Source organism: Saccopteryx bilineata, chromosome 3, assembly GCF_036850765.1.
Source record: "Saccopteryx bilineata isolate mSacBil1 chromosome 3, mSacBil1_pri_phased_curated, whole genome shotgun sequence".
Classification (NCBI taxonomy): Eukaryota; Metazoa; Chordata; class Mammalia; order Chiroptera; family Emballonuridae; genus Saccopteryx; species Saccopteryx bilineata.
Window position 1 is genome coordinate 127,602,041 of NC_089492.1, and position 139,426 is coordinate 127,741,466.

General features: G+C 38.5%; 1 protein-coding gene and 1 pseudogene across 3 annotated transcripts; one reads left to right on the forward strand and one right to left on the reverse strand.

Annotated features, from left to right (window-relative positions):
* Positions 1-25,611: 25,611 nt before the first annotated feature.
* On the forward strand, positions 25,612-121,631 carry ZNF638 (zinc finger protein 638). Of its 3 annotated transcripts, none has more exons than XM_066267350.1 (28): positions 25,612-25,718; positions 51,291-52,806; positions 57,086-57,147; positions 59,902-59,940; positions 61,535-61,827; positions 62,949-63,208; positions 65,484-65,630; positions 67,313-67,435; positions 71,779-71,837; positions 72,050-72,102; positions 87,106-87,156; positions 89,905-89,976; positions 91,274-91,360; positions 91,630-91,698; positions 92,060-92,100; positions 94,032-94,163; positions 96,562-96,690; positions 98,641-98,682; positions 99,181-99,315; positions 100,478-100,603; positions 105,458-105,495; positions 109,928-111,143; positions 111,698-111,763; positions 114,147-115,095; positions 115,902-116,006; positions 118,565-118,669; positions 119,405-119,523; positions 121,315-121,631. In XM_066267350.1, the coding sequence occupies exons 2-28, from the start codon at positions 51,493-51,495 to the stop codon at positions 121,378-121,380; spliced, it is 5,898 nt and encodes a 1,965-aa protein (XP_066123447.1). In that variant the 5' UTR covers positions 25,612-25,718; positions 51,291-51,492; the 3' UTR covers positions 121,381-121,631. The 3 variants fall into 3 exon arrangements, with proteins under 3 accessions (XP_066123447.1, XP_066123446.1, XP_066123449.1); XM_066267349.1 differs by having other exon boundaries at positions 25,625-25,728; XM_066267352.1 differs by having other exon boundaries at positions 25,625-25,728; positions 92,063-92,100.
* Positions 73,527-74,005, reverse strand: LOC136330484 (large ribosomal subunit protein eL33 pseudogene; annotated as a pseudogene).
* Positions 121,632-139,426: the final 17,795 nt, after the last annotated feature.

The following is a 139,426-nucleotide window of genomic DNA, read 5'->3' on the forward strand; positions in this document are numbered from 1 at the left end:
ATAAATTAAGAAAAAACCTCAACAAAACCAGAAAAAAAATGGGTAAAGAAGGGGTATTGGGAGGATGAGTGAAAGGTAGGAAGAATTAAGATGTATAACATTCACAGAGGTGTAAATTCTAGTATAGGGAATAGAGTCAATAATATTGTAATAACTATTTGGTACCAGGTGGGTACTAGACTTATTGGGGTTATCTCTTGTAAAGTATATATAGTAAATATCTAAGCACTATATTGCATACCTGAAATTATAGTATTGTATGTCAACTGTGATTGAAAAATAAGTTTTAAAAAATGGGTAGGTAGAGGAATAGATACAGTGGAATTGCATCAATTAAATTATTCAAAATCAACTAATTCATGTAGGTAAAAAATAAAATAAATTGTTAAATAGGTGCAAGGGACTACTAATGTCGTTTTCCCCACTTATACTTTGTGAGTATATAGTCTATCCCAGTGGTAGTCAACCTGGTCCCTACCGCCCTCTAGTGGGCGTTCCAGCTGTCAAGGTGGGCTGTAGTGGAGCAACCAAAGTGTAAATAAAAAGATAGATCTTTTAACTATAGTAAGTTGTTTTATAAAGATTTATTCTGCCAAACTTAGCGAAAATACAACATAAAGTACTTGGTAAGTAATTATTATATGCTTTAACTTGCTGTAATTCTGCTTTATAAATTTTATAAAGTAAAGTTATTTCCCTACTTTATAAATCACAATTACTGTGGAACTGGTGAGTGGTTAGAAAATTTTACTACTGCCTGACCTGTGGTGGCGCAGTGGATAAAGCGTCAACCTGGAAACACTGAGGTTGCCGGTTCAAAACCCTGGCTTGCCTGGTCAAGGCACATATGGGAGTTGATGCTTCCTGCTCCTTCCCCTTCTCTCTCTCTCTCTCTCTCTCTCTCCCCCCCCCTCTCTAAAATGAATTAAAAAAAAAAAAAAACACATGTATAGCCTGACCTGTGATGCTTTCTGCTCCTCCCCCTCCCCTTCTCTTCCCCCCCTCTAAAATGAATAAATAAAATTTAAAAAAAAATTTACTACTAATAGAGATACAAAAGTGGGCAGTAGGTATAAAAAGGTTGACTACCCCTGGTCTATCCTATAACAACCTCTGGGTTCAGTGTGTGAACAATTTAAGGGTATTACTGAACAATTATAAAGAATAGTTATGTGGCCCTGGCTGGGTAGTTCAGTTGATTAGAGTATTGTCCCGATATGCCAAGGTTATGAGTTTGATCCCCAGTGAGGGCACATACAAGAATCAACCAACGAATGCATAAATAATGTTCCTCTCTCTTCATCTCTCTTTCTCTACCCTCCTTCTCTCTTTAAAAGAAAAAACATTTTAAAAAGAAGAGTTATGCATAATTCAAGAGGCCAGACAAGTGGACAAACAATAATGGTTTTCTTATCAACTGCACAGGACTCTTTTAAAAGAGTGTCTCTCATATTACAGGATTTTTAGTATATCTGTCCATCAACCCTTAAATGCCAGTAGTTCCTGATTTATTGGGTCAACATAGTGGGTGGGGCAGGGGTTAGGAGAAACTGTCTGAGGTTGAGAACACTGGAGGAAATAAAAAGAAGAAATAATAAAAGGTCCTAGAGAAGAAGCATTAGAGGAACTGGTAACTTAGTCTTTGGGAATGGTTGCACAGAACTGTGTATGCTGTATTTGAATAAATATTTAAGGACTTTACAAAGATTATTTTGACTACAAGCAAGGCATAAGAGCAGACAAGGTGGTTGTACTTGAGTTCTTTTTTTTTTTTTTAATTTATTTTTTACAGAGACAGAGTGAGTCAGAGAGAGGGATAGACAGGGACAGACAGACAGGAACTGAGAGAGATGAGAAGCATCAATCATTAGTTTTTCGTTGCGCATTGCGATACCTTAGTTGTTCCTTGATTGCTTTCTCATATGTGCCTTGACTGTGGGCCTTCAGCAGGCTGAGTAACCCCTTGCTGGAGCCAGCGACCTTGGGTTCAAGCTGGTGGGCTCTTGCTCAAACCAGATGAGCCCGCGCTCAAGCTGGCGACCTTAGGGTCTCAAACCTGGGTCCTCTGCATCCCAGTCCAACGCTCTATCCACTGCGCCACCGCCTGGTCAGGCATACTTAAGTTCTTGCTGATATTTCAGTTGGGCTCACACTTCTGAACATCAGGGAGTTTGTGAGTAAGTAGACTTGTGTTTAAGGGACTCATCAGTCTCCCCCTCTAACCCTCACCTGAAGTGTTTCCCTGGGACCTGCACTTGCCTTATCACCCCAGTGTCAGCCAGAGGAGGGGAAGAGGAAATATCTTTGAGACCAGCCTTTAGGTGAGGAAATAGGAATTCTGATTTGGTGCAATGCGTTAGTAGATTAGACTAAGGAAACCCATAATGAATTCAGCATAAAGAACTGTCTTGCCTGACCGGGCGGTGGCGCAGTGGATAGAGCGTCGGACTGGGATGCAGAAGGCCCAGGTTCGAGACCCCAAGGTCACCAGCTTGAGCGCGGGCTCATCTGGTCTGAGCAAAAGCTCACCAGCTTGAGCCCAAGGTCGCTGGCTCGAGCAAGGGGTTATTCGGTCTGCTGAAGCCCCTCGGTCAAGGCACATATGAGAAAGCAATCAATGAACAACTAAGGTGTTGCAATGTGCAACGAAAAACTAATGATTGATGCTTCTCATCTCTCCGTTCCTGTCTGTCTGTCCCTCTCTCTGACCCTCTGTCTCTAAAAAAAAAACTGTCTTGAGAATGTTCCAACTGTGAAGAGGCACCCAGCCTTCCTCTGCACAGTGGCTTGGTGGCACAGCTTTCCTTAGAAAGGTTTTGGGTATGACCAGCCTTGGTCTAGTGCTTCAGTAATAGACTATATTGTGCCCAATTTTGGTAACCATACTTTTAAAAGAAGATGGTGATACATTTAGGAGCCCATAGAAGGTGATTAAAATAATTTAAAAGCAGACAAAATATCAGCCCTAAGATTGGAATTGAAATTTTTTTCCTAGGCTGGCCAGAAGCATTTCGTTTTCAGTAGCAATACTATAAAAGACCACAAGATGGCAAAAGAATTCTAAGATACCTTTTATTTCTTTTTTAAATCTAGATTTGAAAAAGATTTTCTTTCTTTCTTTCTTTCTTTCTTTCTCTCTCTCTCTCTCTCTCTCTCTTTTTTTTTTTTTTTTTTTTACAGAGACAGAGAGAAACTCAGAGAGAGGATAGATAGGGACAGACAGACAGGAACAGATAGAGGTGAGAAGCATCAATCATTAGGTTTTCATATTGACACCTTAGTTGTTCATTGATTGCTTTCTCATATGTGCCTTGACTGGGAGCCTTCAGCAGACCGAATAACCCCTTGCTTGAGCCAGCAACCTTGGGTCCAAGCTGGTGAGCTTTGCTCAAACCAGATGAGCCCATGCTCAAACTGGTGACCTCGGGGTCTTGAACCTGGGTCCTCTGCATCCCAATCCAACGTTCTATCCACTGCGCCACTGCCTGGTCAGGCATGAGATTGGGTATTTTCTGATAAAAAAAAAAAAGGAAAAGAAAGTTTAAGGCTGTCTATATTTCAAACCTTATGGAATGATTAAAATACAAATTTTTGCAATGCTTGCTTATTGTTTAAGGCTAAGGATTTCATATATGTTAAAGAGCAATATTGTGATATCACTTACTAATGGAATAAAAAAAGAATGATGGATGAAGACTTGACTAGGTGTAGTGAACACACAACACTATGTACAGATGATGTGTTGTAGAATTGTGCATCTGAAACCTGTATAATTTTGTTAACCAGTGTAACCCCAATAATTTAATCAATAAAAGGAAAAAACCCTCAAACTCATAGAAATAATAGAAAAGTGGTTGTCAGGTGTTTAGGGGTGGAGGAAATAGGGAAAGGTTAGTAAAAGGGTATAAACTTTTAGCTAGCAGATGAAGAATGTGGGGGGAGAGAATTTAAAACCTGTTGATATAGATTATAATACAGTATTATATAATTGAAGTTTTCTAAATTTAAATACAATACTTCAAGTACTCAAAAGATATTGCATATATTTGTATGATAAAATCATAAGTATAAAATTAATGCCATGTTCTTCCCACTTGGTTGAAGTAAGAGATCATTAATAATGCTTTTGAAGCCCCTTATACGCCACTCCTACTGATCCCAAAGCACTTTCTAAACTTTCCTATTCTGGCTTTTTGATTTCTTAATCTCTAAAATTAAAATATGTTTTCCCATTATGTACATGTTCATAAACAATGTGTTTGCATGTATGAAAACTTTAAATTAACAGAATCATAATACAGGTATTCTTCTGCAACTTGATTTTATTTTATTTTTTAGTTGATATTATATTCCTATATTCATCCATGAAAATACATGTAGCTGGAGTTCATTTTATATATTTTCTAAAGTTGTCCATTATGTGAACATACCCTCTATTTTGCCTTTCTTCTGTCAGTGAAAATGGTATTAAAATCAAGAAGACTTTTAATTTTGCTATTAAAAAATTAGTGCTGCTATGAACATTTTGTATCTATATTCTGGTACTCATGTTCACAAGTAAATTTTTCTAGGCTACATACTTAGAAGAGTAGTGCTGGAAGTTACAAATAGTTTTCCAAGGTGATTATTACCATATGCCTTCCCATCAGCTGTGTACAGAGTTAATGTTACTCCATATCCCCACCAGCATTTGCCTTTCAAGTTTTGCCTGGTATATGGAAAATAGCCTCTGCTCTAGTTACTTTGGCTTCCATAGTGTTACTCGTGACCTTGCACTTATTCTTTCTTCTGCCTGGAAAGTTCTTCCACTTTTTACCCCCAAGGTTTGCTCTTTCACCTCTTTCAGGCCTTTACTCAGTTGTCAGGTTCTCTCAGAGGCACTCCCAGACCATCTTTTTTAACTGTTTCTTTATTTTTTATTTTATTATTTTTTTTTTTTGTATTTTTCTGAAGCTGGAAACGGGGAGGCAGTCAGACAGACTCCCGCATGCGCCCGACCGGGATCCACCCGGCACGCCCACCAGGGGGTGATGCTCTGCCCATCCGGGGTGTTGCTCTGTCACGACCAGAGCCACTCTAGCGCCTGGGGCAGAGGCCAAGGAGCCATCCCCAGCGCCCGGGCCATCTTTTGCTCCAATGGAGCCTTGGCTGCGGGAGGGGTGGAGAAGCAGATGGGTGCCTCTCCTGTGTGCCCTGGCTGGGAATCGAACCCGGGACTTCCGCACGCCAGGCTGACGCTCTACCACTGAGCCAACCGACCAGGGCCCCAGACCATCCATTTTATTTTATTTTATTTTATTTTATTTTTTTACAGAGCAGAAAGTCTGAGAGAGGGATAGATAGGAACAGACAGGAACGGAGAGAGATGAGAAGCATCAATCATCAGTTTTTCATTGTGATGCCTTAGTTGTTCATTGATTACTTTCTCATATGTACCTTGATCGTGGGCCTTCAGCAGACTGAGTAACCCCTTGTTCGAGCCAGTGACCTTGGGTCCAAGCTTTGCTCAAACCAGATGAGCCCACGCTCAAGCTGGTGACCTTGGGGTCTCGAACCTGGGTCCTTTGCATCCCAGTCCGACGCTCTATCCACTGCGCCACCACCTGGTCAGGCCCAGACCATCCTTTTTAAAATTTGACATGCCTCTTCCACTCCCTATTTGCTGTCATGGCTTCATTTTTCTCCAGAGCACTTAATACCGCTCCTTACTGCCTTTTCCCATGGGAATCTAAACTTCACAAGGGCAGGGATTTTGTCTGTCTTGTTCATTGTTGCATTCCTAGAGCTTAGAGCAGTACCTTGCACACAGTATACTTTAATAAATATCATATTTGTTGACTGAAAGAAATGAAGCTCATAAAGGTTTCATTTGCATTTTCTAAATAATTCATGAGATTGAGCAGATTTCTATGGACTATTTGTATATCCTTAATTTGTAAAATGCCTCATCAGATCTTTTGTTCATTTTCCTATCAGGTTAATACTTTATTGATTTATAGGAGTTTCTTTATAAATTCAGATATAAACTTTTCTTAATATGATAAATATTCTTCTGTGTTGTGATTTAATTTTTAACCTTTTTAAAAAATATTTTCTTATTATTTGTAAAATTATATTTTATTTAAATCAACTTGTTGAAATTAAGTATTAGAATATTATTGGCTATATTCCCTATGCTGTACTATGACTGTTCCATTACAACCAATCAATTTGTATTTTTTCTTTTTTCTGACAGAGACAGAATGAGTTAGAGAGAGGGACAGATAGGGACAGACAGACAGGAAGGGAGAGAGATGAGAAGCATCAATTCTTCAATGTGGCTCCTTAGTTGTTCAATGATTGCTTTTTCATATGTGCCTTGACTGGGGAGCTACTGCAGACCAAGTGACCCCTTCCTCAAGCCAGCGACCTTGGGCTCAAGCTGGTGAGCCCTGCTCAAACCAGATGAGCCTGCGCTCAAGCTGATGACCTTGGGGTTTTGAACCTGGGTCCTCCATGTCCCAGACCGACACTCTATCCACTGTGCCACCACCTGGTCAGGCCATTTTGAATATTTCTTGCCAATCCCTTCTGGCCTGCCAAGTTTCTGTTGATAAATCCGCTGATGCTCTGACTGGTTGGCTCAGTGGTAGAGCATCGGCCTGGCGTGCAGGAGTCCCAGGTTCGATTCCCGGACAGGGCACACAGGAGAAGCGCCCATCTGCTTCTCCACCCCTCCCCCTCTCCTTCCTCTCTGTCTCTCTCTTCCCCTCCCGCAGCCAAGGCTCCATTGGAGCAAAGTTGGCCCAGGCGCTGAGGATGGTTCTGTGGCCTCTGCCTCAGGCACTAGAATGGCTCTGGTTGCAACAGAGCAACACCCCAGATGGGCAGAGCATTGCCCCCTGGTGGTCATGCCAGGTGGATCCCGGTCAGGTACATGCGGGAGTCTGTCTGACTGCCTCTCCGTTTCCAACTTCAGAAAAATACAAAAAAAAAAAAAGAGAGAAAAATCTGCTGACAGTCTTACGAGAGCTCCCTTGAAGCTAAGTGCTTTTCTCTTGTTGCTTTTAGGATTCTCTCTTTGTCTTTAACTTTCAGCATTTTAATTATGATGTGTCTTTATGAGGACTTCTTTTGTTTCATCTTGTATGGGACTCTCTGCACTTACTGGACTTGTATGTCTATTTCCTTCATTAAAGTTAGGAAAGTTTTCTGTCATTTTTTCAAACAGATTTTTACTTTTCTTTTTTAGATTTTAGTGATTTTTAGAGAAGGAGGAGAGAAAGAGGGAGAGGGAGAAAGAGGGGTAAAAGCTGGAAGCATCTACACGTAGTAGTTGCTTCCTATTTATTATTTATTATTTATTTATTTATTTATTTTGATAGAGACAGAGAGAGTGTCAGAGAGAGGGACAGATAGGGACACACAGACAGGAAGGGAGAGAGATGAGAAGCATCATTCTTCATTGCGGCACCTTAGTTGTTCACTGATTGCTTTCTCATATGTGCCTTGACCAGGGGGCTACAGCAGAGTGATTGACCCCTTGCTCAAGCCAGTGACCTTGAGCTCAAGCCAGTGACCTTGGGCTTCAAGCCAGCAACCTTTAGGCTCAAGCTAGTGACCATGGGGTCATGTCTTTGATCCATGCTCAAGCCAGAAACCTCGTGCTCAAGCTGGTAAGCCCATGCTCAAGCCAGATAAGCCTGTGCTGAAGTTGGTGACCTCTGGGTTTTGAACCTGGGTCCTCTGTGTCTCAGTCTGAGGCTCTATTTACTGTGCCACTGCCTCGTCAGGCAGTAGTTGCTTCGCATATGTGCTTTGACAGGGCAAGCCCAGGGATTATAACCGGCAACCTTAGCATTCCAGGTAAATGCTTTATCTACTGTGCCACCTCAAGTCATGCTCAAACAGATTTTTTTTTAAATAGCAATATAGTTTATTAAAGAAACAAATGTTATTGATTAATTTTCTATAAACTGCATAAATCTTTTGTAACTTACATAAAATTAACTGGCTTTTATAACAATATACTTTTAGTCAGAATTCTTAATTTTAAAACCTATAATATTTAGTGACAATTAAGCTGGTTTTTTGTTTTACCCTAGTTTCCCTTTTCCCCAAAGTCTGATTAAAAAGGAGTCCTTAGTGAGTTTCTTCATGTATTAGCCGTACATAGACCAACCAGCTTCTGGTTTGTGGTTGGAGTAGGGCATGCCTTCTATCTTGGCAGCAGTGGGAGTAGTCAGGATCATGACGGTGTGTGGATCCGTCCACGAGGGAGTCAGTCCTTGGGTGATGTATTTCTTGACCCAGACTGAGTCCCTAGGGTGAAAAGGATGTACTGGCTCTCCTGGCATTGCTGGAAGTGCCTCTCAGACAGTCTCCTGAATAGTTTGCTGAGTAACCTGTAGATCCTATTAGCTGTGAGACTCTGGACACAAATGTAGGCCCAACACTAGAATGGGCAAGCAAAACCTGGAAAGAATTCTATATAGCAACTTTCTAACAACTGTCACTGTGGCCCCACTTCTAGTAGGAAAAGCTTTTACCTACCTGTCAATTATTTTATTAAAGTCTATCTCTAAATGTTTACTTGGGAAAGCCCTTTTCTCCCTGTTTCTTTTCTTTTTACAATTCCCTTATTTTGTTCAGTATTCACTTGGACATAAACCAAACACTCAGATATTATGCCTTCTGTAATAGATTCTAAGTCTGGCTTTTCTAATTATTTCTTTCCTGTTGGCAAAATCTTTTCCTAATTGGTTTTGAATAAACCTTTGGCAATAAGGGTCTTAAAAACCCCTCTGGTTTTGGGTGGCATCTTTCTACTCATTTGAATTCCTATGTTCCGATTTTGAGGCAGACTTGAAAAATATAAAATAAACAATAAAATTTAAATAGCTAATGTTAACAAATACTATAACAAGTGTTCGAATACGATAAAGTGACCACAGCCCACTAGATTACCAAACAAAGTTCTAATCAATATAACAGGATTCAAAATAAAATTTTTACTGTCTTAAATGTCCTTAACATGTTAATGTAATTTCACTAAGTCCATGTTAACACCATTATTGTTTTATATTAAATATTTGTAAATGTAACCCAATCTCACTTCAGTCTGAGAAATGTTCCAAGGAGCAGGACTTACACATATTCGGGAAAAGTCCACAAGGCGCTGGAATTGTGGTCACATTTCCACACTCTGCAGCTAGAGTCCAAATCCTACTGACCACTGCTTATAGCTGGAATTAGGAACAGGTCTCAGCCTAAAATAGGCATGAGGCATTGAGACAAGAGGACTAAAGGAGACACTATACATTAAACAAAGTAACAGAAAATAAGACTGTCAATATCCATAACAGAGATCTTCGAGGAATAAATAAAGCCTGAATATTAGGCAAGGTATAGTAAATGGCCGTCGAGTTTATAAGAAATGAGGTCAGTTTACCTGCTACTTGGAAGAAATACCCTAGGCTCATCCAAGGTGATGTGAGATGGGGCCAACGGCCCTGGGCACCTTTAGCCTTCAGTAGCAAGTCTCAGGAGGCTGGGCAAGGTCAGGTCACAAGTAGCTGGAGCAGGGCTGGAAGAGACTGAACCCTCCCTCCATGGAGTAAGGGGGCAGTTTACCTTCTAGTGTCCCTTTTTCCTACAGCAAAGGCATGTCCCTGGTGGGGGTGAGAAGTCTGGCAGGCTTTAGCTTAATGACCTTTCTTTCCATTCTTGAAGCAGGGCCCTGATAGAATCCTATGAAGCCCCTTCAGGGCCTTGGAGCCTTTAAGGGTGTGTGCCAAGAGCTGGTATTTTCCTGATCTCTTTTGGGCTCTATTTGCCTTTTCTATTCCTTTCTTGGTCATTATAGACCTTAGAAGCCATGCTCAGAAGATTTTGTTGAGGGGCTTGAGGGCCCCTTTTCTGTCTATATTGGGATCCCCAAACTTTTTACACAGGGGGCCAGTTCACTGTCCCTCAGACTGTTGGAGGGCCGGAGTATAAAAAAAACTATGAACAAATCCCTATGCACACTGCACATATCTTATTTTAAAGTAAAAAAACAAAATGGGAACAAATACAATATTTAAAATAAAGAACAAGTAAATTTAAATTAACAAACTGACCAGTATTTCAATGGGAACTATGGGCCTGCTTTTGGCTAATGAAATGGTCAATGTCCGGTTCCATATTTGTCACTGCTAGCTGTAACAAGTGATATGACTCACTTCCAGAGTTGTGATGCGTGTGTCCTGTGTCACTGGAAGTAGTACTGTACACGAGCAACGCCACTCTTTGCAGCGCCACCACATACAATACTCCAGGAGCACAGGATGCGGATGCTTCTCTCACTGACCTGTGCTCCTCTCACTGACCACCAATGAAAGAAGTGCCCATTCTAGAAGTGCGGCGGGGGCTGGATAAATGGCCTTAGGGGGTTGCATGCAGGTCGCAGGCCGTAGTTTGGGGACCCCTGGTCTATATAAACTCTTAGAAAAAGACAAAAACAGCGTTCTTAGCTGGATCAAATAAAAGGGTTAAAGCTTGCTATAGAAACAGGGTTGGTGTCTCCTTTAGAATTTAGAGTCTCTCTGCTGCTGAATAACTTAGTACATTAACATTCAAAAGAAAGTTTTAATAATACTGTTTCAAAATGATAAACTAAACATTACATAAAAAGACATTATTAATAATTTTACATATTTCCTAATATTTAAACTAAGATTTCAATATTACAGGGCTATAAAACAGTAAATAAAAAGAATTAACAAAAGGCTTTTGAAATAACATATACATTTCCAATATGGAAAATATTTTTTACACAACATGGGATCCTTGGCACAAAAAGGAAGTCTTTGAATTTGGCGGGTTATACAATTCTATATGCCTTATTATTAGTACAATTTTAGTATAGTTTACAATAAGAGGATTGTAAACTACTACCTCCATGATGGTGAACCTATGAAACGCGTGTCAGCACTGATACGCGTAGCCATTTTCGATGACAGAGAAGTATGGGGCCACATGCCGAGAAGGATGTTTCATCCTTGGCTCCTGCACAGCCAGGTGCAGTAGCTGAGGATAAAACATTTGCTGTAGTGTAGACACTCTGTGCCGGAGGTCTGCAGGCCAAAACAACAGAACTCGGGCACAGAGCATCTAGTTCTGGGACTTCCGGTTAGGCCCTTAGGGGATCTTTGACCTCATTTCCAGCTAGTGGAGCAGGGAGCAGCAGAATGCCATGGGGGATGCATCTTTGGGGGCCCTGTGATCGCCATTACCAGCAACCACATAACCACAGCAACCATCATCCAATCTACTGTTTTGGGGTGTCGTGGATTTCAAATTGATCATTATTACTGAGATAAGTGAGGGGGAGGCTGGGAGAGGCGAGGGCCTGTGCTATGGGTGCGTTTCCCACCATTAGAAATAGCACAGCCACCTTAATTTACATAAGATTCAACTTGCAGAATTTCAAGACAGCATCGGGGCTCAGGTGTTTGTCGACTTGAAGTCAAAGCTTGAGAATCTGGAAAGGTGCCGCTTGGAGAATCAAGAGGAGTGCCACTACGAGCAGGAAATTTGGAGTGCCTGGAACCAATTACCAGACACTTTTAGCACCCTGAAGAATATAGCAATGGCTTTACTCACAATTTTTTCCTCTACATATTTTTGTGAGACCTTATTCTCAGCGTTAAATAATTCTCAGTGTTAAACCAACAAAAGAAACAGATTGACAGATGAAGTTAGTAGTGCTTGCTTGGGCTTGAAGTGTACAAAATACCAACCTTCAATTGAATATTTAGCCAATGAAATTCAGCAACAAAAAAGTCACTAATAGGCAGGTTAGTTAAAGAATTCTCCCTCCCCTTCACTTATCTTAGTTCACGGCACCCCACACAAGTTAAATAATATCAAGACCAACAAAAGAAACTGACTGACAGATGAACAAAGATGTCACTAAGCAGGTAAGTTAATAATTAGTTTTTGGTTTATTAAATACATTATATGTTACGATTATACATTTTTGTTATTTAAACTATAAATATCGTGAAATTATGGTTTTTTCTCAAAATGACACACCACCCGAGTTATGCTAGTATGGTTTTTTTTTTTTTTGCGAATTTTGACACACCAAGCTCAAAAGATTGCCCATCACTGTACTACCCCAATGAATTATTGATTGACTGAGAAAAATAAGAAATAGTCAAAATGCACTCACTATTTCTTAACTGTCCAGCTGGCATAGAGATACTAACCCTCTTTTTGACCTACGGTGTTTTATATCATTAAGTCAATATAAAGGTTGGGTGGGATGCCTGGGATTCTTGGTGCCAAAGGGGCTACTATTATGGCTAAAGCAGTGGGTCTTCCCCATGAATCCCATGCCTCCCACATCAGATAACAACCATGCCACACGAAGGAACTGGGGAAAGGTAAGGGAAACTTGGAGGGGACCCTACAACCGCCTCAGCCCCACGGGAGTCAGAACCCTCTCCCAGTGTTAGTTTTGTACGTCTTACATTTATGTTTTTAAAAATCATTTTCTATACACCATTGAGGGCAATAAGCCATTAATCCCAACCGGTGGAGGGCCTGAGTGATCCTTGTGTCCCAGGGAGGGGAAATGGAGAAGCAGCTGGAGGGCCTTTCTCTGATAATCCCATTTCCTATAATCCTGTTATTTATGATTGCATTACTCATTCTGGACTGTCCTGATAATTCTATTTTCTGTAATTCTATTAGTTATGGTCCCATTACTCATTCTGGACTGTCCTAATAATCTCATTTTTTAATCCTATTACTTATGATTCCATCACTTATTCTGGAATTGCAATTTATTTCAAAGAACTGATAGCCAGCAAGGTCCACACCTGTGCTTTGTTAATCCCTAAATTCTTTTTACCTGGCCCTGTTTCCTTTTTTTTCTAAAGCAAAATTCTTATCTTTAATGCTATTCCTACCCTGTATTTTCCAAATGGGCAAAACTTCTTCTGGTCAGTAGGTGGATATCTGAATATCTGAAATTAGTTTCTATTTTATACTTCCTCCAGTCAACCTATCCTTAGCTGTCCCTGCCATCTTACTCTAGTGCCCTTCCCCCACCGTTCTGCACACAGCACATCCTGGCCTTACTTTTTGCTCTTTTCTCACCCAAACCACTTACTTTCTAGCCCTTCACCCCCAGAGGCTGGAGAAACACTTTCCAGAGCGTATTCCTCAGCCTTCTCTTCCTACATTTAATGTTTGGGGCATTGATTTACAAAATTGAAACTGTCTTGGAGAATGCAGGAATTAGCACACCAATAAAAGCAAACAAATAAGACAGATAATAACTAGCACTCAGAATAAAGGATGTTTGACTATAGAGGTGTCAATCATCACACAAGACAAGAGGAAGGAGCCAACAGAAGAGAATAATTTCTTTAGGGAAGAAGTCAGATAGAGTGCCCTGAAGCTAGGGGTCTTGGGTCCAAGAAAAGAGATTTTATATTTTTTCAGGCTTGTTTTATGAATTTTCTTTTACTTTTGCCCAGAAATTTCCAATTTTGCATGCAAAAATTCAATTCAGGTCTTAGAAACAGACACAGTTACACATTAAACAAAGACTTCACATACATGAATTATAAATTAAGAAATCTAAACAAGCATGTTTTACTTATTTTAATTAAAATCATACTGGAGATTTTTCTGACAACCAAAGAGATGAAACAGATTACTTACTCACACAGCTCAATAGACAAAGGAAGGGGTTCAACTTTCGGGGGCTTCTGAGGTGTTGTGCTAGCCATGTTCCCGGAACTTAGGTTTAGGTACCATAGATTCCCACTCACACATCGATCACTCAGGGGCCTGTCAGGTGTTCTAGCCGTGTTCCCGGAACTTAGGCTTAGGCACCAGAGATTCCCATTCACACCACATGGCTCAGGGGTTTTAGACAGAAACATTAAAAACAAAGACTGAGATCTCGACAAACACAAAGGTGTTCCTAGAAGTCCTGAGACGAATCCGATCAGCTCAGTATCAACTCAGTCCCTACTCAGGTCTTTTCCCAAAAGCAACCCAAATGTGGCACCACCAAATGTCCCCACTCAGGTCTTTCTCTGAGAGCACAACTAGATGCCTTAGAAAGTTTGGGGTCTCAACTCAGTCCCCACTAATTGTCTTCCTAGAGCATGAACAAATGTGCAAACAAATATAGATGTCTCTGAAAGCCCAAGGCAGAACGGGTCAACCTGGTCAACTCAGTTCCCACTAATTGTCTTTCTAGAGTATGACTAAATGTGCAAACACAAATGGACGTCTCCAGAAGCCCGCTTTCCAGAGTACAACCAGATGCATTTCAGATAATTCCAAGGCAGGACCCAAAACTCCACCAACGTCTCCACTTTGGAGATTCAAACAGACTAGTTTCAACTCAGCAAAGCAGAAGATTGGCCCTACCTACACAACTCCGGAGTTTCAAGTCAGTAAAGAAAGGGTTTGCTTTACCTACAAATTTCCAGAGTTACAACTCAGCAAAGCCACAAATCTACCCTACCTACATCCTAGTCCCAAACAAATTGACCAGTATTAGTCTCAAAGAGAATTCAGTAAAGCAAGAATTCAGAGGAAAACTAGAATTCAGTAAAGCAAAAGAGTTGCTTTACCTACCTACTTGATTTTTTTGCTTAATTGTCCAAATTGTTGAATTTGGGAACTGGGAGGCATCTGCCGAAGAACTGTGCAGACCCACGGGAAAGCGGGGATCCCTGAAAACGTCTCAGATGGTGCCTCTCCTCAAGATTCCAGCGGGATTGGGTAGCTCCCTGGAGAGACCAGCTGATTCTGGGTGTCTCTACCTGGTGACCTGAAACACTGGATCCCAGATGAGCCTCCAAATGTTGTAAAGAACTGTACTCCAAATTATGCAAAGTACCGTACCTCACTTCAGTGGGTTTATGTAGAGATACCAAGTCCAGATGAATTTTGAAAGGTTTTATTAACAGAGGAGACTTATTAAATATGCCAGCCATATATGTCTGACCCAAATTGTGCGCCCAAACAGATTTTTAATTTCTTGTTCTCTTTATTCTTCTTCTGGCATCCTATTGTTGTAAATTTAGGTATGCTTGAAGTTGTCCCAGAGGCCCCTTACACTATCCTTTTTTTTTCTGTTCTCATATTCTAAATCACCGATTTGATTCCAGGCTTCACTACTCTGCTATTGATTCTCTTTAAATTATTTTTCATTTCAGTTAGTGTATCCTTCATTTCTGACTGTTATTCTTTATTTTTTTTATTCAGTGAGTGGAGGAGAGGCAGAGAGACAGACCCCTGCATGCTCCCACACCAGGATCCACCTGGCAAGCCCACTAGTGGGCGATGCTCTGCCCATCTGCAGCATTGCTCTGTTGCTCAGCAATTGAGCTCTTTTTAGCACCTGAGGTGGAGGCCATGGAGCCAACCTCAGCACCTGGGGCCAACTTGTTTCAATTGAGTCATGGCTGCAGGAAGGGAAGAGAGAAAGAGAGAAATGAGAGGGGGAGGGGTGGAGAAGCAGATGGGTGCTTCTCCTGTGTGCTCTGACTGGGAATTGAACCCAGGATATCCACACCCTGGGCCAACGTTATACTACTAAGCCAACTCGCCAGGGCCTGACTGGTCTCTTTCTATGTTGTTGATGTTCTAATTGAGTTCAATGAGCATCCCTACAACCAGTGTTTTGAACTCTGCATCTAGTAGATTGCTTGTTTCCACTTTTTTTATAGTTTTTTTTTCTGGAGTTTTGTTCTTTTCTTTCATCTGAGGCATGTTTCTTTGTCTTCTCCTTTTGGAAGTCTCCATGTGTTTGCTTCTGTGTATTTGGTAGAGCTCCTACATCTCTCAGCATGGTAGAGTGGCCTAATGTAATAGATGTTTTGTTGGGTCCAATGGCACAGCCTCCCTGATCACCCAACCAAGCTGGGCACTCAAGGTTCTACCCCTGTGTGGGCAGTGTACACCCTTTTCTTGTAGTTGAGCCCTGATTGCTGTTGGCATGTCAATGGGAGGGATAAGCCCCCAAGCCAATCAGCTGCAAGGACTGGGTGCATGTGTAGGTTTGTGTAACCACCACTATAATCAGAATAAAGCACAGCTTAATCACTCAGAAGCTCTCCATTGTACTAACCCTTTGTAATCATACTCTCCCTCCAACCATAACTCCTGGCAACTACTGCTCTATAGTATCATTACAGTTTAGTATTTTCAGAATGTCATATAAATAAAATATAGTATGTAACTTCTTTTTTTTTCCTGAAGCTGGAAACAGGGAGAGACAGTCAGACAGACTCCCGCACGCGCCCAACCGGGATCCACCCGGCACGCCCACCAGGGGCGACGTTCTGTCCACCAGGGGGCGATGCTCTGGCCCTCCAGGGCTTCGCTCTGCGGCGACCAGAGCCACTCTAGCGCCTGGGGCAGAGGTCAAGGAGCCATCCCCAGTGCCTGGGCCATCTTTGCTCCAATGGAGCCCTGGCTGCGGGAGGGGAAGAGAGAGACAGAGAGGAAGGAGGGTGGGGGTGGAGAAGCAAATGGGTGGTTCTCCTATGTGCCCTGGCCGGGAATTGAACCCGGGTCCCCCGCACACCAGGCCGACTCTCTACCGCTGAGCCAACCGGCCAGGGCCCTTTTTTTTTTTTTTTTTTTTTTTTTTTTTTTTTTACAGAGACAGAGAGAGTCAGAGAGAGGGATAGACAGGGACAGACAGACAGGAACGGAGAGATGAGAAGCATCAATCATTAGTTTTTCGTTGCGACACCTTAGTTGTTTATCGATTGCTTTCTCATATGTGCCTTGACCGGGGCCTTCAGCAGACTGAGTAACCCCTTGCTGGAGCCAGCGACCTTGGGTCCAAGCCGGTGAGCTTTTGCTCAAACCAGATGAGCCCGCATTCAAGTTGGCGACCTCGGGGTCTCGCACCTGGGTCCTGGGCATCCCAATCCGATGCTCTATCCACTGCACCACCGCCTGGTCAGGTAGTATGTAGTAACTTCTTGAGATTGGATTCTTTCACTGAGCATAATGTCTTAGGTTCATCCAAATTGTTGCATATATCAGTAACCTGCTCATTTTTATTGCTAAGTAGTGTTCCATTATATGGTATACCAAAGTTTGTTTATTCATTCACCCATTGGAGTACATCTGGGAAGTTTCCAGGTTGGGGCTACATATAAATGTAATATAGATATCTGTGTATAGGCTTTATTTGTGTAAATATAAGTTTTATTTCTCTAGCGTAGATACTCATGAGTAGGATTGCTGGGTAATATATTAGTTCCTCTCCCTTTATTTCCAAGGGATACATTCCAAGACCAGTAGATGCCTTAAATCACAGATAGTACCACACCCTATATTACTATGTTTTCCCCTATATGTAAATACCTATGATAAAGTTTAATTTATAAATTAGGCACAGTAAGAGGTTAACAATAACAATTAATATAAAACAATTGTAACAATATGCTGTAATTAAGGTTATGTGAATTTTGTCACTGTCTCCGTCAAAATATCTTATTATATTGTACTCACCTTTCCACTTATAGGAATCAATTAATGGCTTCTTTTTGCCATATCAAAAATTACCAGTATCGTCTGACCTGTGGCGGTGCAGTGGATAAAGCGTTGACCTGGAATGCTGAGGTCACTGGTTCAAAAACCTGGGCTTGCCTGGTCAAGGCACATATGGGAGTTGATGCTTCCTGCTCCTCCCTTCTCTCTCTCTCTCTTTCTCTCTCTCTCTCTTTCTCTTTCTTCTCTAAAATGAATAAATTAATAAAGTCTTTTTAAAAAAATGCCAGTATCACTATTCCTGCTTTTGGGGGCCATTATTGAGTAAAATAAGAGTAAATGGAACAGAGGTACTGTGATACCAAGACAGGTGATATGATAACCAATGGCTACTAAGTGACTAAGGGGTCAGTAGTGTGTACACATGGATACACAAGATGAAGCTATGCCTGACCTGTGGTGGCACAGTGGATAAAGCGTCGACCTGGAAATGCTGAGGTCACCGGTTCGAGACCCTGGGCTTGCCTGGTCAAGGCACATATGGGAGTTGATGCTTCCTGCTCCTCCCCCCCTTCTCTCTGTCTCTCTCCTCTCTCTCTCTCTCTCTCTCTCTCTCTCTCTCTCTCTCTCTCTCCTTTCTAAGATAAATAAATAAAAGATTAAAAAAAAGACGAAGCTAAAATTCACATTTCAGGCAGGATGGGGCAGAAAGCAAGAGATTTCATCATGCTATTCAGAATGGCACACAATGTAAAACTTTTTTTATTTTGAGAGTATGTTTATTAAAGCTGAGGACAGTGAAACAAAGAGATTAGGATAGAATAAACAACAAGAGAGAGCCTAGGTGAGGTTGCTTTGGTTCACTGAAAAGTCAGAGAAAAGGGGGCCTTGGAGACAGGTTCAGGGAGTTAGCCCAGGATGAGATGCTGCTGCCCATTGCTCTTTTGGTTGCAAGTCTTGTGGGAACCCTTGGAGTATTGGAAATGCACACCTGAAAGGGAAGAAAAGTATTAGCGTGAGAGCGGAGAGGGAAAGTGGTGCTTAATATAAACCTATGGTTGTTTGTTTCTGGAATTTTCCATTTAATTTATATATATATATATATATATATATATATATATATATATATATATATATATATATATATATATATATATATATATTTGTACAGAGTCAGAGAGAGAGAGAGACAGCTAGGGACAGATAGACAGAAAGGGAGAGAGATGAGAAGCATCATTTCTTCGTTGTGGCACCATAGTTGTTCAATGATTGCTTTCTCATATGTGCCTTGACTGGGGGCCTCCAGCAGAGTGAGTGACCCCTTGTTCAAGCCAGCGACCTTGGGCTCAATCCTGCAACCCTGGACTTGAAGCCATTGACCTTTGGGCTCAAGCCAGTGACCATGGGGTCACGTCTATGATCCCATGCTCAAGCCAGCAACCCCACACTCAAGCTGGTGAGCCCATGCTCCAGCTGGATGAGTCTGCGCTCCAGCTGGATGAGTCTGTGCTCAAGCTGGCAACTTCAAAGTTTCAAACTTTGGTCCTCTGCATCCCAGTCCAATACTTTATCCACTGCACCACTTCCTGGTCAGGCCATTTAATCTATTTTTAAAAGATTTTATTGGCCCTGGCCATTTGGCTTAGTGGTAGAAGTTTGGACCCGTGTGTGGAAGTTCTGGGTTAGATTCCCAGCCAGGGCACAGAGGAGAAGCACCCATCTGCTTCTCCACACTTCCTCCTCTCCTTTCTCTCTATCTCTCTCTTTCCCTCCCACAGCCAAGGCTCCATTGGAGCAAAGTTGTCCTGGGCACTGAGGATAGCTCCATGGCCTCCACTTACGGCACTAGAATGACTCTGATTGCAGTGGAGCAATGCCCCAGAGGGGCTGAGCATCGGCCCTTGGTGGGCATACTGGGCGGATCCTGGTCGGGTGCATGCGGAGTCTGTCTGTCTGCCTTCCCACCGCTTCTCGCTTTGAAAAAATACAAAAAAAATTTTTTTTATTTACTCATTTTGGAGAGGAAAGAGAGAGAGAAGAAGGGAGAAGCAGGAAACATCAATTCCCATATGTGCCTTGACCAGGGAAACCCAGGTTTTCAAACCCACGACCTCAGTATTCCACCTCGACACTATCCACTGTGCCATCATGGGTCAGGCCCATTTAATATTTTCAGATTGGGTTTACTGTGGGTAACTGAAACCATGGAAAGTGAAACAGCATATAAAGGAAGACTAATGTACAGTAAATGTCTGTTTAACTTTATATGAAAGTGCCAAACCATTTTCTAAAGTGACTGTACCATTTTGTATTCCCTTCAGCGATGTTTGATAGTACTGTATACTTCGTCTCCTGTATGCATTTGGTATTGTCAAGTTTTAGCTGATCTAATGTGTAGTAGTATCTCACTGGTTTTAATTTGCATTTCATAATAGCTAATGATGTTGAATGTTTTTTTTTAAAGATTTTATTTATTCATTATAGAGAGGAGAGAGAAAGAGAGAGAGAGAGAGAGAACGGGGGAGGAGCAGGAAGTATCAACTCCTATATGTGCCTTGACCAGGCAAGCCCAGGGTTTTGAACTGGCAACCTCAGCGTTTCCAGGTTGACACTTTATCCACTGCGCTACCTTGTATGTTTTTTGTATGTTGTATGTTTTTTCATGTCCTTTTTAGTGAAATGTCTGTTCAAGTACGTTGTCATATTTTAAATGAATTGTTTTCTTATTCTTTAGCTTTAAGTGTTATTTTCCTATTTTTGATGCAAGTCCTTTATCAGATATGTGATATACACATATGTCCTTCTGGTCAGTCACTTGTCTTGATGTTTTTTTTTTTTTTAAGATTTTATTTATTCATTATAGAGAGGAGAGAGAGAGAAAGGGGGAGGAGCAGGAAGCATCAACTCCCATATGTGCCTTGACCAGGCAAGCCCGGGGTTTCGAACCGGCGACCTCAGTGTTCCAGGTCGACGCTTTATCCACTGCGCCACCACAGGTCAGGCCCAGTCACTTGTCTTTTTATCTTCTTAAGGTTGTCTTTTAAAGAACAAAACTCTTTATTTTGGCAAAATTTAATTAATTGATTTTTTTATTTTCTAGATTATAGATTTGGTATCATGTCTAAGAATTTATCTATCATCAGGCAAAGAAGATTTTTCACTATATTTTCTTCTAAAAGATTAATAGTTTTATTCTTTACATTTAAATTTATGATCAATTTGAAGGTGTTTCTTCATCTTCTATTTTCTGGAAGAGATTAGGTAGAATTAGTGTTTTTTTTTCTTTTAATGGAAATAGAATTCTGTGTAACCATCTGAGCCTGGGGATTTCTTTCTTTGAAGATTTTTAACTACAAATTTAAGTTATTTACCTATTTTATATTGGGTTAGTTTTGATAGTTCACATTCTCAAAAAATTGGTCCATTTCATGAAAATTGTAGAATTTATTGGCATAAAGTTGCTTATAATATTCCTTTATTTGTTCCTTTTGACATTTGTATTCTTTCATTTCTGATATTGATCATTTCATTCTTTTTTTCCCCAGTCAATCTCACTAAGGGTGATCAATTATATTGGTCTTCTTAGAGAGCTATTGATTTTCACTGATTGCTCTATTGTTTTCTCATTTTTTTGCCACAGAGACAGAGTAGAGACAGAGAGAGATACAGAGAGAGACAGAGAGAGGGACAGATAGGGACAGACAGGAAGGGAGATGAGTAGCATCAATTCCTTGTTGCAGCATTTTAGTTGTTCATTTATTGTTTTCTCATATGTGCTTTGACGGGGCAGGGCGGGGGGCTACAGCAGAGTAAGTGACCCCTTGCTCAAGCCAGCAAGCTTGGGATTCAAGCCAGAGACTTCTGGGCTCAACCCAGCGACCATGGGGTCGTGTCTATGATCCCACACTCAAGCCAGCAATCTCACATTCAAGCCGGGATCTCGGGGTTTCGAACCTGGATCCTCTGCGTCCCAGTCCGATGCTCTTTCCACTTCGCCACCACCTAGTCAGGCAGGAACTATCTTCTAATTATAAAAAAGAGACAACCAGCTACTTAGGAAAATGAGCAAAGAATATTTAAAGAGTTTTTTAAAGGAGGAAATGCACGTGACTAGTAGATTTGAAAGGATGCACAACAGTTTCATATACACAGACACACACACTCATGGGGGTCATTCATTCATTCAGTCAAATACACACTGAGTTTTTACTGTGTGCCAAATATCATTCTAGGTATTGGAGATAAAGTAGTGAATAAAACAAAAATACCCTGTTATTATTATATCATAGAGCTCATGTTCTAGTGGAGAGAGATAGGCAAGAAACAACAAGAAATAAATTTACAGCCTGTTGGAAAGTGTGAAGTGCCATAAAATAAAACCTTGTAAGGGGCCAACATAAAGGAAATGAAAGGAATTTAAGAGGTTATTTTGCCCAACTGTAGGGAAATGAATTTGAAAACCTACACTCATAAAAATTAGGGGATAATTTATCGCTACATATTCATTTTGAAATATCCTCTAATTTTTGTGAGCAGTAGAGTTAACATGAATGCTTTTTTAGGAGAATTACAAAAATGATTGTGGAGGAGAAAGAGAAATTTTAATCAAAATAGATATCATAAAATATGTAGAGAAAGTTGTTCAAAAGCGGCCCCTAGAAAAAGCACCAGATGACGTATTTCAGAGGTGAATTCTACCAAACCTTTAAAAGACCTGACAAGTCCAATGATGTTCATTATTTCAGAGTTCAGAGAAAGAAGTGAGGTTGTGGGAAAATGGTCATTCTCTTATGTATTTAGTGAAAGTGGGTATTTGTACAGTATAAATTCTTTGGAAAGAATATCTAATAAAATTATATATTGTACATAGTTATGTCTTTTAATCAAACAGTCTCACTTTGGGGGTTCAAACAATATCAAGGCCCTGGCCAGGTAGTTTAGTTGGTTAGAGCATCCTTCCAACACTCCAAGGTTGCAGGTTCAATCCCGGGTCAGGACACATACAAGAAACAACCAGTGAATGCATAAATGAGTGGAAAAACAAATAAATGTTTCTCTCTCTCTCCTTCTTTCTCTATAAAATAAAAAAGAAAGAAATAGGGAAAGAAGGAAAGAGAGAAAGAAAGAGCCTGACCTGTGGTGACGCAGTGGATAAAGTGTCAACCTGGAAACGCTGAGGTTGCGGGTTCAAAACCCTGGGCTTGCCTGGTCAAGGCACATATGGGAGTTGATGCTTTCTGCTCCTCCCCCCTTCTCTCTCTCTCTCTCTCTCCCCTCTCTATAATGAATAAATAAAATCTTTCTCTCCCCGTTTCCAGCTTTGGAAAGATAAAAAAGGGGGAAAAAATCTTTAAAAAAAAAGAGAAAGAAAGAAGAGAGATAGAAAGAAAGAAAGAAAGAAAGAAAGAAAAATAGTTCATAAGGTTGTTTGTATATAGCAATGTTAATAATGTAAAAAGACTCAAAACAACTTCAGTGTTCAGTAACAGGTTGAATGATTAATGATGGAGCCATACTATAAATATTATGCCAGACTTGAAAAAGAGGATATTTATATAGTTTATATGGAGAAATGCCAGTAATCAGAAAAGCAAAAACCAGGCTAATATGTAAATTTTGAGGACAAAGAATAAAGACTATTTCCCATTGCATATAGATAACATGCTTGTGTATGTGTATTTATATGACTATAAAGAAATGTATGAACGAAAGCACATCAAACATCAACATTGCTTATTTGGAGTTTTGGGAGAATTTTCTTTGTTGTTTTTAGCTTGTTGCCTTAGGCAGGATTTTTAGTTTGAAAGGAAAATCCGATAAGATATATTTTATAAAAGATTTCTTTCAGCCCTGGCAGGTTGGCTCAGTGGTAGAGTGTCAGCCTGGCGTGCAGGAGTCCTGGGTTTGATTCCTGGCCAGGGCACACAGGAGATGCACCCATCTGCTTCTCCACCCTTCCCCCTCTCCTTCCTCTCTGTCTCTCTCTTCCCCTCCCGCAGCCAAGGTTCCATTGGAGCAAAGTTGGCCCGGGCGCTGGGGATGGCTCCAGGGCCTCTGCCTCAGGCGCTAGAATGGCTCTGGTTGCAACAGAGCAACGCCCCAGATGGGCAGAGCATCGCCTCCTGGTGGGCGTGCCAGGTGGATCCCGGTCAGGCGCATGCGAGAGTCTGTCTGACTGCCTCCCTGTTTCCAGCTTCAGAAAAATACAAGAAAACATAAGTTTCAGGTAAACATTTCTATAGCATTTGAACTGTTGAGTATGTTGTATGCCTACCACCCAAAGTCAAATCATTTTTCCTCAGGGTATATTTGTCCCTCCTTATTCTCCTCTCTCCCAATCCCCGTCCCCTGGTAACCACTTCACTCTTTTTTTTTTTTTTTTTGAGAGAAAGAGGGAGAGGCAGGGAGAGAAAGACAGGAACATGGAGCTGCTCTTGTATGTGCCCTGATCAGGGAATTGAACTGACCCTCTGCATTCTAGTAGGACACTCTGAGCTATCTAGCCAAGGCTAAATTTTTTATTTTTAGAGAGGCAGAGAGAGAAAGGAAAAGAGAGGGGAGGGGGAAGGAAAGCATTCATTTGCTGTTCTATTCAGTCGTACATTCATTGGTTGCTTTCCATGTGTGTGCCCTGACTGGGGCTTGATCCCACAACCTTGTTGCTTTGGGACAAGGGTCTCAACCAACTGTGCTAACCAGTCAGTGTCTACCACTTCTCTTTTATCTATGGCCACGAGTCTCATTTTTATATCCCACCTATGTGTGAAATCATAGTTCTTAGCTTTTTCTGATTTACTTATTTCACTTAGTATAATGTTCTAAGAACCTTGAGCATTTACTCAAGTTCTCAACCCAATGTTTTTCATCATTAAAATAAAGGTTAAAAATATCTACCATACATATTTTTATTGTGAGATGACATATGAAAGAATTTTGAGAAAGTTAAACTCATTTTGGTTTTTTTTGTAACAGAGACAGAGGGAGACAGACAAGGACAGACAGAAAGGGAGAGAGATGAGAAGCATCAATTCTTTGTTGCGGCACCTTAGTTGTTCAATGATTGCTTTTTCATATGTGCCTTGACTGGGGGCTACAGCAGAGCGAGTGACCTTGAGTGGGGGCTACAGCAGAGTGAGTGACCCCTTGCTCAAGCCAGCGACCTTGAGCTCAAGCCAGTGACCTTGAGATTCAAGCCAGAGAGACCTTTGGGCTCAAGCCAGTGACTATGGGGTTGTTTCTATGATCCCACGCTCAAGCCAGCGACCCAGAGTTGGAGTGGTACATATACACAATTGAATACTACACAAAGATGGAAATCTTACCTTTTGCGATGACATGGATGGACCTGCAGATTATTATCCTAAGTGAAATAAGCCAGGCAGAGAAAGACAAATATCATATGATCTCACTTATATGTGTAATCTAATGAATATGGTGAACTGAGGAACAGAATAGAGGCAGAGGCGGGGTTATGGGGAGCAGAGGGACAGCTGTCAGAGGGAAGGGGGATGAGGGGATAACAAACAAGAGTAGGTGAAGGGATTAGTGAAATTCTATGTACATAACACATAGATACAGATAACAGGACAGCAAATCCCAGAAGGGAAGTAGGGGAGAGAGTCAGGGGGAGGGGAGCAAAAGGGGTGTAATGAGTGGTACATTGTTTGGGGGTGAGGGTGTTATTTTGAGTGGGACACTTGAATCCATGTTAACACAAAAATGTAAAAATTTAATAAAAAATAAAAAAGTACAAGGCTAAAGAATTAAGGCAGGTAAAAACCTTAACTATGCAAAGCATTATGATATCAAGTGCCAGTTGAGTATTACCTAATTTTAATGTATTATTGAGGGCAAAATGACCAGGGAAGACTTCGCGGAGGAGGTGAGACAACACAGACTGGCGATGCGCATGATCTGGATTAAGACTTGGCACAAAACAGGCAGAGGTATTGATATTGATTGGTGGGTGCTTGGAGTTTTACTACACGCTTGAGTGGATGCGACAGCGACCTCTTTCGAAACCGGGTCCGTTCCTGCCTCCGGGAGTGCTTGGTGCTGGCGGTACGCAGGCGCCGGGAGCTGAGGAGGGCTCGCAAAGGCTCGACAGGCGCGCATGCGTGCAGGTCTTTAGAGGCGGTAGCTTCTTCGGCAGCGGGACTGGAGGCTGGGAGCTGAGCTGTGCTGGGCGCAAATGGAATCCGGCTGTTAGACTGGTAGGCATAGGTAGGACCGCTGCCTGGTGGGGAAGTAGGGGGTTGGAAGGCGGGAGCCCATAGCGTGGGGGTCCTGAGCCTTTCCTACGAGATCCAGGCCGACTATTGTATCTGTGTCGCAGCGGCTACGCACAAAATGGCGGCGGGCTGACGGCGGGGGCGGGAGGAGGTTGAGGGACCCCTGGGATGGGACGGGGAGCTTGGTCACCCTGCTACCGCGTCGGCTCACCCCACTGCCCTGAGGGCCGGGTCGGGCACCCGTGCTAGGACCGTGCTGCAGAAGGAGCCGTCTGACGTCGTTGCACTGGGCAGAGGACCGGGAAACAGCCCTTGGGCAAGGCCGAGGAGGCCCCTTCCCCATCGCCGGCGGGCCTGACAGCGGAGTGAGCGCGGGTGAGGGAGCACCGCTGCGGGAGTAACCATCCCCCCTGGGCTTTGAAGAGGCGGTGGAGCTCGGGCTGACCCCTTGGCTAGCGACGTAGTGCAAGAAACGTGGAGAGAAGAACGTGTTTGGGGCTGGAGCTGGGGGAGTCGGGAAGGAGAAGTCGGAAAGGGGGATTGTTACCATCCGGCGGCTTCTGCTGGTCGGGCTTTCTTACGCCTGCCTCGTACGGGTGTGAAAGCAAAGAAATTGTCACCTCGCTGCGCGACACAGAGGGCTCTTAAGTGGCTCTGATGTTTATTTCCAAATCTCTCAGGAATCCTGAATACGCATCGTTAGTGTTGTATTTTGTGTGATTCCTGTCTTGGGCCCCGTACTGTTAAAGGTGGGAGAGAATGTATACTCTATACAGGAATCCTTGACGTTTGAAACTGATCTTTTGTTGTTTGGGGTAAATGCGAATGAAGGAGACATTTCCACAAAATCTTTAGTTGAATTGGGCAATGAAGGCTACTTCAAGCTAATTATTGTTAATCTTAATTTATTGCTAGGCGAAATTTAGGGGAAGGGAGAAATACTATTTTAATCTGAAGGAGTTCTGAATAAAATCTTGTTATTTGTCACCAGGATCCGGCGACTTAATGTTTATTTAAAATCTTTTTGCTATAAGAGCTTTGAAATTGTGCACAATTTTTTTTCCTTCATTTGATGTAAAGTGTTATTTTTTTTTCCAGGAATGTTTGCTAGTTCAGATTTGCAATTAAAATTGATAAACTGGGAAAACATTTTCAAAAAGGTATAAATTTTCACGAAATTTATACAGAAAAACGCATAATTTACATTATTCCAAACAGCTTTAAATTTTGTTGATGTTTAGATATTCTAGACTTTGTGGGCTTCTGTTGCATTTTTTGAAAATTTGAAAGAATTTCATACTTCATTTTGTGTTAACATACATATGTAATAAGTGGCCCCTCATCTATCATGGGGGTTAGGTTCCAGACCCCCTCCCCCAAGATAGGTGAAAATCTGCAAAGTAGCGACTTTATATTTGTTGTATTAATAATATATATTTTAAGGCTTTATAAACCCTCCCCACATTCTTATAAACCTTTCCCACACTTGTTATTAACCGTTCTCACACTCATAAACACTTCCTATGCTCTTAAACACTTTCTACACTCTAAAATCTATGTAATTTTAACAACATACAAAATTCTATGTGGGTATTCACCAGTGAATACCGAACCGCAAAATCCCGTGGTATAGTGAAAAATCCGCGATACAAAATGTAGACATATGTATACAATTTAAAAATCCACATTACGCCTGACCGGACTGTGGTACAGTGGATAGAGTGTCAGACTGGAATGCTGAGGACCCAGGTTCGAGACCCGGAGGTCGCCAGCTGGAGCGCAGGCTCATCTGGTTTGAGCAAAAGCTCACCAGCTTGAGCCCAAGGTCACTGGCTTGAGCAAGGGGTTGCTTGGTCTGCTGAAGGCCCGCGATCAAGGCATGTATGAGAAAGCAATCGATGAACAATTAAGGTGTTGCAACGCGCAAAAAAAACTAATGATTGATCCTTCTCATTTCTCCATTCCTGTCTGTCTGTCCCTGTCTATCCCTCTCTCTGACTCTCTCTGTTTCTGTAAAAAACAACAACAAAACACACACACACACACACACACAAAATCCACATTACAGTGATACTGTGAAAAGTGAACTGCAATATGGCGAGGGAGGTTGTATGCACTTTTAAATTCTTATGTGGACTCAGCATGCTAGTACACTATAAACTATAATTCCTTCCCTGGTTGTTTGTGTTGAAGCACTGAAGGGTAAAGATAAAGCAGTTGGAAGAAATCAGAAAATCTCATTCATTTTTATTAACTAGTCATTCATGTCACGCATGACTGTTACCTTAAATATTGGTTATAAATTAGTTTTTTAGTCTCTTGCATGTAATCTTTCAATATGAAGGGTGTACATACTAGATACTTTGGTTTAAACGTTTATTAGGGATCAGTGATTACTTTGTGGTTCATGGCTGTCTTAAAGATTTTTCTCTTGGGTGCTATTAAAGTGATTTGGAAATTTTGTTTTCATGTAGTAAAAGAAAATGAGAGTAATGGTTTAGTAGAAAGAGAATAGGCTTTGAAATCAGAAGATCGGGATTCAAATCCCTTTTTTTCTCTTACCGTGAGATTTTGGGTAAGTTATTTTAGTCTTTCTGAACTTCAGTTTTCTTACCTATAAAATGGTGTTAAAACTAATATGAGGATTAAGTGAGCTTTTGTGTGAAAAGCTTCTATCCTTTGGCATGTACAAGGTGTTAGTAAATGTCAGCTCTACTTTTATTTCAGATTTTTAAGTGCTTGGACAGCATCTTTTGATACCATATTGCAACCTGTGTATACTCCCTTTTTTTGAGACACAGAGTCAGAGAGAGGGATAGACAGGGACAGACAGACAGGAACGGAGAGATGAGAAGCATCAATCATTAGTTTTTCGTTGCGCATTGCGACACCTTAGTTGTTCCTTGATTGCTTTCTCATATGTGCCTTGACCGCAGGCCTTCAGCAGACTGAGTAACCCCTTGCTTGAGCCAGTGACCTTGGTCTAAGGCTCGACCAAGGTCGAGCTTTTGCTCAAACCAGATGAGCCCGCACTCAAGCTGGCAACCTCGGGGTCTCGAACCTGGGTCCTCAGCATCCCAGTTCGACACTCTATCCACTGCGCCACCGCCTGGTCAGTGGGTACTCCCTTTTAATTATTGTCATTTTTTTCCCTCCCTTTTAATTAGAAAGAAACTTAAAAGAGTTTAAATTAAATTAATAAAAAATTTGGAGCTGAAAGATCACCTAATCTTTTATTAAAATACTTTTGTGCATCTATAAGCTGTTTTTTCTTTTTTTATGTGAGAGATACAGAGTGAAACATAGGGACAGACAGGAAGGGATAGAGATGAGAAGCATCATCAACTCATAGTTGTGGTACCTTAGTTGTTCATTGATTACTTTCTTATATGTGCCTTGACTGGGGGGTTCCAGCTGAGCCAGTGACCCCGCGCTCAAGCTGGTGAGCCCACGCTCAAGTTGGTGACCTGGGGTTTTAGAACCTGCGTCCTCTGCCACCCAGGCAGACACTCTATCCACTGCGCCACCGCCTGGCCAGGCTCTACAAGCTTTATATTATACTTCTGTTGTAGCACTTATTAAAAGATATTGTAACTATTTTATGTATGATTAGATGTTCACCTTTGTATCTGTCCCAGTGCCTGATATGTATTAGATGCTCACAATTAGATGGAGTGAACTCAACTGGTAGTTGCCAGAGCTATGATAAGAACCCAGGACAGCTTGACCACTGGTGACGCAATGGATAGAGTGTTCACCTGGGATGCCTAGGTCCCAGGTTTGAGACCTTGAGGTCGCTGGCTTAAGCGTGGGATCATCAACACGATCCCATGGTTGCTGGTCTGAGCCCAAAGGTTGCTGGCTTGGAGCCCAAGGTCTCTGGCTTGAGCAAGGGATCACTGGCTTATCTGGAGCTCCCCCAGCACAAAAGCAGAATATGAGAAGTATTCAGTGAACAACTAAAGTGCCACAACTATGAATTGATGCTTCTCATCTCCTTTCCTGTCTGTCTCTTTCTCGGTGTCTCACTTACTCTCTCACTCGCTTGCTCAAACAAACGAAAAACACAGGACAGACCCTTGGGAGTCCAAAATCTGCTCTTTCCAGTATGACTAAGTATATACTGGTCAAGGTTTGGATGAGTCTTTCCAAACTTTTTAATAAAATGTTGTACATGGTAAGAAACAGTGCTTCCAGTATGAGTACTCGGTAACATAATTTGAGTTGTTATGTGTAGAAACAGGAGCTGTTGAGTTTTGAAATGTGGTTTAGAGACCCTCCAAAACCAAAAGTAATTATATTTGTCGGATGCTGGTAATCCCCTTTGTATTCAACTTCACTGACTCTTGCATTGCTTCTTTATCTGCTGAAGTCTGAATTTGAGGTTGAAAATTAAAATGGAATGTAAATAGATACATGGAAGATAAAACGAGAATAATGAAAAGGAGAAAGGTAAATAAAGGTGAGGTGTAGAAATAAAACAGCTATGATGATCAGTGAGGGTCAATAATAACAAAGGTTTTGTTTTCAAAGTATAGGTTTGGGGAGTATAAGAGAAAGTTTTAAGGTACACATATTTTGATATTTTCTTACCTTGGGCACATATTTTGGGTTATTATCAACTCTTGAACTGCTTTAAATATCAAAATATATTTATTCTAGTCTTTATAAAGTTTTTATAGTTTTTTCCCCCTCATTTCTACAGTCTTCTTTTTATTAAACTTTAAACTAAATTGCCCTATTGTTCCTGCTAATGAGCAAATATTGCCAACTTTGTTTTGAATTTCTTTAGAAAACATTGTATTGAAAAATTTTACGGACACGAAAGCAGAATATAATATTTATAATTACAAGCTAATGGTCAATCTTTATTTTTCTTTTTTCTTTTCCCGCTAATGGTCAATCTTGACTCTACCCTTCACCCTATTTTTTTTTTAAGCAAATCCCATATCATTCATCAAATTATAGTTCAAAAGTTTTCTCCTAAATATTTGGAGAAAAACATGCTTAATACACCTAAAATAATAATTCCTTAATGTTAAATGTTCAGTCAGTAGTCAGATTTCCCCAGTGTGCCTCATATACCACTCACACATGTGTATACATGTATTAATTTCTGTTTCTACTACCATATTGAAAATTTCAAAATTATCTTAGTCTTAATAAAAGAAACAATACTTAAATGTTTCTTAAGTAAAGTATTTTGTTTACTGTGTAACATTTTAAGCAGCTGTGGCATGTCAGGAGGTGTAATTTCAATTATTCACATCAACATTCTTAAGTGGGTATTGTTTTTATTTCTATTTTTCATATGATCAAACTGAGATTTGGGATAACTAGCTTGTGTTGGGTGACATTTTTAGCAAGCAGCAGAACCAGAATTAAAACTGAATCTAGGGTCTAAGTTCTTTAAAAACACTAATAGATTAGTGTTAATCTTTATGGGAGTTAACTACTTTTGCATGAAGTCATTCAGTGGCACCCCTCCTACAGGGCGGGTGTTTTCAGATCAGTGGAAATTTCCCCAAAGATCAGATTATTATGCATTGCATAATAGGCTGACTAACAGTCAATAGTTAGGGAGTGAGCATTATGCAGAAAAAGAAGGGCCAAATCCAGACATTTGTTAAGGGTTGATGTTCTTTAGCATATTGCAGGTTTTCTTCCTGTTGCCATAGTTTAGTTGTTTGTTGCAGTTTAGTTTGTTTGTTTTTAGTATATAACATACAACTAAGAAGTTACATAGTCCCCTGTTGGACTTAAAATTAACTTTTTTTTTTTTTAAACAGTCAGAGGGAGGGATAGATAGGGACAGACGGACAGGAACGGAGAGAGATGAGAAGCATCAATTATCAGTTTTTCGTTACAACACCTTCGTTCAGGGGTAGTCAACTTTTTTATACCTACCGCCCACTTTTGTATTTGTTAGTAGTAAAATTTTCTAACCGCCCACCGGTTCCACAGTAATGATGATTTATAAAGTAGGGAAGTAACTTTACTTTATAAAATTTATAAAGCAGAGTTACAGCAAGTTAAAGCATATAATAATACTGTAATTACTTACCAAGTACTTTGTCAGATTTTTGCTAAGTTTGGCAGAATAAATCTTTATAAAACAACTTACTATAGTTAAATCTATCTTTTTATATGTTTATACTTTGGTTGCTCCACTACCGCCCACCATGAAAGCTGGAACGCCCACTAGTGGACGGTAGGGACCAGGTTGACTACCACTGCCTTAGTTGTTCATTGATTGCTTTCTCATATGTGCCTTGACTGTGGGGCTACAACAGACTGAGTAACTCCTTGCTCAAGCCAGCAACCTTGGGTCCAAGCTGGTGGTGAACTTTGCTCAAACCAGATGAGCCTGCACTCAAGCTGGCGACCTGGAGGTCTCGAACCTGGATCCTCCTCATCCCAGTCCGACGCTCTATCCACTGCGCCACCACCTGGTCAGGCAAAATTAACTTTTTTTTTTTTTTTGTATTTTTCTGAAGCTGGAAACGGGGAGAGACAGACAGACAGACTCCCGCATGCGCCCAACCGGGATCCACTCAGCATGCCCACCAGGGGCGATGCTCTGCCCACCAGGGGGCGATGCTCTGCCCCTCTGGGGCGTCGCTCTGCTGTGACCAGAGCCACTGTAGCGCCTGGGGCAGAGGCCAAGGAGCCATCCCAAGCGCCCGGGCCATCTTTGCTCCAATGGAGCCTTGGCTGCGGGAGGGGAAGAGAGAGACAGAGAGGAAGGGGGGGGGGTGGAGAAGCAAATGGGCGCTTCTCCTATGTGCCCTGGCCGGGAATCAAACCCGGGTCCCCCGCACGCCAGGCTGACGCGCTACCGCTGAGCCAACCAGCCAGGGTCAAAATTAACTATTTTTGAATGAAAGAAAGCCCTGGCTGATGGACATTATCTGTCTCTCCTTCTTTTTCTTTTTTTCTGTCCTCCTACACACACCCCCACACACCTGTTTTCCTCCCCAACTATTTGAGAGTAAGTTGCTTACATTTCACTAACCTAGTTTGTTTCATAAGAGTAGGATATATTCTTTCATAGTCATAGTATAGTTACCGTCTGAGAAAATTTAACATTGATAAAAAAATTTTAATTTACCAATTCTGATTTTGTCAGTTGACTAACGTTTATGTTTATAGCAGTGTAAAGAAAGTTTGTTCTCTCATCCGCCACCCCAGTACAGGATCTGGCTAGGATTAGATGCTTGCATTTAGTTGTCATGTCTCTTTAGTCTTTACTCTGGAGCATTTCCATGGCCTTTCTTTTTTCTATTTTTTTATTTTAGTGAGAGAGGAAGCGGGGGGGGGGGTAGAAGGGGGAGAGAGAGAGACGGATGGATAAGAACATCCATCTAATCCTGTATGTGCCTGAACCAGAATCAAACCGGCAGCCGCTGCACTTTGGGAAGATGCTCTAACCAACTGAGCTATCAGGCAATGGCTTCATAGCCTTTCTTAATCTGTGAAATCGACACTTTTGGAAATAACCTGCTTTTTATTTTTAATACAACATTTCTCGTTTTGGATTTGTCTGCTGTTTCCTCCTGATTAGATTCAGATTATGTATTCCTGACAAGAAAAATCACAGTAAGTGATGCTATGTTCCCATGGTATCAGATCTGGAGGTACATGATATCTATCCATCTGCCCCTCACGGATGATATATTTGGTCACAATGTTTGATTTCCCCTCTGCCTCTTGAACTAACTGACCTGTGGAGAGACATTTCAGGCTTCTGCAGATGTTCTCTTTCATCAAAATTTCACTCTGGATTTAACATGCACAAATGATTCTTGCCTGAACCAATCTTTAATGTTTACAAAAATGTTGAGTTTCCAATTAAACAGTCCTACATTTATATTGCTTAATTGGAATGGAGTTATAAACTCCTGGTTTTCTTAGTGGTTTATAATTTATTGTGATCCAGTTTTTTCTTACTTTCTCCCATTTTATATTTACATGTTTTGTCTTCCACAGTGAGAACCCTGACTCCTAGCACTATCAAAGCACTTAACCTGCTCAATCTTGTACCTAAAGTAATTTAAGAATTGATTCACCCAGACCACTACAAAAAGAAGCCCCCAAGAAACTACTGAAAGGAATAAGAATTTTTTTGTAGTTCTCCCATTTCTGTTGGCTACCCTAAAAGCAAAGGTATATAAATCAAATAGTGGGTTCATAAGTAACTTGCATTAGTTTTCTTTTATAGCAGGGTAAAATCATAAAATAGGAAAAAGAAAGGCCATGGAAATGCTTCAGAATAAAGACTAAAGAGACATGACAACTAAATGCAATCATCTAATCCTAGCCGGATCCTGTACTGGGGTGGCGGATGGAGAACAAACTTTCTTTACACTGCTATAAATTGCTATAGTGGGCTATAATATTCACTTGAAAAATGATTGAATTAGTTTGCTTTTAGTTTTAGACTTTTCCTTCTTCCCATCCTTGTTTTATTTTTTTTTAAAAATGTAGAATGTTAACATGCTTCTAAAAGTCAAAAAACTATGTAATAAGATGTCCTCCATGAAATATTCCCATTTTCTTTTAAGCCTTCCTATTACTTATTATAGGTGATCAACTTCATTGATTTCTGTTGTATCCTACCTATGTTTCCTTTTGTAACCATAAGCAGATGTTTCTTTATTTCTATTTCTTACACAAAAAGTAACATACTACATGTGCTCTTTTGTACTTTGTAAAAATTTTAAGACATTTGGCATTTCAGGCATTTGGTCAGATAGTTGAGGTATGCTTAATTTTGGAAAACTATTTTAGGTAAATGGGAAAATTTTTTGGCTCTTGCACTTCATGAAAGAAGTGAACAACCAAATGGTGGGAGGGCAAGGATGCAGTTAGGCTTCAGAAGCAGCTCAGGAGCAGTTGCAACTGGATAGTGTATGTCTTCAATACTCTATTTACCTCTTGGTTCTGCTTACCTCTGTTATATTGCCTACATTTTTATTTCAGTGTTTGTGCTTTCTCACTAAAATAGTAAATACACTGTCAACAACATTTGAGTTTCACCAGAATTCACCACTTTTTTTCATTCCTGGTTTCAAAAAATAATCCCAGGAAAGACTTCTTTCTTCCAAATTGGATCAGGTGGTTTCTCTTGGACTAATGTATTGTATTTGTTGGTGGCAAAGTAAACAGGATCACCGTTGCATACTACTGGGGCATTATTTACTATTAACACAGTGTTATGTTACTATGAACATAATTATGTATTTCTGTGTATATGACTTAAAAAAGTATATGTGATTATACTCGCATATTCTGTTTATCAAAAAGTTGTTTTCCTGAAAATAATAACTTAAATCATTGCTATGGGTTTGTTAATAATGTGTGGTTCTCATGTTGATTTGTTCCTGTCACTAGCAGGTAGACTTTTTTTTTCTAACCTGAAATCGTTTTATCAGTTCTCTCTCTTTTTTTTTCTTTTTAGTTTTTGTGTGTGTGTGTGTGTGTGTTTTGTTGTTGTGTTTTTTGTTTTTTTTTCATTTTTTCTGAAGCTGGAAACAGGGAGAGACAGTCAGACAGACTCCCGCATGCGCCCGACCGGGATCCACCCGGCATGCCCACCAGGGGCAACGCTCTGCCCACCAGAGGGCGACGCTCTGCCCATCCTGGGCATAGCCATGCTGCGACCAGAGCCACTCCAGTGCCTGGGGCAGAGGCCACAGAGCCATCCCCAGCGCCCGGGCCATCTCCGCCCCAATGGAGCCTTGGCTGCGGGAGGGGAAGAGAGAGTCAGAGAGGAAAGCGTGGCGGAGGGGTGAGAAGCAAATGTGCGCTTCTCCTGTGTGCCCTGGCCGGGAATCGAACCCGGGTCCTCCGCACGCTAGGCCGACGCTCTACCGCTGAGCCAACCGGCCAGGGCCTTGTTGTTGTTTTTTTAAAGAGACAGAGAGAGAGTCAGAGGGAGGGATAGACAGACAGGAACAGAGAGAGATGAGAAGCATCAATCATTAGTTTTTCATTGTGCGTTGCAACACCTTAGTTGTTCACCGATTGCTTTCTCATATGTGCCTTGACCGCGGGCCTTCAGCCGACTGAGTAACTCCTTGCTGGAGCCAGCGACCTTGGGTTCAAGCTGGTGGGCTCTTGTTCAAACCAGATGAGCCCGCGCTCAAGCTGGCGACCTCGGGGTCTCAAACCTGGGTCCTCTGCATCCCTCTCCAGCGCTCTATCCACCGTGCCACCGCCTGGTCAGGCCGTTTTATCAGTTCTTCCAGGTAGTAGTGAAGTTTGTGATGCCCTATAATGCTCTGATTGTCTGCTTATTGTTTCTTTGACAGTTTCCTTGAGGTGCCTGCCATACTTACAGCGAGATGCTCTCTATCCACACTTAAGGCACCTTCAAAAGTATGACTTGCATACCTTTTGTGAGATCTGATAGTACAAAACTAATGGTAGAAAAGAGTTGGTTGAGTGGATCTATCCATATATTAGTAGATTGAATGCCAGTTAAACTGAAGAAAGTACAGATGATATGTACTCTTTGTACTAACTAGCCAGTATAATATTGAATACCTGCATTCTTAGGTGCAAACGTGGATTTATATATTCTGAGACAAACAGTTGCTCTAACAAAGCAGTACCAAATGAGACATGTGGATGTATACCTAGAAAGGTAATGTTAATGGTAGTGTTTCCTTTGTGGTAAGATTCTACAAAACTTTATTATTTTCTGCATGTCAGGAAGGTGATTTTTCTTTCTTTTAGGGGTGGTAGTCATGAACATATATTACTTTTTATGATTAGAAAAAAAAGCTATAAAATAAATTTAAATTTTACATATCTAGAATAGAGCATGGAAAGAACACCAGGAGTTAAGGTTCTATGTAGTTGTGATCTTACCACTTGGTTCCAAGGCCTTACTTAATTTGTAAACTGGGATTCCTTTGCTTACAAGGTTGGGAGGCTCAAATGAGATAATGAATATTAAAGTGCTTTGTAAACCATGAAGTGCTATGAAGTTCAAATGTAGGGTTTGATAGAAATCTTTTTATTATGACTCTAATGGAGGCATTATGATCTGGTTGATTAATTTTTGATGATGCTTTTAAATTTATGGATTTCAGACTTCTGTACCTATATCAAAAGAAAATTAAGAATTCATTTTTTTCTGAAAGACGGCATCAAAAATAACAGGCAGTTCTTGTCTCAGAAATACCTCATGGGAATATCTTTTAGTCCATCAAGCCATTTCATGTCTGCTTCAAGAATTCAGTTTCTGAAAGAATTTTATGGTTGACATTTTATTGAATATCTCTCATCTTAGAGTTGTATGTTTTAGTTCCTAAAAGGTCTTAGAAGATAGTTTTTAACTGTTACTTGTCAAAATAATAAAGGCTTCAGTACACAATGTTTTGTGACTATTAAATTACCTGGTTTTGAAAAATATTAAGTACAGAAAAATAGTTGATTGAAAATAGCAAATAGTATAGTTCTAATTTCATATGATAAAGTTTGATGTACCCTCCTTCCCTTACCATGCATGTATGCATGCATATATGTACACAAAACTGGAAGAAATATAAAAATATTCACTCTAGGTGATAGTTTTATTGTTAAGGATTTCAGTTACTCTTTATTGTTTTCTGTAACAGGCTTATATCATCAGCAATATTTATTTTAAAGGGTTAATCAACTATTTAATTGCAATTGTTTTCAAAGGAATTAATGATTAAGAACTCAGATCGCAACATTTTTTAAAGATAGTTTAATAAGATTTCATAAATTGGCTATCCATAAATTCCTCTAGCTAAATGAACCTCTTTATGGCCAGAGCTTTTGGAGTCAAATGAAAGGCTTTATAATGAATGGCTGTCTTTATTTGTTCAATTGTTTTCCAGGTGTTAATGCCATATTTACCCTTGTCTTACTGGTTTCTGTTTTTTAATCACACTGTTTTTAGTTTATATCAGTATCATTCTTAAAAGACATCAAGGGTTTAGTTTCTTGGATGTGGCATAACCGAGTTATTTTTTTAATCAAATTTTTTTATTTTTTCAAGAACGCTTTGCTTGTTTTGCTTAATTTTACTTTCTACATTTTACAGATTATTTTCATTCAGCAAAAAGGTATGATGAAACAGGAAAAGAGTAGAATATGGAACTTTAATAACTGGCAAGTCAGTTAAGTGGGAAGGATGAATGCAGGGAATAATGAACTAAAATAAGATTTTTGACTTAAATTTGCATTTGTTATTTACACTTCACTTGTTAATCATAACAAGTTAGATGATGTTGGCTTTTGTTAGATCTTGGTGTAATAATGTTAGATTGAAAAGTATGAAGTTGTGTTGGTTTTATACTCCCATTTTTGTTTTCTATTAATGTCATATTTAATTCTTCAGCTTTTTATTTTGGAAATGTTCAAATGTGCAAAAAGTAGAGAGGAAAAGTAATAAATCCTTATGAAACTGTCATTCCGCTTCTGCAGCAAGTATGTTTGCCAGTCCTGCTTCATCAAACTTTCTTACCTACCAGCTACCCCTATCCCCCACCGAAGACATACATTCTTTTTTGGGGGATTATTTTAAAGAAAATTCTGAACTCATCATTATCCTTGTTAAGTACTTGAGTTTATAACATTTGGTTTTTCATCAGCAAATCTATGTAGATATCTAGATTTTCAGTTTATAGTCAAGAAAAAAGTGTAATTTAGGCTGGAGCATTGCTATTGTGCACTTTAGGGAGCTTGCTTTTTCCTGATCTCTGCATTTTGAGCTTTTCTTTTTTCTTTTTAGCTTTTCTTATTAAAGACGTTTACATGATTGGGAATTACTGCTTCAAAACACTATTTTTTAAAGAGCAGCTGACTTTTTTTTTTTTTTTTTTTTTTTTTAAGACTGAGAGGGACAGACAGGCAGGAAGAGAGAAAGATGAGAAGCATCAGTTCTTTGTTGTGGCTCCTTAGTCTAATCTTTAGTTCATTGATTGCTTTCTCATATGTGCCTTAATTGGGGAGGGGGCTACAACAGAGCGAATGACCCCTTGCTCAAGCCAGCGACCTTTGGGCTCAAGCCAGTGACCATGGAATCATGTCTATGATTCCACAGTCAAGCTAGCAACCCCGCACTCAAGCCTGCAACCTGGGGTTTTCAAACCTTGGTTCTCTGGGTCGCAGTCCAATGCTCTATCCACTGTACCTCTGCCTGGTCAGGCAAGAGTAGCTTATTTTTTGTATTTTTCTGAAGCTGGAAACAGGGAGAGACAGTCAGACAGACTCCCGCATGCGCCCGACCGGGATCCACCCGGCACGCCCACCAGGGGGCGACGCTCTGCCCCTCTGGGGCATTGCTTTGCTGCGACCTGAGCCACTCTAGCGCCTGGGGCAGAGGCCAAGTAGCCATCCCCAGTGCCCGGGCCATCTTTGCTGCAATGGAGCCTCGCTGCGGGAGGGGAAGAGAGAGACAGGAAGGAGAGGGGGAGGGATGGAGAAGCAGATGGGCGCTTCTCCTGTGTGCCCTGGCCGGGAATCGAACCCGGGACTTCTGCACGCCAGGCCGATGCTCTACCACTGAGCCAACCGGCCAGGGCCTAGAGTAGCTTACTTTTTGGATTGCTTTTACCTCTGCAGTTCTAGAGCACCTCAGTTACATTGTTCTTATAGATTTTGTTTTCTAGAAATTTAACTATATTTTTGTGAATCTGTTAAGATAGCAATGGTGTTTAAACAGGGATAAGAATTATTTTTATAATTTCTGCTTTTCTCATCTCTTATCCTCCCCCCAAATTTAACCTCTGCTTAGTAGAATCAGAGATTTAAAAGGTATTATTGCTGAAAAGTGTGATTCGTCTGCTCAATGAGGGAGTGAGGGGAGAGTGGAACTAACACTTATTGGGCAGCTCCTTTGTTAGACACTGTATATATTTGTACTTTATCTAACTTAGTTCTTAACAGTGATCTAAAGAGGAGCATACTTTCCCAACTTTACTTACAGATGGGGAAACTGATGCTCAGGAGGTTAAGTACCTTGTCCAAGATCTCAATAATGGTGAATCTGGTAGAAGTCAAGCTTTTCTCATCTGATATACATTACTAGCGTAGAAATGAATTTGGAGTATTGCACTTATTGAGCTGTGTTAGATTAATAGCTTCATGTGTGTCATAGAATATCAAAGAGATTCTTGTGGGATGATATTTAGAAAACTTGAGGAATGGGTTTGATTCTCAGAGGTAGCAGTATTCTAGGTAGTGGAGTATGAATAAAATATGGAAGCAAGAATGTGTTGGAAGTGGTTAGGAGATAAATAGATCAGTCTGGCGTAGTAGAAGGTCTTAGCAAGTAAGATGTGAAAAGTAGATTTGGATCAGGTTATATACTAAATGTCAGGTTGATGAGTTTGGATAATATCTTGCAGCAGTAACGTGGTGAAATTTTCATAGAGGGGAGTGGTACTAAAAGAAGTGTTTTTAAGAATACTAATCAGCCTGACCTGTGGTGGCCCAGTGGATAAAGCGTCGACCTGGAGCACTGAGGTTGCCGGTTCAAAACCCTGGGCTTGCCTGGTCAAGGCACATATGGGAGTTGATGCTTCCTGCTCCTCCCCCTGTTCTATCTCTTTCTCTCTCTCTCTCTCTCTCTCTCTCTCTCTCTCTCTCTCTCTCATAAAAATGGATAAATAAAATCTTAAAAAAGAAGAATACTAATCAGTTAGTGACTGAATTGGGATGGAGGCCAGCTGTGGTATAGATTGATGAGGGCTTGTAATAAGGGTGGTCATGGTGGTGAAAGGAAAAGGGTACATAATAGAGATATTGACAGGAATACATGTAATTTTATGATTAGTTAGAAATGGAGAATAAAATGATTGGAACCTTGTTACTTGAGGGAATTGGTGTACAGAGGATAGGGTTGAAATTTGATAGTTTTTGGAGAATACAGGTATTAAAAAGTCAGTATAAACTGGCCAGTAGTTGGCATAAGAGAGATAGATTCTTATAAAATATTTTGTTCTATGTTCATAGATGATTTTATCAAATAGTTCCTGAGGTTACCAAAGATCTGAATGTTTTAACTGAGGCTATCTTCTTGTCTTGGACTGGAATTTTGTAGTTTTGTCAGAAATATGTAGTCAATGTCTTTTCTTATTTATAATTTTAAAAATTATTCCAGCACAGCTGTTTCATTACAGTATTTAATTCAGGAACTTTAACCCAGTTTATGCTAAATTTTCTAAAATCGATAAATACATACATGTTTAATTAGATCTTGTTATCTGAAATCTCACTTCTACCAGTTCCCTCACAACTATGTTATTCATCCTGCAAACTCAACGCAAGCATTCATTACCTCTTTCAGAAATAAATTCTTTTCTGATACTTCAGCATTGCAATAATGCTGACATATTTATTATACTGCAATTGGTTTACTTTGTTTTTCTTGTTAGATTGTTTGCACTTTAACAGTGCAAACAATAATTGTTTTATTTGGCTTTAAACTCCAAGGACTAGCATTGACTATCATTATTAAACTCTCAAACAATGTTTAATAAATTGAAAGAGATGATTATGAATTTATCCCTTTCTACTAAAATAAAAAAGAAGGGGGAAAAAGACCTGTGGTAAAGAAATAGCCTCTGGACCCGAGTTCAAGACCCCGAGGTCGCCAGCTTGAGCTTATTTGGTCTGAGCAAAAGCCCACCAGCTTGAACCCAAGGTCGCTGGCCCCAGCAAGGGGTTACTCGATCTGCTGAAGGCCCACGGTCAAGGCACATATGAGAAGGCAATCAATGAACAACTAAGGTGTTGCAACGCGCAATGAAAAACTAATGATTGATGCTTCTCATCTCTCTCAGTTCCTGTCTGTCTGTCCCTGTCTGTCCCTCTCTCTGACTCACTCTCTGTCTCTGTAAAAAATAAATAAATTAAAAAAAAAAGAAATAGCCTCTGAGAACTTACTATTAGAGCAGGGGTTGGGAACCTTTGGCTCACGAGCCAGATGTGGCTCTTTTGATGGCTGCATCTGGCTCGCAGACAAATCTTTAATAAAAAATATAACGTTAAAAATATAAACATTTTCATGTATTAACAATCCATTCATTTCCTACCGTTCATGTTCATGGTTGTGGGTGGCTGGAGCCAATCACAGCTGTCCTCCGGGACAACAACAAATTTTTATTGGATAATGCGTAATGTACACGAGTCATTACGTGTACGTGTATGGCTCTCACGGAATTACATTTTAAAATATGTGGCATTCATAGCTCTCTCAGCCAAAAGTTTCCCGACCCCTGGATTAGAGCAAGTGAATATATGTATACCTTCTTTAGCCCATCGCTCAATGGCATGTAGTATTGGAACACTTTTAGGGAAATTTTCAGTTCAGTGTTTTTTAAACTACTGACATTGCCTAGTAAGTGCTCCTCTCTGCCTAAAAATTAAAACAACGAATAAAGATGAGATGTACAGAAGTAATGATAGCAATTAAAAGCATCAGGTGTGTGGCAGTGTACGCGAGCCAGTAACTAAGAATTGGATACAGGGAGAGAAGTGCATTGGGACTTGTCATAGTCACCTAAATTTAGGCCTTGAAGTCCTAGTTTCTGAAACCCTAAAGAGGAATTGTTAATCTTTTTGGGTTATAGACCTTTTAAAAAATTAGATGATAGATTCTCTTAGTTTGAATATATTGCTCCACCTCCTCCCAGCCCCCCAAATTAAACAAAACTCTCTGGAGCAGCGGGTCTCAACCTGTGGGCTCGCGACCCACAGGTTGAGAACCGCTGGATTAGAGAGAGAGAGAGAGATAAAAAGGGGGAAGAGCAGGAAGCATGAGCTCATAGTAGTTCTTTATTTTTGTGACAGAGACAGAGAGAGGGACAGTTAGGGACAGACAGACAGGAAGGGAGAGAGATGAGAAGTATCAGTTCGTCATTGCGGCACCTTGGTTGTTCATTGATTGCTTTCTCATGTGCCTTGACCCGGGAGAGGGGGGGTTTAGCAGAACGAATGACTCCTTGCTTAAGTCAGCAACCTTGGGCTCAAGCCAGTGACCTCAGGCTCAAGCCAGCGACCTAAGGGTTTCGAACCTGGGTCCTCTGCGTCCCAGCCTGACACTCTATCCACTGTGCCACTGCCTAGTCAGGCAGTTGCTTCTCATATACCTTAACTGAGCAAGCCCAGGGCTTAAACCCAGTGACCTTGTTGTTCGAGGCCTATGCTACATCCACTGTGCCACCACAGGTCAGGCAGTTTTTTTTAGCATTTTAAAAAGCTATCCTGAATGACCTGATACTGGATTTTGGAATTTTATTCCCATGGTCGATTGAGAACACCATAAATTCCTGTGTTTCTATTAGGTGTTAGTATTTGCATTAAATTGTTTTACTGTGGGACATCATTGATTGGGCTAAAGTTTAAACATGAGAAAGGGGAGAAAAGATAAGTGACAAAGAAAAAGATGCTGATGTTGTGGGCCGTGCCTGTCTTTAAATTTTATTTGAAGAAATAAGGCTTCAGAAAAATATAATTGCAAAGTGAAGTTTGTAATGCCTTATAAATAGAAAGCTTGAAATATAAATACATGCATTTTTTCAGGTTAAAAAAAAAATATATATATATATATTTTGCCGCAAGTATGTATAGGAAGAATTTATTGGCTGTACAGGAAGAAAGTTAGGGGAAGGGGGACCTTGGAGACCTGCTCTGGGGAGCTGCCGCTGCTTACTGCTCCACTGGTTGCAAGTCTCATGGTGTCCCTTAGAAGTTTAGGAGAGAGGGGCAAGGAAGTTTAAGAAGAAGAGGAAAAGAAGGAGGGGAAGGGACAGGTATGGGCGTGTCCCTGGAAGGGAGAGCCTTTTTTTTTTTTTTTTTTTTTTTAAAGAGACAGGAAGGGAGAGAGATGAGAAACATCAACTCACAGTTGTGACACTTTAGTTTATTGGCTGCTTCTCGTATATGCCTTGACTGGGGGGCTCCAGCCAAGCCAGCAACCTTGGGCTTCAAGCCAGCTACCTTGGGCTCATGCTGATGATCCCACACTCAAGCTGGTGAGCCTGTGCAAGCTGGATAAGCCAACAAACACTGAAGCCAGGGACCCCAGGTTTAGAACCTGGGACCTCAGTGTCCCGGGTCGATTCTTTTATCTACTGTGCCATCACTGGACAGGCTAGTTAAAACATTTTATTTGGAGTGAATGTGAGTGATAATTCCAAGAGAGAAGATTAAACAAATGATTAAAATTTGCTGGCACTTTAAAATAAAAATTCTGCAAATGAAATATGAATGTACAGTTGTCTCTTGCCATATCGTGGTTTGTTTTTCATGGTCTCACTGAATTGCGGATTTTAAAATTGTATATATCTAATTCTGTATTGTGGATTTTTTGCTATATTGCAGGATTTTGCAATATATAGGTATTTTTATATATTTTAATTTTGCAGTAAAATAAGCCAAATTAAGTGTGGGAACGGCTAACAGTGTGGGAAAGGTTTATAAGAGTGTGGGGAGGGTTTATAAAGCCTTAAAATATATATAAGTAATAAAATAAATATAAGGTTGCTACTTTGCAGATTTTCGCCTATCATGGGGGGTTCTGGAATCTAACCCCTGCGATAGATGAGGGACCATTGAACGTACTTAAATTTCAATTCACAAAGGAAATTCAAGATTACTCAAAAATGTATTTGTTAGTTCTTGCCAATACCTAACATTGTGTCCATGCTTCTTATTTAAAATCCACATCATTTTAGTGAGGCTAAAATGTAGATAGCTGAACACATGTATAGTGGCTTATCATAATTCTTCTTTTAATGATGTTTTGATGAACTACGTTATCAAACTTTTCTACCAGAATTAGAATCTCTACCAAGATTAGAAATGATATGATAGCATAAGGAGGTGTTTGATGATTCTATATTAGTGGCTTACTGTCTGAAAATGTTACTAAATACAAACTGAAAAATAAAACATGCTAGACTTAAAAGTTGGAAATTCTGAAGGAGTCTTGGTTAGGAAAAGTATTGGCTTAAAGTACAGGAGGATTAAAGAAACGCGTTCTCAAAAAGAAGTTTGGAGGAGACCTGTCGAAAGTGACATTTGCTTAATATAATGATGGCTTTTCTAGGATATGCATGCCAAGAGAGAAACTTGCTTATTTTTAGCTAGCAGATTCTGGAATCAGAATGGTTAATAAATAACTATGACTGAACAGGCTTCTTAACTTGTCTTACCAAAACATAAGGGAAGGAGATTTCTTTGGGAGAGCTAGCTAGGACTGTTAATTTTGTCCTCATTATATTAGATTTCACAATGGACTAATGATTTTGGAAGTCGTGTGTGTGTGTATTTAAAGCTCCTAAAAAATACAAACAAACCAAACCTTTGCTTATTGATGAAATTCCTTTTTTTTTTTGCTAATTCAGAAAGTTTATTAAATATATTCCCCAGCCTGGAAAGACATTCCGAGACACTGGCTGAAACCCACAGCTCAGAGGCCAGTCTCCCCAGACTCTTTAGACATATTAAAACAAAAACTAGCAAAAATAAACTTGTACAGCCTGTTGTTGGTTTGTAATCCTGGAGAAGTCACAATTAAATCAATTGGTGACAACCCTGTGACCCTGAGGTTCAGAAGATGGTGGGGAAATTTTCAAATCCTGGAGTGAGGAGTGAGGGGGAAGAGTGGAGGAAAGATGAGACAGTGGGGAAGAGCAGCACTCAGCAGCCAGGTGCCTGGACCCAGATCCATGTCTTGCCACCTCCTCAGACCAGTTATGGAACATGTACAAAATGGTACCAATAATACAAAAAATATGCCACTTCTAAGAACTTATTCTTAAGGTATGCCCAAAATAAGTAGAATAAGGTTCAGGTGTTAGGAAGCCACTAACAGCTAACACTTGGGTGGGTGTTCTCCGCACCTGGTTGGAAACTTCATGGACTCAATTTTCAAAATGAGCAGATTGAGGCTCAAAGGTAGAATAGCCCATCTAAGACAACACAGATGGAAAGTAACTGAGTGGAGGGTTTTTGGTTGGCTTCCAGAACTTGGCTCTGGGCTTTTAACTACACAGAATATAACTTACCTCCTGGAAAATCACAGTTGCTCCAGCTGTAAAATGAGACCCTTTCCCAAGGTTGGCCAGCACCAAGTTTAGTAGGCTGTCCCTTTCTAATGCGGGAAGGATAAGCTCCCTTCCTGGGGAGTTGGAGCCAGGCCCACTGGTGAAAGCACCCAGATGCAGCAGGTGCACAGGCACAATGTGATGACATTTTTTAGTTAGGAAAATGCCTTTTAATTCTTTGTAATTATTTTAGACTGTTGTGTGAAATACTGATGTCTTTGAGGACTGATAATTCAGTGACTACACACTGATACAGATATGCCAGTTGTTAAAATATGGAAATAATTTTGCCCCGATTAGTAAATAGTTGTTGCCCCAAAGGTGGACTTCTACTACCCCCACTCTTGTCTTTCTTTCTGAGGACTGCACTGCCATCACCTTGTGCACAGAACTAAAAACTTGAGAGAGGTGAGGAGCTCAGGGCCCTGGCTTACATATGAGGCACGAATTACTATTGATCATTGCTTGAAATTTACCGATTACTAAATATTTCAAATATCACTCCTGGGTATATACATGAAGGAAAACTCAAGGTTGGGAAAAAGGTTTTTGATGAACAAGGCACTTCTGAGCCTTTAATATGTAATAGCTACTGTGAATGCCTTTCACACTTTCTAGACCAGGGAACTCCATTGTAGAAAACCTATAGTCTCATAGGACACTAATTTCTGCAGAACACAGTATGTGAAGGACTCCTCTCTTGGCAGTCTATACATATATACTTATTTCAATGTTAAGACAGTGCTAGGCACGTTAGGAAATGCATAGATAGGTTTTTTGTCTTTGAAGAACATAAAATGTAGATACTTCCAATGATACTTGTTCATAATTCCATGTGGTAATTAGATGACTCATTGAAATCTTTTCATGTTTGTTTTTTTTGGTTGAGGAACAATATTTGGAAGTCTGTGCTTCTGAAGTTGTGAGAGGAGTCTTTACCAGTTAAGGAAAATAGTGCAAAAGGAGTGTAACTAGATGACAAACTTCAATGATTGTTTTTTTTTGTATTTTTCTGAAGTTGGAAGCGGGGAGGCAGTGAGACAGACTCCTGCATGCGCCCGACCGGGACCCACCTGGCATGCCCACCAGGGAGCGATGCTCTGCCCATCTGAGGTGTTGCTCTGTTGCAACCAGAGCCATTCTAGTGCCTGAGGCAGAGGCCATAGAGCCATCCTCAGCGCCTGGCCCATCTTTGCTCCAATGGAGCCTTGGCTGCGGGAAGGGAAGAGAGAGACAGAGAGGAAGGAGACGGGGAGGGGTGGAGAAGCAGATGGGCGCTTCTCCTGTGTGCCCTGGCCAGGAATCGAACTCGGGACTCATGCACGCTAGGCCGACGCTCTACCACTGAGCCAACCGGCCAGGGCTGCAATGATTGTTTTTAAGATGACAAGTAAGCGATGTTCGTTTTTAAGGCCTGGATCAAGACAAAGTTTTTCTTATAGGTATTTTTATTTTTAGAACAGGTAAAGTTTAATTTGACTTAGGATCATTTAAAAAGAACTGGAGTTATTATAAATGAACATTATTCACAAAGAATTTGTTTATCATTGTTCAATAATCTTGTTTCTTCTGCTTGAATCTGGTGAATTGGAAGCCTGTGTAATTTTTATTGTATTTTTGTTTGATTCTAATTTGAAAATAATCTATGGTAATTATGAGGACTTTGGATGTGATCATTCTAATAGCTTAATAAATATTTGAGGGTGCCTGATCAGATGGTCGCATAGTGGATAGAGCACTGGCCTGGGAAGCTGAGGACCCAGGTATGAAACCCCAAGGTTGCTGGCTTGATCGCAGGCTCATCCAGCTTAAGGGTGGGATCATAGACATGACCCCATGGACGCTGGCTAAAGCCCAAGGTTGCTACCTTGAGCAAGAGGTCACTGGCTCAGTCCCCCGGTTAAGGCACATAGAGAAAGCAATCAATGAACATTAAGGTGCCACAACTATGAGTTGATGTTTCTCATCTCTCTCCCTTCCTGTCTCTCTGTCTCTCTCTCTTAAAAAATAAGTAAGTAAATAAATAATGGGGAGTATTTTGAGTAGGAATAGAGAATAATATCCTTGGCAGGTAAGACAAGAAACATACCTTCAATTGACACTAGATTGTTTAAAAAGACTGCACATATGAACACAAAAGTAAGATAGTAAAATGTATGACTCCCAAAATGGTATAAGCAATAAATAAGAACGTTTGTTGGAAGACTCACTCTTGGCCTTGGTGGTCAAGGAATATTTAACGGAGACTGACCTTGAAGGATGAGTAAAATAAAATAAGTCAGGCCAATGACAAGGTGGTTTCATTTGTCTGTTTTGCTTGGAAGAGATGAAAAGATACAGGAAGAGAGAAATAGGAGCAAAGGCTCAGCTGGAATAGTGTTTGGTAAAATTAGAAGGGTCGAGATTGGCTGGACTGGTTGTACCTTAAACAAACTAAGAAGTAAAGAGAATGAGATTCTCTTGGATTTTTGAACAGAGAGTGATGTGGTAAAAATGTATTTTTATAAAGATTAAATGTGGCCTGACTGGTGGTGGCTTAGTGGGTTGAACATCAGCCTGGGATGCTTAGGGCCCAGGTTCAAAACCTCAAGATCGGCCCTGGCCGGTTGGCTTAGCGGTAGAGCGTCGGCCTGGCATGCGGGGGACCCGGGTTCGATTCCCGGCCAGGGCACATAGGAGAAGCACCCATTTGCTTCTCTACCCCCCCCCCCTCCTCTCTGTCTTTCTCTTCCCCTCCCGCGGCCAAGGCTCCATTGGAGCAAAGATGGCCCGGGTGCTGGGGATGGCTTCTTGGCCTCTGCCCCAGGCGCTACAGTGGCTCTGGTCTTGGCAGAGCGACGCCCCAGAGGGGCAGAGCATCGCCCCCTGGTGGGCAGAGCTTCGCCCCTAGTGGGCGTGCCGGGTGGATCCCGGTGGGGCGCATGTGGGAGTCTGTCTGACTGTCTCTCCCCGTTTCCAGCTTCAAGAAAAATACAAAACAAACAAACAAAAAAAAACAACCAAAAAAACCCCTCGAGATCAACAGCTAGAGTGTAGGTGCAGGATCATTGACATGATCAAAAGGTTGCTGGCTTGGCTTGAGCCCCCCGGTTAAGGCACACATGAGAAACAATCAAAGCATGTATGAGAAACAACTAAAGTGAAGCAACTATGAATTGGTGTTTCTCATCCCACTCCCCCTTCCCATCTCTCTCTGTCTTAAAAAATAAAAATAAGAGAGAAAACATTGTATGTGGTAGTAGCCTGCAAGATGATTTGGGACAGTGTTATCAGATAAAGCCCATTTCTCAGTCAAATTACCATTTCACTAGCATGTATAAAGAAGAAAATGTAGAGTTGTAGGTGAAGTTGTAGTTTGAACCAGACAGTGATGATCATCAAGTAAGATTAAAGTAAGAGTCACAGTGTGAGTTTTCATAGTAGGCATAAATGCCTGATGACTTCACATTTCCCACCCTGCATTTCTTTCTATTGGGTATAAAAGTAGGGACTTGATAGAAAGTATAGACATGGTATGTGTTCGTCCCATCTTTCTTAATAACGGAGAGGGAAGACAGTTTCTATGACTGCAGACCTTGGTCTTAAATGATAGCTGAAGTACTCTTTCTCTCAGATGTGGGTTGGAAGGAGTTGTGCTGCATTCCAGAGGGCTGGAATAACTAATACAATAATACCTGGGAACTACAAGACATTCTTGCTCACATCTCTTAGTTAAGAGCATGAATTATGGACCCAAATTACTTTGAATGCAAATCTCGTCCTGGCTACTTATTATTTATGTAAGTTACTTTACTTCTCTGTGCCATAGCATTCTCTGAGTAAAATCATATATCTTGGGGTTGTGGTGAGTAATGATCAATCCATGTAAAGTACTCTATAAAGTTAACCACTGTTATTATCTGTATATTGAAGGTGGGCAAAAGTAGGTTTACAGTTGTAATTCAAATGAGTAGTACAATAATTAATGATAATACAATAATAAACTGTTTCACGTATTCACAGCTGTAGACCTTTTTTTTGCCCACCCCTGTATTTGACTATACTCTTACTCTGGAGAGAATCCAAGAGAAAGGTGACTGGTTTTGTTACATGTTTTTTGTATATTGTAATCAATTCCATGCTACTGCACACTTTTTTTCTTTTTTTGGTGTGTGTGATGTGACAGAGACAGAGAGACGGAGAGAGGGACAGATAGGGACACATAGGGGACAGACAGACAGGAAGGGAGAGAGATGAGAAGCATGAATTCTTCGTTGTGGTTCCTTAGTTCATTGATTGCTTTCTAATATGTGCCCTGATTGGGGAGCTACAGCAGAGTGAGTGACCCCTTGATCAAGCTAGCAACCTTGGGCTCAAGCCAGTGACCTTTGGGCTCAAGCCAGCGACCATGGGGTTATGTCTATGATCCCTTGCTCAAGCCAGTGAGTCCACACTCAAGCCGGCGACCTTAGGGTTTCAAACCTGGGTCCTCTGCGTCCCAGTCTGACGTTCTGTCCACTGGAGCCACTGCCTGGTCAGGCTACACACTCTTTTGGCAGATTCTGTAATGAAGTTATTGGTGACAAGTTTTCATCTATAAAGAAACAACTTTTTTTTTTTTCCTTACAAAGAGAGAGTCAGAAAGAGGGATAGACAGGGACAGACAGACAGGAAGGGAGAGAGATGAGAAGCATCAATCATCAGTTTTTTGTAGCGACACCTTAATTGTTCATTGACTGCTTTCTCATATGTGCCTTGACTGGGGGGCTACAGCAGACCGAGTAACCCCTTGCTCAAGCCAGCGACCTTGGGTCCAAGCTGGTGAGCTTTGCTCAAACCAAATGAGCCCACGCTCAAGTTGGCGACCTTGGGGTCTCGAACCTGAGTCCTCTGTATCCCAGTCCTACGTTCTACCCACTGTGCCACCTCCTGGTCAGGCTAAAGAAAGAACTATTTAAAGCAGAACCTTAAGCATAGTCTAATAATTGCTATGTGGAAGATGGAAGTTATTAGATGTGATTCCAACGAAGCTGTGTCTTGGAGAAATGGGTCTTGTAAAATTTTAGGCTTACAGTTCTACTTTCATTGTTTGTACATCTGATAACATAAATATTAAATGTGTGTGTATTACTAAGTATTTTTAATGCCCTCATCTTTTTTTCCAGTATTAAAGCATGAAATAACCCCCAGGTTTTCAAGATTATTTAGAAGGAGTTGTTATTATTGCTCAGCACCTAGGACAGCACCCAGTGCAACACAGTATACACGAACTCTGGCTTGAGGTTTGGGGTTTGTGTTCTGCATTTGGGAAAGAAAAGAAGAAAGAGTTTTGGGGAAAGTTTAAAATCCTTGTAAGCACTTATTCTAAAAGTGTATGAAATGCAGAATGCTTTCATGGCTTTGTTGCAAAATGTGGCTGTAGAACCCACTTCATGAAGTAGTTTGAGTTAAAATGATCTAATATTTGTGTTTTAACTTTCAGCTTTGTGTTATTCTTGGAAAATTTCGCACCACTTGTGAATTCCTTGAACCTGGGCATTGCAAACCCACTTCTGTTGGGCCCATCTCCTTTGTACTTTGCTCAGATTAAGACTCAGTTGGCGCTTCAGCAGCTGAATGCCGTTGCCTCACATAGTTCAACACCATCTTATACTTTATTAAATCAGGCTTTCTTGAAAATAGCCATGTCGAGACCCAGGTTTAATCCTCGAGGAAACTTTCCACTTCAGAGGCCACGAGCACCTAACCCTTCTGGGATGAGGCCTCCAGGACCATTTATGAGACCTGGATCTATGGGTCTTCCAAGATTTTACCCAGCAGGGAGAGCCCGGGGAATTCCACACAGATTTGCTGGCCATGAATCTTATCAGAACATGGGACCACAGAGATTGAATGTTCAGGTAACTCAACATCGAACTGATCCAAGATTGACCAAAGAAAAATTGGATTTTCATGAAGCACAACAGAAGAAGATGAAGCCTCATGGTAGCCGGTGGGATGATGAGCCTCAGATACCTGCATCAGTGGGAGTGAAACAGAGTTCTATAACACAGGTTACAGAGCAGAGTCCTAAAGTGCAGAGTCGCTATACAAAAGAGAGTGCCTCAAGTATCTTAGCAAGTTTTGGATTATCAAATGAAGATTTAGAAGAACTCAGTCGCTATCCTGATGAACAGCTAACTCCTGAAAATATGCCATTAATTTTGAGGGATATAAGAATGCGAAAAATGGGGCGCCGATTATCTGGTTTACCTTCTCAGAGTAGAAATAAAGAAACACTTGGTAGTGAGCCAGTTTCAAGTAATGTGATTGATTATGGGCATGCAAGCAAATACGGCTACACAGAAGATCCACTTGAAGTACGTATTTATGATCCTGAATTTCCAACTGATGAGGTCAAGAATGAATTTCGGCCACAGCAGAGCATTTCTGCATCTGTTCCTGCACCAAATGTGATATGTAATTCTATGTTTCCTGTTGAAGATGTGTTTCGACAGATGGACTTCCCCAGTGAGTCCTCCAATAATCAGTCCTTCTTCCCGGTAGAAAGTGGAACCAAAATGTCAGGCTTACACATTTCAGGAAGACAGTCAGTCCTTGAACCTGTAAAATCTGTCAGCCAGTCCATTAGCCAAACAGTTAACCAGACAGTGAATCAGTCTCTGATTCCTCCATCTATGAACCAGCAACCTTTTTCATCGGAATTAATTTCAGCTGTGAACCAACAAGAGCGGATCCCACGTGAGCCTGTGATTAATTCATCTAATGTACATGGATCAGGAGGAAGTAAAAAGAATTACCAGTCAGAGGCTGACATTCCCATTCGGTCCCCCTTTGGGATTGTGAAAGCATCCTGGCTACCAAAGTTTTCACGTGCTGATGCCCAGAAGATGAAGAGACTTCCAACCCCTTCTATGATGAATGATTATTATGCAGCATCTCCAAGAATATTTCCACATTTGTGTTCTCTGTGTAACGTAGAATGTAGTCATTTGAAGGTGAGTGTTTTTAAACATCACTGTATAATGATACTCAGTGCCCAAGTTTCCGCTAACTTCTCATGTATACTGGTGGTAACTAGGCATTAAGGAAACGGCAGAAGTTAATTTTTATTGCAACATCTATGCTTAGTTGTAATCTATGTAGTCCTGGCCTAAGAACTGAATTGAGTGTTAGGCTTTCTGTATTCCCGTGACTGGGTGCATCACATGGTTCGTCCATTCATTTTGAACTTTTGATGAGTTATCTCAGAAATTTATGCAGCATAAAATTTATATAACATAAACTGTATACTTATAATGTCTGTCACATGATCACTTTAAATGAGAATCTGTTAGTATAAAAAGAAAACGTTGACTAAAACATTTGTACTACACATTTTGAAGACACAGTATATTGTAGCCTTGCATGTATCTACCTGTCTTGGGCTAACGACAGTTAATGTCAATATAAATACTTTGAGTATCTGGACTAGGATTTTTAATGTTTCATGAGAAGGAACTTCCTAAAATAACTTAAGCAAAATTGAGCAAAGATGAGTTATTTGGGGACCAGCTGTGGGCTCAGTGAATAGAGTATAAAATGATAAAAATTTAGAGAAAAATCTTTAAAAAATAAAAAGGCTTGGTTATCTCTTTGGTTAGTTTATTAGAAGGAAGTATTTTACAGAGGTGCTGAAGAGTAATGTAGAATATGCACTGTTTGATAATAATCATCGGTGGATATGAGTAGGAATTTCCAAGTATGTTTTAATTGCTTATATGTTTGGAAATCACTGTTTCTTCCATTTATTGATATGATTTGTAGATTTATATTATAAACAGTCTGGAAGGAATGTTACTTTCCATGGGAACAAAGTTGGATTCAACTAGAGCGTTGGTTGTATACTTTGAACAGGCTTAAAAATCTGTAGGTATTAATTCTCTTGTTTTTTTCTTCTTCCAGTGCTGTCCTTTTAATTTTTGTTACCCACTCATCAGGTTTCAGCCAACAAGAATCTGATAACCTAGAACTGATGTTTTTTCTTAAGTGTTAATTAACTCCAGCAAAGGAAAGCAGCATTCTGCTTCATTTTAGCCAGCCTTGTTGAGTTCTGATAAAATAATGGTTGCCTTACCCTGTCAAAGGGGGTAGCAAAGTCCTGAAAAAATCTCAGAATAATTTATAGTACTTAGTTATGATCTATAAGTAGCCCTGGCCCAAGTACTATACTCCATTTATTTTGAGCTTTTAGTTAATTATGATGTATCCAAGAAAAATACCTTAAAATAAAAAACTTAAAAGTTTTAATTTTTATTCTGTAGAATAGACAAGGTATATATATTTATTTGATTGGTATTTACTGATCACTAGTTTTATACATGACTATGAGGTGCTAGGGAGAAATGAAGAACTGTATAAAATTTACATATTGTTCTTAAACAGTTTATAGAGTCTTGTTGTCTTCTAATTACACACCTAAGGAATTAAAAATAGAGGACAACAAATGGTTTGGTGATTGTATTTAACTTGTTTGGGTATGCTGTTTGGGAGAGATTTTTTGTATTTTTATCTTGATTTCAGGCTTCTCTCAGTTCAGGCTAGTGTTACAATTTACTAACACCTATTATGTATTTAGCAGTATGTAATTAAAGAGAAGTATAAATATACTCTGACATCAAGAAACTTGTATAGTCTAGTTAGATATTACTGAGTAATGGTGGCTAGCTGCACTAAGTATTTCTGGACTTAAATGATCTGGGAGGGAGGAACCATTGAAGATGGGTCTTGAATGATGACTGGGCTTCAGAATACCAGGGGAGAAGGACTATATTTCAGATGTGAGCAGAGCAACAACTCTAAGTACAAAGGGCCTTGAAAAGCTAGTCTGAGAGGTTAGACATGAGGTAAGGGGCATTAGGAAGCTAACTAAGGTTCTTGACATGGGACATGACATGTAAAAAGTGTATTTTAGGGAGATAAATCTAGTTGAATGAAAGTGATAGAGTAGGACACCTAATTTGAGGCTTCTGTTGTGAAAGCCTGGGTATAGAGAGGAAAAATATCATTTAAGTGATCATGAGAGTTCAGAGATTGCCATTTAAAATAAACACCTTTTAATAGTCAAAACACAATAGAGTTAACCAATGAATGCTTCACTACTAGATGACTAAATGATAGGGATTTATGAACATGGACTTTTTACAAACGCCTCTCTTGTTTCTATAATTTATTTTGTTGACTTGTAAGTATGCATTTACATGACATTATAAATATGTGGCCAATAAATGTAAATTACTAGTTGCAGATTTTTCTTGCTAAGGATCATCTGACAGTATGATCCCCACCTCTAGAGTCTCTAAAATTATAGCTTGAAAAAAGGCAACTATAGAATGTAAAATGTATTTTAGTTTCTAAATTCTGATTTAGACAGTAGAGGAGGAGCTGTTCTGTGAGTTATATCTTTTGACTTTCTTGGTTCAGAAGGCTATTCTTTGTTTAAAAGCTGTCTTTCTGACTGAAATAATTCAGTTTGAGAAAGTACTGACTGACAGAATTTTGAGATTGTTGGAAGATAGAAGAGAGTGAGCTCTGATAAATGGGTAGGAATTTTCACAGTTTAAGTCTGGGCCCAACTGTGTAGTCCTTGCAGCATCTCCTGCTTAGTAGTTGGGTAATTATCACTCTTTCTCTGGAGAGGAAGTACTGCTTTGGGACCTTTTTAAAAATCTTCATACTGTTACTAGAGAGTCTCAAAACTGGAGTGACATAGATATATTTACTAAGCTTAAAAGCAAGTAATGTCAGCTAGTGAAGTAGTTGTTTTAAAAGACAGTAGAGAGTGCATGTGTGTGTGTGTGTGTGTGTGTGTGTGTGTATGTGTGTAGAACTGGAGAGAAAGTGCCTTAATAGAGCAGCTCTCGGCATCAGCTTATAGTTGCTATATAGAATACATGTCTAGTATTATATCTTTATATTTTATTCAAGAAAAGTAAAAAATTTGGATTTAGGGGTGAATATTTCTAGATTTTTAAATGTTGATTACTTCAAATAAAACGCTTATGGTCCAAATAAATCACACTCAATCCACTACCTGCAAGCGTGTCTGTTTGATATAAACATTGTCCAGATACGGTCAAAGACATGGGTGTAGCAGTACTCAAGATTCACTGGCTTTCTATTTGTATTGCTGAACATGATGTGTGAACTTTTCTTTTTTGCAGTCCACAATCGGTTCCATGGCTTAATGAAATAGTTTAGGGTTTGTTATAACCTGTTGTTGAGTATTGCAAGTAGTATTCACTTATTTTCAGATACTTCTTGACAAGACAGATTCCATAATTAGTGTTAATGACGATTTTTACTGGAAATTTCTAGTTCGTCTTTAGTAATGACAAAATAAAGTGTTTTTGAAATGGAAATGAGTAACATTTTTCTCAAGTAAAGTTTTAAAATACAGAATAGTAAGTTTTTCTGCCTATCCAAATGCTGGAGAAACAATATAACACTGTTGCTTTTAACTAACTTTCACTTGTAGGACTGTATCTTTGAAAAACTGTATTGCTTCTTTTTTTTTTTTAAATCAGATATATCTTTCAGGAGCAATTTATGGGTACAGAATGTAATTTTAGGTTAGATTTGTAAATGAAGTAATGTATAAGAAAGCATTTTGTTCATTGTGTAAAGCTCTATATGTAAGGGATATTGTGCCTTTGAAATGGGGTTACTTTCTCTTAAACCTTAAAAATAAATTAGTCTTAATCATCAGCTTTTCAGATTTTTATTAATCCTATTCTTTTCCAATATAATTTGGAATGGTACTGGCCTGTGAGGTAGGATTTTTTTGTTGTTAATGTTATTAACTTGAATTTTAGAGGTAAAAGTCATTGAAACCCTATATTTTGAAAGTGCCATTTTAGATAACTACTTTATTTATAAAGTTTTTGTTGTTCTCTGCCATGTTGTTTTTGTATCAGAGAAGAGTTATTTCTGATTCATGCTTTTATTTTCTCTAAAGTTAAATATATATTTGATTTCAAAATGAGTACATGGGTGTGGTTTTTTTTTTTTTTTAAAGTAAAATGTTTTAAAATGGCATCAGTGAGGTAAGGTATTAAGTGCCTGTGTTTGGAGGCCTTTATTTTTGTTTGTAAAAGATTTTGAGTAGCCAAATGCTGTCTGTAACTAGATTTGTTTACTTTTTGGAAAAAAAGGATTCTGTGTCAACTGAAAAAGCCTAATTTCATAATTCAACTTGAGAAATATTCTAATTTAAGCACTTTTCTCCTTTTACAATAGGATTGGATTCAGCATCAAAATACATCTACTCATATTGAGAGCTGCCGACAGTTACGTCAACAGTAAGATCAATTTTTCTTTTTATAGGTAACAAATTTATAAAATAGTTAATGCTTAGGTACAACTGTTTGATACCTTCAGTGTGGTACTTTGGAGAAAAATATATTTAGAAAGCTATTGCCTATTTTGAAATACTTATTTTTATAGAAATGTATTTAATTTTTTTCCAAAAGGAGAAAATTAAATATGATCATTTCTTCTGACTCCCTAATTTAATCTCAAGTAGATGGTTTTTTTTTCAGGTAGATTTTTAATACTGTTGGTTTATTCCTTGCTGGCTTGTGTTGCTTGGGATGGTTTATCTATTTAGAGTAAATAGTCTTCCCTTCCCCAATTCCCTCCCCCCCCAAAAAAAAACCCACTATACATAATACAACCCAAATACCAGTATTTATTTTATTTATTTTTTTTAGTGAGAGACAGACAGACTGGGACAGACAGGAAGGGAGAGAGATGAGAAGCATTAACTTGTTGCTGCCCTTTCTTTGGTCATTGATTGCTTTCTCATATGTGCCTTGACGGGATGGGGATGTCTCCAGCTGAGTTAGTGACCCCGCGCTCAACCTGGATGAGCCTGTGCTCAAGCCATGACCTTGAGGTTTCGAACCTGGGTGCTCTGCATCCCAGGCTGATGCTCTCTATCCACTGTGCCACTCCCTGGTCAGGCTTGCTCTCTTCTTGGTTACTGAAATTATAATTTTGAATACTGGGGGTTTCTAATGGTTTAATTTAATCACTATTTCCTGTTAACCTTTAGAGTCCACATTCTCTAGAATAGAGTTAAGGATGAAGACATCATTTTCTATCTTTTTTTCTCTTTCTTCTTTTCCAAGTAAGAGAAGGAGAGATAGAGAGACAGACTCCTGTATGCGCCCTGACCGGGATCCACCCGGCAACCCCCATCTGGGGCTGATACTCTGGCCATCTGAGGCCATGCTTGTGTTAATCTCCTTTTGTTACTATAGTTATGGCTTCTACATGCCTGATTTCTAAATATCTCAACCCTTATTTTCCCCCCCAATTCCAGATATTTTTTTTTATAGTTTTATTTATTTATTTTTTTCAGAGACAGAGACTCAGAGAGAGGGATAGACAAGGACAGACAGACAGGAACGGAGAGAGATGAGAAGCATCAATCATTAGTGTTTCGTTGTGCGTTGCAACTCCTTAGTTGTTCATTGATTACTTTCTCATATGTGCCTTGACCGTGGTCCTTCAGCAGACCGAGTAACCCCTTGCTCGAGCCAGCGACCTTGGGTCCAAGCTTGTAAGTTTTCCTCAAACCAGATGAGCCCGCACTCAAGCTGGTGACCTCGGGGTCTCGAACCTGGGTCTTCCGCATCCCAGTCCGACGCTCTATCCACTGTGCCACCGCCTGGTCAGGCAGATATTTATTTCTGATTATACTGAAAACATTCCTATATTCTCTTCACTTCAGATATGTACTTGCTTTCCCCATTGCCTTTTATTTATGTGCAGCTTCTGCCTGATTTCAAGGACTTGTTTGTCTCTGAGATACCTTTCTAGCCCTACCCCACCCCATAATTCCTCTTCATCATTTTCATGTTTCAGCCTGACTGGTTTCTGGAATAGAACAGTTTTTTTTTTGGCCTCCAATTCTTTTCTATATTCCCTGATCCATGTCTATTGATAGACCTTTTTAAAGGCTACCTGAAAACACCTTTTCTGTGAATTCTGTCCTGACTCCACTAGATGTATCTCTCTGAGGACTGGTTGCTACATTCATATCATGTTCTGTTGAATAGTGTCTTTTATAGTTCAGCAGAGTACTTGAAGTGTCTTCCCTCTTTTAACCCATACCTGCACTTCTTATATCTCTTCTATACACTTTAATTTTTAATTTTTATTTATTTATTTTTTACAGAGACGGAGAGTGAGTCAGAGAGAGGGATAGACAGGGACAGACAGACAGGAATGGAGAGAGATGAGAGGCATCAATCATTAGTTTTTCATTGCGCGTTGCAACACCTTAGTTGTTCATTGATTGCTTTCTCATATGTGCCTTCACTGGGGGCCTTCAGCAGACCGAGTAACCCCTTGGTTGAGCCAGCGACCTTGGGTTCAAGCTGGTGGGCTTTTCCTCAAACCAGATGAGCCCACACTCAAGTTGGCGACCTCGGGGTCTCGAACCAGGGTCCTCTGCATCCCAGTTCGAAGCTCTACCCACTGCGCCACCGCCTGGTCAGGCTCTCTTCTATACACTTTTAATGTGTACTTCTTGTTTTCCTTTTAAAAATTTTGAAGTCTTTAAAGTATATAGAATCTGTTTCTTTTCCTTGAATTGCCTGTTAGCCTAATACTTCATTTACTGAATTAGACGAGCAATTTTCAACCTTTTTCATCTCATGGTAGATATAAACTACTAAAATTATGCAGCACACCAAACAATGTATTATATTTTGGGTTGATCTGACAAAAAAATAGGTATAATTTCAATTCTTTCACAACAGACAGCAATTGTTGTGTTGGCCATTGTCATTTTTTTGACATTCTAAGAGAAAAGAGATCCCTGCTCCTGACTAAAACAGTCAGGTATTGCATATTTTGAAAATTCTTACAGCATGCTGGTTGAAAATCACTGAATTAGACGTTTAGAATACCTTATATCCAAGAAAAGTTTTGTTTTTTAGTAAATCACTATGTAAATATAGGTTTTGAACAAATATTTGCAGGGAAATACAAGTTGAGCGTTACAGTCTTATTTTAACAATTAATATTATTTATTCTCAAAATAGGTATCCTGATTGGAATCCTGAGATCCTCCCATCAAGAAGGTAATTATTTTAAAAAATAGTGATATTATTGAAACTCATTTTTTTTTTATGTGAGTACTTTTTTTAAAAAAAGTTATTGTTTGAATTGAGTCCTGTTTTGATCATTTCTACTTTTAAACAGCAGGCAAATGGCAACAACCTCCATGCACATCGTTTTCTCTACTTTTTTTGAGAGATGAGAAGCATTAGTTTTTTGTTGTGACACCTTAGTTCAAATCAATTGCTTTCTCGGGGCTGCAGCTGAGCCAGTGACTCCTTGCTCAAGCCCAGTGACCTTGGGCTTCAACCCAGTGACCTCTGGGCTCAAGCCAGTGATCATGAAGTCATGTATATGATCCCATGCTCAAGCCAGTGAGCTCAGGGTTTTGAACCTATGTCCTCAGCATCTCAGGCCAATGCTCTATCCACTGTGCCATTGCCTGATCAGGCTGACTTTCTACTTTTTTAGTCTCTTCTAAAAATACTTAATGCTTTCATATTGGAAGAATCTTGGATTATTAATGCCTTAAAGGCTTGGAATGGTTTTATTAAGCTTTGTATCATCTGGGTGGGGGGGGGGGGTCCTTCTTCAGTATGTGTATATAAAAGTACAGCAGTCAAAGAAATATTTGTAGAAGGTATAATCTTTTAGGAAAAAATGTTGAAAAACATTTCTTAAATAAATTATTTCCAAATTTATTTATTATAACAGTACTTTCCAAACATATTTGCATATAATAGTGGTACAGGAAAAGCCCAAGAAGTTGATGATGATATTTTTCTATAAATTAGCAAAACAGATATGGATTAAGGTTGGTTGAGGCCCCAGGTGCTAAAGAAAATATTGGGTCCCTTAAAGAAAGGATAGAGATGCCTGACCAGGCGGTGATGCAGTGGATAGAGTGTCGGACTGGGATGCGGAAGACCTAGGTTCGAGACCCTGAGGTCACCAGCTTGAGTGCAGGCTCATCTGGTTTGAGCAAAGTCACCAGCTTGGACCCAAGGTTTCTGGCTCAAGCAAGGGGTTACTCGGTCTGCTGAAGGCCCGCGGTCAAGGCACATAAGACAAAGCAATCAATGAACAACTAAGATGTCGCAATGTGCAACGGAAAACTAATGATTGATGCTTCTCATCTCTCCGTTCCTGTCTGTCCCTTTCTATCCCACTCTCTGACTCTCAATCTGTCTCTGGGGCGGGGGGGAAGGAGAGAGACAGGGAAAATAAAAATACATGTTAACTATATTTTTAAATAAATAGAAAATATTATGTACTATTAATGTTAATATTGCACATATGAAACCAAACTTGGTGTCATTAGAAAAAGTGTAAAGTTGGGGTTTTGTGAGGCCCTTCAGAAGCCGGGGTCCAGGGTGCGTTCCCGGTGCGCTTGCCATTAAATCTGCCTCTGAGAGAGATCTTAGCAATTAGAGGGTTGATCATCGTTCTGATTTTATTTGTCTCAAGGCTGAATTATATCATAACAATTAAATTTTTGTTTTTAATAAATACATAGTATCAGAGTTCGGTGTTGTTAATAGTCTGTTTTTAAGAAGGTACTTAATAGCTTAAATTTGCATTCACTTACTAAATCTTGTGTGTATTTGTATTTTATAGAAATGAAGGCAATAGAAAAGAAAATGAAACTCCAAGGAGACGTTCTCATTCCCTCAGTCCTAGACGTTCTAGGAGATCAAGCTCAAGTCACAGATTCCATCGATCTCGAAGCCCATCACATTACAATTATAGAACAAGAAGTCGAAGTCCAAGAATTTGCCATCGTTTCATTTCTAGATATAGGTCTAGGTCCCGTTCACCATATCGAATGAGAAATCCATTTAGAGATAGTCGAAAAAGCTATCATTCAGTTAGCCCTGAAAGGATATCGAGGAGATCAGTGAGATCATCAGGTACACTTATGATTGTCAATAAATCTACTTACTTTGTCTAAATTTTTAAAGGATTTTTGTTACGGTTTGAATTTTTATATTTACACATTTTAAATGAATTTGAAATGGTGATTTATTTACTACTATCAAGATTTAACAAAAGTTGACATTTGAGCTAGTTGCCTCAGTTCTTTTTAAACTTTTTATTTTAAAATTATTATAAAATCTGACCCATAATGTCAACTTACTTTATTCTTTTTCCCTTTATTTACCATTAGAAGAAATGTGTGAGTGTATATATCCACCCAACATCAATTCTAAAAACCAAGGATATACAAATATTTTAGTTTGCCTTAATCATTGACATAGACTTTTCTTTTGTCAATTAATTTAAAGCTTTTCGAAATTGTTCATGTTTTCAACCTGTGTGTTAATAATTGGTTTAGGGAACTTTCCAGAAATAGCTCTTATATATATTATCTATGTATTCTTAAAGATCTTTTCAGAGTCTATGAGGTCTTCCCTTTTTCAACTAATTACATGTGTATGTGAAACTGGATTTTCTTTATGTATTTCAACCAGCAGAACATATCTAGCAGAATACATGCAGGAGCAGCAGATATTAGAATTTAGGTGTCTTTTCTTAAGCCCAACATTGGGGGAAAATCTTAAGCCCAATATTTGGGGAATTGTACAGCGGTGATACTCATCTCAATTTTTTGTTTTGGTGATGCAAGTTTTTAAAAATAATACATTATATATGTTAACTTAGGAGTTTATTATTAAATTAATAAATGTTTAAAAATACTGTTTTAATTTCTTATATGGTAAATATTGATAAACACACATTTTTTGTACTCCTCACATTTTAAGAGTGTAGAGGAATATGGAAACAAAAAATTTTGAGGGCCACTGGTATAAGAGAAGCTCACTGAATAAAGGAAGTTCATGTAAAAGCCTTTGAGTGAAGAATTAAAGAATAAGAATTTTTTTGGTGTGTGTATGTTCTCTGTTTGGCCTGACAGTGGTCTTTGTGATAAATATTTGGGCACTTGAGGGATTCCTTTTTATTATGTGGTGTGATAGTTCCTATCTTAAGTTCTTTTCAATTAAAGTGGTATTTTTTGTATCCTTTTTACTAGATAGAAAAAGAGCATTAGAAGATGTAGCACAGCGACCTGGGCAGGTGTCAGAATTCAGTAAACAAAAGCATTCTGAAGCAGTTGATAAAGGACAGTCAGTAGCACAGAAGCCTAAAACTGTCAGTGCATCAAAGCCATCAGTTAAACCTACAAGTTCAACAAAGAATGATTCTGCTCGTTATAAATCAAAGAATTTTGATGAGGGCACCGTATCAGAATGTAAACAGGTGTCTGATAAACCTGTTTCTCTCCAACGTAAGGTAAGTGACTCTTTAGTGCAAGTGTACATAAGTTTGTTTGCTGTTATGACAAAAAGAAAAAGAGTGTCTGAATTTTTTACTTTCATTTTGCCAAAAGTTTGAAATCATGACTTGTTAAATTCTGTTGTTATGGAATATTTTATTGGTTTTTCTTATAAATATAAGAAAAACACAATAATTCAAAATCCTATAGTTTACAAATCCTAGAGGTTTGGCAGTTGATCTGTCAAAAGTGAGAACATTTTGGTTTGTTGTTTTTGGTAGCCACATTAGTAGATCGTGAGTTTTGCTATCTGATTGGAAAAAGTGAATCAGCAGCATTTAATAGTTTTTGGGGTTTTTTTTGTATTTTTCCAAAGCTGGAAACGGGGAGGCAGTCAGATAGACTCCCACATGCGCCCGACCGGGATCCATCTGGCACGCTCGCCAGGGAGCGATGCTCTGCTCATCTGGGGCGTTGCTCTGCTGCAACCAGAGCCATTCTAGCACCTGAGGCAGAGGCCATGGAGCCATCCTCAGCGCCCGGGGCCAACTTTGCTCCAATGGAGCTTTGGCTGTGGGAGGGGAAGAGAGACAGAGATGAAGGAGAGGGAGAGGGGTGGAGAAGCAGATGGGTGCTTCTCCTGTGTGAATCGAACCCGGGACTCTTGCATGCCAGGCCAACGCTCTACCACTGAGCCAACCAGCCAGGGCCACATTTAATAGTTTTTGTTATCTTTGTTAGTCGGCTATAGTATAGGAAGGAGTCTCTACTGATAATTGATTACTTTCAACTTGTTTTATACTTTTTACAGTATAGTTCAGAAGTCAAATTCTTTGTTGTCCAGTGTGGAATAGCTTATTTTATTGGTGCTGTTTTTTTTGTGTTTTATGACTTTTAACCTGCTAGTTACAGTATTGAGGCATTATTTTATTGTTTTTGTCAATTTTAGTAAATAATTTATAAAGCACTTTGCGATTATCATAGTAATTCCTAATAGGCAAGGTTATTAAATGTTTAGTTTGAGGTATTATTTTATTGTTTATGTCAATTATAGTAAATAATATATAAAGCACCTTGAGATTATCATAGTAATTCCTGATAGGCAAGGTTATTAAATGTTTAGTTTGTTATAAGATTAAAAAATCTGTAAATATTTAGGTACACATTACTCTTGACATTGAGTACTTTTATCAACTACAGTTCTCTGATTCAAAGACCTTATATTTAGGAGGATATACTTAAAATGATCAACCTGAAATTACATAAATTTTAAGAGCACGGGGAGTAAATGTTGCAAATTTTGAAAAAGCTGAATTAGTCTGTAACTATTTTTTCCTCTCTTTTTTTTCATTTTGTTTTAAGATTTCTAGGTGGTGTCACTGGGAGTTAATAAGTTCTTGGGGTTTTTTTGTTTGTTTTTGAGTGAGTTTTACCATAGGTGGTAAATTTGATACTAGTTTATTCAAATTGTATGTATTATATATGAGCCTTTTAAAATATTATATCTATTAAGATATTTTCAGTAATTAGAACACAGTGAACAAAGCCGTAATTCCAGCTTTATTAGTGATGAACTATGCAGATTAATATAGAAACATATTCATAGTTTTGGACCATTCCATAGTTCTTATTTGTTATAAAATGCTTCTAAACAAAAGAGCATCTGTGATTGGTTACCTCTAAACTCATTACTGCTATTGATTTTGAATGGTAAAATATGAGACCTATTTCTTAACTACTTTTCTTTAGCATTAAAAAAAATTTTTAATTGTCCTAAAATATTTAATTTTTATTTATTTATTTTTTACAGAGACAGAGTGAGTCAGAGAGAGGGATATGCAGGGACAGACAGGAACGGAGAGAGATGAGAAGCATTAGTGTTTCGTTGTGCATTGCAACTCCTTAGTTGTTTATTGATTGCTTTCTCATATGTGCCTTGACCGTGGGCCTCCAGCAGACCGAGTAACCCCTTGCTGGAGCCAGCGACCTTGGGTTCAAGCTGGTGGGCTTTTTGCTCAAACCAGATGAGCCCGCGCTCAAGCTGGCGACCTCAGGGTCTCGAACCTGGGTCTTCCTCATCCCAGTCCGAGGCTCTATCCAGACCCTGGGTCTTCCGCATCCCAGTCTGACGCTTTATCCACTGCACCACTGCCTGGTCAGGCTGTACTAAAATATTTAGAAAAGACTGTTTAAAGGACTAAATTTAATGGTAGAAGAATTTATATTGATAATGATTATTAGTGTACTTTGTGTATTTGTTTTATTATTAATTTTATTTCATCCCAAAAATAGCTTCGGAAGGACCAGCCTTTGTATTATGGTTCAGTTCTTCTTATATCTGAATTGCCAGAGGATGGCTATACTGAAGAAGATATTAGAAAAATATTTCAACCGTTTGGAAAAGTTAATGATGTCCTGATTGTTCCATATAGAAAGGAGGTGAGTCATTTAGTCTATTCTGAAGATACATACAAAGTTAAGGCTTTATAAAAACTGTTGTTAGAGCTTTTAGTTATTTTTACTACATACATTATTTCATAAATTGTTAATTGAGAGTCATGTAAATGTTTGGATTCAAATGAACAGTGTATCAAAATATTGTTTCATATCCTTTAGAATAGGGGTTGGCACACTTTTTTTGTAAAGGGCCAGGTAGTAAAAGTTTAGGCTTTGCATTGCATAGGATTGTAGCTACCCAGTTCTGTTGCTGTAGTATAAAAGCAGCTACAGATAGTATATAAATGATTGAGCATGGCTGTATTCAAAAAAACTATTTATAGAAACAGGTGGCAGGCCTTGGTTTGCCAACCATTGCTTTAACACGCCAGTAAGATTATAGTAAAAACAAATGATTTTGTTTGTCCAGTAAGCATTTTTTGCATGTGGGTTATATTCCTGTAACTCACATAATAAAGTTCGCCAAAACTATGAACTGCTCCATATGAACTGCTCCAGACTAAGCAGAAAATAAAGTTTGAGATAAGACAAGGGAACATAGTGGGCTGTGTTTTGTTATAAGAAACCTTAAAAATGTCATACAGCCAACTAATTGGGAGATGATATTTTCAAACAACAGCACAGATAAGGGCCTAATATCCAAAATATACAAAGAACTCATAAAACTCAACAACACACAAGCAAACAATCCAATAAAAAAATAGGAAGGGGACATGAACAGACACTTCTCCTAGGAAGAAGTACAAATGACCAACAGATATATGAAAAGATGCTCATCTTCATTAGCTATTAGAGAAATGCAAATCAAAACTGCAATGAGATACCACCTCACACCTGTTAGGTTAGCTATTATCAACAAGACAGGTAATAACAAGTGTTGGAGAGGCTGTGGAGAAAAAGGAACCCTCATCCACTGTTGTTGGGAATGTCAAGTAGTACATCCACTATGGAAGAAAGTATGGTGGTTCCTCAAAGAATTAAAAATAGAACTACCATATGACCCAGCAATCCCTCTACTGGGTATATGTCCCCAAAACTCAAAAACACTGGTACGTAAAGACACATGCAGCCCTATGTTCATCGCAGCATTGTTCACAGTGGCTGAGACATGGAAACAGCCAAAAAGCCCTTCAATAGATGTGATTGGATAAAGAAGATGTGAAGGAAGGGATGGGGGAGGGGAGGGGCACAAAGAAAACCAGATAGAAGGTGACAGAAGACAATTTGACTTTGGGTGATGGGTATACAACATAATCAAATGTCAAAATGTCCTGGAGATGTTTTCTCTGAATCTGTGTACCCTAATTAATCAATGTCACCCAGTTAAAATTAATTGTCTAAATTAAAAAAAAAAAGTTATACTTAACAGGAGCTAGACCAGAATGTTCTTTGAGCTGTGCCTTCCCATTTCTCTTTTTCCATTAGCCTGCCATGAATCTCGATTTCCCTCTGATCTTGGTAAAGGTATAGAAATTCTATAAGGTTGAAAGTTCATTTCATGTGTGAAAACATCCTAAAGTTCAATTTACATTTTAGTAAAACAAAAAGAGGTCAAATCAGGACTTGAGGTAATTTCACAGTTTTATATTCCACAAAGTAGTATTAAGTTATGCAGAGAACTTTTAGCTAGGTTTTTTTTTAACTAATAATACGTTTTATTTTAGGCTTACTTGAAAATGGAATTTAAGGAGGCAGTTACTGCAGTCATGAAGTACATTGAAACAACACCTCTTTTGGTAAAAGGGAAAAGTGTGAAAGTATGTGTTCCAGGAAAGAAAAAAACACAGGTAAACTGGTTTTAGACCTGTTTCATTATGGGTATTGATTAGTTTAGGGTTTCTTCCTCTTAAGTGTGGCTCATCCAGAAAAATGCATAAAACAAATGTTTACACTACAGATTGTATGTATATAAATTCAAATACCTGAAATGAACAACTTCTTTGTATGTACATATACAGTCATGTTTTGCCAAACGATGGGGGACACATTCTGAGAAGTGTGTCAGTAAGTGATTTGGTCATTGCACAGGAGCATCACCATGTACACTTAAACAAACTTAGATAGTAGAGCCTACTACACACCTAGGCTACATAGGCCTGTTGTTCCTGGGCTACAGATCTATACAGTATGTTACTGTGCTAAATACTATAGGCAGTTATAACATAATGATAAATATTTGTGTATCTCAACATAGAAAAGATACAGTAAAAATACTGTGTAAAAGATGAAAACTGAAGCATTTGTGTAGGGCACTTACTATAAATGGAGCTTGTAGGAATGGAAGTTGCTCAGGGTGAGTCAATGAGAGGTGAGTAAACATTACAGTATAGGACATTGCTGTATACTGTTGTAGACTTTACAAATACTGTCCACTCAGGCTACACTACATCTATAAAGAATGTTTTTTTCTAACTAATAAATTAACCTTAGCTTACTGTAACTTTTTTACTTTATAAACTTAAATTTTTCAACTTTTTAAGTCATTACATTATAATAACGTGTAGCTGCCTCTGGAATAGCTCCAGTGGGACCTGTCTGAGGCTCTTCTTGAGGTGGTGTCACTCTTTTCAGGAATATGTCCATGATGGTTTGCTTTTTTGTTTGTTTCTTTGTTTTCCTCACAGATTTGCTTCTAACAGATAATGCATCATGAACATTCCTCTTTGTTAATGAAAAATCTTTCTGTGTTGGGGCCCATGTTTTCAAACTTTTTAGGAAGTTTGTCAATCTGCAAAAGCTTTTGCTAAACCATTCACTGAATTTTTTGGGAAGGGTTCTGATGGGACCACTATCATATATATTGTTTGTCATAGGTTATTATGTCGTTCATGATTATATAGCTTATATATAAATAATTCTATTGGATGACTTTTTGATGAGGTTGGTAGGGTAGCAATATAAGTCCAATAGTCTAATCATACTTACTATCATGACTTCCAAAAAATGCATAGTGGAAAGGATCAGCATTGGAAATGAGAAAACATGCCATCTATCTTTCATAAGCATTGATGTTCTTCAACTAAATATGATTTGGATGGTGTTGAGTTAAAGGAGCCTTAGAAAGGTAACTTAAGATTCCTTGTTGTGATAGAGCATCAGGTTTAGGGACTGACTGAAGGGGGGACCCCCAACAGAACTCCAGTTATGGCTTCTTTAGGTTGGAAGTATAGAATAAAAAGTATTTTCTTTTAGGTTAGTCTGTTTAGAAAGTTAAAGATCCTAAAATAATGAAGAGGAAAAATATGACAGTGGATATATCTAGGAGATTCAAATTGTGTTTAACTGGAATTACCAAAAGAGGATACCACTAAGTGCTGGTGAAGATCTTAAATTTCACAATTATGGAGGGGCAACTTATGGTGGTCCAGCCAGAAGCAGTGTAACTATAAAAAGAAATAGTTTAGCCTGACCTGTGGTGGCGCAGTGGATAAAGGGTCGACCTGGAAATGCTGAGGTCGCCGGTTCAAAACCCTGGGCTTGCCTGGTCAAGGCACATATGGGAGTTGATGCTTCCAGCTCCTCCCCCCTGTCTCTCTCTCTCCTCTCTCTCTTCTCTCTAAAAATGAATAAACTAAAAAAAAAAAAAAAAAAAGAAATAGTTTAGCCTTAGGTAGCAGAGCAACACATTTTCAAGATTGAGTGGGAAAAAGATAGATTCATTGTAGTTCAATACATCTGTATCAAGTCAAAAACTAAATTGTGGGCTAGGACAGTGTTCTCAGACATGTATGGGCTCATGAAGTATTTCATCTCTTTATCTTTCACAAAATATTATAAAAACGAAGAACATTAAGAAATACAGAAAGTATGATATAAAATGATGGGTAATGAGCAGTGAAACCATTTAAACAGTAAAATTGAAATCATATAAAGTACAAAGTTGCAAAAAATGTTACTTAAAATTACAAAAAAAAAATATATATATATATATTTTTTTTTTCCATTTTTTCTGAAGCTGGAAACGGGGAGAGACAGTCAGACAGACTCCCGCATGCGCCCGACCGGGATCCACCCGGCACGCCCACCAGGGGCGACGCTCTGCCCACCAGGGGGCGATAATCTGCCCATCCTGGGCGTCGCCATGTTGCGACCAGAGCCACTCTAGCGCCTGGGGCAGAGGCCACAGAGCCATCCCCAGCGCCCGGGCCATCTTTGCTCCAATGGAGCCTTGGCTGCGGGAGGGGAAGAGAGAGACAGAGAGGAAAGCGCGGCGGAGGGGTGGAGAAGCAAATGGGCGCTTCTCCTGTGTGCCCTGGCCGGGAATCGAACCCGGGTCCTCCGCACGCTAGGCCGACGCTCTACCGCTGAGCCAACCGGCCAGGGCAAAAAATATTCTTTGTCTAAAATATATCATCAAAAATTGGTATGTAGTCATGGGGTAAAGACTAAATTTTTAATTTTATACAGAGGAAATTGATCCTTTTAAATCTTTTAAAATTGAAAATATCCACTAGTAGTAGAATAAAAAAGTAGGATGAGTATCTTCTAAGTTATTGGGGTGAGGGAGGTGTTTGGGGTAAAATCCCACAGAGTAAAAAAGAAAATGACAAAGAACAAAGTGTAAAATAACATGACGATTATTATGAAGTTTAAATAAATTTAACCTATATTTAGTGAGTGTTCACTAATATCCAAGTGTGAATTTAGGCACTGGAGATAGAAGTGAATAAAATAAAGCCCCTACTTTCACCTAGTTTAACTTAAAGGGGTAGGGAGAAAATGACCACAAAGAAATTAAAAATGTATACATATTATGTCTGTTAGCAGCAAGTACTATGGAGAAAAATAACAGAAAAGGGAAATAGAAGTTCTCTTGGGGGAATGAGATGCTGTGCAACTTTCAATATTGTAGTTACGGAAGAGTAGATACCTGAAGGAGGCAAGGGAGTAAGCCATTCCCTGGGTTGATAGCATTCCAGAAAGAATAGCTGGAAAAGACTTTTGAGATCCACATGTATGCACTTATTTGAGAAGGATAAAGGATGCTTGGGGTTGGAAGTAGAGAAGTATAAGAAGTATGGTGATTTGAGGCTAGAGGGTGGGTGGAACATGTGGTGTCAATTTTATAGGCCATTGTAAGTGTTGGCTTTTTCTCTGTGATGAAAGGTCTTGAGTGTAGTAATGGCAAGTTCTGTACTGAGAAAGAGTCAGGGAGGGTAAAAAGGTGAGAGTGTGTTAAGAGGTTATTGTAGTAATCAAACCGAAAGGTGGTGGTAGATTGGATCAGCGTGATAGGAGTTAGACATCTGAAATGTAACAGTGCTTTTTGAAATAATGTTTTTAAAAGATAGTGATGAGAAGATGTAGATGAGTGGTAAAAGGTAGGATGTAAAATTATGCCATACATGATCACAGATTGAAGAAAATTTTTTATTCTATCTATAAATTAGGAAAGGGTAATACAGTGTGTACATAAAGTCATGGTGCACTTTTGACCGGTCATAGGAAAGCAACAAAAGACGATAGAAATGTGAAATCTGCACCAAATAAAAGGAAAACTCTCCCAGTTTCATACCTATTCAGTGCAGTTCGATGTGGGCTCATGCACAGATTTTTTAGGGCTCCTTAGGTAGCTATCCCGTATAGCCTCCAGACTCGTCACTGTCTGATGGCCTACCAGAACAGGGTTTCTCCACCAAACTGCTGGTTTTCTTCAACTGCTTATCCCACTGAGTAATGTTATTCCTATGTGGTGGCGCTTCGTTATAAACGCGCCAATATTCACGTTGCACTTTGGTCACGGATTCAAATTTAGTGAGCCACAGAATACACTGAACTTTCCTCTGTACTGTCCACATCTCAACTGGCATGGCCGTGGGCTACTCCGCTGTATACAGGGTGTTACGTCATCATCTGCCCATGCGCACATGCTGCCACATCATCCTACAGAAACTGGGAGGGTTTTCCTTTTATTTGGTGCAGATTTCAACATTTCTATCGTCTTTTGATGCTTTCCTGTGACCGGTCAAAAGTGTACCATGACTTTACGGACACACTGTATATACTTTAGGGTAGAAAGAATTTAAATGGAGTTTTTGATATTTTCTTATGCTTTTCTGTATTTTCTAAAGCTTTATATAACTGAGGAAGAAACTAAATTTTTCTTCTTCAAAATATTTTTTCTTTATAGAACAAAGAAGTGAAGAAAAAGACAGCAGATGCAAAGAAAACATCTGTATCTACTTTAAAGTAAGTGATGTCATATGTGAGAATGAATGTTCATATGAAATTAAATTTTTTGGTTTTTATAACCTTTATTTTTTTAATGTTTTATTACTCTGACTTCAGTTTAAATGGGACAATGTTCAAATTCAATTATTTTAAATTTTTTTAGGTGTAAGCTTTGCATTTTTAGAAGTTTTAGAACTTAGAATTTGCTAAAGTTTTCTTCTTTTAAATAGAAAAGATACAGATGCTTCCAAAGCTGTTGAAACTGTGACTTCACCTTCAGCCGGTAAGTTGCTACTTTAATACTCCTCCAAATGATTATATTTTGTCAGTTTACTAGAAACTTCTTGTAAGCTGATACTAGGAAAATGTTATTTATTGTGCTTTACTTGTAGAGACCCAAATTGGCCCCCTGCATTAAGCTATTTATTATTATGTAGTTCTGTAGTATGTAGGTATGTATTATTATCATACCTATCATAGTTCTATAGTTAATAGCTGTTTACATTAGTTTTGCAATTATCTCCCTTAATCACTCTCCCAGTGTGCCCACAAGACAAAACATAATGTATGTAAAAATTGCTCGTCTGGTCCCCTTTGTTTTTGAAAGAGCAAAAATAAACAAAAAAGACTAATTAGATATAGATATTATTACACTCGTGTTAAAAGTTGTATCTTTACACACAGGAAGGCACTTAGGGCCTCTGTTTTGAATCTAGCTAAATGAATTGTTCATATAATTTTAGTAAGCTGTATTAAATGTAAATAAAATTTACATTTTTTAGAATTCCATTTAGAATTGGAAAGGTGGAGACAAATGAGTTATTGCCAAAATCTACATTCTTTGTCTAGTAATAATAAGCAGCTTGGTAGTGAAGGGCATGACAGAAAAGCTAAAATGAATTAGGCACAAAATATATTCAGAAAGTTAAATTGTGCTTTTATGTTCTGTTTTGGAAAGGGGTGGTGTATAGTATGTTCTGGATCTCTATTCAAAATAGATTGAATTTTTAGAACTGAAACTACGGTAATATTCAGGAGACTAGAAAATTGGATTTTATAGAATATCTCATTTTTCCATAATGTTTAGTTGAAGAGTATACTGAAGTTGTTGGAAATTAGTGACTGTGACTATGGATGGCTTCTAGAGGGCAGTAATTTTTTTTATTTTTCTGAAGCTGGAAACTGGGAGAGACAGACAGACTCCCACATGCGCCCGACCCAGATCCAGCCGGCACGCCCACCAGGGGCGATGCTCTGCCCCTCCGGGGCGTCGCTCTGCCGCGACCAGAGCCACTCTAGCGCCTGGGGCAGAGGCCAAGGAGCCATCCCCAGCGCCCGGGCCATCTTTGCTCCAATGGAGTCTTGGCTGCAGGAGGGGAAGAGAGAGACAGAGAAGAAGGAGGGGGGGGGGTGGAGAAGCAAATGGGCGCTTCTCCTATGTGCCCTGGCCGGGAATCGAACCCGGGACTTCTGCACGCCAGGCCAACGCTCTACCGCTGAGCCAACCGGCCAGGGCTAGAGGGCAGTAATTTTTGACTAAAGTTTTAAAATGTGATATGTAAACAGATAGTATGTAGAGGCAAGATACTTCAGTTAGGGAGATGTTATAACAAAGGTAACAGAATTGAGGAATCACTTGATAGAAGGCCTTGAAGATTCATGTTAGGAAGTTTTAAAATTTGATCCCATTAATATTGTAAGTTTCCATTTATATGGTATTCTTTTTTTTTTTTTTTTTTTTTTTTTCCATTTTATTTATTTACTTTTCAATAAGTTTAAATCCTTGAGGGGTACAGCATGACACGGATTCTGTGTCCAATGGCCTTAGCAGGAAGGTTGCTTCGGAATTTAGCACGAACCATGCCACTATTTCCATGAGCACGAGTTACCTTTCCCCAGATTACTCTGGTTTTATTTGGTTTGCCACCAGGAGTCACTGTGTTGTTCTTTGCCTTGTACACATAAGCACATCTCTTGCCTAGATAGAATTCAGTTTCATCTCGAGCATAAACACCTTCAAGTTTTAGAAGTGCTGTATGCTCCCTCTGATTCCGGAGACCCCGCTTATAGCCGGCAAAAATGGCCTTGGACCACAGCCTTCCAGACATAGCTGTCGTTATAGAAGTCCTGTTCCCAGCAGGCCCCCAAACTTCAGCAGCAGGTATCCCCCTCACCGCCACAGGCTCCAAGATCCATTTATATGGTATTCTTGAAAGGATAAAATTATAGAGGTAGAGAACAGATTAGTGGTTGTCAAGAATCCCCATTAAGATTGGAAATAAAACAAGGAACACTCATTGCTTCTGTGAGTTTACTTAAATATTATTTTAAATATAATAGATACTAGCTAGTGCACTATAAGTCAAGAGCATAAAACTTGGAAAATATGGCCTGACCCGGCAGAGGTGCAGTGGATAGAGCGTGGGACTGGGATATAGAGGACCCAGGTTCTAAACCCTGAGGTAGCTGGCTTGAGCATGGGGTCGCTGACTTGATCATGGGAATCATAGACATGACCCCATGGTCACTGGCTTGAGCCTAAAGGTCACTAACTTGAGCAAGGGTCATTCTCTCTCCTGTACTCCGCCCCCACCCCCATCAAGGCACATATGAGAAAGCAATCATTGAACAGCTAAAGTGCTGCAATGAAGATCTGATGCTTCTCATCCCTCTCCCTCACTGTCTGCCCCTATCTCTGTCTCTGTCACACAAAAGTTTTTTGTAAAGTATGATACAAATATGTATGTGTATTGGGAAACTCAAGTATATATGGAAAATCCAAGAGAATATTGAAATGCTGTTAAATATAATTAGCCATTTTACTTAAATCTCTAAATTAATCTAAGTCTCAATTACTTTATTATAAAAAAACAATAATCACTTACACAGTCTTCCCTTGCCATATTGCGGTTCACTCTTTGTGGTCTCACTGTATCACAGATTTTTAAATTGTATATATCTAATTTTGTGTCACGGATTTTGCAGTATATATGTATTTTATTATTTTAATTATTTTTGTGGTAAAATAGCAAATAAGTGTGGGAAAGTTTAATAACAGCATGGGAAAGGTTTATAAGAGTGTAGGGATGGTTTATAAAGCCTTAAAATATATATAAGTAATAAAATAAATATACGGTTGCTACTTCACAGATTTTCACCTGTTGCGGGGTGGGGGTGGGGTTCTGGAACCTAACACCTGCGGTAGATGAGGGACCACTGTATATAATTTAATAAAACATTCCATATACAATAATAAAAAAGGTAAAAGCTATGAAAAGAAGACTCTAAGAGGAATAACATAAAATGAAAAACTAAATGAGAAAAACAGCTCATTTTTTGAATAGAAAGCCTCATTAGAATCTGCTTTTTTTTTTCAGTGTATTCAAATGTTAATATTATGACCTTAGTAAAATACCAGTAGGATTTTAAAAGACATGTAAGCAAATTATAAGCTGATATTTAATAAATTTTTATTAATTTTAATGGGGTGACATCAATAAATCAGGGTACATATATTTAAAGAAAACATGTCCAGGTTATCTTGTCATTCAGTTCTGCTGCATACCCATCACCCAAAGTCAGATTGTCCTCCGTCACCTTCTATCTAGTTTTCTTTGTGCCCCTCCCCCTCCCCCTTCCCCTCTCCCTACTTCCCTCTCCCCACCCCCCCTTCCCCCCCCCTCGTAACCACCACACTCTTGTCCATGTCTCTTAGTCTTATTTTTTTTTTTAATTCTTTTTTTTTTTTTCTGAAACTGGAAACGGGGAGAGACAGTCAGACAGACTCCCGCGTGCGCCCGACCGGGATCCACCCGGCACGCCCACCAGGGGGCGATGCTCTGCCCACCAGGGGGCAATGCTCTGCCCCTCCGGGGTGTCGCTCTGCTGTGACCAGAGCCACTTCAGCGCCTGGGGCAGAGGCCAAGGAGCCATCCCCAGCGCCCGGGCCATCTTTGCTCCAATGGAGCCTCGCTGCGGGAGAGGAAGAGAGAGACAGAGAGAAAGGAGAGGGGGAGTGGGAAGCAGATGGGCGCTTCTCCTGTGTGCCCTGGCCGGGAATCGAACCCGGGACTTCTGCACGCCAGGCCGACGCTCTACCACTGAGCCAACTGGCCAGGGCCTCTTAGCCTTATTTTTATGTCCCACCAATGTATGGAATCCTGCAGTTCTTGTTTTTTTCTGATTTACTTATTTCACTCCGTATAATGTTATCAAGATCCCACCATTTTGTTGTAAGTGATCCGATGTCATCATTTCTTATGGCCAAATAGTATGCCATGGTGTATATGTGCCACATCTTCTTTATCCAGTCTTCTATTTTTTTTTACAGTGATTAAAGCCTTTAAACAAACTCTTGACCAATACAACAAGAATCCATAACAGAGTAGTGTCCTTAACATGTTCACCAAGTCCAAGTTGGCCCCAACACCATGCCAAATCCCTGAAAAATGCAACCCAACCCCAGTTCAGTCTGTTAGGAGCTGTCCCAAGGAGCAGGAGTCCAGGAAAATCCACATCCAAGAAAAGTTCACATGGCACTGGAATTGTCACAATTCTGTAGTTTGCAGTTCACGTACAAGTCCCAATGATCGCTGCTTCTAGCTGGTAATGATTCAGGTAGACTGGAAAAGCCATCTGCAGCATGTGTGGAAATGGAGCCTCTGTTCTCCTCTGCCTGGAGAGATGAGACCAGGTTGCTGTTCCCTGGAGCTCTGCGACTGTGGCTTGGTAAAGAGAACCTTGGGTTACGCTAAGCTGGGTGGCAAAGGTAGATTCATAATAGAAGTTGGCAAAAGGGGGAAAGAGAGCTCTAAATTAGGAGTAGGTCCCAGCCTGAAATATGAGTGGGGCATTGAGGTAGGAGGAATAAAGGAAACACTGTATATTAAACAAAGCAGCAGAAAATAGGACTATCAACACCCACAACAGAGATCTTTGAGGGAAGAATAAAAAACCTGACTATTCAGGCAAGACATAGTTAAGTGGCCCTTGTGCAAATGAGATCAGTTTACCTGCTTCTTGGAAGAAATACCCTAGGCTCGTCCACAGTGTCGTAGATGGGGCTGACGGCCCTGAGCCCCTTCAGCCTTCAGTGGCAAACCCCAGCATTCTGGGCAGGGTTAGGTCATAGATGGCTGGAGAAGGGCTGGAAGAGACTGAACCCTCCCTTAGAGGAGCGAGGGGGAAGCCTACCTTCCAGTGTCCCTGTTTCCTCACAGCAGAGGCATGTAAGTCTGGCAGGCTTTAGCTCAATGACCTTCCTTTCCACTATTGAAGCAGGACCCAGATGGCATCCTGTGAGACCCCTTTGGGGCATTGGAGCCTTTAAGGGCGTATCCTAAAAGCTGGTAGTTCCCCCGATCTCCATTGGGCTTTTTCTGCCTCTAGGTATCTTAAAAGCCATGCTCAGAAGATTTCGCTGAGGGGTTTGAGGATTCCCATCCGCCTATATATATCTTTTTCATATGTCTGGAGCTATTTGGAAAAAGACAAAACAGTATTATTAGCTGGATCAAATAAAGAAGGTAGTAGTTTGCAGGAGAAAAAGATTTGGCATCTCCTGTTCATCAGCATTCAAAAGAAATTTAAACTTTTTATTTTATTTTATTTATTCATTTTTAGAGAGGAGAGAAAGGGAGAGAGAGAGACAGAGAGGGAGAGAGAGAGACAGAGAGAGAGAAGGGGGGAGGAGCTGGAAGCATCAACTCCCATATGTGCCTTGACCAGGCAAGCCCAGGGTTTCGAACCGGCGAACTCAGCATTTCCAGGTTGACGCTTTATCCACTGCGCCACCACAGGTCAGGCCAAGAAATTTAAACTTTTTAAAGTAAAAAGCATTATGTGGTAGACCCGTAGGAGTTCCAGGATATCACTCCCCCCCCCTTTTAAATTTTTTTAAATTGACCTTAAAATATTTGTTGGGTACACTTTAATAATACCTTGACTTTAAAGATTGTAAGAAATACACATAATTCGAAAGGTTTGACAAAATACAGTAAATGCTTTTGCTCCATATGCAGGAGCATTGTCAGTTTAACCAGTTTAGGAAATCCAATAATAGAACAATGCATACAGACAATGAGCTATAACATGCTTAGCAGCCTCTCCTGTTCTGACAGAGGTTACTATAAATCCAGAATATGTAGCCACTGTAATGTGGACATAGGACTGTTTGCCAAATGAAGGTATATGAGTAACATCCATTTGCCAAAGTTGTCCTGGTAGAGGTCCTTGAGAGTTAACTCCAAATGAAGGGACAGATTGTAGTATAGGACCCCTTGGACAGGATTTTCCAATCTGCCGTGCTGCTTCCCGCGAAAGTTGAAACTGTTTACACAGGGCTGCAGCGTTCTGGTGATGAATAGTATGAGACTAAATTGCTCGATCTGTCATGGTTGCTCCAAATAATTTTCTTTTGGGTAGCTTGATCATCAAGGGCATTCCCTTGTGCTAAAGCTCCAGGGAGTATGGAGTGAGCTCGAGTATGTCTTATAAAACATGGAGCTCTATGTTGACATACAAGTCTTTGAAGAAGGAGGAAGTGCTGAAATAGTTCATCAGCATTTGTCCCTAAGACAGCAGTCTTTTATAGTGGACACACCATAAGTAAATATTTGCTGTCTGTATATAGATTAAAGGGGGAATATGGCAAATGCTAAAAAGCCATGATAATGGCATATAATTCTAGTCTTTGAGCTGATTTTAAGTTGACAGTTTCAGTATAAAGTTGTTCATTGATTTGCAAGATCGATTTGCCATTTAGTGGAAGTTTCCCAGAGCCATTGTTGTTGATCCTTTGAAAAAAGGAACAACAATAATTTTGAGGCTCAAAACCTATAAGCTGTAAGGGTCGCCTATGCCCCTTGATAATCAAGGAGGCAATAAGATCAAAATATCGAGTGTATTCCATGGGCTAGTAGATGGTTCAATGTGCCCAAGCTGTAGCTGCTCTTGTACCAGTTGAGCAGCTGCCTTAAGTATCTCCTGAGAAAGTCTACCCATACAGGATTATCTGATTTCCAAGTAATTGGGTCTACACAATGCATTATTGAGGTAGCAGGAGCTACCAAGGCCCCTATGCTAAATTTTGATATTCTAATCCACACCTTCTGGTATTGGGTGCCACTTCTATGGGGGTGAGAATTCCTCGCTATTCTTTCCCTAGTCCCTTGGTGGGCAAAAATCCCGGATCAAGCATCTGACTACTGACTAAACCATTAGGACTGATAAGCAGTGCTCCCATATATAAATAAATAAATATATATATATATATATTTTTTTTTTTGGCAGAGACAGGGAGAGTCAGAGAGAGGGACAGATAGGGACAGACAGACAAGAAGAGAGAGAGATGAGAAACATCAATTATTCGTTGCAGTTCGTTAGTTGTTCACTGATTGATTTTACATATGTGCCTTGACCGGGGGGCTACAGCAGACCGAGTGACCCCCTTGCTCAAGCCAGCGACCTTGTGCTCAAGCTGGTGAGCCTTGCTCAAACCAGATGAGCCCACGCTCAAGCTGGCGACCTCGGGGTCTTGAACCTGGGTCCTCCACATCCCAGTCCAACGCTCCTTCCACTGTGCCACGGCCTGGTCAGGCAATGCTCCCATATTTTTCAAAACATCTCTACCCCACAAATTAACTGGCCATCCAGGGAGCACATAAGGCTTAAAACATCCACAATGACCTTCTTAATTTTTCCAATGTAGAAAACTAGAACTTTGTTGAGGGGATTTACTCTGCCCTATACCTTGTAATTCTATGGCTGCTGGATGAGTGGGCCAGGAAGGAGGCCGATGTAGCTTAGCAATAACAGATACATCAGCTCCAGTATCTAAAAGTCCTTTAAATTTATGCTCATGTATTGTTAGTTCCATTTCAGGACATTCCTGACCTATTTTTTTTTTTAAATCCAATTGGCAGAATCAAAGGAGCCAAATCACCAATTTGCTTGGGGCCCCTTTTGCAGGATGTGGCCTGAGAAGCAGAATTAGCATCCTTATACTATTCTTCTAACTGCCTGAATTAGCCGTGAGACAAATTCTTTTTTTTTATTTTATTAATTTTAATGGGGTGATATTGATAAAATTGTCTTCCGTCACCTTCTAACTGGTTTTCTTTGTGCCCCTCCCCTCCCCCACCCCCTCCCTCTCCTCCCCCCACCCTATAACCCCAACACTGTTGTCCATGTCTCTGAGTCTCATTTTTATGTCCTACCTACGTATGAAATCATATAGTTCTCAGTTTTTTCTGATTTACTTATTTCGCTCAGTATAATGTTATCAACGTCCATCCATGTTGTTGTAAAAGATCCTATGTCATCATTTCTTATGGCTGAGTAGTATTCCATAGTATATATATACCAAAGCTTTTTAATACACTCGTCCTCTGACAGACACTTGGGCTGTTTCCAGATCTTTGCTATTGTGAACAATGCTGCCATAAACATGGGGGTGCATTTCTTCTTTTCAAACAGTGCTACGGTGTTCTTGGGGTATATTTCTAACAGTGGTATAGCTGGGTCAAAAGGCAGTTCGATTTTTAATTTCTTGAGGAATCTCCATACTGTTTTCCACAGTGGCTGCACCAGTCTGCATTCCCACCAGCAGTGCAGGAGGGTTCCCTTTTCTCCACATCCTCGCCAGCACTTATTCTGTGTTGTTTTGTTGATGAGCGCCATTCTGACTGGTGTGAGGTGATATCTCATTGTGGTTTTAATTTGCATTTCTCTAATGATTAGTGATGTTGAGCATTTTTTCATATGCCTATTGGCCATCTGTATGTCCTCTTTGGAGAAGTGTCTATTCATTTTTTTTTGCCCATTTTTGGATTGTTTTGTTTGTCTTCCTGGTATTAAGTTTTACAAGTTCTTTATAAATTTTGGTTATTAACCCCTTATCAGACACATTGTCAAATATATTCTCCCATTGTGTAGTTTGTCTTTTTATTCTGTTCTTACTGTCTTTAGCTGTGCAGAAACTTTTTAGTTTGATCAAGTCCCATTTGTTTATCCTTTTAGTTCACTTGCCTATGTTTTCTTCTAAGATGCTTATGGTTTTATGGCTTACATTTAAGTCTTTTATCCATTTTGAGTTTATTTTTGTGAACGGTGTAAGTTGGTGGTCTAGTTTCATTTTTTTTCAGGTAGCTGTCCAATTTTCCCAACACCATTTGTTGAAGAGGCTGTCTTTACTCCAAAGTATGCTCTTACCTCCTTTCTCAAATATCAGTTGTCCATAGAGGTATGGGTTTATTTCTGGGTTCTCAGTTCTGTTCCATTGATCTATATGCCTGTTCTTATGCCAGTACCAGGCTGTTTTTAGTACAATGGCCTTATAATATAACTTGATATCCGGAAGTGTGATACCTCCTGCTTTATTCTTCCTTTTCAAGGTTGCTGAGGCTATTTGTGTTCTCTTTTGGTTCCATATAAATTTTTGGAATATGTATTCTATATCTTTGAAGTAAGTCATTGGTATTTTAATTGGTATTGCATTGAATTTATAAGTTGCTTTGGGTAATATAGACATTTTAATGCTGTTTATTCTTCCTAACCATGAGCACGGTATATGCCTCCACTTGTTTGTATCTTCCTTGATTTCTTTTATCAATGTTTTATAATTTTCCGAGTACAAATCTTTAATCTCCCTGGTTAAATTTATTCCTAGGTACTTTATTTTTTTGGTTGCAATGGTAAAAGAGATTGATTCCTTAATTTCTCTTTCTGACAGTTCATTGTTAGTGTATAAAATGCCTCTGATTTCTCAGTATTGATTTTATATCCTGCCACCTTGCTGAATTCATTTTATCAGGTCTAGTAGTTTTTTGACTGCGACTTTAGGGTTTTCTATGTACAATATCATATCATCTGCAAATAATGATAGCTTTACTTCTTTTCCAATTTGGATGCCTTTTATTTCTTCTTGTCTGATTGCTGTGGCTAGGACTTCCAGAACTATGTTGAATAAGAGTGGTGAAAGGGGGCACCCCTGCCTTGTTCCTGATCTTAAGAGGATTGCTTTTAATTTTTGCCCATTGAGTATGATATTGGCTGTGGTTTTGTCATAGATGGTCTTTATCGTGTTGATATATGTTCCCTGTATTCCTACTTTGCTGAGAATTTTGATCATAATTGGGTCCTGGATTTTGTCAAATGCTTTTTCTGTATCTATTGAAATTATCATGTGGTTTTTCTCCTTCCTTTTGTTTATGTGATGAATCACATTGATTGATTTGTGAATATTGTACCAGCCTTGCCTCCCAAGAATAAATCCCGCTTGATCATGGTGTATGATTTTTTTTCATATATTGCTGGATCCGGTTTGCTAATATTTTGTTGAGGATTTTTGCATCTAAATTCATCAGGAATATTGGCCTATAATTTTCTTTTTTTGTGTTGTCTTTGCCTGGTTTTGGAATCAGAATTATGCTCACCTCATAAGAGGAGCTTGGAAATCTTCCTTCCTCTTGAATTTTTGAAATAGCTTGAGAAGGATAGGAGTTAATTCTTTGAATATTTGGTAGAATTCACTTGTGAAGCCATCAGGCCCAGGACTTTTCTTTATTGGGAGTTTTTTGATAACTGTTTCAATCTCATTTGTTATAATTGGTCTGTTTAGGTTTTCTGATTCTTCCAGATTAATTTTTGGAAGATTATGTTTCAAGCAATTTGTCCATTTCATCTAGGGTGTCTAGTTTTTTGGTGTGCAGTTCTTCATATTTTCTTACAATATTTTTTATTTCTGTTATGTCAGTTGTTATTTCTTTACTGTTGTTTCTAATTTTATTTATTTGAGTCCTCTTTTTTTCTTGGTGAATCTGGTTAAAGGTTCCTTGATCTTGTTTACCTTTTCAAAGAACCAGCTCCTGGTTTGATTGATCCTCCGTATTGTTTCTTTAGCCTCTTTGTCATTTATTTCTGCTCTGATCTTTATTATTCCCTTCCTTCTACTAGCTCTGGGCTTTACTTGCTGTTCTTTTTCTAGTTCTTTTAGGTGTAGGGTCAAGTTGTTTATTTAAGCTTTTTTTAGGTTCTTGAGGTATGCCTGTAATGCTATGAACTTCCTTTTCAGGACTGCTTTTGCTGTGTCCCATAAATTTTGAGTTGATGTATGTTCATTATCGTTCGTTTCTAGGAATTTTAATTTCTTCTTTGATCTCAAAATACTTTATCTCAAAAATACTTGTTTGAGTATGTTTCATTTTTTCTGTTGTTGTTGATTTCTAGTTTAATGCCATTGTGATCAGAGAAAGTGCTCGATATGATTTCAATCTTCTTAAATTTGTTGAGACTGCTTTTGTGCCCTAACATATGGTCTATTCTAGGGAATGTACCATGAGCGCTTGAAAAGAATGTATATCCTGCTGTTTTAGGGTGAAAGGTTCTGAAGATATCTATTAAATCGAGTTTATCTAATATGTCTTTTAAGTCTGTTTCTTTATTAATTTTCTTTCTTGAGGATCTATCTAATGTGTTAATGGGGTATTGAAATCCCCTACTATTATAGTATTGCTGATGACCTCACCCTTTAAATCCATCAAAGTCTGCTTTATATATTTAGGTGCTCCTATGTTAGGTGTGCAGATATTTACAACGGGTATATCTTCCTTTTGGATTGCTCCCTTTATCATTATGTAGTGACCTTCTTTATCTCTAACTAGAGTCTTTGTTTTAAAGTCCATTTTGTCTGATACAAGTATTGCTACCCCAGCTTTTTTTCATTTCCATTTGTGTGAAATATTTTTTCATCCTTTTATCTTCAGTCTATGTGCATCTTTTGAGTTAAGGTGTGTCTCTTGTAGACAGCATATGTATGGGTCCTGTTTTCTTATCCACGCAGCTACCCTGTGTCTTTTGATTGGATCATTTAATCCATTTACATTTAAGGTTATTATTGATATGTAATTGTTTATTGCCATTTTATTTTTTAAAACTATATTTCTCTTTTGCTATATTCTTTTTCTCCTTTGATCTGTTTATAACAGGTCCCTTAGTATTTCTTGCAGCCTTGGTTTGGTTGTAGTGAATTCCTTGAGTTTTTTTTTGTCTGGAAAGCTTTTTATTTCTCCTTCAATTTTAAATGATAGCCTTGCTGGATAAAGTAGTCTTGGTTGTAGGCTCTTGTTCTGCATTACTTTGAATATTTCTTGCCATTCCCTTCTGGCCTCAAGTATTTCTGTTGAGAAGTCAGAAGTCATTCTTATGGGGGCTCCTTTGTAGGTGATAGTCTTTTTTTCTCTAGCATCTTTTAATATTTTCTCTTTATCACTTAGCTTTGGTATTTTAATTATGATGTGTCTTGGTGTTGATTTCTTTGAGTTTCTCCTTAATGGAGTTCTCTGTGCTTCTTGAACATGTGAAATGTTTTCCTGTCTTAATTAAGGGAAGTTTTCAGCTATGATATGCTTGAACAAAGTCTCTATCTCATGTTCTTTCTCTTCTTCTTCAGGAACCCCCTATGATACGGATGTTATTTCTCTTTATGTTGTCACAGAACTCTCTTAGAGTTTCCTCACACTTTTTGAGTTTCTTTTCTTTTTTCTGCTCTGCTTCCGTCCCTTTATTTATCGTGTCCTCTAACTTGCTGATTCGATTCTCCGCTTCATGCATCCTGCTTTTAATTCTTTCCATTGTGTTTTTTATTTCAGATATTGTATTTGTCATTTCTGACTGATTCTTTTTTATTATTTCAATGTCCTTTTTATATTTGTTATCTCTTTATTTAGGTGTTCGTAATGACTATCTGTTGTCGTTCTAATATCTTTTAGCATCCTTACAATCGTTATTTTGAACTGTGCATCTGGTAATTTGGTTATATCTGATTCATTTAGGTCCTTTTCTGGGGATTTCTCTTGGTTCGTTTGTGTTGCGTTTCTCTGCCTTCACATTTTCTCTGTGTAAAGGAAGGTTTTGGCCACTGGAGTCCACTGGGTATGGCCTCCGTTTCCTAGGTATTGTTTGTCTGCAGGCCCGCCACCCCCTCTGCTGTTGCTGCCTAGGGCATTCAGGTATTGACATTGCCGGTTCCTGCCCCTGGGGCTGTTTCTGTGGTTTCCACTCTCCTTCATGGGAGTGGCTGTGATCATGTGCTCGGGTGCACAAGCCTTGGTGGCCTTGGCCTTTGCACTGCCCCCGTGGGTGGCGTTATGCTTGGCCCTGAGGGCAGTGGCTAGCACCTTTGCTCAGCTGCGGGTCTCTACCTGTTTCCGGGCTTTTGCCCCGCCCTTGCAGGAGTAGCTCGCTCGTGGAACAGCTGCTAGCCTTGGCTCTACTGGCCGGGCAGGACTGCGTGCCCATGCTCAGCTCAGTAGCGGAACTCTGCCTGTTCTGGGCTTTTGGCTCTTAAGTCAGGCCACAATCCTCGATTTTTCGGGCAGGGCATGGCTGTGCTCCTGCGCCCTTGCTCAAGGGCCGGTCTCCACCTCTTCTGGGGTTCCCACCCTTCACCTGCAGGCTGGATTACAGTCGCCGGCAGCTTGGCTTGACTGCTTTTGCACGCCTACTCCTTCCCAGACTGGCAAGACTGAGTTCACACGAGAGCCCATTGGCGGCCAGCAGGCTTCCGCCACTGCCGACAGAACCACGTCCTGCTGCCACCTGCCCTCTACGAGCCCTCAGACGTGTGGGGTGCGGGCGCTGCAGCTCAGACCCTAACACTCACTACTGTAGACCCGAAAACTCCCTCTTTCTAAGCGACTCTGCTCTGAGTGCCACGGGAGAGCTTGTTTGGCTGGTGTCCTGCTTCCCTTTTCTGGTATTGCTGTTTCCGGGGTAAATATTCACTTCAGATTTTCGAGTGACTTGACCCAGGGGTTAGGGTGGCTGTCTCCCAAAATGTTTCTCCCTGTGCCTCCTAGATTACACTCTTTTCCTGCTACTCTGGTCCTCTCCTCTCTCCCTGTCCCCCGGAGCCCCGGGTGAGTGGTTGTGACAGAAGTGTTTTGCACTGTCCATTTAAGAAGAATCCTGGGTCTGAGAAATCAGACTCTTTCTCACAAACAGTATCCTGACTTGTTTACAGCTAAATACTGTCCATATGCCTTTTCTAGGCTCTTGGGCTGCAGGCTGGGGCTTTGTTCCTGGGGCTCAGGACCCTCCCCTCTCTGCTAAACTCACTTCTCGCCATGCAAGTCTCTCCCGGCTGCCATTCATTCCGGGGAGCTGGGCAGCCTTCTCTGCGTTTCTGCTTTTCCTACCAGTCTCAGTGTGGCTTCTTCAGTGTTCTTTGGTTGAAGAGTCCTCTTGTTTAGTCCAAAGTTGGTTTTTTCAGATGGTAGTTCTTAAAATTATTTTGTAATCCACTTTGTTTCTGGGAGGTGGATGTTAGTATGTCCACCTTCTCTAGCGCCATCTTGTATTCTCTAAGCTGATATTTTTTATATATAAAAAATGTAGAAAATTCTGCAAAGGAAGAATATTTAGGGTGGATTAGCACTAACATATTAAAATACTATAGTATAAAGTTAAAGATTCAAAGCAGTTTTATATATTTGGATCCATAAACAGACAATTTGTAGTACAGGAGAAATGGTCCCCAAAACATGAAATATCAGTAAATCATTATGATAATAAATTAGTGGGGAAAGATCAGTTATTCATTAAATTCATTATCTACTTTGTAAAATTATCGAATTTATAATGTCAAAATAAATTATAGGTGGGTCAGAGATATAATGTTATACATAAGATGCTAAAGTATTGAAAAAACGTAGATTTTTTTGTGTTTTAAATTTTAGAGTGAAGAAATCCTTTATCAGAAAGACATTAAGTATATTTTAATAAGTATTTGTATAACTTTTTTAAACTGTCACCTGTATAATATGAACTAATTTTTCTAATCTGTAGGGAGCTCTAATAAATAACAAGAAAAACTTCAACACCCCAAAAGATAAACTGGCAAATAGAAGCAAATCAGAGATGAATGAATTACACATATGAAAATCGATAATTTACTTATAATTAAAGCAACAGAAATGATCATACCAGTTTTTGTCTCAGACTGGAGAGATTACTATCTTCTTTTATGTACTATGTTTGTGTGGATGGATACTATTGTTAAGAATATTAACTGGTACAACCTTTCTGGAAGACAGTTTAATATTAATTGTTTAAATCTATGCCTTTGTGTCAGCAGTCCATATCTAAGAATTTACCTATAGTTACAGTTTTCTGTGTATACAAATGTATACAAAGATGAGTATAGCGATGTTCCTTGCGTTTGCTCTTTTCTCAATCTAAATGATGTTATTGGTAATGTGTTATTGATATATTTTTAATATTCTTTTAGCCAAAATTCGGCAAGCCAAGACATCTGCAGCCAAAGTGAATAAATCTTCAGGTATGTTTTTTATTAGGATTCTAGACATATTGGTTAAAAACTTTAAATTATTTAAGTATATATAGCAGTAGTATTGGACTTAAGTGACATACTAGGTGCTGAGTGTATACTAATCTTTGCAATTTATGGTCATCTAGAAATTTTGACGGAGATTTAGTAGATAATGCTTTTTCTGTGCAGTAATTATCAAAATAACTTAAAACTTTCTCATGATAGATATCAGAGAGATTTCCCTCTTTTTCTTTAATTGGGAACTTCTCTCTGTTTACTTTATTTTAGTAAAATAATCCAGATAAATTTACTGCAAATTACGTTGTCTTTGCAGTTTTTATGGGCAATTGTGGGTTTTAAAGTAATTGTTAATTTTTTTTCTCTTTCTCCTAGTATTAACTTTCTTTTTTTTCTTTCATTTTTGCTAAATGTCAGTTAAGTGAATAGAGATCAATTTTTCTCTAATGGTAGAAAGGAAAGGAAGCAGCTTGGAATTGGCACATATCATTGTTAGTGGCAGAGCCAGACTGTTCATATAGTAGTTTATTAGAAGCAGTAATCTCGGAGACCAGAGATGGGTAGGAAACTTGTTTTGAAGATGTATTTATTTAACAAACACCTTGATATTACTTTGATAGTATGTTTATGTGAGTCAGTGATGGAGATTTGGGTGAATGAGTGGTAAAGCCACTAGCCCCCCTTTCAAATCTTGGAAATTTAATTTTAGAAATTTTTTCCCTTATGTTCTGATCCCTTTAGAAGTATTAAGTGAATTGACTTGTTCACTCATTAACTGAACATAGAGGTATGTGAAAGAAATAATTTAAGGGCTCATTAGGGTTCAGGTTACTGCAGTGTGACAAACTTTTAATGACTGGTTGACAATTTATAAGGATTGGTATTTCTCTTTTTGAGGAAAGATAAGGTCTGTCTTTGGATGTAAAGGATGTATTTGTGAACTATTTCAATTGATTTTTGTGGATGTCAATAATTCCTTTTTTTATATAACTTTTCTAAGCATGATCATATTTTCACAGTGCCCTGATAGATTGTTATGGCAATTGCCACCCTCGTTATAAATGGAAATGTGCACTGAAATCAGTTAATGACCCATGTCTTCACAACTTAACTTGGCATTCAATTTGAACTTGACTTCTGATTTGGCTTTTTTCTCATACTACCTTGTTGTTTTAAATCCTAATCTTCAGAGCTAAACCTCCTGTTCTCTGATTGGAAAGGATTTTGGCTCTGTGGTGATCTTATCAGTGATACTTTGACGATCACAGTCTTTATAAGCAGCATCATTTTGGCAACTAAGCAACAGTAATAGGATGCATATGTAAAAATAAAGGTCAGAGTAGTGTAATTAGTCTTGTTCAGATAGGGCCCACTAGAAATGAATCAAAGTATTTTTATTTATTTATTTATTTATTTATTTATTTATTTATTTACAGGGACAGAGAGAGAGAGGTATAGGTAGGGACAAACAGGAACGAAGAGAGATATGAGAAGCATCAATCATCAGTTTCTCGTTGCGACACCTTAGTTTTTCATTGATTACTTTCTCAAAAGTGCCTGGACCGTGGGCCCTCAGCAAACCAAGTAACCCCTTGCTCAAGCCAGCGACCTTGGGTCCAAATGGTGAGCTTTTTCTTTTTTTTTGCTCAAACCAGATGAGCCTGTGCTCAAGCTGGCGACCTCCGGATCTCAAACCTGGGTCCTCCACATCCCAGTCCGAAGCTCTATCCACTGCGCCACCGCCTGGTCAGGCCAAAGTATTTTATTTTTAAGAGAGAGGAAAGGAAGGAGTGTGAGAAGGAGTGAAAGAAAGGAAAGGGGGCATCAGCTTGTTCCACGTAGTTTTGCGCCCATTGATTGCTTCTTATACTTGCCCTGATAGGAAATCGAGCTGGGATGATGCTTTGTCAACTGCACCACCACCAGGGTGAATCAAAGTAATCTTTATGTGTCCTGACCATGATGTAGGCATTCTTAAATTCTTTTCACTTAAGCGGGAACCATAGAAGCATGGGCCAGGAAGTCCTAAATATTATTGCTTTTAAAAGCATTAAAAGCCACATGGGACTATTTTTATGTGCTGAGTTAGTAATCTTGCTTCAGGTTGTTCCACACATTCAGAGATTTTTTTAACTTGACTGAATACTATTTTTTATGTGCCCGAATAGGGTATTGAATTCTTACTTCGGTGATGTTTTTCGTCCTAAAGACATAACCATTGCTAGATTTAAAAAATGGCCTGTGCACCCAAAGATGATGGCATGTTATGTTTTGAGTAAAACATATCCTGGCCTGAAGAGGTGGTGGCGCAGTGGATAGAGCATCGGACTGGGATGCGGAGGATCCAGGTTCGAAACCCCGAGGTCGCCAGCTTGAGCACGGACTCATCTGGTTGAGCAAGGCTCACCAGCTTGAGCTCAGGGTCGTTGGCTTGAACAAGGGGTCACTCGTCTGCTGTAGGCGCCCTACCCCTGTCAAGGCATATATGAGAAAGCAATCAATGAGAAACTAAGGTGCCACAATGAAGAACTGATGCTTCTCATCTCTCTCCTGGTATATCTGTCCCTATCTGTAACTCTCTCTGTCACTCTGTCTCTGTCACACACACACATACACACATACACACACACACACACACAAAATTGTCACTCTTATATTCTTTCTTTCTTTGTGAGGTACTTTGGGGATTGTTGATACTAGTTAATTAAACCAATTTTGACCACAGCTTTTGTGATTTAGGGAAATCAGCAGGTTCTGTAAAATCTGTGGTAACAGTAGCTGCTAAAGGTAACAAAGCTTCAATCAAAACAGGTAAGACTGTCGGGAAGGAGTGGTTTTATTAAGTATGTTTTTTTCTTTTTCTTTTTTTTAGTTGACATTCAATATTGTATTTGTTTCAACTTTACAGCAGAGTGGTTAGACATTTATATACCTCACAAAGTGATCTTTTCAATAAGTCTAGTACTACCTGATATTATACACAGTAATTATATTATTGACTATATTCCATACTTCAAGCTATATTTTATTTTTTTATTGAATTTACTGGGGTGACATTGATTCTCAGAACCATACAGGTTGCAAGTGTATGACTCAATAAAACATTATATATAACTCAATAAAACACACTGCATTGTGCACCCATTGCCCCAGGTAAAGTCTCTTTCCATCCCCTTTTTAAGTATATATATTCCTAATCTGCTTTAAAGGATATAATAAAAATTATATCAAAAACAAGTTTTAAAGTTATATAATTTGTACTACCTAATAACCACTTGAAAAGTTTAGTAGATACTTCAGTATTTAAAACCTAAAACATATGTAGGACTTTAAATTTTTGGTACTTCGATCTTTGACATTATCATTGTAGACATATTTTTGTGTTGAAACATTTTTGGCAGCTATCCAGGGTGGGGTAAAAGTAGGTTTATGGATGTTCAGATGGGAAATAATATAATAATAAATAATAATACAAGAATAAACTGTTTCATGTACTCACACCTGCAAACCTACTTTTGCCCCAACCTGTATAATCACAGGCTGCTATGCCGTTTCCCCCTACAAATTCTTTAATTTTTTTCTCATTTTTTTAGAACTGTCACTTCATATTATCTTCTCTAGCTTATACAGTTATGATGCTTGTTACTGTAAAGATTTTTTCAAAAAATAAATAAATAAATAAATGTTTTTTTCCATGTTAGAAGAATGTATTTTCTTTATAAAGAAATGGAACATTATTTTAAATAAATGTAACATGTTTATACTAATATGAGCTGTTTACTATTACTATTTTTCCTATAGACTAATGTAAAGAATTTGTATAAATTATAAAATATACTTTTGTGTGTGTGTGTGATTGATTATAATGGACGTCTGTCATATTAGGGTTAAATTTGGATCTCATTAATGACTATCAACAAAAATTGTATCTAATTTTTAATTTGATTTTACTTATTGGTAAACAGATTGAAAATAAATAGAAATAAATATATAGGAAAGAACTGCTTTTATAATAAAGTTGAACTATTTATTTACTAATATATTAGTATGAAACACATTAAATGATCAAATAGACCCTGGGAATAATGATTCAGTTTTGCTTTGACAGCAAAATCCAGTGGAAAGAAGTCTCTAGAAGCCAAAAAGGCTGGGATTGTCAAAAACAAAGATGCCATTAAACCTGTGACTGTACCAGGTAACATTGAAATGTCATTTAATGCTTTCTTTTCTTTACATCCTTTTGGTGTACATTTGAGGTGTATTTTGAAATTATTGTTTACACATCTTCAAAGGGATTCTTTTGTTTTTAAAGAGAAACTTATATTAGCTTTGACTTAAATTGGTCATCCTAAAAGGGAGTTGAAGTAACTAAATGAACTAGTAACTAAATGAAGTAACTAAATGTTCCTGTTTAGATTCATTAGTGTGTTTTTCTAAATTATTAAAGCAGAATATTTCATGCAGGAAACTCTGAAATAAAGACCAGTGTGGAAGTGAAAGCCACTGAAAATAGTGCTAAAGGAACTATTTCAGGTAGGCCAATAAAAAATTTATTTTGTTCTTTTATGTTAAAGATAGAAAATAAACTTTTTAAGAAAATAAAGTATTTAACATTTTTTGTGCGGGGTGTGTGTGTTATTAAATTACCAGGTTCATACTTAAGTGCAATTCAGAATATTATGATTTAGATCTTCATTCTGTTTCTTGCTTATTCTGAAATTTTGTTCTTATAATAAAACTAAATTTATTACTTAAAAGCCATTGTTGCTTCTGTAGCTATTACTTACTTAAATTCTCTACTTTTTTGGTCTACATGAAAATTATAGATTTTAATACATTGTAAGATCTTGATAAATATATCTGATGAATTCTTATTTTACTTTTGTTTCTTAAGAAGCTGCTTTGGAGGTTACAGAAAATGAAACAGTTAACAAGGTCAGTTTTTATCTTTTCCTTATTTTTTTTTTAAAGCTTAAGAAAGTTTGAGGTCACATTTTTATTTTAAGCTATAATAAACCCATGTAAAAAATGTACAAGATTTGGCATGGTGAAAAATCCCCATTACTTTTTGACTTCTAAAATATGGTTTTAGTTCAAAAACTTTGAGCTACAGAGTAAGTTCCAAAAATGTAGGAACAGAACATCAATAAATGTACATGTTTATAAGGATTACTTTTCACTGAGAACAAAATGTTAGACCACGATTGTTTGAGTTAACAACAGGTAGTCAAAATAGAACCAATGGAATTTTGTGAAAAAATTATCTTTTTTTCTAGAAGCAAATGAGAACTATGTTAATATTTAGAATACCAGTTCTTTGTGTTTTTAGTGGTATTTGTAATTTTATTTGAAGGGCCTTAAGTCCACTTTATTGTTTTCCTGTGGTTACATGTCATTATAAATATATTAAAATCTCATTGATTTAGAGTTTATTGGTTAAGATCATAAGATCATTCAGGTGCTGAGCGTAAGTGTACTTATTACTGGAAGATCCATTCTACAAATAGTAAGTAGTTTGTCTTCCTGTTTTGTATTAACAAGAATATTTTAAAGCACTAATAGAATATTTTAGATTTACTTAAAGCACTGTAGAAGCAACCATTAATAAACACATTGATGTACTAGTTAAAATCATTCTCAACTGATCTATGAAAATTATCTTTCCACCTATTTTTCATTAAGAAAAGTCAAAAGTTGCCAAACTTACTATATTGAACTTTTTTTTTTTTTTTTTGTATTTTTCTGGAGCTGGAAACGGGGAGGCAGACAGACAGACTCCCGCATGCACCGACCAGGATCCACCCGGCATGCCCACCAGCGGGCGATGCTCTGCCCATCTGGGGCGCTGCTCTGTTGCAACCAGGGCCATTCTAGCACCTGAGGCAGTGGCCATGGAGCTATCCTCAGCGCCCGGGCCAACCTCACTCCAGTGGAGCCTTGGCTGCGGGAGGGGAAGAGAGAGACAGAGAGGAAGGAGAGGGGAAGGGGTGGAGAAGCAGATGGGTGCTTCTCCTGTGTGCCCTGGCCGGGAATTGAACCCGGGACTCCTGCATGCCAGGCTGATGCTTTACCACTGAGCCAACCGGCCAGGGCACTGTTGAATATCTTTGGGGATTTCCCCAACATCCACTGAAGAAAAAATTGGCATTGATGAGTCATGTAGAACAGTGGTCCCCAACCCGCGGGCTGCGGACTGGTACCGGTCCACAGAGAAAGAATAAATAACATTAAACGTTGTCAGAATAACAAATTTAAATGCAGCCTGAATAATGAGGACATGTTCGTTCCTCCTTTAACTTAGCCCAATAAATATCGTAAGTTCAACAATTATATTTAAAAATACCACAGTTTTTATGCTAGTCACATAATTTTATTTTGTGCATTTATCCGTCCCTCCCTAAAGGCTGGTCCGTGAAAATGTTTTCTGACATTAAACCAGTCCGTGGCCCAAAAATGGTTGGTGACCACTGACGGAGAAGAATAAAATCGATCTGAGAGAAGAGAGTGAGGGAAAGGAAGTATTTACTTTTTAGTAGGGATTATAGTCAGGATGCTAAGAGACTAGGTAAGTTTTATATAGTGCCTAAAAGTTATATTCCATAAAATAAAAGGATATGTACTGATTTGGAGCTTGGGGATGTTGGCCTCATAAGGTACAGAAATGGCAATAGTAACTGAAAGGAAGAAGTTATAGTTAGAGACTGGCAAACTTGTGTTTAATTTGAAGTTTAGACTAACCTAAATTGATCAGTTTTACTATTCAGTGCAATTTAAATAGTAACATAACATAATCTGCAGTGTAAGCTTAGGTAAATAGAAAAGCAGTTAAAGAAATTTTAATATCAGTTCTTAAATTTGTTTTTAAGGAAACAGAGGAAATGTGTGTGGTACTTATTTCTGATTTGCCAAATAAAGGATATTCTGTAGAAGAAGTTAACAACCTAGTAAAACCATTTGGTGATACAAAGGATATTTTGATTTTACCTTCTCATAAAAAGGTAAGAGTTGATAATAGCTGTTCTATGCAAGCACATTTTGGAAAACATTAAGTTCACAAAGAAAAAGTTTAAAAGCAGTACCTCAAAATAAATTGCTTTAAGTTGAGGAATTTTTAAAATATAAAACACAGATATCCCTTATTTTGCATTATTCTAATGAAATATGTTTTAATGATAGGGAGGAATAGCTTATTAATATGTCAAAATTTTGCTCAAAATTTTAGTTTAATGGAAAATTTTACATTTTTACTATGTTAATACAGATTTTTAAATGACATAAAATTTTGTAGAGCACTTTTTTGTTAGTATTTCTGCTGTTTTCCCAATGGTACTCAAATGGGAAGTGACCATTTCAGACTCACACTGTTAACAGTACTTAGGACAATGTAGGTTTATTATGTTTTATAATAAGTATGTATTGCTTTAATTTTAAAACAAAAATGTCTTATTAATAGTGAACTGATTATGTAAAGTAATTAATAGAAGTTGAAATAGATTTTAAGAAAATTTAAATAGTAGAGATAACACCATCGAATGGTAGGAGATGATAGATATATGAATGTACTAGAAATTCCAACTGCCCTTTGGTTGTCCCACCTGGCTGCCTGACCTCACCCTTACTTACTGGATAATCGCCCCTGAGGCAGAAAAGTTCCAGAAAAGCTGATTAACCTCTCAAGGAGAAGCGTTCCAGGAAGCAGAAACTGTAAAACCGTAAAAGGGAACATACCAGAACTTTTGACTCAGTACCCCCTCAGGCTCTCCCAAAACGCTATAAAATTCACCCCTAGTCTGTAACCGGTGCTCTTCTCCCCAGGAGAAGTGCCCAGCAGGGCTCCTTTCTTCCTTTCAATAAAGCCTGTTACTCTGGTCTTTTTGGACTCCCATGGATTCCAACAGGAGGTAGTGTTCTTACAATAGAAGACAATTGGTGATCACTAGAGATCTTTAAGACTAGAGTAGGATATATGTTTGATTGGAGCCAGTGTGCTTAAAAAAACAGACTAGGAGAGGAGGGTTAGTGCAAATGAGTTATATGCAATTTCACATTAAAAGTAGATTATTTATATGGTTTCACAACTTTGTAAATATACTGAAAACTATTGAATTGTACACATAACCCTTTGAGTAGTATGAACATTCATGTACATCCTCGTGCCTCCTGACCATCCAGAGTACGATCGTACATGTGCAAGGCAACATTAAAAAACGGCAAATATATGTTCTTCTTGTTTCCATAAATTGGTTATCAAACAAACATGATTTTAAGTTAATAAAACTTTAACTGAAACTAATTTTATTTTTTGAAAAGAAACTCACTCCCAGGGGTTAGTAAGCATGAAAAAAGCTCACTACTCAAAGGGTTAAACAGGTGAACTTTATGTGTGTTTTATATTTCAGTAAAACTGTTTTAAAAACTTTATTTGCAATGTTTAGAAACAGATAAGAATAAAAAGGAATGTATAAATTTTTTTAATATAAAAGTTTTTCTGTGACAATACACTGAAATAGAAAATTGTGGGAATCTGGGAACAAGTAACTCAAATTCATACTTTACATCATATACCAAAATATAAGTTGGTAGATTAAGTACAAAATAAAAATATAGAAAATCTGGATTATTATTTAGTTTTTATTAGAGTTGAGGAGGATTATTAACTATGGAGATTTAATATTTTCCTAGATATTTGGAAAAGTATCATATTCAATTATATAAGCATTTTGCACATTTGTGAAATGATAACAAAAGCAAAATAGAAATATTTGTGTAAAATGGGAAAGGATTCCTATCTACATTATGCTGTAAAATATTATAATTTTTAATAATTTGGTTATTAACATAGACAATTTGTTGTTGTAAAAAGTTACTACTATAAACAAATATATGGAAGATTTTCACCTCATTAAGTAATCTCTTTGCTTACCTAGGTATGAAAATTAAAACCAAAATGTATGAAACTAAATTTTACACCTCTGAAAACGACAAAATGAAAATAACTTGGCAATCATTACACATTTCTTTGGTTTTGTCATCTCTCATATTCTCATATTTTATTGATCATTAATTTACTTAACAAATATTCATTCAATGTCTGCTACATGCTAGACACTGCTGTAGGTACTAAGGATACTGTGATAAATATGATTTTCCTATTGTCATTTACCAGAATGTCCTAATTTTTTCTTTAGTGTTGCCTTATGAGTTTAGCCTTTTGTTATTTCTTGCTTGTGGTTCTAATATTCTGAATTTATTGGCCTCATTTCTGAGGAATGCATTTTTTATCTTAAAAATGTTTGCTAAGTTATTCCTTTTATTTGATTCCTAAGTATGAAATCTTTTCAAGAAAAAATAACAAGATGTTTAATTTTTTTCATTTTTTATAATTTGTTTTAAAAGGCAATTATAGAAATAAATAGGAAATCAGCAGATTCTTTGGTAAAATTTTATACCTGCTTCCCAGTATCAGTGGATGGAAATCAACTTTCAATAACTATGGCTCCTGAAAACTTGAGTATAAAAGATGAGGTAAATATCATCATTCCTATTAAATTTTTATTAGCCTGACCAGGCGGTGGCACAGTGGATAGAGCATTGGCCTGGGATGCGGAAGAGCCAGGTTCGAGACCCTGAGGTTGCCAGCTTGAGCGCGAGCTCATCTGGTTTAAGCAAAGCTCACCAGCTTGGACCCAAGGTTGCTGTCTCGAGCAAGGGGTTACGCTGTCTGCTGTAGCCCCACAGTCAAGGCACATATGAGAAAGCAATCAATGAACAACTAAGGCGTCGCAACGAAAAACTAATGATTGATGCTTCTCGTCTCTCTCAGTTCCTGTCTGTCTGTCCCTATCTATCCCTCTCCCTGACTCTTTCTGTAAAAAAAAAAAAAATTATTATTAGATTTATTGTAGTGTATTATAGTTTTTAGGTTTTTTTTCTTTGGTTCACATTTTTTCGTACACAGTGAGAAAAGGCTTTCTTCTGTTCCTCCATAGTCTGTCGTCCCACCGTTTTAGAGATACTTCTGTTTTGAGGGAATTCTACACCTTTTTGTGTTCATTTGGGAAAAAAGTTAACTATTGCTTGTAAAGTACTTTCTGTACTACTGTCTGTATTCTTATCTGTGTTTTTATCTCCATTAACTGTTATACAAATGAGAATCCCAGAAATTATCTTTAATTTTCTCTTATTTCCCACAAACAGTGTGTCGCTAGGTTTTGCCTCTTTTAAATCCTAAATATTTCTGGAGTTTGTTCCCTGTTTATCCCATTCATTATTGCTTCACCTTTTAAAACAGTAAAGTAATTCTTTGTATCCTCTACCTTCATTTTTTCTTCTTTTTGAAAACCTTTTTGCATGAAGTCATGCGACATAAAATTGAAATCTGTTCAAATTTAACTGATTTTGAAACCCTTCTTTGTTTCTGTGTGAACTGCTATCCACTGCTAAAAGGCATGAGGCAGAGATGTTAGAATCTCTAAAGCAAGGTAGAAATGAATGTAATTTGAAAAAGCCTCCTATTGAGACTCAGTGTGATGCAGTTGCTGGGATTGTTTTATATATGCCAATAGTATTGAAGAGGAAATAAAATAATAAGATAAAGTTCCCTTCTTGTACATGTAAGCATTCCATTAGTTTTGATATTCTTGTCTCGTGCCACTCTTGGCCTATTTGTAATTCAACAACTTCAACAGCTCCAAATTGCTATTCAATTAATGTCCTGTGCTGTTTTTTATTAGCCTACCTTGTTGTTCTTCCTCATCTCCTATTTTGCTTAATCAATTTTTTTTTTTATAATTTAAAAAATTTTTTTGATTTTTTTTTTGGGTTTTTTTTTTATAAAGAGGAAGGGAAAGAGAGATAGAAAAATCGATTTGTTCCTGTATCTGCCCCAACTGGGGATCGAACTGGCAACCTCTGTGCTTTAGGACTGTGCTTTAACCAATTGAGCTATCCAGCCAGGGCAATTTTTTGTTTTTAATTTGAATTATTATACTAGCTGATAAATTCAATCTCCTATTCCTTGTGTATAAATTTGAGTATCTTCTCCTAAATGGTACTATTTTATTAATCATAAAAATATTTTTTTTAATTTATTGATTTGAGAGAGAGAAAGAGAGTGAGAGAAACAGGAACATAAATCTGTTCCTCTATGTGCCCTGACCAGGGATAGAACTGGCAACCTCTGAGCTTAGGAATGAAGCTCTAACCTACTGAGCCATCAGGCCAAGGGCACCATCACCTTATTAATCTTTAATGTACATGGAATAGGATAAATTCAGGTGTAAGGTGTATGGGCAGGGTAAGACTTGCATAACTTGTATAGGAAGACGGTAAGGTTTTGGAAGAAACAGAACTTTGCTGTTATAAAACAACGCTTAATGATTATTTGTAAAAGTTATTTTATTATAAATCTTGGCTAATGAAACATGAATGAGGAAGTGCTTACACTTTCAACCTTGTTCCATTTCGCTTTTCTAGGAAGCTATATTTACAACCTTGATTAAAGAAAAAGACCCAGAGGTAAGTTAGGCAGTAAGTGCTTTTCTATACTTGTTTAATTGATGGAAGCATTGGTTGTTTATGTGTTCACCTGCTAGAAATTAAAGGAAACCTTAGTACTAATTTTAAAATACTGAGGTTATAGAGATTGCAGAAAGGTGTTCTCTTGGTAAATAAGATATCAAAGGTGATGGTAGTCCCTGATGTGAAATATTTTCTTGATATTGGAGCCATATTAAGTGGCCAAATAGGTCAATACCTGTCTGATGGTATTTTCAGTAAATATCATGTTGGTATAAGTAAGATTATATTTCCTGTTTTAATGTACTAATTCAATGATTACTCAGATCTAAAACTAAAACTTTACTGTCTTCATTCATAGAGTCATTTTTTTTTTAGTCTTGGGAGAGGACATCACTTGACCTCTGAAAAATTAAATTATTGTTAATCTATTTTTTACATTTGATACTTTAGCTGTATTTTTTTTTCTATGCTGTTTCTTAAAACAAAACACTACAGGCAAATACAGATAAAATATATAATCGATTCGTACATCTTGATAACTTACCAGAAGATGGACTTCAGTGTGTACTTTGTGTTGGACTTCAGTTTGGCAGAGTGGACCACCATTTATTCTTGAGTAATAAAAACAAGGTAATAAGATCCCTTCTATTTTAGCTGTATGTTCCGTGGGGAACTTAAAACTGAAACCTATATTCTTATGGTCTGCAACTTTTAATTCAGCTTCTGGACTGAATTACCATGTAAGCCTTATTCAGCCTCTTAGCAGAATTATGATAGACCCCAGTGTATTTTCTTTTGGCTGTGACAAAAAGGAAGAGATGGTCTTTCTAAAGTCCATTCCTGCTATAAAGCAGAGTTAGGTTTCTTTGTTAGTTATCTGGAAAGAAGTATAAAGTGATCGTTCCTTCTATATTTTGGCTTTCCCTAAAAGGAATTAATTTCTGTTTAATATTTAACTCAGATATATATCCATTACAAGTAGGTTTTGACGAACTTTATATTACCTAGGAAGGTAGGGTTTCGTATGAAAGTTGGAAAATTTGTTTTATAAAAAGTACCTAATTGACCAACAACTAGTTATTAATTGTGACATGCTTCTAATTGATACGTAAAACATGTTTGGTACTTTAGAAATAGTGGTGTAGGATGGAAGGAAAGTAACAGGTGACATAAGAATTTATGAACCTTTACTTTAGACATTTTTAATTCTTTTGTTTTAAAAAATCAACACTTTCAGTTTTGCTTTGATTTGACAACATTTTAATTATTGTTTACTTTTGTTTACTTTGAAATAAGGATTAACCTTACCTTTTTAGTCACATATTTAAAGTCTGGAAAGGTATATATTTATACCTTAAAAATGAAAAAAGAAATATTTTTATTATAAAATATATAACAAAATTTACCATTTAACTATGTGTAAGTTTCAGTTCAGTGGCATTAAGTATATTCCCATTGTTGTGCAATCATCACCACTATCTATCTTCAGAACTTGTTTTCATCTTTCCAAACTGAAACTGTCCATTAAATGGTAATTCCCCATTCTACCTCTTTCTAGCCCCTAGCAACCACCATTCTACCATTCTGCTTTCTATGAATTTGATTACTCTGTGTACATCATATAAGTGGAGTCATACAGTATTTGTCATTTTGTGACTGGCTCATTTCACTTAGCAAGTCTTCCAGTATGTGTTTGGAACCTGGGGCCTCAGCTTCCCAGGTTGACACTCTATCCACTGTGCTACCATCGGTCAGGCAGAACTATTCATTATTTTTTTTATCTTCTCCAAAGGCAATTCTTCAGTTAGATAGTCCTGAATCTGCTCAGTCAATGTACAGCTTTCTGAAACAAAATCCACAGAACATAGGTGACCATGTATTGACCTGCACATTATCTCCAAAGGTGGACTCATCAGAGGTAAGATTTCTTTGTATCAACTTTTGTGCTTTTAGAAAATGATGAAAGTATAAAGGTCATTCTTCTAAAAGCTAGATGATGTACACTGAAGGTAATTTCAAGGTTTTTCTTGGGCAGTAATGAAACTAATTATGAGTTTATATTCTTTCACTTAAAAATTTGTTTAGCAATCACTATTCCAATTTTTGTGTTTTATGGAGCAGTATAAATTTGAGAATAAATGGAGATAATTTTGAAAATGTAGCATAAAACTTATTTGGACATGTGTAGAGTGATTTCATAAGTGTAATATGATTATCTCTAGAAAGCAGAGACTATTTTGAGTTCTTTTTGTCATTGTCCTGGTAGAAAGAAGTTTTTTTTATTTCTTTATTTGTTTAAATTATATTATAAACTCTCATCTTATATAAGAAATAAGATTTTACAGACTCTTGGCTTATTCAGTAATAATACATGTATGAAAACTATGAATAATAGTCCATCTTTGAAAGAAAGAAATTCAAACTGATGTTTTTTCTCTCTTAATAGTTTCATTGTAGCTCAGTAGGGCTTATATTTGGTGACTGCATTTCTTTTGTTTGTTAATCTGCCAAAAATTCTGTGCTAGATCAAGAAAATGAAAATTCACATTAAAACCAAATGAAATAGCCTGACCTGTGGTGGCGCAGTGGATAAAGCGTCGACCTGGAATGCTGAGGTTGCCGGTTCAAAACCCTGGACCTGCCCGGTTAAGGCACATATGGGAGTTGATGCTTCCTGCTCCTCCCCCCTTCTCTCTCTCTCTCTCTCTCTCTCTCTCTCTCTCTCTCTCTCTTCTCTAAAAATGAATAAATAAAAATTTAAAAAAAACCCGAATGAAATAGAGCTGTATAAGTAAGTGCACCATGATAAGTGCTGATGCATGGTGAGGGGGTTATTTAACCTGATAATTTCAGAAAAAATTTAAAAGTTTTTAGTCCTTTTTTCTCAACAGAACATTATTATTATTATTATTATTATTATTATTATTATTATTATTTACAAGGACAGAGAGAGTCAGAGGGATAGACAGGGACAGAGGACAGACAGACAGGAATGGAGAGAGATGAGAAGCATCAATTATCAGTTTTTCGTTGTGAGACCTTAGTTGTTCATTGATTGCTTTCTCATATGTGCCTTGACCGGGGGCCTTCGGCAGACCAAGTAATCCCTTGCTCGAGCCAGCGACCTTGGGTCCAAGCTGGTGAGCTTTTTGCTCAAGCCAGATGAGCCCGCGCTCAAGCTGGTGACCTCGGGGTCTCGAACCTGGGTCCTCTGCATCCCAGTCCGACGCTCTATCCACTGCGCCACCACCTGGTCAGGCCAGAACATTATATTTTTAAAACTTTGTTTTTGAATACTTTTTTTGCTCTGTTCAACTAAGTTCAGAATTATAAAATACACTGATTCTCCAGAACTAGTTCTTCCAGAAATATAATCCTAAATAATTAGAGTTAATGAAATAAGTGAAATTTACATAAAACCTTTGCCTGAATTAATACTTTACTTCTAAGCCCTTACTCAGAATCTTACTCTTATAATTTACTAAATTGGAGATCCTATTTATCTTAATGCGAAAGTCTTAGCTTAGCTACACCACTAATAAGCTAGCCTTGGGATCTTGAGCATGTCTGATCCAGTGTCTGTTACAGCCATTCAGTAAGTGATATATTGGATAGTAGAGGTACGTAGACTATTTTCAAGGTATTATAATTGTCTGTGTGAGAATGAAAGCCTAAACTAGGGAATAGACTATGACATTGAAGTGAATCCTGCTCCCAGAGTTTTAATTAATAGTTTTTAATTTACCATGTTTATTATGAATTAACATCCTTATATTACCCTCCCTTCAAATGGTCCTCCCTGCTTTTGTTATTTCCAAGTTACTTCTATCTGTAATCCCTTTTAGTCTTTAGTTCTGTAATTAGAGTTCCCCACATAGGAAGCATGAAAGCTTAATTCTGAGTACTAAAAACCAGTGCCTACATGTTTGACAACTTGATTATGAAGGTACTTACTGCAGAATTCAGTAATAACAATAGTGGGCCTATAAAGAAGGAGGTATTATATCTATAATTTGTATACTCAGAGTTGACTTTCTTATATTCTCAATCATTTCTCAAAATGATGCTATGTTTTTGTTCACTATTTACATTATGGCTTTCCTATACAGTTTAGGAATTGTTTTTTGTTACTTGGAAAAAAGAAGGCTATTATTTAGGTCATATAATACAACTTACTATTTGTTAAATAGAATCTATTTGCTTCTTAGAGCTATTCTTTAAACTCCTCTAAGTTTTTTGCCACTTTCTTTGTAAAGCATCCATGTACTTTGATTTTTTTATTGCTCTTCTGAGTTATTTTTGTTATTTTTTTTAATTCTGTATCTCCCGCTCTTGGATTACATTTCCGTACAGTAGAGTATGGTGTCAAGTAATTTTTCCTAGAAAGTATGTGTGGGCAGTAAAATTTCAAAATATGAATTTTTGCATATTTGAAAATCACTTTATATTTACATACGTCATTGATAGTTTGTCTAGGTGGAAAATTCTATGCTCAGATTGTTTTTTCTAACCAGTATTGTTGAGAAGGCTAATTCCAATTATACCTTTATGTATTCTATTTTTTCTCTCTGAAAGCTTTTGGCATTTATTTATTAAACAAATATTTTTATAATTTCTTTTCTGTGCCAGCTTGTTTTAGACATTGGAACACATTGATGAACAGAGGATCAGTGTCCCAATCTTCAAGAAGCTTATTTAGTGGAGAAGATGGACTATAAATAGATAAGAAATAGATATAATGTCAGGTGGTAAGATGTGTTATGAAGTGCTATGGAGACAAATAAATCAAGAAAAAAGGTTCGAGAGTGATGGATGGGGATATGTGTATTTTAAAGTGATCATTGATAGACCTTCTGAAGTAGAGTTTGAGAAATCTGAAGCAAGTAAGAGAGCAATAACTCTATGAATGTATCAAAGAGAAGAGGTTTTTTGTTTGTTTGTTTTTTTTACAGAGACAGAGTCAGAGAGAGGGACAGACAGACGGGAACGGAGAGAAATGAGAAGCATCAATCATCAGTTTTTTGTTGTGACATGTTAGTTGTTCATTGATTGCTTTCTCATATGTGCCTTGACCTCGGGTCTTCAGCAGACCGAGTAACCCTTTGCTCAAGCCAACAACCTTGGATCCAAGCTGGTGAGCTTTTGCTCAAACCAGATGAGCCCGCTCTCAAGCTGGTGACCTCAGGGTCTCGAACCTGGGTCATCCCCATCCCAGTTCAACTCTCTATCCACTGCGCCACCGCGTGGTCAGGCAAGGAGAAGAGGTTTTTAGAAGAGCAAAGGCCTCAAGGACATCTGGTGTTTCAAGAATCTTCAAGGAGGATCATTAAGGCTAGTGCAGTAAGCAAGGTGTTATCTTGGTTTGGGACTTAATTTCTTACATCTGCTTAGAACACTCAAGGAATTTATAAAATCTAAAGATTAGTGTGTTCCTGCACCTAAGGAAAGTTTTCCTTATTATCATTTCTTTGGTTATTTATTCTCATAAATAAAGAAGCAAGTTGGCTAATAAAAGGTATCTGGTATAGATTTCCTCTACTGTCATATAAGGTTTTTCTCTTAACAGCTTCTCCATGAGTGGGAAGACTGCTTGGAAACACTGTGGATGGGGCTTATCAACTGCCATCTTTAATTTCAGGTTTAAATCATGATATAGATCAGATACCCACCAGATACCCCAGTAAAAAGGGCCGGTACTCTGAGATGCCCAGCGCCCAGACAGGAATCTCTTTTTATGTAAAAAAAAAAAAATATTTAAGTGCAATTCTGTTTTTAATTTAACAAAATCTAGAGAAAGATAATTTCAACTCAGAGCACAAAATTCCCACAGAAAATGCCTCCAGCTAGCACGTATAAGCTTTAAAGGACATATATTTTTGCTGTTTTGTTCACTGATGTGTGCTAAGTGCCTGGACCAATATTTGTTACATAGACACTGAATTCCTGCTTTCATTTTGGACCCCAAAACATCGCTTCAGACACATGTTTAAAAGGATTATTATTAAGTTTTTTTCCAGCACTTCTATGTCGTTTGAGTAAAAGTATTTAAGTTAACTAGTTTCCCTTATAAATAGAAAATTTTAAAGTAATAATTGCATAATTGAAGATATTTCAGGTTGATTATTTTCATTCTTAGCAAAAGGTAGTCTCAGGCTTCTAAACTTAAAATTTTTTTCCCCTATTTATGTCAACATTAAGGAAACATATTTTTCGCCAGACCAGGTAGTGGCACAGTGGATAGAGCGTTGGACTGGGATGCGGAGGACCCAGGTTCGAGACCCCGAGGTCGCCAGCTTGAGCGTGGGCTCATCTGGTTTGAGCAAAGCTCACCAGCTTGGACCCAAGGTCGCTGGCTCGAGCAAGGGGTTACTCGGTCTGCTGAAGGCCCATGGTCAAGGCACATATGAGAAAGCAATCAATGAACAACTAAGGTCTCGAAACGAAAAATTGATGATTGATGCTTCTCATCTCTCTCTGTTTCTGTCTGTCTGTCCTTATCTATCCCTCTCTCTGACTCTCTCTCTGTCCCTATAAAAAAAACAAACTTATTTTTCTCAATTGCTGTATGACTTATTCTCTAACTTGAATGAGAAAAAATTCTACAACCTGATAAGTTAGTTATGTGGATATTGAAAACAATTTTAATATATTTTAAGGTTTAGTTATTTTTTCTTTTTAGCTTAGATTTTAAGAAATGAAATCATTGCATTTATGGGTTAAATATTTAAAATCTAGTAGAATAGCCCTAATAAAATGTGGAATTATGTTACAGGCTCAAGCTGAGAAACACCAAGAACTAGGAAAAGAAAGGTATGTTGCTTTAAGTTTGCTAACACTTTTTATGTTACTAAATTACTACATTTCTGTATTTTGTAGTAGTTGTTCACATGTAGCAAAAAATGCATATTTTATGTATTCATTTTGTATATATGTGTGTTGTGGTTTTCTCTTTCAGTTTTGTTTGACCAAGAGGTGTGTTTTTGTTTTGTTTTTTGTTTCTTAATATTTACTGACTTTATTTTTAGAAAAACTGTATAAATACAATTTGAAGTAAATACATAAATATGACCTGTTTCTGAAATGTTTTGTTAAGGCTCTTGAATAACTCAGCTTTGTTATCAGTATTGTATTCTTCATGTTAGATTTTTGTTCCAAAATAATTACAAACAATAGTAAAACTTTAATCTTTTTTCATAGTCTTTTGAAATGTTATTGACTTAAAACCAAAATGGTAATATTTCATGTATATTTTGATATTTTTTTAAAAGCACTGGGGTAGGGGAAGGGATATTTGTAAAACAAAGTAATATGTACACTGCTTTATATTTTCAGAGGATGAAAGCTTGTTCTTCAGAGTCTACACAAACTTTGTTTAGACCACGTGGTCGTCTTAGTCATTTTATTTTCTCATCCTGATGATCCACTCTTATCCCTATCTTTGCCCCACTAATGAGTAACCTCTGTTTTACTAATCATTGAGATTTACTGATTTAGAATTCTTTTCCCTCTTTTATATATTGAGTAATTTGCCCTTATTTGATAGAGTTAATGTGGTTAAGAGCTTTTAAGTATGAAGGAGCATTTTGTGTTCAAATATGGAGAGTTGAATTGTTCTACTTGATGCACTTCTAGTTTTAAAGATGCCTGAAAAACAGGAAAATAGGATATCTTACTGATTTTTCTTCTCAGTAATTAATTTTTATGAAATGAGACTTTTAAATGATAAAGGTGGTTATGAGTATATTAAGATATGTTCGTAACTTTAAGCAATAGGTTTTATTATGTGTCTGCACAGACTTTTTAAAGTTGTACATTATTATACCAATTATATTCATACGCCTAAGAAGTAATGCCAATAGCCATGTTTGATATTAAAGCCCATAAAGGGCTTAATAAGTAACTGCCATATTTAGTAGTAAAGCTAGACCTACAGTTTGGCCACAGTAACTGGTTGGCTCTTTGAAAAATCTATTTTATTATTTTATCTGATAAAGTTTCTTTTAGGTCTGTAAGAGTAAGTATCATCTGTGTTTTGGTCATTTTTTCCCCTCTACTTTTCCAACTTAATATAAAACATATTTTTCAGTGTAAAAAATTCTAGCACTAATAACTTTTTAATTTTTATTTTGCACTCAGTTTTTTCCTAACTTATATGACATTAGAGAAAAAGTTATGGAGGCCCAAATACTTCACATTTGTTTATTGGAGTAAACTGATCCTGAGAAAATACTGGTGCTTTTTTCTTTTTCTTTTTTTCTCTCTTGGTGCCTTTTTTTTTTTTGAAGTACTTGTGGATACTAATTCATAATGAGTATGACCCTTTTGTTTAAATATATTACCTACTTAAAAGAAATCTCAAATGCATATATTAGTAATTTAATAATAGCTCTACATTTTGCCTGTTCTCATCTCCCCCATGTAAACATTTATTTATTATATAATTAAAGCTCCAAATAAGGATGCAAGTTAAAAATTTCAACAATTCATTAGTAATGTTGGAAGTGTCCAGTGACTCTCTGAAATAAATACTAATCTTGAGTATTGTTAAGTCTCAGTCTAAAGTTTCTTGTAAAGTATATGGTATAGTATTGTTAACATTTGTTCTCATGCCCAGCTTTTATTGTATGCCTTCTCTGAAAATTTTGAAACTTTGGTATTGTAGGATGGGGATGGGACAGAGGGTGAGAAATTATTACTTGTATCCTGAATGTCTTACTGGAATCCTTCTTTTGTGCAATTTCCAGAATATGATTGTTTTCCTTTGATCTTTTGAAAGACTGGCTGTGTGATAATGTTAATAATTTCATTTATTTGATATTTCAAATTGACTTTCCACGCTAACTGGAAGAACACTGAGACTTTTTTCCATATTAGACAGAAAACTAGATATTTTGGTAAATTCTATGAAGAAAGCACTGTAATTAAAAAAGCTAGCCTACAAGAAACAAATATGGGATTAAGGCATTTTTCCAAGTAGGTTTGTGCTTTCTGTTTGAAATGTGGAACTGCTGCGTAGTAATTCATTTTGTAGAGAAAATAATTTCTTAAAAAAATTTTTTAGACATACTTTAAGTATAGTAAAGGGGAATTACTTGCTGTATCATAGAGCCAGGAGTCAAAATCTCCATTGCTATTCTTCTAGCGGCAGCCCAGTAGATTGGTATATGTAAAATCTTTAGGATTAACGTACATTTCTGTAAGAAGGCAGGAATTTGAATTTAATCCTTATTATTGGAAACGAGTCTTGTAATTTGAAAACTAAACCTTCTGCTAGTGACCAGATAGTTTGTGATCATATGATCCATCTCTATTACTGTTATATAGGACTGAATGACTGACATGACAACTGGATTGAGCAAAAAAAGGGATTAAGATTCAATCTCTGGAGGAACTACAGTGAAGGACTCACAACATGTGAAATTCCTTAAATAAAAATTTATTAACTTTAAATAATTGAACCTATGTTATACATAATAAAAAAACCTTTACACTTAAAGAAAAACACTAAACCTTGTATTTTGAGAAATAATATTTACATAAATGCTGTAACTGAATGTTACAACTTGTCTGTCATAAAACTTTGGCCACAAGTTTTATTTTGACTAGCCTAAGAATTTGGAACGCTTAAATTCAGCAATTTATTTTCTAATATAAGGGATGTGAATTATTTCAAATAACCTTTAAACCCCTTCAGCATACAAAGGGTAGCTTATACAGATGCATAGAATATGTCTTGAGTTAAGGTCTATGGTTACTGGCTGTTTGACTTAAATTCCTTGATCTCTTTGCCTTTACATTTTTTATCAAGAGATATTTTTCTGACCTCTTAGAAAAGTTTTCTCCTTTAGAAGTTTAAACTTAGCAACTTTAGGGTAGGACCAGTTTATTGGCTCTAATTATTATAGTCTCGTGGTAGCACTTTTTGCAAACTTCTAAAATATTATTAATATCTTGGGATGCCGATATATATATTATTGTGCATTAAATAAAGAATATATGGCCACCCCTTGAGAAGCATATCGTAGAGGGTGTTTCATTCTTTCTTTCTTTTTTAAAGTGGGGGGGGTCAATATTCACTGAGGTATTGATATGGTGTGATCACTTTCTGGTGTCTTCCTCCAACCTGCTGCTTCTGATATAGTTAAAATGAATGTATTTGTTGATCTTCAGTTTGTATTAATAACATGCTGGACACTGTCCTTGGAAGCTTGAGTTTTCCTTGTTACTCTTCAAGATTACATCTGATCTTTAGAGCATTCATATAATTTATTCTGTCTCTGTCTCAATGACTGTAGTTGAATTACAGAATTGCACTTTTGTTTATTCTGGATTTGGGAAGAACATGATGAAATAAGGTCAATTGCATATATTTGCCTTGTATTTTCCTCCATTTCTTCAGAATAATTTTACTTACATTTTTAAGTTATGTATTGGAATTTTAAATTATTCTTTGTAATTGGAAAGATTTCTTTTAATATAGTCCTTCTCATAATGTTAGCCAAAGGTACATACTTTCTAATATAATAAGACTACATATTTATGTTAGGGTGATTCTGTCAGTTTCCCCTCTAACTAAGTCTCCAACAGAGTATTTAAAAGATACTTCCAAAGAAAGTATTAGTAATAAATACAGTGCTTGGGAAATTAAAAACAAATCTGTCTCATTCAAAAAAAGAAAAAGAGGTGACTTGGTTAAGAGTATGGTCTTTACTTCCTACCAATTTCTACTATGTTCCTTTTAGGTAAGGGTCACTTATACTATTTCAAATTTCAATGCATGGATTATTAGTTTTGTTATAGAACTATGCACATATTTTATTTTATTATTTCAGTTACCACTGTTGGAAAGATAGGGCCTAATGATAATTTGATACATTCACATTCAGCCTTTCGATGTCAGATATAGATTTGACACAGAAGGAAAGAAATTGTTGATAACTTAAATGAGTACAAGGATCCCAACAGTGGTTATGATTTTGCCATTTCCTTTGAACTAAAAAGAAATCTTCAGTGCAATGGAGGATCTCTTTAAAAATTTTATATTGTTTACATCAAAACATCTTATCCATTTTAATGCTGATTGGCTGGATTTCCCAATGCTTAATCATTAATGTAATGCATCTGGAAGTCTTAACAATTGGCATCAACAGGATTATTTATGATGGTTGAATTCTCATCATAGTTTGATTTTTGTTTGTGTTTTTGTTTGTGTTCCTTTTTGTTTGTTTTTAAATACTTTTAGCCCTGACTTGAAAAACAATCCAGTTGATGAAAGTGAGGTGCAAACAGCAACTGATAGTCCCTCTGTTAAACCTAGTGAGATTGAAGAAGAAACTATTCCCAACATTCAGACAGAAACTTCTGTACAACAGGAAGAATCTTGTGAGGAAGAACCTGAAAAAACACTATGTGACTCTGACTTTGCTATTGAAACGTTGGAAGTTGAAACTCAAGGAGAGGAGATCAAAGTGGAAATGCCTCTTGTAGCATCCATTCCAAACAGCATTGAATTATTCACTGAAAATGTAGAGGAGTCCATTTTAAATCAGCCAGTGTATACCAGTGACTTTGGGAAGGAAGAGGCAGAAGTGATTAATCCTGAAACAGAATTAGCAACATCTGACAGTGCTTTTATAGAAGAAAGGAATATCCAAGGAATTCTAGAAGAATCTCCATCTGGAGCAGAAGACTTCTTTTCTGGGATTACACAGGCTATGATAGAAGCTATAGCTGAAGTGGACAAGCATGAAACCGTTTCAGAAATAGTGCCATCTACTTGTGTTGTGGCCATGGCGCCAGAAATTTCCACTGGGGATGAGAAGACAATGAGTAATAAGGGAATTTCTGAAAAAAGTAGCATGGATGAGAAGAAGGAAAATGAATGTAATGCTAAGGAAACCAAAATGGATCTGCACATAGGAACAGAGAAGACTGAAAAGAATGACACTGAGATGGTTGCAGAGAAGTTGGAAAAGATTGTGGTAGCAGTGGCAGAAAAACCTGCAGAAAACACCGTGATCAAGGCATACCCAAATAAAGGAGTGAGTCAGGGCAGTAAGCCTGATGAAACTAGTAAAACTAGTATGCTGGCTGCATCAAATGCACCTAGCAGTAAATCAAGCATTAAGACTGGCATGGTCTCTTCTCCAAAGGCAAAAACTACGACTTCAAAATCTGAAAACCAGAAAAGATTTCTAAAATCTGTACTCAGAGATCAAATAAATGCTGAAAAGAAACTTTCAGCCAAGGAATTGGGTCTTAAACCTACAAGTGCCAGGTTGACTGAAAGCAGCAGTAAATTCAAACCCACTCAGAGCAGTATTACCAGAGGAGGCAGTGGAAGGATCTCAGCCCTGCAAGACAAGGATTCTAAACTGGATTACAGGGATATTACAAAACAGTCTCAGGAAACAGAGGCTAGAACTTCCATCATGAAACGGGATGACAGCAGCAATAAGGTGAGGAGGGTAGGAAGAATGGTTAGCTCCCCTGTTATAGCTATGGAGTAGAAGATACAATCTTGTTTTATACTTTCATTTCATTCCCAAGCTCCCATTTCCCTTTCTAATTCCATTGATCTAAGCCAATAGACATTTAGTGTAATAAGCTCAAGTTCATAATTATTAACAGGTTTGAAAAGCATTATTTGGATAAAATATTGTCACAAATATAACTTTGTGGTTTAAAAATAAAATCTGCAGTGAGTCTTCTGAGAATTTAGCACTGTTTCTGAATGGGAAACTGTTTTCTCTTTTAAATTGAAGCTTTATTTATCAGCTTATTGCCCAACTTAGCCATTGTTGGGAAAGGTCAATAAAACTGATTTTAACTATAACTTACAGACCATGCTTATACTGTTAAATAACTATTGACTTAGTTTGAAATATCTGTAAAATATTGGCATAACTGAATTTGTTTGGATACTGTTTGTTTGAATTCTCTTTTTTTTTTGAGAACACTAATAATGTAGTTGTTAATTCTTTTTTTCTGTATTTTTTAATTAATATTTCAGACTTTGGTTGGGCAAAACACTAAGAATCCTAAAAGCACCACTGGTAGAAGTTCCAAATCTAAAGAGGTGAGAAACAGTTTATTAACACAAACCCTTCTGTTATATGCATCCATAGAAGAGTTCATCTACCTTATAACTTGTGTTTTTCCTATAGAGCAAAGGATAGGAATGAGGTGTTTCATTTTCTTTGAACCCTATCACCAATTCATTTTTTACCTTGAACTAGGCTAGTTTATGTTCTTAGTTTGGTGCAGGGCAAAATGTTACCCAGAGACGGAAAAAGAAGTAGAATAGGAAGATACCTTCAATCTCATATTGACAGGAATAGGTTATAAACACAATAAAATCATGTGAAAAGGAGACTGGTGTTTTACTGGAGTATTTCCCCTCATTTTGCGGCACTTTGAAAAAGGGGGTCATTTTGATAAATGGATGGGCTCTGAGATTTACTGTTCTGTTACTTGGTTATACTGCCAAACTTGCATGTTTCATTTGGGGGTGTGTGTGTGTGTGACAGAGAAAGTCAGAGAGAGGGATAGATAGGAATAGACAAGAAGGAAGAGAGATGAGAAGCATCAATCATTATTTTTCATTGTGACACCTTAGTTGTTCACTGATTGCTCATATGTGCCTTGACTGGGGGGTTGCAGCAGACCAAGTGACCCCTTGCTCAAGCTGGTGACCTCAGGGTCTCGAACCTGGGTCCTCTGCGTCCCAGTCCAATGCTCTATCCACTGTGCCACTGTCTGGTCAGGCTACATATTTCATTTTATATTTGATTGTTTGCTAGTTTAGATTTCCACCACTCATAGAATATAGAATATTATTTTCAGTCATTTTACTTTCCTTGGTAGGGGAGGAACTTGGCCTATTTTATTGAGGCAAGGAGAAATGTTAGTTTAAGAAGCAGAAGTTAGGATATGGTTAGTTTCATTGGCTTAATAAGTTGATAATTGCTTATAGTTTCTTCCCCACCCCCCAAAATTATTTGGTATATATTCAAATTTCATTATTGTATGTACTAGTAATTGATCATTGATAGCATACTAAATGTATAGGAAGCCTGCTAGGAGTTTATTTTCTTTAGCATTGGCATTATTTTTTGAATTATAGATTAATTTTTTCAAGTGCAATAATATTTGACATTAAGTCTTAGTAATTTTCCATATAACTATCAGTATATAAACTATATCTTAGTGTTGCACATCTTAAAATATGTATTATATATAAATTGGTCAATAAAATAATCTAGGTAGCTATTTACTTTCTAGCTACATTGAGATATTTAACAAATGGAATAGTAAATTCTTTATATTCGTTGTTTGATACATGCTTTAAGTATAGGTTTTTGTGCATCATTTTAAAACCTTGTATATCATTTACTGAATTTAGATTAAGATGGAATTAGATTGTTCTTACTAGGCTTTTGTCCTTGACATTGTGTACTTTGTGAATTACAGCTGATTCATTTGTGGGGCTTAAAAACAATTTTTTTATAAATTTTATTTATTTTTTTTATTTAGTGAGCAGAGGGAAGGCAGAGACAGATACCCAGATACCCATATGTGCTCCAACCTAGATCCACCCAGCAAGTCCACTAAGGGGCGATGCTCTGCCCATCTAGGGCCCTTGCTCTGTTGCAACCAGAGCCATTTTTTAATGCCTGAGGTAGAGGCCATGGAGCCATCCTCAGCACACGGGGACAATTCGCTCTAATCGAGCCATGGCTGCAGGAGGGGAGGAGAAGAGAGAGAGATAGAGAAGCAAGAAGGGGAGACATGGTGAAGCAGATGGGTGCTTTTCCTGTGTGCCCTGACTGGGAATTGAACCCGGTACATCCACATGCCAGGCCAGTGCTATACTATTGAGCCAATTGGCCAGGGCCGAAAAAACCCTAATTATTTTTTTTTTTAAGATTTTATTTATTGATTTTAGAGAGAGGAGAGAGAAAAAAAAAAAAGAAGGCAGGGCAGTTGGATGAGCAGGAAGCATGAACTCATAGTTACTTCTTATATATGCCTTGGCCGGGCAAGCTCGGGATTTCAAACCAGCTTCTTCAGCATTCTATAATAGTTTGACACTTTATCTACTGCACCACCACAGGTCAGGCAAAAAAGTTTTTTTAATTATTGATTTTTGAGAGAGAGAGAGAGAAACATCAATTTGTTGTTCTACTTATTTATGCCTTCATTGGTTCATTCTTCTCTGTGTCCCAATCAGAATCGATCCCACAACCTTGGTATATCAGGGCAACACTAACCAACTGAGCTGCTTGGCAAGGGCCTCATTTTTAGGGCTTTTAAGAATAATTTCAGCCTTTAGGAAACTTCTTTGCACTGAAATATTCACAAATGATACTTCATACACATTTACTGGGATTATTTGAAACCTAGCCAGTTTATCAGTAGTTGTTCACAATTCTATGATTTTTTTAAAACCTTTACAACAGGAACCATCGTTTCCATTTAATTTGGATGAATTTGTTACTGTGGATGAGGTTATAGAAGAAGTGAATCCTTTGCAAGCCAAGCAGAATCCACTAAAGGGAAAAAGGAAAGAAGCTCTCAAAAATATCCCTTCCTCTGAACTTAATTTAAAGAAGAAGGAGAAAACTTCTGCTCCTCATGTTGTTGAGGGAGAATTATCTTTTGTAACATTGGATGAGATTGGGGAAGAGGAAGATGCAGCTGCACATCTAGCACAAGCTTTAGTCACTGTAGATGAAGTAATAGATGAAGAAGAAATAAATATGGAAGAAATGGTAAAAAATTCAAATTCACTTCTTACATTAGATGAGTTAATTGATCAAGATGATTGCATTTCCCATGGTGAACCTAAAGATGTTACTGTACTGTCTGTTGCTGAAGAACAAGATCTTCTCAAACAGGAACATTTGGTAACTGTGGATGAAATTGGAGAAGTAGAAGAGCTACCTTTAAATGAGTCAGAAGACTTAAGTTTTGCCACTTTAAATACTAAAGAAAATGAGGGAAATACTGGAAGAGATTCCATTGGGTTAATTTCTTCTCAGCTGCCTGAAGACCCTTCTACTTTAGTTACTGTAGATGAAATACAGGATGACAGCAGTGATCTGCACTTAGTGACTTTGGATGAAGTAACTGAAGAGGATGAAGACTCTCTGACAGATTTTAACACCCTTAAAGAAGAGCTTAATTTTGTTACTGTTGACGAAGTTGGAGAGGAGGAAGATAGAGACGATTTAAAAGTTGAGTTAGCACAAAGCAAAAACGACCACCCCACAGATAAAAGAGGGAATAGGAGAAAGAGACCTGTGGACACAAGGAAGACAAAACTTGAAGACTTGTCCCAAGTGGGTCCAGTAAGTGAAAATGTTATGGAAGAAGATCTGAAAACCATGATTGAAGGGCACTCAACAGGTAGATACTTAGAAGTGATAGTTTTTTCTGTTATGAGGGTATTACATTTAAAATTTTTTAAATGTATGTATGTTGCAGAATACTAATACTTTCAGTCTGTGTTGATAACAAGATAAAAAAAAAATAGTTACGGCCAGTGATATTTTCCAAAGAAATGTGTACAATTTTTAAAAGTTTCTTAGTTACAGAGTAGACCTTGTCCCAAGTCATTCTACCTCAAGAAAAGATGACAAAACCGAAAAGCAAACCCAAATTAGTATTGGAAGGAAAATGTTATATATTTGCATTACTGGGAAAACCAACTTTTGGTAAATAAAATGATGTTTGTACCAGACTGCTTCCTAGTTTTTGCTTAGCCTTTGGATTTAGAAAAATTCATAGAAGTACCATTTCATTTTTAAGTAGTATTTTGAGGGTATAGAATAATAGGTCAGCTCACTTTCAGGACTTGAGGGAGATCAAAATAATTTCCAGTAAGGAAATCTTGAAAGAGTTAATGAAACTAAGAAGAAAAAATAGTAGGAAGGTCCCGCAGATTTGTGAAACAAAATATAAAAATTTATATAGGCTCCTTGGGGAAAGGAGCTTGGAAGGTATAGTTGGAATAAAATAATCAGAAAATAAAAGGAGAATGTTTAGACTAATGCTGAATGTTTTTAATAGAATTCTCTTCTTTTATAATAGAAGCTTCCTTCCCAAATTTGAATATTATCTTGTTTGCAAAAAAGATTTTAAAGTTGTTATTCAGAGGTAAAAGCAATTTAAATATTGTTACTGTAGCAATTAATTAGACTTTCTTTTTAAAGCTAAAATGCCAACCAAAAGAGTTAGAGTTGGGAAAATGCCACCATTGGAAAAAGCTGTTGCAGCAGGTCCAGAGCAAGATGAAGAGGCCTACCAAATTAGTGAAGGTAAAGCAGGATTGATGGAGGGGGCCGGAGAGGAACGTGGCAGCAGTCTTAGATCTACTACCTAAGAAGTAAAGTGGAAGAACAGTGAAATAGAGTGGAAGCGGGGAAAGCAGCCTTATAATGATTAAATCTGGATAAAGATTTTTATCTTTGTAATTTAGAGAGATAATGGAACATAATTAAATGGGATAATAGAATAATAGGCGATCCTTTGTGACAAATTTGTGGAAATGATCCATGAAAGGTTATTCTGACCATGTTGGAGTATCAAGTGGACCATTTACTAACTAGCCCTTATTTGTAGACTAGATCTGTTGCTTTGTGGATGCTGCCAGGCAGCCAGCCAATGAATTAAAATGTTTTAATAACATTAATCATATTCTGTTTAAACAAATAGGTACATTGTCTAAGTGAAGGAGAGTTTTCTAGTCAAAAACCAAATATTTGTCATTGTGTCCATTATAGTCATAGCAAAATGCTAAAAGGAGTAGAAAAAAAGCACACCCATTCCCGATCTTAAATTCAGAGAGTTAAAGCAAAAAAAAGTCAACAACCCAGATGCCTTAAACAGCCCTTGTATAGACTCTCTGTAGCACCTTTTCTGTCTTCTCTAAGGAAAAACTACCAATTGTGATTCAGTTCAAGTTCATTGAATCTGATCTTAACTGGGCCCTCAGTGATACTTCATAATCTGTGATAGGCCTCCTTCCTTACCCATTTCCTCACCAGCTGTAAGATAAGCTTTTTTCTCCCCTCTGCATTACCTAGCCCGTTCCTCACTGGATAACCTCACTTTTATTTCTGCATATTTACCAGAGCAAATATATGATTTCCCTGTCTGCTAGCCTGTATTTTACCTATGTTGGCTCCTCACACATAAAATATGCCCAGGTCTTTCCCATTTAAAAAACCATGCCCTTAACTTTGGAATCTGTCTTGCTCCCATCTTTTTGCCCTTTTTTGGGAGCAAAGCATTGAGAAAGAACACTTATTTTTACTTCTTCATCTCCCATTGAAATGGATATATTTTGGCTTCTTTCTGAACCACTTTCCTGGATTGGTGTTGATAGAGACCTTCCATTGGGTTACTGTGAAACTTAAGGGTTTTTTTCTTCTTAATTTAGTCTTTTTTTTTTTTCTGAAACTGGAAACGGGGAGAGACAGTCATACAGACTCCCGCATGCGCCCGGCCGGGATCCACCCGCACGCCCACCAGGGGCGACGCTCTGCCTACCAGGGGGCGATGCTCTGCCCCTCCGGGGCATCTCTCTGCTGCGACCAGAGCCACTCTAGTGCCTGGGGCAGAGGCCAAGGAGCCATCCCCAGCGCCCGGGCCATCTTTGCTCCAATGGAGCCTTGGCTGCGGGAGGGGAAGACAGAGACAGAGAGGAAGGAGGGGGTGGGGGTGGAGAAGCAAATGGGCGCTTCTCCTATGTGCCCTGGCTGGGAATCGAACCAGGGTCCCCCGCACACCAGGCCAACGCTCTACCACTGAGCCAACCGGCCAGGGCCAAGAAAAGATAACTTTTAAACTTAAAATATTTGTTTTAATCTATTTAAGTTACCTTATAATTATTATTTTGAGATAAATGTGTCTTTTAAATTTCAGGAGCCAATGTGTTTGAAAAGTTTATTACTTTGATGAGGGAATAAACTTATGTAGGATGAGACTGGAGGCTGTTCTAACCATCAAGTCAAGAAAAGGGAGACAGCCTTTTTTTATCAATACTTGAGGACTTGATGACCAGTCAAATGTGAGGAATAAGAGAAGAATGAATAAGTATATCAAAATTCCTAGCAGTCTTCTCAGACTTGGTATAGGTAGCCTGGTTGCCTGGGGAGAGCACTGAACTTGAAATCATAGTCTTAGTTCTAGTCTCCGTCAGTTACTAGTCATGCAAACTTGGGCTATCAGTTCATCAGCTTAGGCTCAGTTTTTGTGTTTTTTATTTTTAAATTTTTTATTTACTGATTTTTAGAGAGAGAGAAACATCAATTTGTTGTTCCACTTATACATGTCATCATTGGCTAATTTTTGTATGTGCCCTGACTGGGGATCAGACCTTCAACCTTGGCTTATTGGGACAACGTTCTAACCAACTGAGCCACCTGGCCAGGATTGGGTGGTTTTTTTGTTTATTTTATTTGTTTGTTTGTTTGGTTGGTTGGTTTGGAAGGTCTTCTGAATTATTTTCTGCTCGTGTCCTTTCCCCTTTAATCTACACTCTCCAGCCCAATACTTGGCATACACAAGTTAACTCTTGACAGTAATTATTCAGCTTCCATTACCTTTTAAATTCTTTATGGAACAATGTATAAATCAGCTGCTAGCTTTAGCTTTTTCCTTCAAATGTATTTAATAGGGTTAAACAGATTTACCCATTTATTCCTTATTTCAAATTTCCTTGGAAGAGTGGTCAGGTAAGATTAAACCAAGGAAGATTTACTTAGAGGGATAAGCCATAAAATGATCTTTGAAGGAAAGGATTATCTAATGTTAGCTTTACAAAGTCTATAAATCTATTTCAAATAATTTGTTTCCTTAAAAAATGACTTAGTTGATGATGAAGAGTCTGGCTTTAAGGATTCAGAACCAGAACAAAAGCGCAAGAAGATTGAGGACTCTTCTTTAGGGAAATCTGTGGCTGCTGATGTCTCTGAAGGTAAAGTGACAATATTTTTTTTCCTTATCCACATGAAATAGAAGTTCATTACCATAATGAAGGTTCTGTTGTTTAGATGAGTAATGAAATAACCTTGCTTAGATTAGCAAGTTTTGCACATTGGCATTTCTGTAAAGTTTATTAGGCTGTGTTTTCACCTAGCAAGGATCTTCTTACTGATTGCACTCTTAAAGTCAGAGGTATGTCTTTTTTTTTTAAATTTCTGATACATTTTTTGATGCTCTGATAAGAATTGATTTAATATGTTCCCAGGCATAAATTTTATGTAAGTAGAACATATTGAAAAGCTTAGCTAACAAATTTTGTTCCTGGCTAGCTAAGATGATCTGAGGGGCTCCTTATTTGTCTGAGTATTCCTCAAGCAGACAGTTGCCTCTTTCCTGTTTTATTTTAATAGGGGATTCCAAAGAGGTTTATTTCAAATAATCTCTAAGGGAGTCTTTTTAAATGAATTGCTGTTTTGAAGGAATTCCCTGGCATTCCTGGAGGCCCTGGAATATTACAGAATTTAAAATAAAGATTTCATTTTTGTGACTTAAAGCTTAATTGCACTTGATCCTTAGATATATAGCAGTGTATGTTATATTTGTATATAAGTATATACTGTGCTTAGTTTTTTGTTGTGTTTATATAAGTTGATTAACATAGCTATAGATAAATAAATGATCATAAATTTTCTCCTTTCTCTTAACCTTCTTTCTTCCTATCCTCTAGATTTAGACTTTCTTGTACCGAAGCCTGGATACTTCTGTCCAATTTGTTCCCTCTTCTACTCAGGTGAAAAAGCAATGACAAATCACTGCAAGAGTACACGTCATAAGCAAAATACAGAGGTAAATTTTTTTTATTCTTAACGCCTCATAAAATCTTCAGGTGATGGTATTAGAATTAAACTACTTAAGTATCCACCCAAATGTGTGTTCTCTTTATTTGGGAGAACTTTTGAAGGTTTCTGCCAGTTGATTTAAGTTTAGATTCCTGTTCCTCCCCTTCACCGTACCTTGTCAGGAACTTTTTAGTCTTTCTTTCTTCTGGCAGCATTTGCCAGTAGTGTCCCATGTGACACTTCAGTAAGTGTGGGAAACTATATTCTGATGCACCCTTGCAGAGTCACGGATATATAACATACCCTGCTCACAAAAATTAGGGGATCAGGGAACATGCAGATGCTCCAGTACTTTCAACCTTTTGTATAGTGCATTTTCACCAATGAAATAAATGTTGGTTTTGTATCTCATTTGCATAATTGAACAGCTTTCTTTGACTTGTTTGCTTTCCTGGTGTTCTTTAATAAAAAGAATCAAATTCTTTTTTTATTGCTTCATATTCATTTTGAAATATCCCCTAATTTTTGTGAGCAGTATATTAAAGTTTCTAAATTGTCTAGTTAGAAAGAAAGGCTTAACTATTTAACCCATTTCCTAAACTGATTTAATCACAAATACCTCTCTTTTTTTCAAGTTGTACACATCTTCAGGGAATGCTATTCTAGCGAATCATTATCAGCCATAGTTCTTATTCCTCCTGTTTGAATACATTTTCCAAATTGAATTTGTGGCACATACACTCATCTAACATTTATTGAGCTCTTATTTGCTGGAAGCTTGTTTAAACCATCCCCTACAGCCTGACCTGTGGTGGCGCAGTGGGATAAAGCGTCGACCTGGAAATACTGAGGTCGCTGGTTTGAAACCCTGGGCTTGCCTGGTCAAGGCACATATGGGAGTTGATGCTTCCAGCTCCTCCCCCCCTTCTCTCTCTCTGTCTCTCCTCTCTCTCTCTCCCTCTCCTCTCTAAAAAAATAATAATAATAATAATAATAAAATAAAATATTAAAAAAAAAAAAAGATATTTAAACCATCCCCTACAAATCAACTTTATAAAGTAGATGCTATCATTCCAGTTTTAAAGATGAGGAAACAGACTTAAAGAATATCTAAGCCTGAGTATCTAATCCCAAGGTCACATAGCTAATTAATGGCAGACCTAGGATTTGAACCTAGCTCTGTTTTATTCTAGGCTCAAGCCCTTAACTGCTATGTTCCAGTTTTTCTAGCTCTTTTTGTTATTTTTCATACACAAAAGCCCTGTTGCTGCCCTTGCACCTTTATATTGCTGTTCCCTTGCCCTTTCCCAGTCCTGTTTGTGTTAATTCTCATCTTTTAGGTTTCTACTTAAGTGTCAGCTTCCCAGAAAGGCTTTTGCCTAAGAAAGACGTAGCCAAAGTATAACACTCCCTCCCCTAAAAGAAGGATCAACCTCAGTCAATTACCTTACTAATTTTTCCTTTATGTGGCTTATCACTACCCAAAATTACCTTATCTATTTATTGTATTGTTTCTCTTCCCCCACTAGACTGTAAGCTCCATGAGGTAAAGGGCCTTACCTATCTTTTTGACCACTACAGTCCCAAAACACCAAACATAATGCCTGGTGTGTCATTAATATCAGGTGACTGATGAATGAAGGAAGGAATGTTAATGTAAAGCACTATATTTCTAATCTTTATTTTATAGGATCAGGCTCTTTTAAATTGTAAATACAATGAGATATATTAGATTTGTTTGTATACACAGCAAAGCAGTATCTAATAAATATTTTATATTACAAATTGATTTTAACAGAAGTTCATGGCCAAGCAAAGAAAGGAAAAGGAGCAGAATGAGGTTGAAGAAAGAAGCCCTAGGTGATTCGGGGAAAGGGGAAGATTTTTGTTAGAAATTTGTTTAGGGTCCAGTTGATTTGTGTATTTTTGTTATCACTTAATTTGTAACTTTTGTTTCAGAAGAAAATATTCATGTTGTACAAATTTCTGATTGCCCTTGATGTAGAGACTGATGGGGAAAGTATGATGGGTTTGATTTTTATATCAAATCATCAGGCATGGATAAATATCTTTTAGAAGTGTTGAAATAAATGTTCCTACTGCATATTTAAAATACCATCTTGTGTTTGTGGCTGATTTATTAAAGATTTGCTTGCCTCTGATTACAGACAGGCTTCTCTATGACCACTTTGGCTTGGGATGTTTGGGGTTTCTTCATGTATTACAGCATGACAGTATTTTACTTTTCTTCAACTATACATGTACAGGTCTGAGATTTCCTAAAACTCAAGATTTCTGGCTAAAATTACTTTATAGCATGTTTGGCCAAGGTAGGTTTGAGTAAACTTATACTTGATTTTTTTTTTTTTTTTTTTTTTTTTGAGAGAGAGAGAGAGAGGGACAGAGAGAGAGATGAGAAGCTCATAGTTGGCAGAACTTGAGTTGTTCATTGATTGCTTTCTCATACGTACCTAGACCAGGGAGCCAATGACCCCTTGCTCAAGCCAGTGACCTTTGGGCTCAAGCCAGAGACCAAGGGGTCATGTCTGTGATCCCATGTGCAAGCTGGTGACCCCATGCTCAAGCTGGTGAGCCTGTATTCAAGCCAATGAGCCTGCGCTCAAGCTGGCAACCTTGGGGTTTTGAACCTGGGTTCTCAGTGTCTCAGGTTGACTCTCTGCTGCGCTACCACCTGGTCAGGCTATACTTGATCTTTTAAATGTGTTGGGAAGATATTTTTTTGCTTCTGGATATAGCTACTACTTCTGCCAGACCCTTAAAGTAGCTTTTTGCAAGTCATTTAGGTATTGGCCTGAAACTATAAAGACCAAGCAGCCTTTACTTCTATGTACCACTAGAGTAGCTTTTAAACATTTGAATTATTATCTAATATGCTTGTAAGAGGCCCTGGTCAGATAGTTCTGCTGGTTAGAACATCATCCTGATAGGTAAAGTTGTGGGTTCATTCCCTGGTCAGGGCACATATAGGAATCAACCATGAATACATGAGTAGGTAGAAGAACAAATTGATGTATCTTTTTTGTCTCTCTCCCTTTTTCCTTCCTCTCTTTCTCTAAAATTAATAAATAATTAAAAATAATATGTTTGTACAAAAACAGATAACATGGTGGACTGTTATATGCTAGACATAGCCCTGTACTATAATTTTAGGTTAGGCCATGCTTCAGACATAGGCCTACTAACTTTGAATTATTTTAGTGTCTGATTTTTTAAATCTTTTTCAAGATTAGAGTACACCAATTAAGAATTGAGGGTGATTGGAGGGAGATGAAACTGCTCTTCTAGGTCTTTTTCTTCCCAGCACAGCAGTTACCTCACAGGCAGCAGGGTGGAGTGAAGAACAGACAGCAGCAATTTCTGTTGTTGCTCATCAAACTCACTGCACACTCGGTTCAGCCTTAGTTTCAGCCTGAGAAAAGTGACAAAATACTACATGCTACAGACTAAGGAATGGGATGGGGAAGGAGGTGGATTATGAGTGCCGTGAGTCTACTGTAATTTAAAACTTTATAGGTAAGTGAGGTAATAAGTGAGAGAAGAGCTATTAAAAGTTTGGATTATAAGCCTGACCAGGTGGTGGCGCAGTGGATAGAGCGTCGGACTGGGATGCGGAAGGACCCAGGTTCGAGACCCCGAGGTCGCCAGCTTGAGCGCGGGCTCATCTGGCTTGAGCAAAGAGCTCACCAGCTTGGACCCAAGGTCGCTGGCTCCAGCAGGGGGTTGCTCGGTCTGCTGAAGGCCCACGGTCAAGGCACATGTGAGAAAGCAGTCAATGAACAACTAAGAAGTCGCAACGCGCACAACGAGAAACTGATGATTGATGCTTCTCATCTCTCTCTCCGTTCCTGTCTGTCTGTCCCTGTCTATCTCTGCCTCTGTAAAAAAAAAAAAAAAGTTTGGATTATAAGATGCCAGTAAGCTATGGCAGAGTAAATAAGAAGTTTACTTTTAAAGAACTTTTTCCTGAGCTGCTTCTGAAGCTTTATAAAACCAGAGAAGGTATGAACCTCTTAAATCTTGTCTGGATCAACCTTGGAATTTAATCTTTAAGAATTTTGGTGTGAAACTCTTATACTGCTCACAAAAATTGGGATATTTCAAAATTAATACGAAGCTATAAAATATCCCCTAATTTTTGTGAGCAGTATATTTCTTTCAAATTAGTTATCTAGAAATTGGTAATCTAAATTAAAATAAAAGATACCGGCCTTGGCTGGTTGGCTCAGCGGTAGAGCATCGGCCTAGCGTGCAGAGGACCCAAGTTCGATTCCCGGCCAGGGCACACAGGAGAAGCGCCCATTTGCTTCTCCACCCCTCCGCCGCGCCTTCCTCTCTGTCTCTTCCCCTCCCGCAGCCAAGGCTCCATTGGAGCAAAGATGGCCCGGGCGCTGGGGATGGCTCCTTGGCCTCTGCCCCAGGCGCTAGAGTGGCTCTGGTCGCGGCAGAGCGTCGCCCCTGGTGGGTGTGCCGGGTGGATCCCGGTCAGGCGCATGTGGGAGTCTGTCTGACTGTCTCTCCCTGTTTCCAGCTTCGGAAAAATGCAAAAAATAAATAAATAAATAAATAAATAAATAAATAAATAAATGATGCCATGTAAGCATAAAAGGGTGATTTTTGTGTTCATTCTAGTGACAGATTTTGAGTTAGCTTATAAATTGTAAGTAATGTTTCTCTCTGCTGCTTTTTGCACTTAAGACTGAGAATTATTACCATAGGGCTCCAAATATAAAACATTTTGGTTTTTTTTTAACATTAAACATATACTTTTTAAATATAATTTTTTAGAGTTGTCCTAGATGTTTTTCAGAAAACCTTGAAATACCTTCCTTCTTTATTCGTATTTCACATATTGAACTCATTTATATCCCTCAACCAATGTAAGGGATATAAATGGATTGTAGCTTACTTTTAAGTTTCTATCATTTCATCATCTAGACCAGTGTTTTTAAAGTGCTGGTCCACAAAAGAGTTAACCACCCTGATGCTGTGTGAAGATTATAGACCAAATGATCGTAGTCAAGTTTGCTTATGTTCAGGGTAATTTCTGCCTTAGCAGTTCTGGAAATAGATCTCCTATTTTCACCGATTTCTAAGTGTAAAAATGTTGAAAACTACTGATCTAGACATCAAAGGAAGTGAAAATTGCATTCAACACGACCTCTATAAAAGTTTTTAGGTTTTATTACCCTTTCTGGTCAAAGAATGCTAGGGCCTGACTTGTGGTGGCGCAGTGGATCAAGCTTCGACCTGGAACGCTGAGGTCGCCGGTTCAAAACCCTGGGCTTGCCCAGTCAAGGCACATATGGGAGTTGATGCTTCCTGCTCCTCCCCCCTTCTCTCTCTCTCTCTTTCTCTCTCTCTCTCTCTCTCTCTCTTCCCCGCCCCCAAAATGAATAAATAAAAAGAAGAATGCTAGGGAAGTTTGCCTATCCAAAAGTGCTTCGTTTGAATTTTTTTTTAAAAGAAATTTATGACTCAGGTTTTATAAGTTTATTTTAACATTTAATTTTTGGAAAATATCAAGCATATTAACAAGAATAGGATAATTTATATACTACACCTAATTTCAACAATTATCAACTCAAGGTCAAATATATATATACAAGTGGTCCCTTGTCTATCATGGGGATTAGGTTCCAGGACCCCCCCGCCCCCACGATAGGTGAAAATCTGTGAAGTAGTGACCTTATATTTATTTTATTATTTATATGTATTTTAAGGCTTTATAAACCTTTCCCCCACACTTATAAACATTTCCTATGTTCTTAAACTTACATAATTTTAACAACATATAAAATTCTATATGGGTACTCACCAGTGAATATACAGTAATACTCTCTTAATATGTTTTAATTCATATTTTTTTATATTTTCAGATTTTTAGGCTAGAAAATGCTTATTTTACTACAAAAATAATTAAAATAATAAATATATAAAATACCTATATACCACAAAATCCCGTGATACAGTGAAAAATCCGCTAATACAAAATTAGAGATATACAATTTAAAAATCTACGATACAGTGTGAAAAGTGACCGCAGTATGGCGAGGGACAACTGTATTTCCACTCCCACCTAATATTTTAAAGTAAATCTCAGCAAGTTATTTTACCTGTGTTTTATTATGTATTTCTTTTCATTATTCTTAAGTGAGAGGTGCAGAGGCAGGAGACAGACTCCTACCTGCTCCCTGACCAGGATCCACCCCTTAAGCCCCTACCAAGCGATGCTCTGCTCATCTGGGGCTGCTGCTCCATTGCTCAGCAACCGAGCTATTTTAGTGCCTGAGACGAGGCCATTGGAGCTGTCCTCAGAGCCTGGGACCAACTCGCTTAAACCATTTGAGCCATGACTGCAGAGGGTGAGGGGAGAGAAGGGGAAGAAGAAGGGTGGAGAAGCAGATGGTCACTTCTCCTGTGTGCCTTGACTGGAAATCGAAGACTTCCACACACTGGGCCCATGTTCTACCACTGAGCCAACTGGCCAGGGCCTAGTAGGTATTTCTAAAAGGATTCTTTTTAACGTAACCAATAATATTGAAAGTATTTTTAATTTAAATTCAGTTCAGATTTTCTACTGTCTTATAAATGATTTGTTTTTAGATAAGGTCTGTACATTGTGACTGACTTGATAGGTCTCTTAAATGATTTTTAATATACAGACTCTCTTAGATTTTATTTGATGATGAATTGAGAAAATTTGGTTCTGCAACGTCATGCTGCTCAAAGGTAGTCTTTGCATCTAGTGCCAGTCCATGAACTGTTTGGTACCAGTTTATGAAGGCTTAAGAATACAGAAATTGAGAGTGTTTACAAACTTTATCATATAGTTTGACAGTGACTTTATGTCTGTTGAATTTAATTTAAAAAATTGGGATTTAAATGTTTTTGTGGGATATATATATATAATTTTGTAAATCATTTTTGGTATTTTACAAAGTATTAGTCGGTGATGGATTAGAAATTTGGGAGGAAAGAAAAGGAAAAATAAACTGGTCCATAAGATAGTTTGAGAAGTATTGCTGAAGGGTTCCCAGTCTGGGTTTTTGATTGTAACTCTATAATGTAACTTGACCATATTCCTCTGTTCTCTATCTTAAAGGTTGGTAGTTGAATGTAAAAACTTATTCAGAATTTTTTTTTCTTTTTGTTTTTGGTAAGACTGCTTCAGACAGTGATGTGGTCTTCTGATCAAAAGCTACAAAAATATATGATTGCTTTCTTTGAGATACTAATAGCAGTTGATACTTAAAAGCTTTGATTGATTCATGCCTTTATTCATTTATTTAATGCACTGCAAAACAGTGATATTTTAACTCTATATTCCTTTATGTACAAGCTGAAGTACTTTTCTGAAAAGAGAAACTTGCTCTCATCTCCTATTTGGTTACTGAGTGGTATAGTTTGTGTTAAGAAAGTTATGATAGCCAGACCAGGTGGTGGCACAGTGGATAGAGATTCAGACTGGGACACAGAGGACGCAGGTTCAAAACCCCTAGGTCATTGGCTTGATTGTGGGCTCACCAGCTTGAGTGTGGGGCCACTGGCTTGAGCATAGGATCATAGATATAACCCCGTGGTCTCTGGCTTGAGCCCAAGGTCACTGGCTTGAGCAAGGGGTCAATTGCTCTGCTGTAGCCCCCTAGTCAAGGTACATATGAGAGAGCAATCAATGAACAACTAAGGTGCCACAACAAAGAATTGATTCTTCTCATCTCTCTCCCTTTCTGTCTGTCTATCTCTCTCTCTGATAAATATATGATGCTTTTTTTTTTACTTACCAATCTTTTTCAGAATGAGTTGTTTCATTGACACCCACCAACTGTGATAAATATTTAAGTATTAATTTGAACTCATGAACTTTATTTACCGTTTGATTTTGAAAACCTTATTGATGCTCAAATAGTCTCCTTTTTGGCCTTTGGATTTGACTCTTTGGTCCTTTTCAAGTGATACTACTGATTTTCATAGGTGCCTTCTATATATATATATATATAAAGACGTAGGTTCACTGGAGACATTTCCTGCCCTAGCCTTGAAGTCAGCCATATCTTTAAGGAAGAGTGGCTACTTAGGCTATTCATTGCTTCCCTTGTGCTTATTGCTTTTCAGTGAACAGAACTTTGAAATATATAATATATTTCATTTTTAAGATAACATCTTGATTGTACTGATTCTTATGGTTCAAATTTAGGACTCTCAGGGGTTTTTTTTGTTGTTTTTTTGTTTGTTTTGTTTTTGTTTTTACAGAGTCAGAGAGAAGGATAGACAGGGACAGACAGGAATGGAGAGAGATGAGAAGCATCAATCATTAGTTTTTTTTCATTGCGCGTTGCAACACTTTAGTTGTTCATTGATTGCTTTCTCATATGTGCCTTGACCGTGGGACTTCAGCAGACCGAGTAACCCCTTGCTGGAGCCAGCGACCTTGGGTTCAAGCTGGTGGGCTTTTTGCTCAAACCAGATGAGCCCGCACTCAAGCTGGTGACCTCGGGGTCTCGAACCTGGGTCTTCCACATCCTAGTCTGACGCTCTATCCACTGCGCCACTGCCTGGTCAGGCTCTCAGGTTTTTATTTACCTCTTTTACCTTAAATCTATATCTTTGTCTTATATCAGGAATTCTAATTCTCAGGGACATCAGAGTGATAGAATTAAACTATCACAAATTGCTTAGCTGTATCTCATTTTACATATATTGCAGTCAGAATAATAGAACTAAGACCACAACCAACAGTATGATTATTAAAAACTGTAAGATTTTTTTTTATTGGAAGTCCCAGCAGTTAGATAAGACAAAGAAATAAAAGGCAGCCAGATTGGAAAGTAATAAGTAAACTCAATAATTATTTGCAGATGACATGATACTATATTTAGAAAACCCTAAAGACTCTACCGAAAAACCATTAGAACTAATAAATAGCATTCCCTTCACTGGCTGTCCACTGAAGTAGTATTCTAGATCCTGGGTGTTTCTGCTGTGGCCAGTTTCATTTTTAGATAGTTCTAATTATTATAATTCTCTCTCTAGATTTCATGGTTTATGAACCTAGAGGTAATCTAAGAAAAAAGTTAACAGCTCAGGGTCCTTTGCATTGAGAACTATTCTGTTTGCCCCACCCTACTTTCTGCCTCAACAGACTAATCTGTATGGACTGCGTCCCATGCTTCCTTATTTCTGACAGGGTTTGAACAGAGAGCCAGGTCAGGAGACTGAACAGAGGAAACAGGAACTGAAATACCCTTTCCTCCCTCACAGCTCCATGTGTGTTCCTCCTGAAGCTGCACACTTGGTCAAAGAGTACGACCTTCCCCGATAGAGGAGAGGACTGCTCTTCAGTTAAGTGGATACGAGGAACTGCTGGAGGAACAAGCTCTCTCGGTCTATTTGTAGGAGAGCGTGAGGTCAAGCTTCCAAGACTCCAGACATGTCCAGGTGCTGCGGGTGGCAGTCTGCCTTTCTTAAAAAAGAAAATGAGATGGAAAAAAATTAATGAAATATAATGCCTAGTCCCTTAAATCAATAACATTGACAAACCTCTAGCAAGGTTAACAAAAAGAATACACAAACTACTAATATCAGAAATGAAATGGAATATTAGAACAGATTTTGAAGCTATTAAGATAAAAAATACAATTCTAAGCTCAAAATCAACAATTTAAAAGAAATGGACAAATTCCTTGAAATGCACAAACCACAAAGACTAAGCCAAGATGTAGTAGAGAACCTGAATAATTAAAAATTGAATTTGTAATTTAAAGCACTATCAAAAAAGATACCTCCAAGTACATATGGTTTCACTGTTCGAGAATGTTATAAAACATACAAAGAAGTACTTTATACAATCAATCTCTTCTGGACAACAGAAAAGGCATTATTCATTTTGTGAGGGATTGATTCCATATCTGCAAGGCTGGTTCAATATTGGAAACAATCGTTGTAATCTACCATGTGATATTTAATTGAGAAAAAAAGGTATTTGACAAATTCAACACCCATTCATGATTTTAAAAAAACAAACACTTTTCAGTACACTAAAAATAGAGGGGAACTTCTTCAGTCTCATAAAGAGGATCTATCCTCCCCCCCCAAAAAAAAAGGCCCTGGCTGGTTGGCTCAGTGGTAGAGCATCAGCCTGGCGTGCGGGAGTCCCGGGTTCGATTCCTGGCCAGGGCACACAGGAGAAGCGCCCATCTGCTTCTCCACCCCTCCCCCTCTCCTTCCTCTTTGTCTCTCTCTTCCCCTCCCGCAGCCAAGGTTCCATTGGAGCAGTTTGCCCGGGCGCTGAGGATGGCTATGTGGCCTTTGCCTAAGGCGCTAGAATGGCTCTGATTACAGCAGAGCGACACCCCAGATGGGCAGAGCATCAGCTGGGTGGATCCCGGTCGGGCGCATGCGGGAGTCTGACTGCCTCCCCGTTTCCGACTTCAAAAAAAAAAAAAAAAAGAGGATCTACCAAAAAAAAGTCTACAGCTAGTATACTTTATTTTGAAAGACGAATGATTTCCCTCTGAGATTAGTAACAATGTAAGGATGTCCACCCTCTCTACTGCTATTCATAGTACTGCAAGTTCTAACCATTGCAAGAAAAAGAAATATAAGATACACCTATTGGAAAGAAGAAATAAAACTATTTGCAGGTAACATGTCTCTCTACATAGAAAACTCCCAACAACTCTAAAATAAAACTCCAAGAATAATAAATGGGTTCAGTAAGATACAAGATTAACACAAAAGCCATTTGTATTTTCTATATACTGACAGCAAACAAGTGGAAACCATACAAATTTAATTCAATACCATTTACAATTTCTTCAAAGAAAATTACTAAGGTATAAGTTTACCAAAACATGTATAGGATCTATATAATGAAAATTATAAAAAGCTGATGAAAGAAATTAAGGGAGACCTAAATGAGACTTCGTTGTGTTCATGGATTAAAATTTGAATATAGCAAAGATAATAGTATTCCCCTAAATTGTTCTATAGGTTTAATGCAATTTCTATCAAATTCTGGCAAGTTTTTTGTAGACATAGAAAAGCTTATTCTAAAGTTTATGTGGGAAGGTAAAAGCCCTAAAATAGCCAAAAATTTTTGAAAAAGAATAATTAAGTGGGAGAACCACTTTTCAGTGTTAAGGCTTACTATATAGGTGCTGGCAGAGGGAAAAAACACCTTGATCAATGGAATAGAATAGAAAACCTGCATATGTATGGACAGAAATATACCCAACTAGTTATTTACAAAGAAGCAAAGGCAACTTAATGCAACAGGAGTAGACTTCAATAAATGGTATTGGAGCAATTGAACATCCATCAGCAAAAAAAAAAAAAAAAAAAAGTGGACCTTGATCTAAACATTAAACACATAAAATCAAAATAGGTCATGGATTTAATTAAACATAAAACTAAAACTTTCAGAAAAGAGCATAAAGAAGAATCTTCAGGATCTAGGACTTGGCAAAGTTCTTAAGACTTATCACCAAAAGCATAAGGTAAAAAAATGGATAAATCGGACTGATAGGCAGTGGCGCAGTGGATAGAGCATTGAACTGGGATGCGGAAGACCCAGGTTTGAGACCCTGAGGTCGCCAGCTTGAGCACGGGCTCATCTGGTTTGAGCAAGAGCTCACCAGCTTGGACCCAAGGTTGCTAATGATTGATGCTTCTCATCTCTCTCCGTTCCTGTCTGACTCTCACTCTGTCTCTGTAAAAAAAAAAAAAAAAAAAAAAAGGAAAAAGAAAGGATAAATTGGATTTGGATTTTATTACAGTGAAACTTGTTTTGCATAAGACCTAGTTTAAAGGGCCCTGGTCACCAAAGTCGCCAGCTTGAGCGCGGGCTCATCTGGTTTGAGCAAAGCTCAGCAGCTTCAGCCCAAGGTCGCTGGCTCGAGCAAGGGGTTACTCTGTCTGCTGAAGGCCCACGGTCAAGGCACATATGAGAAAGCAATCAATGAACAATTAAGGTGTTGCAACACACAACGAAAAACTAATAATTGATGCTTCTCATCTCTTTGTTCCTGTCTGTCTGTCCCTGTCTATCCCTCTCTCTGACTCTCTCTGTCTCTGTTGGGGGGAAAAAAGGGGGCCCTGGTCAGTTGGATCAGTGGTAGAGGTGTCTACCCAGGGTGTGGATGTCCTGGGTTCTATTCCCAGTCAGGGCACATGGGAGAAGGAACAATCGCCCCCCCCCCCCTCTCTCTCCCTCTCCTGCAGCCATGGCTTGATTGGCTCGAGTGAGTTGGCCTGGGCGCTGAAAATGGCTCCATGGCCTCTGCCTTAGGTACTAAAAAAATGGCTCCAGGAAAAATTATAACTAGTGTAAGTTATTTACAAATCACATAGCAAAGGCCTTATTACCTATAATATATAAAGAACTCTCAAAATTTGAAATTAAAAAAATCCAATTAGAAAATCAGTGAAAAATATAAAGCATTTCACCAAAGAATATATGAATCACAACCACAGGAAAAAATGTTCAACATCATCATGCAATTTAAACTCAAAATGAGATATCACTACACAACTATCAGAATGGCTAAAATGAAAAATAGTGATGGTACTAAAGGCTGATAAGGAAGGGGAGAAACTGGGTTGCTTGTGCATTGCTGATGGGAATGGAAAATAGTACAGTCACTGAGAAATTGTTTGACAGATCCTTTCAGGACAAAAATGGACTTATATATTACCTAGCACCTTCACTTTTGGGTATTTATTCCAGGGAAATAAAGACTTATTTTTTTTTTAATAATTTTATTTTTTTAATGGGGTGACATCAATAAATCAGAGTACATATATTCAAAGATAACAAGTCCAGGTTATCTTGTCGTTCAATTATGTTGCATACCCACCACCCAAAGTCAGATTGTCCTCTGTCACCTTCTATCTTGTTTTCTTTGTGCCCCTCCCCACCCCCTTTCCCTCTCCCATTCCCCCCTCCCCCCTGTAACCACCACACTCTTATCAATGTCTCTTAGTTTCACTATTATGTCCCACCTACGTATGGAATAATACAGTTCCTGGTTTTTTCTGATTTACTTATTTCGCTTCGTATCATGTTATCAAGATCCCACCATTTTGCTGTAAATGTTCTGATGCCATCATTTCTTATGGCTGAGTAGTATTCCATAGTGTATATGTGCCACATCTTCTTTATCCAGTCATCTGTTGATGGGCTTTTTGGTGGTTTCCATGTCCTGGCCACTGTGAACAACGCTGCAATAAACATGGGGCTGCATGTGTCTTTACGTATCAATGTTTCTGAGTTTTTGGGATATATATCCAGTAGAGGGATTGCTGGGTCATAAGGTAGTTCTATTTTCAGTTTTTTGAGGAACCACCATACTTTCTTCCATAATGGTTGTACTACTTTACATTCCCACCAACAGTGAATGAGGGTTCCTTTTTCTCCACAGCCTCTCCAACATTTGCTATTACCTGTCTTGCTAGTAACAACTAATCGAACAGGTGTGAGGTGGTATCTCATTGCCGTTTTGATTTGCATTTCTCTAATAGCTAAAGAAGATGAGTATCTTTTCATATATCTGTTGGCCATTTGTATTTTGAAGACTTATTTTTACACAGGAACTTGTACATGTTATAACAGCTTTTTTAATGATAGTCCAAACCAGACTGTGAAATGCTGTTGAGTAAAAACCAAAATACTGGTTCATACAACAACTTGGATGAACCTCAGGGAAATTATCCTGAGTGAAAAAAGTCTCAAAAGGGTACATACCACATGACTTCATGTATGAAGTCATGACATAACATTTATAAAATTGGAGAATGGAATAGTTATTGACGGATTAAGAATGGGAGAAAGGATATGTGTAGCTATAAAGGGGTAACATGAGAAGTCCTGTGATAGTACAACTGAGTATCTTGATCATCGTGGTGGTTACGCAAGGCTGCACAAAGAACTGCATAGTGCCAATAGACACACAAATGAGCGCACTATAACTGGTGAAATAAAAAAGGCTTTATGAGTTGAACGAATGCCATTTGTTGATTTGTATATAGTTCTATAGTTTAAAATGTTATCATTGGAGGAAGGGTGCACAGGACTGCACTTTCTGTGAATCAGATTATTTCACAATGAAGTTTTAAAAATTGGATTCTGAGGTTGTGTTGCTCATATATTCAAGGAGTACATGGTTAACCTCTTTCTAGGGGTGAATAGCACATGGTAATCTGTGGTGTGTAGTGTCATTGCAGTTATTCAAATGATCACCAGTGGCATCAAGAAATGAAGTGCAGGTAGGAGGCAGGAATTGGAGGATCAAGTATTTATGGCACTTAAGTCACTGTGACAATGATGATTACAAAGAGTTTTTGTTTTCTTACTGCCCCAGTAAGCATATTTACTGAAAAAGAAGTAAAATTTGAGAGGATACAGTTAGAAGTTAAGAGTATGCAATTAGGCCCGGAGAATCAGAAGCCTCTATGACAGCTTTCAAGGAATTTCTCATTTCCTAATATCACAAGGAAGGTAAGGGGGAGGAGCCCCTGATTGACACGCTCCTGAGATATGTGTTTCCCACTTGGTAGCCAGTCGACTATATTTAATCCCTCCCAACATGGAGGGAACAGTGCTTTGTCCTCAACAGGGAAGTACACATGTTCTGCATATGGATTTGCCTTCACTGAACTCGGGGCTTCTGGTAGTACTACTATTTGTGGACTTATACATTGACTATGGAATACTCACCATGGAATAACACCCAACATCACTTTGACAAGAAGATCTTTGTGTGAATGGACATGTGGGCCAAGGGTTCATGCCCACACACTTTGTAAATTTTACCACGTGCTCCATTACCCAGAAGCATGGTTTGATAGTTGGAATGACCTGCTAAGAACTAGTTATGGCACAAATTGGTGACATAAATGATGAGTTGGTGATATCTTGGGAAGTGTGGGTATTGACCTTCAGATGCTTTATATGCCTTAGAGGCCCTTATGTGGTACCAGCTACCCCATGGCCAGATTTTATGGGTTTAGAAACCAAGAAATAGAGGTGGGAGTGTCCCCTCTCACTATTATAGTAACTAACTCACTCGAAGGATTTTTACTTCTCTGTAACTTTGGCCTCAGTCTTTTTGGAGGCCAAGTACCCAAGAGAAGAATGCATATATCAGGAAATAAGGGTACAATTCTAATGAATCGGAGATTGCCTTCTCACCTTTTGGGGTTCCTCATGCCACTGAACCAACAGGAAGGGAAAGAGATCATTGTATCCAATGGGATGGTTGTCTTATTTACCAGGGGGATCTTGAATTGCTGCTACACGGGGAGGGGGGTGGGACTGTGTCTAGAACCCAGAAGATTCATGGGAATGCCCCTTACAACTCTTGCCCAGCAGTCCTTACCAATGGAAAACTGCAGCAACTTGATAAAGACAAAATCAGCAAGGACTCAGATATGCCCAGCCTTCATGCTGGAAAAAGGGTACAAGGAGGATGGAATGAGTAGTAGAAAAATTCAACTGTGATTATCAATAAAAACCTTGTGACCAGATATAGACATTGGGAATATAGCAGCCATTATGTATGATTTTCTTTTTTCATTTCCCTTTGGCCTGACCAGGTGGTGGCACAGTGAATAGAGTATCAGCCTGGGATGGTGAAGACCCAGGTTCAAAACCCCTAGGTCACATGCTCGAGCATGGGCTCATCCAGCTTGAGCATGGGCACACCCACTTGAGTGCAAGGTCATTGGCTTGAACGTGGGATCATTGACATGACCCCATGGTCACTGGCTTGAGCCCAAAGGTTGCTGCCTTGAAGCCCAAGGTCATTGCCTTAAGCAAGGCATCACTGGCTCATTTGGAGTCCCCCAGTCAAGGCATGTATGAGAAAGCAAACAATGAACAACTAAGATACCGCAACTATGAGTTGATGCTTCTCATCTCTCTCCCTGTCTGTCCCTCTCTCTCTAGCTAAAAAAAACAAAACAAAAAAAAAAAAAACACAACTCCCTTCCTCCCATTATTTTATATGCCTGGTGTAACGAACTAAGTATGCTCTGACAAGTACCCAATTCTAAAACTACTAAGAGGCTTGAATGTGAGGAAAGGTTGGCCTCAGAGACTTTTAAAGGGGATCACCGTAGAAGGGAAAGTATTTTCAAATATTGGTGTCAGTAGAATCTGATTTCTGGATCAGACCTCAGGCAGTGATTGATCAAGGGAAGAGCAGTTGTGAAGTACTGTGACTGTAGGAAATACTAGCATGCTTTGTCCTGTTTTAGCAGGACCTTTGGCTCAGTCCTGTTTTTCTCAAGAGGTCATCCTCAGTTGGCTCCATAGAAAGAAAGCTCTTGGAAAGGGTGGGGATTTGCCAGGGTCAAGGACTTAAGTAGGTTTCCTGGTTATAGGGGAGCCTGGTTAATATGGCATGTGGAAATCACAGGGGTTGGGTCTTGAAAACCAGTCATCACTCTGGCCAACATCCATCCTGAAGCTGATTCTTCCAGGCTTTCTTTCGGCACTCACTTCTTCAACCAGTTCTTAGGTTCCATGTGGCAGGTCCCTTCATTCTCGGTTCAACTTCTGAGAGATGGGATTGTTCTAAGATAAGTCAGGACATTAGGTGCTTGTCTTTGCGCTAGTGTAACTTCCCCCAGTGTCTGGAAAGTGGAAGTCTCTCCTCACCACTCAGCTGGCCTTTGCACTAGAATCATCACCTCTATTTTTCCTTCTCCTTTAATACACACCTAGAGTCTTTCTTTTATGGGTCTTGAGGATTTCCATACAGAAATCCTTGATCTGCAGTTCTCTCTCCTGCCTTCTGGTTATTGTGCTTCTTTGAACAAGGAGTATCTTTCATCAGTTTGTTGGATTTTTATAAATACTGCTTTTGTTAAAACCTCAAATGCTTCTGCTCTATTCTGAATGTTTGTGGCCCCTCAAATTTATGTGTTGAAATCCTAACCCCTAAAGGGGACAGTATTAGTAGGTAGGGCCTTTGGGAGGTGCTTTACGTCATGAGGATAAAAACTTAATGAATGGGATTAGTACCTTATAAAAATAGGCTCCAGAGATAGTCCTAACCCCCTTCCACCGTGGGAAGACAATGAGAGGTCTGCCACCTAGAAGAGGGAGCTCAGTCAATCATGCTGGCATCCTCGTCTCAGATTTCCAGCCTCTAGAACTAAAAAGTAAATTTCCCCCTGACCAGGCGGTGGCGCAGTGGATAGAGCGTCGGACTGGGATGCCAAGGACCTAGGTTCGAAACCCCGAGGTCACCAACTTGAGCGCGGGCTCATCTGGTTTGAGCAAAAAGCTCACCAGCTTGGATCCAAGATCGCTGGCTTGAGCAAGGGGTTACTCAGTCTGCTGAAGGCCCGCAGTCAAGGCACATATGAGAAAGCAATCAATGAACAACTAAGGTGTTGCAATGCGCAATGAAAAACTAATGATTGATGCTTCTCATCTCTCCGTCCCTGTCTGTCTGTCCCTGTCTATCCCTCTCTCTGACTCTCTCTGTCTCTGTAAAAAAAAAAAAAAAGTAAATTTCCTTATAAACCATACAGTCTCTACTATTTTGTTACAGCAGCCTGAATGTTCTAAGCTTACATTTTTACAGCTGTCAGAGACTATAATTATTTGTGGCTTCATTTCTAAAGTTTTCATTCTATGAAATACTAGTTACACATTCCAATAATAACAATACTACTAATAATACCTAATATTTATTGAATATGCACTATGCACCAGGAACATACAATGTCTGTAAAGCACTGTTAGAGATTTCTCCAGAGAAACAGAAGCAGGAGGATATATATGAATGCACAGGTTTATTGTGAGGGATTGGCTCTTGCAATTATGGAGACTAGGAAGTCCCATGATCTGCCATCTGCAAGCTGGAGGCCCAGAAAAGCTGGTGTTCCAGTCCCCATACACAGGCCTGAGAACCAGCTGGGTGGGGTGGAGTGGGGGAAGAGGTTACTGATGGTGTAAGTCCTGGTCTGAGTTCGTAGGTCCAAGAACCAGGAGCACCAGTGGTGTCCTGTCCTGGGAGGTCAGGAGAAGATGGATGTGTCCCAGCACAAGCAGAGAGTAGATTTACTCTTGCTGTGCTACAAACAGACTTGTTCTACCGAGTCCATTTAGGCCCTGAACAGATTGGATGATGCCCGCCTGCATTGGTGAGGGTGATTTTTACTCAATCTATTGATTCAAATGTTAATCTCTTTCAGAAACACCCTCACAGACACACCCAGAAATAATATTTTGCCAGCTTATTTGGGCATCCCTCAGCTCAAAGTTGAAATAAAGGTAGCCATCACAGGCACTTATGAGGCAGATAGTCTTGTAGTCCCCATTTTACAGAAAAGAAAACTGAGGCTCAGGAGGGAAAGGCAACTTGCCCAAGACCTTAGAGCTAGCAGGTCAAGAAAACTAAGGATCGAATCCAGGTGGTCCAACTCCAGTCCCAGTCCTCCTTTTACGGTGTTGCCATTGTCTTTTTCTTGTCCTACTGGTTTTACAGTTTTTAACTGAATATTATCTCCCTCACCTTCTCCCCACTCCTCCCAATACTGTCTTTTTCCACTTAAAGCCAAATTCCAGACAAAGTCTCCTCAGTCCCTGTTGAAATGCACTCCATCTGGATTTAAGAGTGCATTCATCTGCTCTTTCGATTTTGATCCGAAAAGCCAACGCCTGTTCTTTCACAGCACCTAGGTCAGTGGTTCTCGGTCTTTGGTCTGCATAAGAATAACTGGGGAGGAGGCTACTTTTAAAAGCCAGATTCCTGTGCCATTTGCAGAGATTTTGAAGTGGGTGTAGGAGTGCAGGGGATCTAGGCGTCTCCCTTTTTTACTGGAAGATTCTGGTGCAGGGGACCTTCAGATTGGTCATATTTTTAGGAACACTGGTAAGTCAAATATTCACTTCTTTTGGTTTCCTTTCCTTTCTGAAGTGCCAGCCTTCAGCCAAGGGAGAAACGCTGGCAATGAGACCAGTTTGTTGCCCTCAACTCCTGGGAATATTTTTTAGTCCTTGTCTAGTGGTGTCTCCTCCTCAATCAAGAGTCCTTTGGTATGTGAGCTTCAGAAAGCTGGATGGCTCATCTCTGCCCTGAGACACAGCAGGGACCCTCCAACCTGCTCCTCCTCATCGGCATCAACCCTGCCTGTGCCCTCGTTCTGCCCCTTAGCAGGAACCCATCCATCACCAGAACCTGACCCTTCCCCCTGGTGGGTCCTGGAACAGATTTCCTCACAGTTACTAAGATTGGTACATCCTGGGGTGTTGTGACCTCTTCCAGGAGATGAGATCATTTCACTTTAGAAAAAAAGTTAATACTTGTAATGCCTTCATCAATTTAGTTTGAACCTTCCTGCTTCCCTGGAAGTGCAAGCTCGCTCTTGCTCCTGTTCTTCCCGTCCTGTGTGCCTGTGCACAAGCTTTTCATCCTCCTATCTAGAGACTCCTCATCCTCTGAAACTAATTCAGAAGGAGGATTGTACAGGAAATAGACCCGCCATGCTAGTCCCAACTGCATTGCAGCAGACAGACTGCTCTCCCCTCCCTGATCAGGGCGAGGGCTTTCAGGGGGGATTTCAGACCAGAGTAGCCCTAAGCCTCCATCCTGAGCACACTCTGCTGTATCAGCATCCAGGCCAGGACAGATAAAAATAAGTACTTTTCTATTTATTGAGCATTTACTGAGTATTTATTATGGTAGGTTCTCAGGAAGGTCCCTTCCATGGCAAATTGAAACTCTGGTACTCCCATGAGTTTTTCTTCTCAGGGGAGCAGATGAGATGACCAGAATGTGACCAGGGCCTGTGGTCTTTAGCAAGCTTCACAAAGATCTGTGTGCAGAGAACATAAAATCGGGTGTGTTCAGATGACCTCTCCTGTTTAAAAATCTGTT

Excerpts from the sequence above, each read along its gene's own strand:
- ZNF638 (XM_066267350.1), top strand. The coding sequence starts at position 51,493 with ATGTCGAGACCCAGGTTTAATCCTCGAGGAAACTTTCCACTTCAGAGG. Across the intron at positions 91,699-92,059 it reads TGCTAAAGGAACTATTTCAG|AAGCTGCTTTGGAGGTTACA; the intron begins GTAGGCCAATAA and ends TTGTTTCTTAAG. Across the intron at positions 98,683-99,180 it reads TTAAAGAAAAAGACCCAGAG|GCAAATACAGATAAAATATA; the intron begins GTAAGTTAGGCA and ends AAAACACTACAG.